At 35.4% G+C, this 144,179-nt stretch overlaps 6 protein-coding genes across 16 annotated transcripts; 4 read left to right on the top strand and 2 right to left on the bottom strand.

The window, feature by feature from the left end:
- The first annotated feature begins 66,825 nt into the window (after positions 1-66,825).
- Positions 66,826-68,262, top strand: LOC111900371 (aquaporin PIP1-3). Its single transcript, XM_023896256.3, has 4 exons — positions 66,826-67,212; positions 67,298-67,596; positions 67,698-67,838; positions 67,966-68,262. The coding sequence occupies exons 1-4, from the start codon at positions 66,885-66,887 to the stop codon at positions 68,059-68,061; spliced, it is 864 nt and encodes a 287-aa protein (XP_023752024.1). The 5' UTR covers positions 66,826-66,884; the 3' UTR covers positions 68,062-68,262.
- Positions 68,263-76,963: 8,701 nt separating this feature from the next.
- LOC111900370 (uncharacterized) lies at positions 76,964-78,161 on the top strand. Of its 11 annotated transcripts, XR_006184078.2 has the most exons (4): positions 77,143-77,322; positions 77,415-77,469; positions 77,569-77,682; positions 77,751-78,161. XR_006184078.2 is itself a non-coding variant. In XM_023896252.3 (3 exons), exons 1-3 carry the CDS (start codon positions 77,274-77,276, stop codon positions 77,851-77,853), a joined length of 327 nt encoding a protein of 108 aa, XP_023752020.1. In that variant the 5' UTR covers positions 77,197-77,273; the 3' UTR covers positions 77,854-78,064. The 11 variants fall into 11 exon arrangements, 4 of the variants coding, with proteins under 4 accessions (XP_023752020.1, XP_023752019.1, XP_023752023.1 ...); XR_002853209.3 differs by having other exon boundaries at positions 76,972-77,293; positions 77,569-78,161; XR_002853207.3 differs by having other exon boundaries at positions 77,027-77,322; positions 77,569-78,161.
- A 2,580-nt stretch (positions 78,162-80,741) lies between these two features.
- Positions 80,742-83,249, bottom strand: LOC111900369 (short-chain dehydrogenase TIC 32, chloroplastic). The gene is made up of 6 exons (XM_023896250.3): positions 82,902-83,249; positions 81,875-82,106; positions 81,708-81,787; positions 81,445-81,598; positions 81,295-81,373; positions 80,742-81,206 (listed from the first exon to the last, which is right to left on the bottom strand). Exons 1-6 carry the CDS (start codon positions 83,011-83,013, stop codon positions 80,904-80,906), a joined length of 960 nt encoding a protein of 319 aa, XP_023752018.1. The 5' UTR covers positions 83,014-83,249; the 3' UTR covers positions 80,742-80,903.
- Positions 83,250-92,119: 8,870 nt separating this feature from the next.
- Positions 92,120-97,570, top strand: LOC111900368 (short-chain dehydrogenase TIC 32, chloroplastic). The gene is made up of 8 exons (XM_023896249.3): positions 92,120-94,690; positions 95,372-95,603; positions 95,675-95,754; positions 95,958-96,108; positions 96,249-96,327; positions 96,407-96,491; positions 97,151-97,197; positions 97,283-97,570. Exons 1-8 carry the CDS (start codon positions 94,585-94,587, stop codon positions 97,445-97,447), a joined length of 945 nt encoding a protein of 314 aa, XP_023752017.1. The 5' UTR covers positions 92,120-94,584; the 3' UTR covers positions 97,448-97,570.
- Positions 97,571-118,220: 20,650 nt separating this feature from the next.
- On the top strand, positions 118,221-119,976 carry LOC111900366 (short-chain dehydrogenase TIC 32, chloroplastic). The gene is made up of 8 exons (XM_023896244.3): positions 118,221-118,408; positions 118,566-118,797; positions 118,874-118,953; positions 119,047-119,197; positions 119,272-119,350; positions 119,464-119,551; positions 119,625-119,671; positions 119,747-119,976. Exons 1-8 carry the CDS (start codon positions 118,303-118,305, stop codon positions 119,909-119,911), a joined length of 948 nt encoding a protein of 315 aa, XP_023752012.1. The 5' UTR covers positions 118,221-118,302; the 3' UTR covers positions 119,912-119,976.
- Positions 119,977-125,375: 5,399 nt separating this feature from the next.
- Positions 125,376-127,030, bottom strand: LOC111900365 (BTB/POZ domain-containing protein At5g41330). Its single transcript, XM_023896243.3, has one exon. It carries the CDS (start codon positions 126,868-126,870, stop codon positions 125,452-125,454), a length of 1,419 nt encoding a protein of 472 aa, XP_023752011.1. The 5' UTR covers positions 126,871-127,030; the 3' UTR covers positions 125,376-125,451.
- Positions 127,031-144,179: the final 17,149 nt, after the last annotated feature.

Genomic DNA, 144,179 nt, shown 5'->3' with positions numbered 1-144,179 from the left:
AGAGTAGAACTTCTACCATTAAGGTTTTTTTGCAGAAAGCTTATTCCAGTTATCTCAAGGAAATTATAAGTATTTTTCAAAAAAAATTCCAATGACCGTAAAGAATCCACCATTAAGGTTTTTTGTAGTTCCTTTTTACATTTTAGCATGTCTTAGACGATGTTCGACCCATATTTATTTATTAATAAAAATATAAAGTAAATAATAGGATAAATAATATTCCATGTCCAATTCTACTCTATCTTTCATCCATTTTTTTATCTCAAAATATATATCTATATAGTATATTTCATTATTGTAATTTAGATAGATTTTCAAAAACATCATTTTCTACTAAATATATATATTTTTATCTATTATTTTATTATATCAATATTATAAATTATATTAACATTATTGTAACTCATAGTATAGCAATGTTTACTTATATTTAATTCTTTAATAACTAGAAGTTAGATATATAAATTAATGGTTGCTTATATTTAATTCTTTAATAACTAGAAGTTATATACATAAATTCTACAACCTTTGGGATTAATTGGATTATCTATTATTTTATTATATTAGAAATTAATTGGATTAATTAAAAGTACAAGGATTGTGTTGTTATTTATTGAAAGTTAAAGAAGGAAGGGTTTAGAACCTAATGGGATGAAGTGGACGAAAATCCTCTAGGGAAAGCCTATAGAAGATTTCGTCCAATGCTCATTGGATAAGGAGATTGGGCTGCTTGGTCACCAAGTAATTCAATTTTGGGTTTATCCCTTAAACCCTAGGTTTGGCCCCAAGATTCCTTAACTATATAAAGGACCCTAGTCCTTAGAATTTTGGCTACTCATCATTCCAAGGGAAGAGCCAAAATTTATACCTCCCCTCTCCTCCTTCAATTCATCTTATTGCTAGCTTGGGTGTGATTCCATTAGATGCACAACATTTGTGGTGTTAGCTTCCAAGAGATCTACAATAAGGTATGTAATCCTAAAACCCTTTTTGTTTTTTTGTTTTTTTTTTTGAAAATTGCCTAGGGTTTCTACAACAAGGTATGTAATCCTAAAACCCTTTTTGTGTTTTTCGAAAATTGTCTAGGGTTTCTTATTTGATGTTCATAGTTATAGGTTCAACAGTGAAAACATAGATCTTTAGGTTGCATGTGAACTTAAGAGTTTTTTGTTTTGCATAAAACATATCAGGGGTATAAGAGCTTTTGATTTGTTTTCAATTGAATTACTATAATTGTTGAATTAGATCAATTAGGATTTATGGACATTAAACCCTAAAAGGCATGAATTTCGACTAGGGTTAGGGTTTTTCGAAACCCTAACACGTTCCCCTTGGATTTTGAAATTTAGGGCTATGGGTTTGAAACCCTAGCCTTCCTCCCCAAGTTTTTGAAAATAGGCAAGGATTTTAGGATTTCCAAATTTTGGTAATTATTATTTGAGTGAGTTACACAAATGGTCCCTATGGTTTGGGGTAATTTGCATGTTTGGTCCCTAACTTATTTTTTAACTCGGAAGGTCCATAATGTTTGTTTTTGTTGCGCGTTGGGTCTTTGTCTTACCTAAAAAGACTATTTTGCTCTTGATTTTTTAATTTATTTAAATAAACACATCCTCAACGCCACTTCTACCTCACATTACCTTACCTTACCTAACCCACCTTATTTAAATAAATTAAAAAATCAATGACAAAATAGTCTTTTTAGGTAAGACAATGGCCAAATGTGCAACAAAAACAAACTGTAGGGACCTTCCAAGTTAAAAAAAATAAGTTAGGGACTAAACGTGCAAATTACCACAAACTATAGGGACCATTCGTGTAATTTACTCTTATTAGTTTACTTGCCTAAAAAGAAATAATTAAAATTGGAATAAATCCTATACCTTAATTTTTGAAAATTAGAGGGTAAGGATTATGATTAAATTATTTGATTAATTTAATTAGTTAATCCTTATCTAATTGAATATTATAGTTAAATTATAAATTAATAGATAAATATTAAATTATTTGGTGTATTTTAAATTTAAATTAATAGTTTATTAACTTTCAAAATTTAAACTATAAACCTAGTAGTTTGAAAAGTTTTAAAAGTTTTAAAATACACCTTATATATAATATTAAACAATTAATTGCTATATGTATAAGAATCAGTCAGTCAAATTGCTAGTATGCCTCATTCATAAAGCTAGTCTATAAGGGGGTATAAAGAAATTGCCTATAAAATGGTAGTTGAATAGGTGTCCACTCTCACCCGCCGATTCCTTGATTAGTAGAGGGTCGTTAGCAGAACGGATTTGATAGGAAAACTAAGTCTCATTAAAAGTATAATGCTATTAAAAGTACTAGAACCATTTTATTAAAATCCCATATCTAGTTACTTTAGGAAAAATGTGAATTAGTATACTAACCCATGAAATTGCACATTACACTTTATAAGTCGTTAGTGGAGCATGTGTGGTTAACCAACACACTAATAAGGACTAATAAAAGGGTTGCAATGGGTATCTTAGTAATTATCATTGTTGATGGAGCGTGTGTGGTTTACCAGAACATCAATTGAGATGATAAATAACAATGAGGTTACCAAGCACATTTTCATGGTTATTCACATCTTGTTTGTGATCCTCGGCATCCCAGTCACGAATAGAAGAGCATAATCATCGGTATCCCAGTTACGAATAGTTTCAATGAATCTCAAAAGACCTAGGAATTTCATTTAATTTCATTTCTTTTATGGTCAAGTTGGGTCATACCCTTAATATTTTATTTTGGGTTACTATATGAAGGATTATGCTTGTCTAACAAAACTAGCTTCTTTTTATAGATATCTACGTCAACTGATGCTTCTGGTTCCTCCTCCTCCAACAACCACCATAACTTCTCGGTGTTGACTATCTCCTCAAAGATGACATTGGATGAGACCAACTACAATGATTGGATGTGCAACATCAAAATGGCCCTTCGTTTCGAGAACAAGGAGTATGTCCTTGAAAAAGAACTAAATGAAATCGACAAAGAGAAGGTCATTCCTGAAGAATTAGCCTCCTACAATAAACACTATGATGATGCAACAAAAGTTGTTTGCATCATGGTCGCTACTATGACCCCTGAGTTGCGGAGATTTTATGAAGATACTGGTCGTATGAGATGAACAAGGACCTTGTGGATATAAAAGGAAATATTGTCACACCCCAAAACCAGGATGGCGGAAACGTTCCGGGGTGGAGGACGTCATGTTTAGCATCACAACCATTGTACAATAGCAATCATAGCAACACAACCATTACAGTGAGTATATATATGAAAAATGTTTACATCAGTCTGAAAATTGTTTTAGTTACACCAAAAGTATGTAGAATATAAAAACATGACTCTTATTGCTCCGGCTCCTCTAAATCCAAGAAGTACCTGTCTACTGATTTCCTAAGAATACAAGCAGTTTGAAAGAATATCAGCATAAAGCTAGTGAGTTCATAAGCATTTAGTTTTGATGGAAAATGTCCTTTGATTCTTTTGAAATGTGTTCCTCAAGAAAATCCCATATTTTCTTATGAAAAGTAGTTTTGAAAGAGTATCTATTAGTAGAAAATAAACCATCAGTTTTAGAAATGTCGGTGTTATCCTGGGAAAATCTCATATTTTCCCTAAAAATAGGTTACCCGTCCTAGAGGTAGAGATGCAAGTTTAGAAGTCCCTGATTACTATCAGTGTATTTATGAAAGTAGTTTTATTAATCAAAATAAAACAATGAAGGGTAGAGTCCGTAAACCAAAGTTAGTTTATACTTATTTGCGAGTCGTATAACCATACTTGACATGACACAGAGACCTTTATAACGTTCTTCAGGCGTTAGGCTAAATGACATTTGTTCACCCCAGGCATGTCCGCCTAACTGTACTAGCAGTTCAGGTGTGGGATTGTCAGTCCCGAATAGATCTATTCACAAATCTCACGCTCTCCCTCCATAAGACTCTGATTATACTAAAAGGATTTATCCTTGTACACCTAAGGGTACAGTATTGAAGTAGAGCCTCACTATTCTGTATAATCTAGTTTACAAGCTAGAGACAGTATAAAACAATAATTATCCATGAATAAATGTACTTTATACTCTTGAGAAAATATATAACATAAACTAAATCTGCCATAGTTTATACATATTCATCCATGAAATCTGATTTGGTAGAAACTGCCTAGAGGGTTATCCCAAACTATACCCATTATAGTTTATTAGAGTTGATATGGAAAATGCTTTGTAAAAACCTTTCTGAAAGCTATGAAGTTAGATTTCCAAAATAATAGTTTTCCTTATGCTCAACATATTACCAAAAAAGGATAAAATATCCGAATATGTTATTAAACGTGGAAATCGTTGGGCTGTATTAATAAGTTTAAAACATAATAAAATACTTTGAGTTTGGCTTGTATCCCCCCCCCCCTGAAAACATTAAATCACGGAAAATGTAGGGGTATGAACTCACCTCGGGTAAGTGGTTTGATTGAGAGATCGATACGGAAAACTGGGTGTTCAGGTGAGGCCTTAAACAAGATTTGATCCTAATTAACATGTAATCACACATAAAAGAGTCAAATGAAGGTATTTAACCACTAGATGTGATGGAAAACCACTCTAGAGACTTGGAACTACTTGCACTAAGTGATAGGACCTTCTAGGGTTGCATGAGGGGAGTGTATGGCCACCTTGAGTGTGTGTGCGGCCCAAGGGGAGTGCGGCCATACACTCATGAAAGATGGTGCCTTTGAAGTGCTCTTAAGGTCCATACTTGTATCCACGAAGTGTTCTAGGTCTATACTCAATTTTAGTGCAAGTTAAGGGTTCTAGAAGTGGGTTTGCGGCCCTAGGATGAGTGTGTGGTCGCACACAGGAGTGTGCTGCCGTACAAGGGTGTGTGCGGCTGTCCACAGGTGTGTGCGGTCGTACACCCCACATGAAGATGTCCAAATGTCAATTCCAAGGTGCAATAAGGCTAAGGTCATGTCTATCTCGAGTATGGAAGTCAAACTCTCACTTTGGAGGGTGTTTTAAGAGTGTGCGGCCACCTTAAAGGGGATGTGCGGATGCACTCACTTCTAAACACGAAGAACATGACGAATATTGCACTCTTATAGCTTAGATAGAGTGGTCTTTCATGGATATCAAGTTAGAGGATGAATTACTCACGTTCTTGAAGCGTTGGAGGATTTGTGGTTGAAGAAGCTTGAAAGAAATGGTGTTGTGTGCTGCCAAAGTGTTAAAGGAATGAAAGGAAAGGGGTCTACCCTTTATATAGGGGTGGGTGTGCTACCTAGAAGTGAGTGTGCGGCCAAGAGGTGAGTGTGCGGCCGCACACTCCCCTTAAGGGTGTGTATGGCCCAGTTTTGTCACCCTATGGCTTGCTGACTCATTCCTAAACCCAACCTTGGTCTTACTCAAGCTTAGAACTCTCAAATGAACCCTTAAACAACACGAGAAATCAACAGAACAAGTTTAACATTGATTGAATTGGCTAAGTGTACAAGATAAAAGTTTCGGTTGTCACAAATATGAATCATGGGATTTATTTCATGGAAGGTTTCATGACGAGGGGAGATTAGGAGAGGTGTTGTATCCCAATCCTTGGATCAATAAGATGATAAAACAAAGTTGGGGCACCATAGAATGGGGCACACGAGTGATGAAGGTATGATAATGAGTAAACATGGTTTGTTTGGTGGAGATGTAACTAGATAGATTAAACCTAATGAAGCTTGTGTTCAAGAGATGCAACGCATGGTGAAGTTTAGTTCAGTTAAACACTAAAGCATGGGTATCCTTGAGTACGTTCACTCAAATTTAAAGGGTCCCTCTCCAGTGAAGTCTTATGGTGGATATCAATACTTTGTGTCTTTTATCGATGACTATTCAAGGAAGGTTTGGGTGAACTTTATGAATAGAAAGGATGAAGATGAAGTGTTTGGGTGATTCAAGGAGTGGAAGAATATGGTTGAAAACATAACGAGAACCAAGTCAGGTCACTCAGAATGGAAAATGGGTTGGTGTTCTATAAGGCTTCATTTGACAACTTCTGCAAAAACAGAAGGTATAATGAGGCATCACACTGTATGAAAGATAACATAGCAAAGTCGAGTGGTAAATAAATGAACCAAACACTAATTGATCGTGCTAAGTACATGAGACTATTTGTTGATTTATAGGAGCATTTATAGGAGAAAGTAATCAACAAAGCTTGTTATCAGGTGAATAGATGTCGATCAACTACAACTGATTGTAAGACTCGTCAAGAGGTGTGTTCTAGGAAACTGTAACAATTGCGACTTTTGGCACCGATCGTTATTTACGAAAATGGACAAACGTCGAGTATAATAGACTTGATACGTTATATATATATATATATATATATATATATATATATATATATATATATATATATATATATATATATATATATATATATATAATAAAAATATAAGTTTTGAATTAAGAGATATAGAACAAATCAATCGAATCGTCTGTAAATTGTAAAAATCAGTGCGTCGAAACACACACACACACACACACACACACACACACACACACACACACATATATATATATATATATATATATATATATATATATATATATATATTGAAAGTATGCGTCTTTCCAATATCGAAAATATAAATTTCGTAGATATCCGAATTATATGAAGGAGATATGAATTTTATAAGATATAAAAATCAACCGCGTAATTAAAAATTATTAATATCAAAAAGTAAGAAAATGGTTGACTTTTAGCTAGTCACCAATATAAAAATTGTATTACTCTTTAAGATAAGAAATTTGATAAAATGAATGTCAAAATCAGAATGATATGATTTTTTCAAAATCATTAAATCGTATAAAATATGGGCTAAAAATAAATTTAGAATTAATCAATACAACCTAAAGGAAATTTGTAGTACTCAGTTACACGTGAATATAAAGAATGACACCTCTTCCCGGGGTCTATTAAGCACGCTTCAAGAATGAGTTTACGGCCTATTTTTCCAACATTTTATAAAATATTGGCGGAAATATATGTTAATTATTTACCGATTGTTATATATCATTGTATATACTACTAATTGCTAAAACCATGGTGAACAGGAACTTTTCCCGCTTTTCATTTTTGCCACATCTTTTCCTTCATTTACTACTTTTGCCATCGCAGGAAGCTTACAGAATTTGTTAAAACACTCAATAAACTTTTCCCGCTTTTCATTTTTGTCACATCTTTTCCTTCATTTACTGTTTTTGCCACCGCAGGAAGCTTACAGAATTTGTTAAAACACTCCATATTCCATATTATTTTTACTTCGCAGTAACTTTTATTTTAAACTCTATTTTTACACACCGCCTTAAAAAGTTGTTGGTCGTTATCTTCTACACCGCCTTAACAAATTTGTGAACATTCTCTTCTATTTTGTGTTTGCGATTGTCGCCTTCCGTGTTCATTTGTTGGTCCCTTTGTCGCGATTATCTGGTCCTCTATTCTGACCCGTCTGTTTTTTATTCTTTAGGTATGTATAATTCCTCTCATACGCTTATTTGATGTCTGTGATTCCCTCACTTCATTCAACAACCTCTGTTTCTATCTCTTTCTCTCTCTCTCTCTCTCTCTCTCTCTCTCTCTCTCTCCCTTTCTATAGTTTAGGGTTTTCGGTTTCTTTCCTCAAGAATTTGAGGTCACATTCGGTGTTGACGCAGAAAACCCATTTTGTTGACTATATCAATTTTGTTCTATCATAGCAATCGAATATCCCATTAACTTAGGGTTTTTTATAAATTTTTCGTACCTTGGAGGAGGTTTCAAGCTATAGAATAGGTTGAGAGTTTTGTGGGTTCATTAGGTATATCAAACCAGCCATCACAGAAAGAGTTTATTTCTTGCTTGAGAAATGGATTGATTCCTTGCAACACCATTAACAAAATTCAACATGGGTCGGTTCCAAAGGTACAAATCATAATGCTTATTGTATAGTTACTTTTTCTGTTGTTTTAGACAATTTCTCGATTATTGATTTGGTAGATTTGATAAATTGTTATAAAGGTGATGGTATTTGAAAATTCAGTTTTCGAAAGGGTAAATACCTTACAACATGATTCAACGCATTTTGCTTCTTCTTCTTCTTCTTCTTCTTCTTCAATTTTAAGTTTTAATGATATTGTAAGAATTTTCCAGGATAACATGATTTGTAGTAGTTTCCTCTGCCGTTTCCACAGAGTCTTAACCAACCACCTTCCCTCACTATCTCAGCTACAATTGATTGAGCTACGGTCTCCAATGGCCTCATGTAAAGAAATTTATAATGAAGACTAAAAACGAAGCAGCAGTGAAAATCAGTGAATTGGTGGATTTTGACATAATATTTACCTCCAACAATCCAACGAGTAAAATTTTAAAAAAGTTAGGACTTCATGGGAAAAAGCCTCATTTTCAAATGCTTATAGCTTCTAATTCACTTCAATTCAAAACATTTAAATTATTATTTCAAATACTTAATATTTAATACATTATTTGATTATACAGAAGTGGATCCCTGCTACAAAGGAACAATGAGTGATGATGATAACTACTGTTGAACCACATGTGCAATTATTGACCAAAAAGACCAAATAGGTTTATAGTCAATCAAAGGAGGTTGTAACTCCTCATGTCATCAAAATAAAGGAAATTGTTCACCCTCATTTTCAGGTATAACTTTTATTTTCAATGAGGGTATTATCGTCTTTTTTGGGACAAGAAATTGCAACTTTTGTCCCATTGGTCTAATGCATATCAAATCAGCAAACAAATTGCCCATTACACGCCAACTACAACACGTGTCGCGTAACATAAAAAACCTTAATTAAAACCCACTATAAATAAGATATTGGAGAGCAAACACAACCACAATCCATAGAAAGCTTGGCAAAAAAACTTACCACTACACCATGAAACACTCCGAAATTGAACAGATGATCATCACAATCATCCATCAGAAAAAACAAATGACGAAAACTATTCGTACACTAAAACGCAACATTAGAGCAGCCAAAGGTATCCAAGAAAGCTTAGCAAAAACATTAACGGAAGCACCACACTTTCTGATCAGCCCAAATATTGGACACCGGAGATGCCTTCAACAGAAAAGCAACCAACATAGTCGTCACATTGGAAGAAAAGATTAATGATACCATCGTAACACTAAAGAAAGTCCCAGACAATCTTCCGGTTAAGTAAATGTTTACATCGGCTTTTTATCTTATGACGCATGTAATGTTTTAACTATGTAACTTTTAATTATTATGCTTCTATGAAAAATAATATTTCATGCGTTTAATAGACGTTTTTAGAACTACAACACATGCACAAAGTAAATCATCAAGATTCTGAGACACCGGCCATACATTACATCATGCATCATTATCTTCTCGAAAACTAACTGTCACATTAGACACCCAACAACCATATTAAATACAAAATTCTATATTTAAAAACCATCCTCTCCCATCAACATTTCCAAACCACCACTATCCACATTCCAGATACAAGTTACAAAACAAAAATGAAGCCACAACAAATGGAAAGCATCCTAACCAACCTCATTGCTCACTATGAAGCTGAAAAACTATCACTAAAAAACATGCAAGATGAATGTCGGGAACACCAAAGGTACAAAACTGAACTCATAGCAGAGATGGACTCTAAACGATCATATGAAAACTACCTGAAGATGCAAAAGCTACTATTGGACAACAACTACGAGACTGCAAAATTGCTGAAGCCCATGCAAGAAATGGAAAAGAAATATGAGGAACTTATTAACAATGTCAAAAAAAAGATATCAAAAACCTCCCTGAAGACAAACATCCCTAGGTGTAATATGTTTGTTTGTCTTATAATCTTTTGATCGACTACTACGTTCAAGTATTTCCTTTCCTAAATTTCTATGTTTAACCTATCTTAAAATACCTTGTATGTGAAATATATGTTTATCAATATAATGCTATGTTACAGAATATATACAAACTAAAAGAACCCAAATTTTTTTTTGAGTTAGCGCCAACGTTCGCACGTGATTCCATCTAGTTATTATCGTTATGTTAAAAGTATATTTTTACAATAACATATTTATGTCGTTACTTTATTTGCATAAATAGATAACTATTTTACTGTATTGTTATTTTGCCCGAATATTGATAATTATTATACGTCGTCGTTACTCTGCCCGTATAAATATTAATAATTATTATACGTCGTTGTTATTCTGTCCGTATAAATATTGATATTTCTTATACGTCGTTGTTACTCTGCACGTATAAATATCAATAATTATTATATGTCGCCGTTTCTCTACCCATAGAAATAGTAACAATTATTATACGCCTCTATTATTATGCATGTATAAATAGTAATAACTATTATATGTCGGCGTCACTCTACTAGTATTAATAGTGATTATTAGTATACGTTGTCGTTACTATAAATATCTATATGTCGTCGTTACTCTGGCCGAACCTCTAGGGAAACATTGTACTTAGTCATAGCGCTGACCAAATTTAGGATAAGGCAGTGTACCTAGTTGTTACTCTGCCCTAGTATCCTGTTAAGCTTTAAAGGAAAATTATATATATATATATATATATATATATATATATATATATATATATATATATATATATATATATATATATATATATATATATATATAAGGATACTTATAAGATAAAAGTATAATAATAGAAGTATCTAAGGGCATACTTCTTGACTAAAAGTATGATCACTCTAAATAGAAATATTGCTCTATACATACATACTTTTGGGATAAAAGTATAATAATACCAGTATCCAAAGGATATACTTCTGGAATAAACGTATAATCACTTTAAATAGAAGTATTGTTTTATACAAGCATACTTCTAGGATAAAAGTATAATAATAGAAGTATCTAATGACATACTTCTGGAATAAAAATATAATCACTCTAAATAAAAGTATTTCTTTATACAAGCATACTTATGGGATAAAAGTATAATAATAGAAGTATCCAAGTAGCATATTTCTGGAATAAAAGTATAATCACTCTAGATAGAAGTATTGCTTTATACGAGCATACTTCTGGGGTAAAAAGTATAATTACTCTACAAATAGAAGTATCGAAGAGCATACTTCTGGAATATAAAGTATAAGCAGTATGTGTCTATAAAATAATAAGATTATAGATAAGATTATATTATACTCCATTTGATACGGGAAAACCTAAACAGAATGGTAGTATGTGATAAAAGTAAAGCATTGAAATTTTAGTATCTAGAAATAGTAAAATGTTATTAGGAGATACCTTAACAATGTAAATCAAAATACTTTTATAACTTAATAAAGTTATGCATAAAAAATATTTTCAAAGATATAACACTCAAACCTGTGAACTCGCCAACATTATGTTGATGTTTTCAAAACCTCATGTGTTCCTAGGAAACTGTGAGTCGGAAGCTTGCACTCTCGGAAGTAGCGATTAATTAAGGAAGCAACAAGAATTCAACTATCATTTATCGTTGTGCCTACCTGTTAAGGCACCTTTTGTATTAGATATTTTAGTAATCTGATGTAATTTTTTATGTATCAGTAAAAGTGACATTTATGTTTCATATTGTTTTGTATTATTCAATGTATGTTCAATGACTGTGATCCAATATCCCTACGTCGCATAGCCTGACATTTTCGCCGACGGTTGGGGGTATGATAGAAACCCTCTGATTATTATGGTTTACTAATGTTTGGTTCCCCTGCTTACATTTGTATGAATGATGGTAAACTAGAGACAAATGAAAATAAAGTGCAGATTTCAAGGATGTGCATTTGGAAGGAAAGGTCATCGTCTGTGGTGTATAGAAGAAGAAAACACCCTAAAAATAGTTATTACTAGAGATGTGACCTTTGAATCTGTTATGTGTAAAAAGAAAGGAGGTGATACAAGTGTTTCAAACAATGATCAAGGTGCTAGCTAGAAGGTTGAGTTTGCAACACAAGCCTCACACAAATTTAAGATAAATATATAATAACAAGGTGGCAAGGAACAACACAGAATTGAGGAATCCCTTGTATAACCCAAGGAAAAAGTGTTTGGTAATGTTGATGCCAGAAAAGACAACTTGAAAAGGCTTATGAAGAATGATTTTGTGAAGAACGATTTAGGAGTCGAAACTAAGATGTCAGGGATGGGAGATTCGAAGGGATAAAAGAGCAGGATAGCTATATATTTCTCAATACATTGAGAAGGTCTTGCGGTCGTACTTCTTTGGCGGTTCGAGGTCATCAGAGGAAGTGGTCAAGTGGATCTTTCGACAATAACGTTTTATGTTTGTCTGATGTATAGTGCTACTACATAACATACATACTTGTTTGGATCGATAGACTCAGACCATGGAGTTGATATGGTGATAAGAAGATCATTAGTGTTTGGTCTCAATCAGAGTCTTGTTTTGAAGGTGGATAAACAGACCTTGCTCTATGACATGTTTTACAATCAAAAGTCTGGTACCAAGGAGAATCCAGAAGACATATTGACAAGGTCGTTGCCCAAAGAAAAGTTCAAGCTTTGCTGGGACTTGGTTGATGTTCGAAGTGTTAAGTCCCTATGGGGCAAGTTGGCAGGAAGGGTGAAACATCCCAAAAATACGACCCGAAAATTTCATTTTTAATATAACAAAAATCATAGAACTGAGTATCACATAATAAAACCATACGTTGCGTATCTCAAAACCATACTAAAATACTGTGAGAAAAACTGTGTCACAACTAAATCAAAACATATCTAAGAAACTGAATCAACTCCTAGGACAAAAACTGAAACTGTGGTGTGTGCGATGCCATCATCCCGAGCTCTTCCCTTTACTTGCGGAAGTACCTGAAACCAAAACTGAAACCGTAAGCACGAAGCTTAGTGAGCTCCCCCAAACTACCACATACCACACAATAACAAATAAAACACATACTAGGCCTTGCCCTCTGCATCGTACCGAAGTCCGGAACTAGCTGCATCGGACCGAAGTCCGGAACTGACTGCATCGGACCGAAGTCCCCTGCATCGGACCGGAGTCCGAAACTAGCTGCATCGGACCGAAATCCGGAACTGTCTGAACATAGCATAACATAAACACGTATCTGCTAACATAACACATATACTGCATCGGACTGATGTCCGGAACACACAACACAAAAACATGCTTGAATCACAAAGACATCAAGCACTCTAACTACTGCATCGGACTGAATTCTGGAACTACTACTAACTAAACGGGCCGGCATTGTGGCCGTATACCCGTTCCTACTGGAAGGAAACTCACCTCGTGAACTAGCTGCTGAGTGTATGGCTCTAGAAGCTATTTGCTGCTGCTCCGGTATCTCCCCGGCTACAATTCCATAAACACACTCAATCAAATACTAATAACCGAATTGGGGTAAAATGACTCTTTTACCCCTGGTCAAAGTCAGCTCTCCCGGTCAAAGTCAACCTACAGTTGACCTGACTCGCCGAGTTGGGCCGCCAACTCGCCGAGTCTCTATTCTCACTTCTCAACCCTACTCGCGGCTACTCGTCGAGTATGGCATCAACTCGACGAGTTCCCTTTCGATTCTAGAACTCAGGCTATCTGCATCTGACTCGCCGAGTCGTATGAACAACTCGACTAGTCGTATGAACAACTCGACGAGTTGTTCTTGAGCTAAGAAGATTGTCTTGGACTCGCCGAGTTGTATGAACAACTCGTCGAGTCCCTCCATTACTGAGTCTGACCTCCAACTCCCTGAGTCCACTCTACTACTCACTGGTCCCCACTCGACATTACTCAAAAGGAGAAAAATTGGGGACTCGCGACTCGACTCGCCGAGTCGCATGCATGCAGCTACTCTAAACTCGATTCTGCTTGAATCCAACGCATAAAACTTGTAGATCTGGGCTCCCTGAGCTCGATTAACACGTAAAGGTTCTATCTTTACGTGCCTATATGCACCCATGAAGATTAAGAGGCTCAAAAATCATAATAAAGGCTAGATCTAGGGTTCTCAAGCAAAGAAACTTCGAAAAGGCACTAGATCAGGGCTCTAACACTCCTAAATGAACAGATCTAAGGATATCTCGACCCAACAAGGCATCCATACAGCTATAAAGCTTGGAAAATACATTAAACTAGCCTTAGAGGTGTTCTAATGGAGGTTTTAAGCACAAAACAGAACAATTCTGAGACATACCTCAATGAACTCTGACTTTGGCCTTGGATCTTTGCTCCACACTTCCTCTTTTTGGTCCTTTCTTCTTTTTCTTCTTCAATCCTTCAAGAATCCACACAAAAACACTTTAATCACAAAAGGAATGGTTTAGGGTTTCTCACAAGCTCTCTGAGGGTGAAGGAGGTGAGTTTGGGGCACATAACATTGCTTAAATAGCGAGCAAACCCGGGGATTTAGGGTTTCTTCCTGGCAGGCGGACTCGCCGGGTCCCGAATATGGACTCGCCGAGTCGCCGACTTACACGTGCTCGAAATCCCGTCCCTACTCGACGAGTCGGGCTATAGACTCGCCGAGTCCCTCTTGAAAACTTCTAAATAAATACCATGGAAGCAACATACCAGAGACGGGTCGTTACAATTCTCCCCCACTTGACTCAGACTTTGTCCTCGAAGTCTGCTACGGCTGAATCTGCAAATAACTCCGGGTAGTGCTCTCTCATCTCCTCATCAGCCTCCCACGTCCACTCAGACCCCTTCCGGTGCTTCCATTGCATCTTCACTAACTGAATTACCTTGTTACTCAAGGTCTTTGTCTTCCAGTCCAGAATCGCGACCGGCCTCTCAATATAATTCAGGTTGCTATCAACCTGAATATCTTCTAAGGGAACAACTGTTGACTCATCCACCAAACACTTCCTCAACTGAGACACATGGAAAGTGTTGTGGATCTGGCTAAGCTCTGCTGAAAGATCCAACCGATAAGCAACCCGACCCACGCAAGCCAAAACCCTAAAAGGACCAATGAACCTGGGGCCCAGCTTGCCCCTCTTTTGAAACCTGATGACACCCTTCCAAGGTGAAGCCTATAGAAGATTTCGTCCAATGCTCATTGGAACCTGATGACATCCTCTAGGGAAAGCCTATAGAAGATTTCGTCCAATGCTCATTGGATAAGGAGATTGGGCTGCTTGGTCACCAAGTAATTCAATTTTGGGTTTATCCCTTAAACCCTAGGTTTGGCCCCAAGATTCCTTAACTATATAAAGGACCCTAGTCCTTAGAATTTTGGCTACTCATCATTCCAAGGGAAGAGCCAAAATTTATACATCCCCTCTCCTCCTTCAATTCATCTTATTGCTAGCTTGGGTGTGATTCCATTAGATGCACAACATTTGTGGTGTTAGCTTCCAAGAGATCTACAATAAGGTATGTAATCCTAAAACCCTTTTTGTTTTTTTGTTTTTTTTTTTGAAAATTGCCTAGGGTTTCTACAACAAGGTATGTAATCCTAAAACCCTTTTTGTGTTTTTCGAAAATTGTCTAGGGTTTCTTATTTGATGTTCATAGTTATAGGTTCAACAGTGAAAACATAGATCTTTAGGTTGCATGTGAACTTAAGAGTTTTTTGTTTTGCATAAAACATATAAGGGGTATAAGAGCTTTTGATTTGTTTTCAATTGAATTACTATAATTGTTGAATTAGATCAATTAGGATTTATGGACATTAAACCCTAAAAGGCATGAATTTCGACTAGGGTTAGGGTTTTTCGAAACCCTAACACGTTCCCCTTGGATTTTGAAATTTAGGGCTATGGGTTTGAAACCCTAGCCTTCCTCCCCAAGTTTTTGAAAATAGGCAAGGATTTTAGGATTTCCAAATTTTGGTAATTATTATTTGAGTGAGTTACACAAATGGTCCCTATGGTTTGGGGTAATTTGCATGTTTGGTCCCTAACTTATTTTTTAACTCGGAAGGTCCATAATGTTTGTTTTTGTTGCGCGTTGGGTCTTTGTCTTACCTAAAAAGACTATTTTGCTCTTGATTTTTTAATTTATTTAAATAAACACATCCTCAACGCCACTTCTACCTCACATTACCTTACCTTACCTAACCCACCTTATTTAAATAAATTAAAAAATCAATGACAAAATAGTCTTTTTAGGTAAGACAATGGCCAAATGTGCAACAAAAACAAACTGTAGGGACCTTCCAAGTTAAAAAAAATAAGTTAGGGACTAAACGTGCAAATTACCACAAACTATAGGGACCATTCGTGTAATTTACTCTTATTAGTTTACTTGCCTAAAAAGAAATAATTAAAATTGGAATAAATCCTATACCTTAATTTTTGAAAATTAGAGGGTAAGGATTATGATTAAATTATTTGATTAATTTAATTAGTTAATCCTTATCTAATTGAATATTATAGTTAAATTATAAATTAATAGATAAATATTAAATTATTTGGTGTATTTTAAATTTAAATTAATAGTTTATTAACTTTCAAAATTTAAACTATAAACCTAGTAGTTTGAAAAGTTTTAAAAGTTTTAAAATACACCTTATATATAATATTAAACAATTAATTGCTATATGTATAAGAATCAGTCAGTCAAATTGCTAGTATGCCTCATTCATAAAGCTAGTCTATAAGGGGGTATAAAGAAATTGCCTATAAAATGGTAGTTGAATAGGTGTCCACTCTCACCCGCCGATTCCTTGATTAGTAGAGGGTCGTTAGCAGAACGGATTTGATAGGAAAACTAAATCTCATTAAAAGTATAATGCTATTAAAAGTACTAGAACCATTTTATTAAAATCCCATATCTAGTTACTTTAGGAAAAATGTGAATTAGTATACTAACCCATGAAATTGCACATTACACTTTATAAGTCGTTAGTGGAGCATGTGTGGTTAACCAACACACTAATAAGGACTAATAAAAGGGTTGCAATGGGTATCTTAGTAATTATCATTGTTGATGGAGCGTGTGTGGTTTACCAGAACATCAATTGAGATGATAAATAACAATGAGGTTACCAAGCACATTTTCATGGTTATTCACATCTTGTTTGTGATCCTCGGCATCCCAGTCACGAATAGAAGAGCATAATCATCGGCATCCCAGTTACGAATAGTTTCAATGAATCTCAAAAGACCTAGGAATTTCATTTAATTTCATTTCTTTTATGGTCAAGTTGGGTCATACCCTTAATATTTTATTTTGGGTTACTATATGAAGGATTATGCTTGTCTAACAAAACTAGCTTCTTTTTATAGATATCTACGTCAACTGATGCTTCTGGTTCCTCCTCCTCCAACAACCACCATAACTTCTCGGTGTTGACTATCTCCTCAAAGATGACATTGGATGAGACCAACTACAATGATTGGATGTGCAACATCAAAATGGCCCTTCGTTTCGAGAACAAGGAGTATGTCCTTGAAAAAGAACTAAATGAAATCGACAAAGAGAAGGTCATTCCTGAAGAATTAGCCTCCTACAATAAACACTATGATGATGCAACAAAAGTTGTTTGCATCATGGTCGCTACTATGACCCCTGAGTTGCGGAGATTTTATGAAGATACTGGTCGTATGAGATGAACAAGGACCTTGTGGATATAAAAGGAAATATTGTCACACCCCAAAACCAGGATGGCGGAAACGTTCCGGGGTGGAGGACGTCATGTTTAGCATCACAACCATTGTACAATAGCAATCATAGCAACACAACCATTACAGTGAGTATATATATGAAAAATGTTTACATCAGTCTGAAAATTGTTTTAGTTACACCAAAAGTATGTAGAATATAAAAACATGACTCTTATTGCTCCGGCTCCTCTAAATCCAAGAAGTACCTGTCTACTGATTTCCTAAGAATACAAGCAGTTTGAAAGAATATCAGCATAAAGCTAGTGAGTTCATAAGCATTTAGTTTTGATGGAAAATGTCCTTTGATTCTTTTGAAATGTGTTCCTCAAGAAAATCCCATATTTTCTTATGAAAAGTAGTTTTGAAAGAGTATCTATTAGTAGAAAATAAACCATCAGTTTTAGAAATGTCGGTGTTATCCTGGGAAAATCTCATATTTTCCCTAAAAATAGGTTACCCGTCCTAGAGGTAGAGATGCAAGTTTAGAAGTCCCTGATTACTATCAGTGTATTTATGAAAGTAGTTTTATTAATCAAAATAAAACAACGAAGGGTAGAGTCCGTAAACCAAAGTTAGTTTATACTTATTTGCGAGTCGTATAACCATACTTGACATGACACAGAGACCTTTATAACGTTCTTCAGGCGTTAGGCTAAATGACATTTGTTCACCCCAGGCATGTCCGCCTAACTGTACTAGAGGGTTATCCCAAACTATACCCATTATAGTTCATCCATGAAATCTGATTTGGTAGAAACTGCCTAGAGGGTTATCCCAAACTATACCCATTATAGTTTATTAGAGTTGATATGGAAAATGCTTTGTAAAAACCTTTCTGAAAGCTATGAAGTTAGATTTCCAAAATAATAGTTTTCCTTATGCTCAACATATTACCAAAAAGGGATAAAATATCCGAATATGTTATTAAACCTGGAAATGGTTGGGCTGTATTAATAAGTTTAAAACATAATAAAATACTTTGAGTTTGGCTTGTATTCCCCCCCTCCCCCTGAAAACATTAAATCACGGAAAATGTAGGGGTATGAACTCACCTCGGGTAAGTGGTTTGATTGAGGGATCGATACGGAAAACTGGGTGTTCAAGTGAGGCCTTCTAGGGTTGCATGAGGGGAATGTATGGCCACCTTGAGTGTGTGTGCGGCCATGGGTGTGCGGCCGTACACTCATGAAAGATGGTGCCTTTGAAGTGTTCTCAAGATCCATACTTTGTATCCACGAAGTGTTCTAGGTCTATACTCAATTGTAGTGCAAGTTAAGGATTCTAGAAGTGGGTTTGCGGCCTTAGGATGAGTGTGTGGTCGCACACGGGTGTGTGCTGCCGCACAAGGGTGTGTGCGGCCGTCCACAGGTGTGTGCGGTCGTACACCCCACATGAAGATGTCTAAATGTCAATTCCAAGGTGCAATAAGGCTAGGGTCATGTCTATCTCGAGTATGGAAGTCAAACTCTCACTTTGGAGGGTGTTTTAAGAGTGTGCGGCCACCTTAAAGGGGGTGTGCGGCCGCACTCACTTCCAAACACGAAGAACATGACGAATATTGTACACTTATAGCTTAGATAGAGTGGTCTTTCATGTATATCAAGCTAGAGGATGAATTACTCACGTTCTTGAAGCTTTGGAGGATTTTTGGTTGAAGAAGCTTGAAAGAAATGGTGTTGTGTGCTGCCAAAGTGTTAAAGGAATGAAAGGAAAGGGGTCTACCCTTTATATAGGGGTGGGTGTGCTGCCTAGAAGTGAGTGTGCGGCCAAGAGGTGAGTGTGCGGCCGTACACTCCCCCTAAGGGTGTGTATGGCCCAGTTTTGTCACCCTATGGCTTGCTGACTCATTCCTAAACCCAACCTTGGTCTTACTCAAGCTTAGAACTCTCAAATGAACCCTTAAACAACATGAGAAGTCAACAGAACAAGTTTAACATTGATTGAATTGGCTAAGTGTACAAGATAAAAGTTTCGGGTTGTCACAAATATGAATCATGGGATTTATTTCCTAGAAGGTTTCATGATGAGAGGAGATTAGGAGAGGTGTTGTATCCCAATCCTTGGATCAATAAGTGTAACACCCGAGATCAGAAAGGTCAAGAAAAGAAAGGAAAAAACCTAAGTTGAAGAGGGTTGACTCGTCGAGTCCAGGGAGGAACTCGGCGAGTCGGAGCGGGATCCGGGTGTAAAGCAATTGACCGACTCGGCGAGTCGGCAAGTGGACTCGGCGAGTCATGTCTGGGTTTGGAAACCCTAATTTCGGGACTTGGTACCCTATTTAAGCATCTTATTCTCTTTCCTAGGGCTCAGTTGCGGCCCTATAGTCCAGAACCAGAAACCCTAAGCCCCCATTGTTGCTCATTCATGTTTTCTTTCCATTTTGGGTGGTTTGAAGGAAGAAGGAAGAAGGGACACATTGGGGATTCAAGAATTGGCAGTAGATCCAGAGTTTGTGAGGTCTTCCAGAGCATTTGAAGGTAATGAGTCGTGACCTTCCCTCTTTTGCATATAGATCAACCTTTATCATGGGATTTGGGGCTTTTAGGTCAAGTTCATGAACCATTTCGAGTTAGAAGCCCAGATCTGAAGTTGCTACTTCAGATCTATGTGTATCCTGGCCTAGAGAATTATAAAGCATCAGTCTATGGGTTGATTGTTGGGCCCTTTTGTCTTAAGCCCTAGTTTATGGTGAATGGTGCCTAGATCTCCTTCTCTACACGTAAAGTTTGCAACTTTACGTGGGGAATAGGCTTGGGAAGGGTAGATCTGCAGTATGGAGTCCATGCGTGACTTAAAAGTCCTCTGCATGTATGGAGATCTGAATAGACTCGGCGAGTCCTTCGAGTGGACTCGGCGAGTAGCTTGAAGATGAGAAGGAACTCGACGAGTGGGATGAACAGCTCGTCGAGTCGGATGAAGTTAAGCATGAACTCGGCGAGTTGGAAGAACAACTCGACGAGTTGGTTGAAGATTGCCTTGGACTCGGTGAGTCTATTAGTGGACTCGGCGAGTCAGGTCGCGAAACCCCAAACCCTTCGAGTTGAGACTCGAATCAGTGAGTCGGGTGGTGACTCAACGAGTTGGTTAGGACAGGACTTGGAACTAGTTGGACTCGGCGAGTCATAGACTGACTCGGCGAGTCGAGTCGCGAATAGAGAGACCCTGAGCATATGAACTCGGCGAGTCATTATGAGGACTCGGCGAGTAGGGTTGACCTGGAAGGTTGACTTTGATCAGGATTTTGACCTTGACCAGAGTTGACCTAGTTGACCTTTGGAGGTCAGTTGGACTAAGTGTTATATGGATATTGACAGCTCGGAGAGCTAGAGGAACATCGGTTCAGGAGATTGTCGAGTAGCAGCCATAGGTTTATCAGCAGAGCTCAGCAGTTCAGGTGAGTTTCCTTCCAGTAGAAACGGGTCTAAGGCCACAATGCCTGCCCGTTTAGCTAGCAGTAGTTTCCAGATTTGATCTGATGCAGTAGTTAGCATGTTTGATGCCTTCGTGGCTCAGACAGGATTTATGCATTATGTGAGCCGAGCTACGTCCCGATGTAGTATATGTGTGTTCATGCTAGTGGATATGTTCATGCTATGTTCAGTCAGCTTCGGACTTCGGTCCGATGTAGGGGACAAGGTCCCAGTCAGCTTCGGATTTCGGTCCGATGTAGGGGACAAGGTCCCAGTCAGCTTCGGACTTCGGCCCGATGTAGGGGACAAGGTCCCAGTCAGCTTCGGACTTCGGCCCGATGTAGGGGACAAGGTCCCAGTCAGCTTCGGACTTCGGCCCGATGTAGGGGACAAGGTCCCAGTCAGCTTCGGACTTCGGTCCGATGTAGGGGACAAGGTCCCAGCCAGCTTCGGACTTCGGTCCGATGTAGGGGACAAGGTCCCAGTCAGCTTCGTACTTCGGTCCGATGTAGGGGACAAGGTCCCAGTCAGCTTCAGACTTCGGTCCGATGTAGGGGGCAGTTAGCCCGGACTTCGGTCCGATGCAGTGGGCAAGGCCCAGTATGTGCTTTATATGTTATTGTGTGGTATGAGCGAGCCTATATAAAAAATGGAATCAAGCATTCCGGCTTCTTATTGAGCGTAGCGAAAGTAGATTGGGGGAGCTCACTAAGCTTCGTGCTTACGGTTTTCAGTTTTGGTTTCAGGTACTCGGTTTTCAAAAGAGGCGCTCAGGAAGATTGCAGTGCACACACCATAGTCATTTAGCCTGGGAACGGTTGACTCTGATAATGATGTTATGTTTTGATTTAATACTCTAGAAATTATGTTATGACTTATGATGCGATTTTTATAAATATTATTTTAGTAATGTTTTAAAAGAAATTTTTAGTCGTGATTTTTGGGTCGTTACAATAAGATGATAAAACAAAGTTAGGGCACCATAGAATGGGGCACACGAGTGATTAAGGTATGATAGTGAGTAAACACAGTTTGTTTGGTGGAGATGTAACTGGATGACTGGATCACTGACAACATTGATGTCTCCCATCGTGTTATCACAAAACAACTATTTCATCTACCCATGTTTTACCAACACATTTTGTAGATATAAAATACATATACAGTTTAAATCATTTAAAACATGTATAAAAATCTTTCACCCAGCATAGACAGCAAGTATTCAGACAATATGCACACACAACACGTAATTTATATTAAAATACTTCATATCTATGTGTAAGATGAAAGGGACTATGCACTCACCTGGGAAGGTGGTGACTCGGTACTCGGACAACGCTTCGTTTACTTTAAAATAATTTCTTTCGACGAAACCTAGTATTATTACCACTAGATTTTAGTCTAATATTTACCGTGACTAATTATTAGTCGTATTATTATTATTATTATATAAGCGTTTAAACAATACTTTCCAACCAATATGTACAGACAGGGGCCAGACATAAAACACCGGAGGGCAGGACCATTTTGGCATATAGCACTTCTGAAATCCAACAACCCTATCCGGCCCTTTAAACCAGATTCCCCGTACCGCGAGTAGTTAAAAAGATATTATAACGACGCTTATATAAGTCATAATAATAGCTCAAATATTTATTATAAATTTATAATAACAATATTAATTTTAAATATAAACTATATTTAAAATAGGGTAAGCATAACTTACTTACAATGAGATTTTAGCTAGGAGTCGGGCTCTATAGGGGCAGAACTTCGTCGCTGAATCTTTCTAAGAAAGATTCGTGCAGCGCTTCAGCGCTCACCTTACTATACTAAAACTACAGAAAGAGAAGTCGAATCACGAGGGACCGAAATGCTCGGGGGATAAGGAGAGAAAGACTCTTGAATGAAGAGAATGGTGCAAGAAATATGAGAGCCCAAGCCTCTTATTTATAGTAATTGAATTTACAAAAACTACCCTCCATAATTACTTAATGACCTTATAGTTATATAAACAACTAAACACCCCTTTATAATACTATTTTAAATAGATTTAACGATATTTGCACTAAACTAATGTCGAAAGAACGCAACATTAGTATTATAATGACCGCATCGTCGATACCTTTCTAATGATATATACATATGTATATATATGTGTACGTATATATTATTTATACTTTATTTTAATACGTAAATATGCTATTATAATTTGTAAATCGTTCATACGAACTCCATTTTTGACGTTCTTTATATCCACACGTAGGTGGAGACGTACTCTACAACTTTCATTTAGACTCTGTCGGCTAATTTTGACTTTATTTTTAAAGTTATATTTTTAACAGGCCGGGACAGGATTGGTCTGTTAAATCCTCATAACTTCTTCATCCGACGTCCATTTTCGCCCATCTTTTTCTCGTTATGCTACTCTTAACGACATCTTCGATTCTTGTTCAGGTCGTGTCGGCTAAAAATAGCTCGATCTAATATTCGAATTTCGGGCTGTACACTGCTAATCCGAAACTTCGAAAAATCATAACTTCTTCATACGAAGTCAGATTTGGTCGTTCTTTTTATCGAAGTTCTTAGTTTAACATATTCTACGACTTTCGTTTAGAGCGCCAAGGCTAAATCTTGTTCTATCATAAATTCACTATTTATGCCTCCCGGTATCGAGCCGGTTCCGTCGCGAAACTTCGACGGGTCATAACTTCTTCGTTATAACTTGGATTTCGGCGTTCTTTATATGTACGGAAACCTAGTGACATATACTACAACTTGGTTTAAATTATTTATAAGCTTCTGTCGAAAAGTCGTTTTCGACACTTATTGCCTCTAATTTGACTAGTCCGGATCTGCGGACGTTACAAGAAAAGATGAAGATGAAGTGCTTGGTGTTGGAATAGTGTCTAAGGCTGCAACTATATTTAGCAAGTACTTGACCCGGTTGTGCATGGTCCTTTTGGGTTGCCTTCACCATAGCAACTTGATAGGATGATTTATTAAGAGAGAGTAAATATTATTAATATATTATGAGAATAATATAATGAATAATATATTTGTTATTTGATTAATATAAGTCATAAAATTAATTAGAGTTAATTTGGTGACTCAAAGGGATTAATTAAATAAAGGGGTATAAACTGTCAATTGTTTGATAGTTAAGCTTTAGACTGTAAATCCATTGGGATATGCTTTGGACGAATTCTAAGAGTGTTAGGATAGCCAAAATCGTCCAAAGGCTTATCTATGGAATGAATTTGGATAGCCTTAAGAGAAGATTATCCAATTAGGGTTTAGGTTGTAACCCTTAAGGAGTCTACAAGTATAAATAGACCCTATGGCTGATGGAATTCGATACCTGACCTAAAGTAAGGAACCTCTGGTCGAAATTCCTCCCCTCTCCTCTCTCCCAAATCATCCTCCTTGCTTTGGTGTTTGTAAGCCATTAGAGGAGTGACATTTGTGACTCTAGAAGCTCCAAGACCTCAAGATCAACAAGGAACTCAAAGGTATGATTCTAGATCTGTTTCAATGTTGTTATTTAACCTAATTAGTAATTAGAAGTCTTGGATTCAAAGCATGATTATTAGAAAGCCTAGATCCGAGCATTAGGGTTTTGCATGCGCACATAGGAAAGTTCTTATGGCTAAAACCCATCAGTGGTATCAAAGCCTAGCTTGGTTTTCCTTAAATTGTTGCTTGATTAACTAAAACAAACCTACAAAATTCGATTTTTTGGTTTCTGAGTCACTGACTCGGCGAGTCCCAAGGTGGACTCGGCGAGTAGGCCTGACTCGGCGAGTCCCCTTGTGCACTCGGCGAGTCCAGGCGTCAGGAATGACCAGATTCGGGATTTCTTTGTGATTATCTTATGGAAACTTACCTTAATCATAATAGATCAACCTAAATCCGATTTTATGATATATATGACTATTATCTTGATCTAGCAAAAGGTATTTATCAACTAATTAAATATTTAATTTCCTTATATGATAATTAATTAATTATTTTAATTATTTTGGTAATTATCTTTCAAAGAAATCTTGAATAAAATCAAATATAGATAATTAGGATATTAATTGTTAATTGGAATTATTTGTTATTTGATCCTCCATGTTTTAAATGTTTAAAACTTGCCCTCAAGTTTTGAAATTTATATTTGTGATTAAAAGCTTTAATTTAGACAACTTAAATTTCAAAACCCTAGATTTTAAAAGTTTTAAAATACAACCCTATACTAATATGATATTACTAGTATAATATATATAAGTATAACTAAATGCTAGTCTTACCGTTAGTAGGCCTCATTCACGAAGCCAATCTATAAGGTGGGTATAAGGTTGCGGCCTATAAAATGGCGCTTAATGGGTGTACACTCACACCCACCGCTTGCTTTATTGGTGGAGGGTCGTTAGCCGAACGGGTAGGATAGGGCAACCTCATCCTCTCATTAAAAGTATAATAAGAAATACAAAGTAACTACACATATTTTAAAATTTCCCAATTCTAGTTACTTTAGGAAAAGTGAATTGATGCAATCCCATGAAATTACACTTTGCACCTTGCTAAGATGTTAATGGAGCGTGTGTGGTTTACCGACACACTAATTGGTTCTAAGCGAAGGTGGCAAAGGGTGATTCATTGTTTATCATAGTTCGATGGAGCGTGTGTGGTTTACCGGCACATCGAATAGGTGATTGTTACAATGAAGGCACCGTGTGAATTTGCATGGTAATTCACACCCGCTTTGTGATCCTCGGCATCCCAGTCACAAACGAGAGGGGCATATCGAGATTTAAACATGTCATTGAATAGTTTCAATGAATCTCATCCGAACCTAGGAATTCTCAAAAACACTTAGGACTAATAGTTTAGGTTTTTGTGATGGAGAATTAGTGAATCATCATTCACTTACCTTCAATTTATTTGCATGTTAGATTACGACATCCCTTTTCTAATATGTAAATGTTATTGTTGGATCCTAGCCCTAATTTTCTTATTAGGTGATAATTAGGGATTCTTATTCTAATCTATCTTTGTCCTTTTTTCTAATCGTAGATGTCAAACGCAAACAACGCTGCTGCTAGTTCTTTCACGTTGATGAGCCTTTGCCAAAAGGTCACCTTCGATGGAACGAACTTTAGCGAATGGATAAGATACATTCGCACCATTGCTCGCTATGAGGACAAGGAGTATGTCCTTGATGAGAAGCTCGAGAAAATCAACACCGAAATCGCTACTCCCGCCGAAATCACCACCTTTGAAACTCATGAGCGAGATGCAACGAAGGTACATTGCATCATGATCGCCACCATGAACTCCGAATTCCAAAAGTCCTACGAGGACATGTATCCGTACGAGATGCACCAGGACTTATTGGAGAGGTACCACCAGAACGCGAGACAAGAGCGTTATGAGATTTTCACTAACATGATTTCCGCTAAGATGGGTCATGGAGAATCTCTTACCGTGCACCTGCAAAAGATGCAAAGGTATGTCGACCGCCTTCGCAAGTTAAATGTTGACTTCGGTGAGGACTTGGCGATCGACATGGTGCTTCACTCTTTGCCTCCGATGTACAACCAATTTAGGATGACCTACCACATGAACAAAGAAGAGGTCACCCTAAGCAAACTCCAAGGTCTCTTGAGGGTTGCTGAGAGCAACTTCAAGGACAAGTCTGTTGCACCTACTCCCAATCCGTCCGCTGCTCCTGTCTTGGCTATTGGTCAAGGAAAGGGAAAGAAGAGGAAAGCTTCATCGAAGAACTATCGCAAGGTGAAAGCCCGAGATGGTGCCTCTTCTAGTGGGACCAAAGTTGATCCCGCTAAGCCCTTCTCTAACCCGAAGGAGGCAGAGTGCCACCACTGCCACAAGATAGGACATTGGAAGAGAAGCTGCCCGGATTACCTGCAAGCAATCAAAGAGGGAAAGATCAAGCCATCTTTCGCAGGGATATGCACAATCAAATCTAACGATTCTAATCATGCTATTTCTTGGGTTCTTGATACCGGTTGTGGTTATCACATTTGTTCTAATGTGCAGGGACTAAGAAGAAGTAGGGATGTGGAGCAAGGAAGGATCAATCTAATCATGGGGAACAGAAGATCGTCGCCTGTGACCAAGATTGGAGTGTATTCCTTAGTGCTTAGGAATAGTTTAGTTTTAGATTTGAACAATTGTTGCTATTCGCCAGAAATGGCTAGAAACATCATTTCATTTCATGGTTTATATAGACAAGGATTTAGATTTTCTTTTAATAATGAGAATGGTTCTATTTTGGCTTATCTAAATGGTGTCTTTTACTTTGAAGCTATACCATGTAATGGAATATATGAAACCGTTATGATTGTTGATAACTTAGGAAATGATGTTTTGAATATTGATTCTTCCACTAGTATGGATAAAGCATCCTTGTGGCATTGTGGTCTTGGACATGTCAACAAGAAACGCATAGCCCAACTCCAAAAGGATGGAGTGTTGGAGTCATTCGACCTTAGTGAAGATGACACATGCGAGTCTTGGAAAGATAACTAAGTCACCCTTCACGAGTACATGTGAAAGGGGCGAGGGTCTATTGGACCTAATACATACCGATGTATGTGGACCGTTTAGATCAACCACGAAGGATGGGAACCGCTTCTAGGTGACTTTTACCGATGACTATAGTAGATATGGGTATATCTACTTAATCAAGCAAAAGTCAGACACCTTTGAAAAGTTCAAAGAGTTCAAGAGTGAAGTGGAGAATCAATTGGGCAGGAAAATCAAGATGCTTCGATCCGATCGAGGAGGAGAGTACCTAAGTCTTGAATTCCACGATTATCTCAAGGAGTGTGGAATAGTTTCACAATTGACGCCTCCTAGGACACCGCAGTTGAATGGTGTGGCAGAAAGGCGTAATCGAACCTTATTGGATATGGTTCGCTCTATGATGAGTCGTGCTTCACTACCAATCTCTTTTTGGGGGTATGCCTTAGAGACTGCCGCCCATATCCTTAACCGAGTCCCTAGTAAGAAGGTTGCCAAAACACCTCACGAGATGTGGACAGGGAAAGCTCCCTCGTTGGCACATATCAAGGTTTGGGGTTGCGAGGCTTTCGTAAGACGAGATACTCACGACAAGCTTGAACCTCGAAGTGAGTGATGTATTTTCATCGGCTACCCGCAGACATCCTTTGGATATCTCTTCTATAGACCGAAGGACAATGTTGTCTTCGTTGCGAGGAGAGGAGTTTTCCGAGAGCGAGAACTCATAAGCCAAGGAGACAGTGGGAGGCAAATCGAACTTGAAGAGATTCAAGAATCGATAGATGAAGGAACCTCTTCCGCTGGCACTCAACCCGAGGAGGAAACTCCGGTTGAACCGATTGACGAATCCTTACCTCTTAGACGTTCCGATAGAGTTAGAGTTCATCCCCAGTTTTATGGCTTTCATATTACTACCGAAGGGGACACGTATATTAGTGATGATACACTAGTAAATCTTAATAAACCTAATAGCTATAAGGAAGCCATGGCAGGCCCGGAGTCTGTAAAGTGGAAAGAGGCAATGGATAGCGAGATCCAATCCATGTATGATAACCAAGTTTGGAATTTGGTTGATTACGTGCCCGGACGTAAGACCGTTGGGTGCAAATGGATCTTCAAGAAGAAGACCGACGTGGATGGGAACGTACACACATATAAAGCGCGATTGGTCGCGAAGGGCTTTACTCAAACTCCCAGAGTTGACTATGATGAGACCTTCTCACCAGTTGCGAAGATTAAATCTATTAGAGTAATGCTAGCAATTGCCGCATTTCATGATTATGAGATTTGGCAAATGGATGTCAAGACCGCTTTCCTTAACGGAAAGTTGGCTGAGGATGTTTACATGGCTCAGCCAGAGGGGATTGTGGATCCGAAGCATCCAAATAGAGTGTGTAAGCTTGAGAAGTCTATTTATGGACTTAAGCAAGCGTCTCGCAGATGGAATCTTTGCTTCGATGAGAAAGTCAAAGAGTTTGGATTTGTACGAAGCGAAGACGAATCTTGTGTATATGTCAAAGCCAGTGGGAGTATAGTAAGCTTCCTCGTTCTATATGTCGATGACATATTACTCATAGGAAACGACATCCCGACTCTGCAGGAGGTAAAGTCCTGGCTCGGGAAGTGCTTCGCTATGAAGGACCTCGGAGAGGCTTCTTACATTTTGGGAATAAGGATAGTAAGAGAAAGAAGTAAGAGACTAATTGGACTTAGTCAGAATACTTACTTAGAGAAGGTACTAAAACGTTTTAGTATGGAAAACTCAAAGAAGGGAGAACTACCGATACAAAGTAATGCCAAATTGAGTAAGACTCAAAGTCCGAGTACCGAAGCTGAGATAGCGGAAATGAGCCGAGTACCATACGCTTCCGCAGTTGGCTCAATCATGTACGCTATGACTTGTACTCGCCCTGATGTTGCCTTCGCTTTGAGCATGGTTAGTAGATATCAAGGGAATTCTGGCAAAGCACATTGGATTGCGGTGAAAAAACATCCTTAAGTACCTTCGGAGGACGAAGGAATGGTTCTTAGTCCTCGGAGGGAGTGATGACTTGAAGGTGCGAGGGTATAGTGACGCCAGCTTTCAGACCGACAGGGACAACTACCGTTCGCAGTCGGGCTGGGTCTTTACCTTAAATGGAGGAGCAGTGACATGGAAGAGTTCCAAACAGGAAACCGTAGCTGATTCAACGTGCGAATCAGAGTACATTGCAGCGAGTGAAGCGTCGAAGGAGGCAATATGGCTAAAGAACTTCATCGGTGATCTTGGAGTTGTACCTGCCATAAAGGAGCCAATGGAGATTTTCTGTGATAACGAAGGTGCGGTTGCCTTGACCAAGGAACCGAGGGATCATGGTAGATCAAGACATATCGACAGAAAGTATCATTTCATTAGACATCGTGTAGAAGAAGGACAACTCATAGTGAAGAGGATATCATCAGAAGATAACCCAGCAGATCCGCTTACGAAGGGACTGAGTAGGGTTAAGCACTTGCAGCATGCTAGGAGCATTGGGCTGAAGGATGATATTAGCATAGATTAGATAGTATTAGAAACGTATAATAGATAAATGTAATTAACATTTGATGATTAAATAAAGGAGTTTTATTTATGAGTAATGTTACTATCTTATGTTAATTGTTTAGCTATTGTTTCACTTTGCATGTTTTGACTTCCAGAATAATTTAGTTTATTAGGAATAATCGAATTGTTCAAATGGTCCACAATCGTTCATATGTTGGGAGTAGATATGAATGAAGATTGTCATGAACTGGTGTGTAGAATGTCTAAATGGTGTTAGACATAGCAAAAGATTGCTGCAACGTTCATGAGTGCTTATGAACTAGTTTTGAGCATTGGAATAAACCCGCGCTTGCTGGAATCACCTTATGGAATAAGATATAAACGGGTGATCGCAAGACGATAATATCATATAGTCTTAAAACCTAGATATATGGTTTGTTATTTGTTAATTGGTTGTACATTGATAATGTGAAAACGCATCAGTAACTCGGTGTCATAAAACGCATTGTTGTGTATAGTTGGTTAATGAATAAGTAAATGCATATAAGTCAAAGTTTATCTGTAACTTTTATCTAAGAAGGTAAAAGCGATATCTTGGCCGCTCGATGATTTGATTTGACTTATGTGCTGGGCCCGGTCAGAACTGAATTGATGTGTTCGATTAAGTTCTATGTCAAATAAATCAGAGATCGAGAAACCTAAATGCTTGACTAACCATTCCATAGGATTGTCAGCATGATATCTAACAGAGGACTGTACATTCCCTTATCTAAAGGACAAGATTGATTAGATCAGAGTTGACAACGTCTTTGAGAGCTACGATTGCAAACCGAATTGTACTTGTATAGTTACTAGACTTATCCAAGTGGGAGACTGTTGGAATAGTGTCTAAGGCTGCAACTATATTGAGCAAGTACTTGACCCGGTTGTGCATGGTCCTTTTGGGTTGCCTTCACCATAGCAACTTGATAGGATGATTTATTAAGAGAGAGTAAATATTATTAATATATTATGAGAATAATATAATGAATAATATATTTGTTATTTGATTAATATAAGTCATAAAATTAATTAGAGTTAATTTGGTGACTTAAAGAGATTAATTAAATAAAGGGGTATAAACTGTCAATTGTTTGATAGTTAAGCTTTAGATTGTAAATCCATTGGGATATGCTTTGGACAAATTCTAAGAGTGTTAGGATAGCCAAAATCGTCCAAAGGCTTATCTATGGAATGGATTTGGATAGCCTTAAGAGAAGATTATCCAATTAGGGTTTAAGTTGTAACCCTTAAGGAGTCTACAAGTATAAATAGACCCTATGGCTGATGGAATTTGATACCTGACCTAAAGTAAGGAACCTCTGGTCAAAATTCCTCCCCTCTCCTCTCTCCCAAATCATCCTCCTTGCTTTGGTGTTTGTAAGCCATTAGAGGAGTGACATTTGTGACTCTAGAAGCTCCAAGACCTCAAGATCAACAAGGAAATCAAAGGTATGATTCTAGATCTGTTTCAATGTTGTTATTTAACCTAATTAGTAATTAGAAGTCTTAGATTCTAAGCATGATTATTAGAAAGCCTAGATCCGAGCATTAGGGTTTTGCATGCGCACATAGGAAAGTTCTTATGGCTAAAACCCATCACTTGGTTGGTTCAAGGAGTGGAAGACTATGGTTGAATACAGAAAGAGAACCAAGTCAGGTCACTCAAAATGGAAAATGGGTTGGTGTAACGCCCGCAAATCCGGGCTAGTCAATTTAGAGGAAATAGGGGTCGAAAACGACTTTTCGACAAAAGATTATTTAGAATAAATAATCTTAACCAAGTTATGGAATATGTCTCAAGGTTTCTGTACATATAAAGAATGCCGAAATCCGAGTTATAACGAAGAAGTTATGGCCCGTCGAAGTTTTACGGCAAAATGGGCACGACACCGGGAAGCGTAAATAGTGAATTTACGATAGAGCGAGATTTAGCCTTATCAATCTAAACAAAAGTTGTAGAATATGTTAAACTAAGAGGGTCGATAAAAAGAACGCCCAAATCTGACTTCGTATGAGGAAGTTATGATTTTTCTAAGATTCGGCTTAGCAGTGCACGACCCGAAACTCGAATTTTAGTTCGAGCGGTTTTTGGCTTATGTGACCTAAATGAGAGTTGAAGATCTCATTAATAGGAACTCAACGGCAAAAAGATGGACGAAAACGGAGTCCGTATGAAAGAGTTACGAATTCTTCGCGGTCATTTAGCAGTCTAATCTCCTCCTACTGTTAAATTTAAGATCGGTCAAGAATTAGCCGACGGAGTCTAAATGAAAGTTGTAGATCTTGTTTTTACCTACGCGTGGAAAAAAAGAACGTCAAAAACGGAGCTCGTATGCGAGAGTTATGATTTTTCTAAGTCGGGAGGCTGCTGTGCGAAATCGGGTGACGTGGCGCAATCCTGGCCGTTGCTTCCTCCCCAAGGCTAGCCACCAGATGGTGACACCTGGCCTGGAACTCGACGAGTTTGAGGCCAACTCGATGAGTTTTTGGCTTTTCCAGCCTATAAAAAGGGTGCTGGGGCATCCTTATTTCTCACACCTTCCAACTTCTCTTTCTCTCTCGAAAAAAGAGCCTTTCGGCTCTGGAACGCTGCTCCAGCGAAGCCCGGTTTTGCGAAAAACCCGCTGTAAGTGAGTTGTACCTACCCTATCTTTAGTATAGCTTATGTTTTAATATAGTAACGTTATTAGGAACTTATAATGAGTATTTTGGCTATTATTATGAGTTATATTGAGTGTTATTTAACGCTTATATAATAATCACTACTAGAAAAACAGCCTTTTACGACGCTCATTGCGCGTCGTAAAAGGCTCAGACGACGCGCAAATGCGCGTCAAGGAAGGCCCTGTCATAAAGAGAGACGACGCGCATTTACGACGCTCATTTACGACGCGCAATTACGACGCGCGTTTACGACACGCAATGCGTATCAAGGAAAGCCCTGTCATAAAGAAAGACGGCATGCATTCGCGTGTCGTGACCTTACGACGCGCGTGTTAATGACACGCAATGCGTATCAAGAAAGGCCATGTCATAAATGAAGATGACACACATTTTTGCGTATCGTAATTTAATTTTTTTTTTAAATTATTTATAGATTTACTAATTTTCAAATTAAATTTGCATTTCATGTCTCATAATAGAAAATAAAATACCATATACAAAAAATACAATCCATTGCACAAAAGTTAATGTCATACAAATAATCATTCCAAAAGTAGACACATATTTGTACATTGTTATTAAGAGGTTTTCCCTAACTATATAACTTAGTACTACAATGCTATTTCCTTAGTTTGTGTACATTGTTGTAAGAAAGTGTGTATTGAAGCACCTTCCATGCAGTAGTACCCCCTTGACCAATGCTAGAATCTGAATCAAAACTTTCTTGTAAATCATAAGAAATAAGATAAAAGAAACACTACCCTTTATGTCTTTGAGAAGTATTATGATTTGTATTTATGAAATACCTGCAAGATTTGGGGATTAGCCTGCATCATGGCTCGAAGTATAAATTATATTTTTATTTTGATGAGATAAATAATAATTAATGTGTATATAGATATGGTTGACTAGTTTATAAATAAATAAATAAATACCTGTGGACTGTTACGAAGAAAATCCAAGTTACCAGCAGCACCATCAGGACCATTTGCGTCCATGTTAGGAAGTCCCTAGACCAAACATGACAAGGTTACAATCTACAGGATCTAAAACATAAATTCTCAATCTGAAAGTGAAGAAAAATATTGATAACCAGGGAAGAGATCCAAAGGGTTTGTATTTGGTCCATTTGGAGGAACAACTGCAGCTGGCGGGGGCTGAGTAATTTGCAGACCTAAACTCCATAAAATTTGATGTAAATATATCACTGAGATTAAAAATTAACATAAGAACATCAGTGTTATCAATAGCGAGCATGGCGCTCGCTATAGCGTTTTGCGAGGCGAGGCGATCCATTGTCGCTATGGGGTCCATAGCGACTGCATAGCGACGTAGCGAGCTGTTTGATTTTTTTTTTTAAATATGGTATAAATAGACCTGTATTAGGGTTTTTAGTTGGCTAAGTCAAAGAAGCATCAAATACTCCAATAGTCTTTAGCATAGTTTAAGAAAACAGGAGAAACTTACACCTTAAGAGAGAAGACTGTTGAATCACGTAGTTGTTGAATGTGTTGTATTCGTGAGAGAGAAGACTTGAAGTCTTGAAGTCTTTAATCTAACGAGAGAGAAGACTTGAAAACTTGAGGCAGGATAGGGATTGGGCGATAGGGTTTTTAATTTAATACTTGAAGACCTGAAGTCTTTAATCCAACGTGAGTTTGGTTTATCTAAGAGGAGACAACAAAAGCAGTAAAAGTATGGCCTAGTGGGCTACTAAACCAAAAGTATGGGCAGTAAAAATATGGTCTAGTGGGCTACTAAACCAGAAGCAATAGAAAGTATGGGCTGCTAAACAAAAACCACACCTTTATAGCTGTTAAAAGATTTTCTATTAAAGAAATAAATATTCCTTAAAGAGTCAAAAGCATGGGTGTGTATATTATGTTTTTTTTTAATATTCCTGAAAAGACTCTTTTGGGGTTTTTAGCTTATTTATTAGTTGTAATTGCTAATGGTTTTTAGCTTATTTATTAGTTATAATTGCTAATTAGGTGAAGGTAAAAGTAGTATTAATTTTTTAATAGGTATTCTCAGAAAATGAAGTATTGGTACAAGGGCATGCTTACTAATTAGAATCCAACATTTCCATTTTGTTCCACTCCTGGTTTTCTTCCATCCCATCTTCAAACTCACATAGATGAAATGAGCAGGAAAAGAAGCTTGTTGCTGAGATAAAGAGAACTGCTAAAACAAGAAATGAGGTCAGTTGCTTTAAACTCACATATCATATACTTTGTTGATTATCAGTTATTATATGAAGACAAAAAATTTTAGCTGCTTCCAGGTGCTATAAAGTGGAAGATAATGATAGTGAAAGACCTTCGACTCCACCGACGCCTTCACCTTCATGTGATGTGCCACCAGGACGTACCCATGTGAATATAGATGGACCAAAATGCCCTTGTCCAGCTCCTGTGACATAGAATTCAAAAGGTAGAAGTACCCATGTGAGATATTGAATATATAATCTCGTGACATAGAATTCAAAAGGTAGAAGTACCTTCTCCTCAAGTGCTTTTGATTTTACTACTTCCATATCACTAATGTTCTTAAACATCGATGTCATCTTCATCTGACTTCAGACCCTATATTCGAAATAGATTAATGATGAAATAGATTAAAGACAAAAAAAGGAGGTAAAACAGAAAGCATCAAATGGGTGTGCCTTGATAGGTTTGTCAAATCTGATAAATTAAAACAAAGATAAAATAAAAAACTATGCGACTTTTTATGAATTGAAAAGAATGAATACTATACTAACATAACCACTTATGTCTGGTGAAAAAGAGAGGCAGGAAGCAAAGCTCTCAGATATCGTTTTCATCGTTCTTGAATTCACTCTCTCACATGTACACACACACACACACTCTCTCTCTTTCCCTCCTTTTCTTTCTCTTTTACAGTACTGAGTATTCTCTGCAATCACCTTCTCGATAGAGAGAGAAAGAGAAGAACTACTCTGCAATCGCCTTTTCTCGCAGAACACTTTTCATGAATCTAACAAACCCTTAACATTACATGCTATTAAAAAAAACACACCAATTCGAATTAAAGAGAAAAACAATCCCATCTGACCAAGTCAATACAGAAGTAGTTCAACTGAATGAAGTAAAAGAAAGAAAGAAAAGAGGGAAAACCAGGAAGAAAATATGTCTTCATTCTAACTGTTCTACTATTAAAAAAACACCCATTTCAATTACAGAGAAAAAAAAATCCCATTTGAATTACCTCTATGAATTTTTGGAAAACTAACTGTTCTGGTATATGGGAAAACTTCATATTTCCGAAAATGCCCCTGAAAATGCCCCTCCTCAGGCATCTCCTCCATCAGATGGAATAAGTCCCACTGCTGAAATTTCTTCTTTGCCCCCGACATCACCCAAAAATTAATAATAAGAAGAAGGGTAAGGACGAAAGTTGTGATCGAATTAAAAGGAGAAGAGGGAGCATACCGGTTAGAAGAACGCTTATCAGATTGTAATCAAACAATATATTCTCTATTTCCATTAGTACCAAACACAACCACATAACCTTAGACCTCAATTGTTGAATCACGGAGCACAACACCGAGTACAACACCAAGCACAACCCTAAATCTTCGAGGAGTCAGAGTCGCCGACGAGGTGAGGTAAGACGATGTCGCTAACCTATTGTAGAGAGCACTCCTTTGCGTTTTGAATGGTTCTTGAAAAAAGCCCTAGAATCATCCCTTTAATTTTGTGTGTGTGTTTGAGAGAGAGAGAGAGAGAGAGAGATAGATAGAGATAGAGATAGAGATAGCGATAAGTTTGTGTGTGTGTGAGAGTCGGCATATGTTGAATAGGGTTTTTGAAAAAAGAAGTAGAATCGTCCCTTCATGGCGGGCCTTTCAAACTTTTCGGAATTTCATTTCCCCCCAAAAGAACCCCGCATTTCATTAAAAAAACATAAAGTGACATACCTAGAGGACGCGCGTTTTATGTTATGTGCCCTCCGTGTTTTTTTTTTCAATGTGACACTTATTTTTGGACGCGCGAAAATGCGTGCTCTAAATCCTTCTAATTTTCGAAGATCTGACATTATTTTTAGGACACACACTATTGCGTATTATAAAACAGCGCGCGTCATGGTTCGCGCGTCGTAAAAGGCTATTTTTCTAGTAGTGAATAATAATAGCTAGACTATTAATTTGTCGCGATTATCGTTAGACTAAACCCTAGTGGTATTGATACTAGGTGTCGTAAAGGGATAATTGTTTTGAGAGTATCGAAGCGCGGTTCGAGTGTTGAGTCACCACCTTTCAAGTGAGCGCATAGTCCCTTTCATCTTACACATAGATATGAAGTATTTTATATAAACTACGTGCTATGTGTGTATATTCTCTGAATACTTGTTGTCTATGCTGGACGAACGTTTTATACATGTTTTCAAGGATTTAAACTGTATACGTATTTTATATATACAAATATGTTGGGTATGAGATGGGTAGATGAATGATGAGAGATAGAAGATGATGTGAGTATACATTGGCAGCTATAGACTTAGTGCCTATGGGACGAACACCGGTAGCTATGGACTTAGTACCTGTTAGACGCTGGTAGCTATGGATTTAGTACCTGTTACGAATTGGTAGCTATGGACTTAGTACCTATTAAACACTGGTAGCTATGGATTTAGTACCCGATGAGTAGGATATAGCAGCTATGGATTTAGTGTTTTATGAACGAACATCGGCAGCTATGGATTTAGTGCCAGTCCTATAACCCTAGAAGTAATGGACTTCGGAATAAACGACTGCAAGATAGGTGACTCTTAGGTTAAATCCTTAAGAGTAAAGAAGATAATGGGGATGAGTAATTGGGTGGATTGTTTGATTGTTTAACATAATATTTATATTATTGTGGGTTGAAAACCCTATGTACTCACCAGGTTTCCCAACCTGACCCACTCAGTTTATTTATATCACATGTGTTGATATGAACTCACTTTACACTGAGAGATTTAAAGAGATGTAGATCACTAGTGTAAACAAATGTAAGTTCTGTTTATGCTTATGTTTATGTATTAACGATGACATCCCAAACGTTTTAAAATGAAATAAATACGTTTCTTCGAAAATGTTTTAATAACGTATTTACCATATTTTTTTGGGAACAAATTCCGCAACATTTTTATAAAATGAAGTACTCTGATTTTTATAAAGCATAAACAAAAATCGGTCTTTTCTGGCCGTGATTTTGGGGATGTCAAAGTTGGTGTTCTATAAGGCTTCATTTGACAACTTCTGCAAAAACAGAAGGTATAATGAGGCATCACACTGTATGAAAGATAACATAGCAAAGTCGAGTGGTAAATAAATGAACCAAACACTAATTGATCGTGCTAAGTACATGAGACTATTTGTTGATTTATAGGAGCATTTATGGGCGAAAGTAATCAACAAAGCTTGTTATCAGGTGAATAGATGTCGATCAACTACAGCTGATTGTAAGACTCGTCAAGAGGTATGTTCTAGGAAACTGTAACAATTGCGACTTTTGGCACCAATCGTTATTTACAAAAATGGACAAACGTCGAGTATAATAGACTTGATACGCTATATATATATATATATATATATATATATATATATATATATATATATATATATATATATATATGTGTGTGTGTGTGTGTATGTAAAATAAAAATATAAGTTTTGAATTAAGAGATATAAGACAAATCAATCGAATCGTCCGTAAATCGTAAAAAATAGTGCGTCGAACATTTGGTTTCAATGGAGCATCTTGGATATGATGGCACTCTTGAATATGATGATACTATCAAATATGATGACACTCTCAAATATGATGACACTGTAGAATATGATGGCACTCTTTAGGATGAAGCATCTGACAGAAGACTTGAGCATCAGAAGAAGTGTCAGGCACAAGAGATGCCACCAAGTGACAAAGTGTGCCAATCAAGGACACCTAATGTGTTGTCATGTCACCTCGAAGAAGTTCCATGCACAAGAGTGCCACCAAGTAACAAGGTGTGTCACTCAATGACACTTGATGCGCCACCATGACACCTCGAAGAAGTGTCATGCATAAGAGGTGCCACCAAGTAACAAGGTGTGTCACTCAATGACACTTGATGCGTCGTCATGGAACCTGAAAGAATTGTCATGCACAGAAGGTGCCACTAAGTGACAAGGTGTGTCACCTAATGACACTTGATGTGTGAGTGGTGTATTTATTGTTGGTGCCAATGCAATGTTTCTCAAGATTGAAGGTTATAGAAGTAGAATCATGGTGGATTATGATTGGTTGACACATTTCATGGACCTATAGATTGACGGGCTTGGTCCATTAGGGTCTTAGGTCTAATCCATAGTCTATAAATAGGGATGCATGCTAGTCTTTTCGGGTGGTCTTGATCTTTGTAACGTGTATCCTTAGTGAGGATGTCGAATATCTGCTGGTTATACTTGTAATATTTGTTTGAAAACTTTGTAAATAAGAATACTCTCCTCCTGCCTGTGGACATAAATCATCTTGACCGAACCAAGTAAATATTGTGTTTTTGTGTGTTTTTGATTCCGTGTGTTATCTGTTTTACTTCCTAACAATGGTCATGAGAGTTTGGCAAATGACATTAGATCTGTTCTAATTTTTGACAAACATTGTCTGATTTCCTAACAAGAACAATGAATTAATTTATATTTTTGGGCTTAAACATCATAAAAGGTTCGGATTATATTTGAAAATTCGTGTAAGCTCAATGTTTTTTTATATATAATTTGTGATTTGTTTTTGGTTAGTTTTTTTTTGTAATTTGTGTTTATATCTGGTTTCTTCAACATGATACATAAAATCTTCGAGCAAATTCAATTTAATAATATGAAGATAAAAATCGATAAAACCGATCAAAACTTGTTAAAACGTGAGAAATTGCAAAGTTTTGGGCTCCCTGATTTGCTTATAACGATGCATGTAAAAATAATATAACCAAGTCAAATCAAATAAGCCCAATTGGATTGTTAGTTGCGACTTTAAACATGTAGGGTTGCTAATTTCTTTTAATGCTTAAAAACATTAATTAAGGATCTTATTATTATAATATTACATTTTAGAGTCATAGTCATAGTATTCAGTTTATGATATATCCATAGATATATTTTTCATCTTATTTGAAATAAACAGTATATTTTGGATATATATAGTTTAACATTTTATGTTGTTCTTTATCAAATTTGATATCAATAGGAACACTAATTACCGATTTAGATGTCTGTATATGAAATAGTATGAGTTATTCTTAATATTTTAAAATCCTGTTTTTTAGTTGAAGATGTAAGATTACTGGTTCCCGGTTCAACCGGTCTAATCGGTTCGACCGCCGGATCAACCGATTTCAATATTTTTCATGTTTTTCTTATTTTTATACACATACATACATATATAAATCATGAATTTGATGTTTACAAGTTCAAACATTAAAAATATACATAAAATAAGTTGTAGATGAATCAAAATACATTAAAATAACACATAACCTTAAGTTTTAATGTTTTACATCAATCCATATACGTCAAATATATATATATATATATATATATATATATATATATATATATATATATATATATATATATATATATATATATATATATATATATATATATATATAATACTGAAACAAAATGTAGTTTTAGATGAATACAAACACATCAAAAAACTTTATAACATTTATCATATGTTTTTATTTAGAGAAAATTAAATAGATTTAAAAAAAAATCATCAAAGCTTATTATGTAAATGGTTCTTTTTAATGTGTTTTTATTTGGCTTAACCGGTTCAACCGATTTATGTTGAACCGGGTTTTTCTAAAAACCAACCGGTTCAATCAGTTCAAAAATCGACATAAAACCGATGATAGTTAAACCGCTCATTCCCCCGGTTCCCGGTCCAATTGGACTGGCCGGTTCAAACAAGTTTTTAAAACATTGCTTATTCTTATTCCAAAAAACTAGTCGTTTTTGCACAAGATTTTTTTTATGGTTAGTTTATTAACTATTTACTTCATTGACTTAATTTTCTAAATGATTATCAAGTTAGTTTTATAGAGCGTGTTCGGCAAAACTAGCTGCTAGCGGGTAGCAGGAAGCGGTTGATTTTGGAGCGTTTTGTTGAAAGCTACTTCATGTAGCTTTTGATTTTAGAGCGTTTTGTTTAGGCTAAATGCTAAACGCTCATGTCGCCGAACGAGACTTTTTTTTACTAGCGTGTTCTTAAAAGCTAGAAGCCAGAAGTTCCCAAATATTGCATGTTGAACACGCCCATAATCGATTTGTGATTAGTCAAATTTCTAAAACACCGCGAATGATAGGGTTTACATTATATTTGCAAATATCAAAAGTGTATTGGGCTTTTACTTGACCTTAGAGTAGAACTTCTACCATTAAGGTTTTTTTGCAGAAAGTTTATTCCAGTTATTTCAAGGAAATTATACGTATCTTTCAAAGAAAATTCCAATAACCGTAAAGAATCCACCATTAAGGTTTTTTGCAGTTCCTTTTTACATTTTAGCATGTCTTAGACGATCTTCGACCCATATTTATTTTTTAATAAAAAAATAAAGTAAATAATAGGATAAATAATATTCCATTTCCAATTCTACTCTATCTTTCATCCATTTTTTATCTCAAAATATATATCTATATAGTATATTTCATTATTGTAATTTAGATAGATTGTCAAAAACATCATTTTCTACTAATTAACTTCTAACAAATATATGTATTTTTATCTATTATTTTATTATATTAATATTATAAATTATATTAACATTATTGTAACTCATAGTATGACAATGTTTACTTATATTTAATTCTTTAATAACTAGAAGTTATATACATAAATTCTACAACCTTTGGGATTAATTGGATTATCTATTATTTTATTATATTAGAAATTAATTGAATTAATTAAAAATACAAGGATTGTGTTGTTATTTATTGAAAGTTAAAGAAGGAAGGGTTTAGAACCTAATGGGATGAAGTGGACGAAAATCCTCTAGGGAAAGTCTATAGGAGATTTCGTCCAAGGCTCATTGGATAAGGAGATTGGGCTGCTTGGTCACCAAGTAATTCAATTTTGGGTTTATCCCTTAAACCCTCGGTTTGGCCCCAAGATACCTCAACTATATAAAGGACCCTAGTCCTTCGAATTTCGGCTACTCATCATTCCAAGGGAAGAGCCAAAATTTATACCTCCCCTCTCCTCCTTCAATTCATCTTATTGCTAGCTTGGGTGTGATTCCATTAAATGCACAACATTTGTGGTGCTAGCTTCCAAGAGATCTACAACAAGGTATGTAATCCTAAAACCTTTTTTGTTTTTTTTTTTTTTGAAAATTGCCTAGGGTTTCTACAACAAGGTATGTAATCCTAAAACCCTTTTTGTGTTTTTCGAAAATTGTCTAGGGTTTCTTATTTGATGTTCATAGTTATAGGTTCAACAGTGAAAACATAGATCTTTAGGTTGCATGTGAACTTAAGAGTTTTTTGTTTTGCATAAAATATATCAGGGGTATAAGAGCTTTTGATTTGTTTTCAATTGAATTACTATAATTGTTGAATTAGATCAATTAGGATTTATGGACATTAAACCCTAAAAGGCATGAATTTTGACTAGGGTTAGGGTTTTTCGAAACCCTAACACGTTCCCCTTGGATTTTGAAATTTAGGGCTATGGGTTTGAAACCCTAGCCTTCCTCCCCAAGTTTTTGAAAATAGGCAAGGATTTTAGGATTTCCAAATTTTGGTAATTATTATTTGAGTGAGTTACACAAATGGTCCCTATGGTTTGGGGTAATTTGCATGTTTGGTCCCTAACTTATTTTTTAACTCGGAAGGTCCATAATGTTTGTTTTTGTTGCGCGTTAGCAGAACGGATTTGATAGGAAAACTAAGTCTCATTAAAAGTATAATGCTATTAAAAATACTAGAACCATTTTATTAAAATCCCATATCTAGTTACTTTAGGAAAAATGTGAATTAGTATACTAACCCATGAAATTGCACATTACACTTTATAAATCGTTAGTGGAGCATGTGTGGTTAACCAACACACTAATAAGGACTAATAAAGATTCACAATGGGTATCTCATTAATTATCATTGTTGATGGAGCGTGTGTGGTTTACCAGCACCTCAATTGAGATGATAAATAACAATGAGGTTACCAAGCACATTTTCATGGTTATTCACATCTTGTTTGTGATCCTCGGCATCCCAGTCACGAATAGAAGAGCATAATCATCGGTATCCCAGTCACGAATAGTTTCAATGAATCTCAAAAGACCTAGGAATTTCATTTAATTTTATTTCTTTTATGGTCAAATTGGTAAATCGTCATTTACCTACCTTTATTAAATTTACAATAAGATTATGGCATCCCTTTTCTAAGTTGTGAATTATATAGTTGGGTCATACCCTTAATATTTTATTTTGGGTTACGATATGAAGGATTATTATTGTCTAACAAAACTAGCTTCTTTTTATAGATATCTACCTCAACTGATGCTTCTGGTTCCTCCTCCTCCAACAACCACCATAACTTCTCGGTGTCAACTATCTGCTCAAAGATGACATTGGATGAGACCAACTACAATGATTGGATGTGAAACATCAAAATGACCCTTCGTTTCGACAACAAGGAGTATGTCCTTGAAAAAGAACTAAATGAAATCGACAAAGAGAAGGTCATTCCTGAAGAATTAGCCTCCTACAATAAACACTATGATGATGCAACAAAAGTTGTTTGCATCATGGTCGCTAATATGACCCGTGAGTTGCAGAGATTTTATGAAGACTACTGGTCGTATGAGATGAATAAGGACCTTATGGAAAAGGTACACAAGCGAGCTCGTCAAGAAAAATACGAGGTGGTCAAAGCCCCCATGGCTTGTAAGCTCAAGGAGGGAGACTCTGACTGTGCCCATGTGTAGAGAAGGCAACGATTCGTGGAGCGCATTGTTAGGCAAAATGTGCACTTTGATGAGGAGTTAGCTATTGACATAGTCCTAAACTCCTTACCAAGTTGTTATGATCAGTTCATCCTGACCTATCATTTGAACAACACTGAGACCACCTTGGCTTAATTGCTCAATCTTTTGCAGACAGATGAAGCAGGAATAAAAGGAAAAGGTTTATCCTCCACTCTTGCTAGCGATCCCGTTCTGGCCATTAGACAAGGAAATGGTAAAAAGAGGAAAGGTCCTCTCAAGAAAAACTGGGAGGGAAAGTCTCATGTAGGGTCATCCGGTAATGGCCCTAAAGGAATGTCCAGTTCTGACCATCCACCCTCTTCTGATCCCAAAGAGGCTATTTGCTTTTACTGCAATGACAAGGGGCATTGGAAATGATGTTGCCCAAAGTATCCATAAGATATCAAGGATGGCAAGGTGAAACCATCTTCTGCAGGTATATATATATATATATATATATATATATATATATATATATATATATATATATATATATATATATATATAGCTAGGTTCAGGTGTTTAAAGTGTTTATTGTGTTATTGTATGCATAAATGTGGGCCAATCAAAATTTAAAATATAAATAAATAATTAAATAAGTAAATAAGGGTAATTAGGTAATTTTATAAAAAACTTCCCCAAATACTTTCCTATAATTATGCTAGTTGATTTTAACCTAATTTATCGCCTTTTATAAACAACTTCCCCAAATACATCGATGAAGGTGAGAAGGAAAGCACGAAGCGGCTGCAAGGTCCACTGGATGTCGATCGATTTCAGGCTAAGGAAGCGTCTCGGGGGGTCGACGAGACTGAAGAAACGAAGTGAAGAAGCAACATAAGTCATCTTCCTCGTTCAATCTAATGAACGGCGTTTCTTTGACTTTCGAAAGTCAAAGTCCTTCAAACCAAATTCCGATAGCAATGGTACGTAATCAGGTACCCATGTAATGCCCGTTACCCCATCGAGATTTGATTTTACGAGCCAATTTCGACTTCAATTTCGTTTGTAAATTTCGGTTACAGACGCCAAAACAAAGAACTCTCGAGTCCCGACGAATTTGATTCCAACAAAAATTCCGATCAAAGCTTCTTCTGTAAATGCGAATGGATGATGGGAATGTTTTTGATTATCAGTGATGGAATTCCGAATCTGATTTGAACATTCGATCAAGATTGTTGTGATCAACTTCCGATTATGAACCTGTGAATGCCGATACTGAGTCGAGCATCCCAAATCAACAGTTAAATCCGAATCCTTTGAAATCAGTTTCAGAATTGTCTGTATAAGAACGCTATGAATCGGTATTTCAATCATTTATGTGAATACTAGACCTGTTCATATCAGAATGCAACAACGAGTTCCGATTTTGGAGTCAAAATCACAAACGTCCGTTTCAGTTGAATTGATTCATGTTTCAATTTATGTTTTTTAACTTGATTTTTGGCTCCATTTTATGAATTGATTCATGTTTCAATTTATATTTTTTTTTTCTGATTTAACACTTCCTTTACGTAGACAGTGCAGGATCTTGACAAGGTTGAATTCTGAAAAGGTACAACTATGTTTATGTAGATGATTCAATGGATGATATTGGTGAGATTCCAATTCTATTGGAATGGAATCACGAATTCTAATTCTGTTGGAATTGAATTACGAATTCCAATTCTGTTGGAATCATAGAAGTTGATGCGTGAAGAATAGACAATAAAAGTGAAAGTGATTATAAGCAACATTATTCTTTTAGAATGTTTTAGTCGTTGTTAGATTTTGATGTTTTCTTTCCCATTTTGAAAGTTTTTTTAGTTTTATTCTTTAACAATAAATGTAATTCTTAACAATTGTTACCCGTATTCTCTAAGAAATAATGTATTTTTTGTTTTTATTCTTCAATTGATTGTTTAAGAATTTGTTATTCTACAAGAAGTTTTTAAATTCATGATCAAGAAATAGGTTCAAGAATATTTTTATTATTTACGGTTCAAGAATATTTTTATTTTTGAATATACTCATAAACATATTCTGTCAGAATGTCCGAATTAAAAGAATTATAATTTGTAAAATCAAATTTTTAAAATTAATAGAATCTATGATCCCTTAAAAATGCAATTTTCCTTTATTAAATCTATATTATTTGACTAAATTACCCTTCTAATTAATTAAGATGATATTTTTCAATTATATTTAATTCAATAATATATATATATATATATATATATATATATATATATATATATATATATTAATCACTTTCTTAAAATAAGTAAAATTGATTGTCCCATATTTATGCATACAATAACACAATAATTAGTTTGAATAGAATAACCTAGGCCTATATATATATATATATATATATATATATATATATATATATATATATATATACACACACACACACACACACAAACACACATACTATTTCATCTAATAAATCTTCATCTTCTCGTTCTTGGGTCCTTGGATGTGGATTTCAAATTTGTTCTAATTTGCAGGGGCTAAGAGAAAGTGAGCATGTGGAGCACGGAAGAATGAACCTGATCCTGAGGAATAGGCAATCTTCTCCTGTTACTAAGATTGGAGTTTATAGTCTAGTACTTAGTAGTGGTGTTTGTTTAGATTTGATAAGTTGTTGTTACTCGCCAGAGATGACACGTAACATTATTTCTTTTCATGCTTTATTAAGACAAGGTTTTAGATGTTCAATTAATGATTTGAATGGTTCTATTTCTGCTTATAAAAATGGTGTTTTTATATTTAAAGATTTGCCTTGTGATGGTGTGTATGAAACTGTGATGTGTGTTGATAATTTAGGCAATAATGTTGTTCATATTGATTCGTCTAATGGTGTAGACAAATCGTGCTTGTGGCATTGCCGTCTTGGACACATTAACAAGAAATGCATTTCCCAACTGCAAAAGGATGGAGTGTTAGAATCATTTGACCTAAGGTCAGCTGATACATGCGAATCTTGTCTTTTGGAAAAGATGAAAAAATCACCTTTCACTGAATCTTGTGAAAGAGATTAAGGTTTGTTGGATATCATACATACAAATGTGTGTGTACCCTTCAGATCATCCACAAGGGATGCTAATCAATTCTATGTGACTTTTGTAGATGATTATAACAGATGTGGTTATATCTACTTAATCAAGCATAAGTCAGAAACCTTTGAAAAGTTCAAAGAGTTTAAACAATAAGTCGAGAATCATTTGGGCAGGAAGATAAAGATTCTTAGATCCGATAGAGGTAGAGAGTATCTTAGTATCGAGTTCAATGACTATTTAAAGAAATGTAGAATAGTTTCACAATTGACTCCTCCTAGGACACCATAATTGAATGGTGTGGCTGAGAGGTGTGATCGGATCTTGTTAGACATGGTTTGTTCCATGATGAGTCGTACTTCTCTTCCAATTCACTTCCGGGGGTATTCCTTAGAGACAACCACCCACATCCTAAATATTGTCCCTATAAAGAAGGTTGCCAAAACGCCTCATAAGATGTAGACATGGAAAGTTCCATCGTTGGCACATGTCAAAGTCTAGGGTTGCGAAGCTTTCGTGAGATGAGAGACTCATGATAAGATAACAGATAGAAGAGAGAAGTGTATTTTCATTGGTTACACAAAGCAGTCATTTGGATATTTGTTATAGACCTGGTGAGAACGTGGTCTTTGTAGCACGAAGATGAGTCTTTTGAGAGAGAGAGAGAGAGAGATAGAGAGAGAAAGGGGGGGACCTCATATTCAAAGAGGACATTGGGAGTACCATTGATCTTGAAGAAATTCAAGGAACATTAAATGATATCAGCACTCAACTAGAGGAAGAGATTCATGTTTATCTGATAGGCAAGTCATTACCTCTTAGGTGTTCCGGTAGAGTTAGCATGCCACCTGAGTTCTATGGCTTCTATATTACTATAGATGGTGACACATTTGTTAGTTCTAGGACACTGATAAATTTGGGTGAGCCGACTAGCTACAAGGAAGAAATGGAAAAACCTAAGTATGTTCAAGGGAAATATGAAATGGACAACGAGATCAAGTCCATGTATGACAATCAAGTTTGGAATTTTGTTGATAATGTACTAGGTCGAAAGACAATTGGGTGCAAATGGATCTTTAAGATGAAGACCGACATTGATGGAATGGTACACAACTTCAAGGCTCGACTGGTTGTGAAGGGATTCACTCAAACCCCAGGGGTTGACTATGATGAGACCTTCTCATCAGTAGCCAAGATAAAATCTATTAGGATAATGCTCGCCATAGCCACCTTTCATGACTATGAAATTTGGCAGATGGATGTCAAAATTGATTTCCTTAATGGGAAGTTTGCTGAAGATGTTTACATGAGTCAACCATAGGGTTTTGTAGATGCAAACTTTCCAAATAGAATGTGCAAGCTTGAGAAATATATCTACGGATTGAAACAAACATCTCACAGTTGGAATCTTTGCTTCCATGAGAAAGTCAAAGAGTTTTGTTTCTCTAGGAGTGAGGATGAGTCTTGTTTGTATATCAAGGCTAATGGGAGTATAGTGACTTTTCTGGAGTTGTATGTCGATGACATACTTCTCATGGAAAACGACATTCCAACTTTGCAAGAAGTTAAGTATTGGCTTGGAAAGTGTTTTGCCATGAAAGACCTTGGAGACGCAGCCTATATTCTTGGGATAAGAATCTTGAGAGATAGAAAGAGGAGACTACTTGGACTTAGCTAAAGTACATACTTGGTTAAAGTAATAAAGAGGTTTAGTATGGAAAATTCCAAGAAAGGAGAGCTACCTATCCAGAGAAATGCTGAATAGAGTAAGACTCAAATCCCTAGTACAAATGAAGAGATAGTTGATATGAGTCGGGTACCTTACGCTTCCACTGTAGGGTTGATCATGTACGCTATGACATATACTCGCCCTGATGTATCTTTTCCTTGAGCATGGTCAGTCGCTATCAGGTAAATCCATGTAAAGCACATTAGGCACGGTTAAAAACATTCTCACGTATTTGCGGAGGACGAAGGATATGATTCTAGTCCTTGGTGGCAGTGATACATTGAGAGTGAGTGGGTACAGTAATGCCAATTTTCAGACAGACAGAAAACTTTCGTTCTTAGTCGGGCTGGGTGTTCACTCTAAATGATGGAGTAGTAACTTGGAAGAGTTCCAAACACGATATAGTGGATGATTTGACTTGCGAATTAGAGTACATAGCTGTAAGTGAAGCATCTAAGGAATCAGCTTAGTTGAAGAACTTCATCAGAGATCTTGGAGTTGTCCCAACCATTCAAGAGCCAATGGAACTTTTCTTTGATAACAAAGGAGCGGTTACCTTGACTAAGGAACCAAGAGATCATGGAAAGTCTAGACATATCGACAGAAAGTACCATTACATCTGACATAGGGTAGAAGAATGTCACCTCATCATAAAGAGAGTATCATCAGAAGAGAATCCAGCAGATCCTTTGACGAAGGCTCTGAGTAGGGTCGAGCACAGTCAGCTTTCCAGGAGCATTGGTCTGGGAGATGATATTAGTTTTAGTAGTTAGATAATTAGTTTGAAACTTGTAATAAAATAAATGTAATTGGTTATTGGTGATTAAATAATGGAGATATTTATGAGTTTGTTTACTGCGTTTTGTCAATTATTTAATTTTGTTTTGTTTTGCATGTTTTACTTCCCAAATAATATGATTATTCAAATTCCATAGTCTATCGTACTTTTGGAAATAAGTAGTGAATTAAGACTGTCATGAATTGGATTGTAGATTGTCTAAGGGAGTTAGACATATCTATAGAATTGTTGCAATGTTCATGAGTACTTAGAAATGGAGATATAAGTATTGGATAATCCTACACTCAGAGAACTAGTTCATGGAATTTATCACAAGTAATTTTGAGACGATAATATCTTATTATCTTGAAACGGAGATATATGAGTTGTACAAGTCGGTTAAACATTGGTAATGCGTAAACGTATAAGTAACTTGATGTTATAAAATGTATTGTCATGCATAACTTAATGAGTAAAAGATTCAAGCATATGAGTCAAAGTTTATTTGTTCCTTTTGTTTACCAGAAAAGCGATATATTTGGGCCCCTCGGTGATTTAGTGTTGACTTATAGTGTTGGGCCGAGCTACGAGTAAAACTGATGTGTTCGATTGGAAGTCCTATATCATCACAAATCAAAAATCGAGAAAAAAAGTCTTGGACAATGAGATTGACTCTATTCCATGTTTTGTGTCTAAATGATATCTTGCACAATGGAGGATTATATGATCACTTATCTTATAACACTTAACTGACCGGGTCAGAGTTCGACAACGACTTTTGGAAGCTATAATTTGCTTATCAATTCAGAAGTTGTACTTGCAATTTTAGTTATTGACTTATCCAAGTGGGAGACTGTTGGATTAAGTGTCTAAGCCCATAACTAAAATTGGTAAATACTTGAATTGATATTGGCACAATCCTTTTGGGTTGTCCTCAAACCTAGAAATTGGACATGATGACTTTTAGAGAGAGAGAGAGAGAGGTTAATTTATTATTTGATTAATAAATTGAAATAAGAAGTTTATTAATATATTATGAAAATAATATCTTAATTAGAAAATGTATTATTTAATTAATAATTAATCATAAATTAATTGGAATTAATTAGATTAATTAAAAGTATATGGATTGTTTGATTATTTATTGAAAGTTGGAGAGGGAAGGGTCTAGAACCTTATGGGATGAGGTGGACAAAAATCCTCTAGGGAAAGCCTAGAAGATTTCTTCCAAGGCTCTGTGGATAAGGAGATTGGGCTGATTGGTCAACAAGTAATTCAATATAGGGCTTATCCCTTAAACCCTAGCTTTGGCCCCAAGATTCCACAACTATATAAAGGACCCCAGTCCTTAGAATTTTGGCCACTCATCATTCCAATGGAAGAGCCGAAATTTATACCTCCGCTCTCCTCCTTTAAGTCATCTTCTTGCTAGCTTGGGTGTGATTCCATTAAAGGCACAACATTTGTGGTGTTAGCTTCCAAGAGATCTACAACAAGGTATGTAATCCTAAAACCCTTTTTGTGTGTTTTCGAAAATTTCCTAGGGTTTCTTATTTGATGTTCATAGTTATAAGCTCAATAGTGAAAACATAGATCTTTAGTTTGCATGTGAACTTAAGAGTTTTTTGTTTTGCATAAAACCAATCACACTTTTCGGTTGAAGCACTTCATATGGCCTCTCATTTACTCAACATACTTCCATACGCAACCATTCAAAACGAAACACCTTACTTTTGTCTCAACAAACATCACCATTTATATTTTAACTTTCGATTGTCTATGTTACCAACACATCAACACCTCCCACAAACTTCAACCTTTACTAGTTTTCACATGTGAACGTTCGTTTATGTTGTTCGTTTACGTTTGTTTATGTTGTTCGTTTAAGTTTTTTTATGTTCATATATGTTCAATTTTTTATTACATTACTATATTATAGTTCATTTATGCTCAAATATGTTCAAATGTGTTTGTTTATCTTTGTTCGTTTATGTTCTTTTAGCATGTTCACGAGCATAAACGAACGAACATGAACAAGACGATTTGTTAAACAAACGAACATGAAAAAGAAAACTCCGTTCGTTTATCCACTCGTGTTCATCCGTTTGTTCGGCTAACTTAAACGAACAAACATGAACAAGCCTTTGTTTGTGTTCGTTCGGTTCGTTTAAAGCCCTACTTATGACAATATATTAAATTTGTTCTATATTTGGTTTTTTTGTATCTATTTATTATACAAGAGGGTTTTTTGGTCATTTGTCATAGGTTGAGGGATGGCAACTGATTTCTCTTGTTATTGTTTAAAAATACACAGATCTTTTATTGGGTCGGGTCTTTAGGTTTGATATGGATAAAATCCATATCCAACTTGAGTCTCGTATCTGAAGTATATAATGTGTGTTACAGGTGTTGTTGGTGATTCAGTCTCAATTGTTCTCATTTTACTTTCATTTTGGTCTTGTTTGTTCTTTGTTTTCCTATATAGTTATTAGGGTTCTTAGATTGTTCAGTTGAGTTCTTGTTCATCGTCTATAATATCTAGTTCTATTAGTCTATTTTTCTTTTATATTAGAGTGGGAGTGTGATTGTAGTGAGGTTTCTATTATAAGTTATCATACCCCCGACGATAATAGAGTATGTAAATTGCTTAAATCCTTATATGGCCTCAAACAAGCACCTAGGAAGTGGAATGAAAGATTGTGTAGTGATTTATATGAATTTAGGTTTGTTCAAAGTATAATGATTATTCACTGTTTGTTCGGAATAAAGGGAATTCTATTGTTTTGTTAATTGCGTATGTTGATGATATTGTGTTAACACGTAGTGATATTTCTGAAGTCAATAAGGTAAAAGATTTTTAAAGTCTAAATTTCTCATAAAAGATTTAGGAAAGCTTAAAGTTTTTTTTTTTTTTTTTTTGGAATTAAAGTTATAGATTTTGATGTTGGTTTGTGTTAGTCTAAGAGAAAACATTGTCGTAAATTGTTACATGATTTTGGAATGCTTGGTTGTAAACCTATTAAAACAACTTTAGATATGAATGTTATTGTTCCAAGTAATGGTGTTGATGATAAGGATATTTTGTTGGAAAATGTCACACCCCAAAACCAAGAACGGCGGAAACGTTCTGGGGCGGAGGACGTCATGTAAGGTAATCACAACACATTAAATGTAAATAAGCAAACAACATCATCCATTGCATTAAATATATATTTTTAATACAAGCGTGTTCTGTACAGTTTTAGACACCAAAAATATAACGTAAATCAAAATAATAATGTGATGAGTCTTGAGTGCGCTCCATCATCTCAAAAGCTGGCATCGGTACCTGTCTACTGATGACCTGAGAATACAAGTTATTTTGAAAGAGTTTATCAGCATTAAGCTGGTGAGTTCATAAGTATTTTAATGTCGGTGTTTGTTATCAAAAACATTTGAACATGTCTCAAATATAAGTTCATGTATGTAAGTGTTTGTAAAAGTTTGAATCTCTCAAAAAAACCTATATTTTCTAAAATAGTAGCCTTCTACCAAGGCTTTAACTGTTTTGTATGTTCGCTTGTTGTAAAAGTGTATAATTTCCCAAGTGCAACTATCTTTTAACAAAATATAGTTTGTACATTAAAATTTAAGTGAGGTTATCACTAAAAATGTGTAATGGGTAAATCATTGTAGTACTGTAGCTTAGTTTTATAGTGACTACTGTTGTACTAATTACCTTAACCGGATTTATATTAAGGTATAATGTGATAATTGCACCATACTATCGACTGATAACAACGACATAAAGAACGGTCGTAATAACGGAATGACGTTTGGCACCCGCAGACCTGCAGGTCCGGCTGTAGCTAGCAGCAAGGTGTAGGATAGTCAATCCAGTATAGATCTATACGCAAACTCAACGCTCTCCCTCCAAGAGAATTATGGCTACAACTCGGGCCATGACATTTAAGGCATGCTCCGATACAGTGGATCACATTTGTTATCGTATTCTTGCATATGTGATGAAATGTTTCTCGTTCTAGTATAGTTGTATATGTTCTCATAGTATAGTTGTATATATTCTCTTCCTAGTATAGATTCATGAATGAACTGACTCATTGATCTAGCAGTTGTAATAGTATGATTCTGTGTTACCCCGATGGTAACTTACTAACGGTGCGTCTAGTACGTATGAATATGGAAGTACTTTTATGTCTATATATGTATATTTGATATATAATTAATATGGAAACGACCTTCGGATGGTCACCCGAAATCCCACCAGACCACATCCAAATCGAGAAAAAGGAAATAGGGTGGATGGCCTTCCTAAGCCCTTTAAACATTATTTATACATCTATACATATATGGGCATGCAATTTATAATATAAAAGCACAAATCAGTGTTTATAAGACATTTGAAACATAAGTATTATTTTTAAAGAAAGATCGACTTGATGTCAATCTATAAAACAATTTGAAGGCGTAGATTTGATTGAAACAGTTTAAGTATAAGGAACATTTGTTTAAATCACAGTTGTAATATAATTTGAAAAGTAAATGGGTTTGTAAAACATTTTGAAGTAAAACAGTTTGATAGACAGTTTGAACAGTGATAAAATCACTGGTTTCCCTAGTTATTAATCACATGTGATTAATGCAATCACATGTGATTGAAGCAATAACTATAAGTATTTAACTTGTATCCCCACCTTGAAAGCATATAAAAGAATTTATAGAACATTTAGAAGGTAAATTAATGGGTATGAACTCACTTGATTGATTGAAGAAAACGAGATGGAAAACCGGGCAGAGTTTCGTCTCGGAAAACGGATTTTTCTCGGGATTCTCGGGAATCTCGGGAGTAAAATCGACCCTCGGGACTTGAGCAAAAAGACCAGAGCTTCGGGTTTTAACGGGCACGGAAATCGAGGCAAGATCGTGAGAGAAAAGAGAGAAGTGAGCAAAATTTTCGGAAAGCCTCGCATTCTATTTATAGGAAGGCTGAACCGCCTCGGTACGCAGGGCGTACGCTCGTACGCAGCGCGTACGCGTACGTCATGCATGACCGAAGCCTCGACTGCCTCGGCTTCGGATGGGACGGGTTGTTGGGGAGGCGGGTCGGACGGGTCGGAAACCTCGGATAGGGCGACGTGGACGATCCGAGGCCCTTGATCTCAGTACGCAGGGCGTACGAAGGTACGCAGGGCGTACTTCGGTCCTATCCGATGACTCCCCTTCGGATAATACCGGGAGTTTATAATTAAATTTATATTTATTTTAAATAAACTTCAAAAATTCATATCTCCCTCATACGAACTCCGTTTTTGACGTTCTTTATATCCACGTGAAGGTGAGACCATGATCTACAACTTTCGTTTAGATTCCGTTGGCAAATTCCAAAATTATTTTTATTATTTATTTATTAAAATGACGTGATTAAGGAATTTCTTCAAAAATTCATAACTTCCTCATCCGAAGTCAGATTTGGACGTTCTTTTTATGTACGCAAACCTTGATATGATTCCTACTACTTTATTTATCCCAAATAAGATTTTAGGAAGGTTATATTTTGACCTAAATTTGATTGGTTTTACATTACATTGACTCGAAATATCGGGTTGTCACATCATCCCCCCGTTAGAAGGAATTTCGTCCCGAAATTAGAATTTAAGCAAGTTAAAATTACAAATAACTAAGCAAAAAGGTGAGGGTATTTCAGTTTCATCTGATCCTCACGTTCCCAAGTGAATTCCGGCCCTCGCTTGGCATTCCAGCGAACCTTCACGATAGGGATACGACTTTGCTTTGTCTGCTTGACCTCACGGTCCATGATCTCTACAGGTTCTTCCACGAAGTTGAGGCTCTCGTTGACTTCGATCTCGTCGAGTGGGATTACAAGAGTCTCGTCGGATAGACACTTTTTCAAGTTAGATACGTGGAATGTAGAATGTACGTTACGAAGTGCGTCTGGTAGTTCGAGTTTGTAAGCTACGGGGCCGACTCTTGCAAGAATCTCGAAAGGCCCTATGTACCTCGGATTAAGCTTTCCACGCTTGCCAAAGCGTATCAAGCCCTTCCAGGGTGAGACTTTGAGGAGGACTCGGTCTCCCACCTGAAATTCCAAAGGTTTCCTTCGTTTATCAGCGTAGCTCTTCTGTCGGTCTCTAGAGGCTTTCAATCGTTCACGGATCTGAACGATTTTCTCTGTCGTTTCCCGAATGATCTCCGGACCGGTGAGAGTACTGTCGGAAGTTTGCCCCCTGGCTAATTGGGTATCACCCACCTCAGCCCAGCACAGAGGGGATCTGCACTTTCGGCCGTAGAGAGCTTCAAATGGAGCAGCCTTGATGCTCGTGTGATAACTGTTATTATAGGAAAACTCGACAAGGGGTAAATGAGTATCCCATGCCTTCCCAAAGTCAATCACGCAGGCTCGCAACATATCCTCCAGAGTTTAGATGGTCCTCTCACTCTGTCCGTCGGTCTGTGGATGGTAGGTTGTGCTCATGTCTAGCCTCGTTCCTAGGGAATGTTGTAGTGATTGCCAAAATCTCGAGGTGAACCTACTATCTCTATCGGAGATAATGGAAATAGGTACACCATGTAGCCGTACAATTTCCCTAATGTATGTTCTCGTAAGTTTCTCCATCTTGTCGGTTTCTTTGATAGGCAGGAAGTGTGCAGACTTGGTCAATCTATCAATGATGACCCATATGGTTTCAAGTCCACCCGTCGTCTTGGGCAACTTGGTTATGAAATCCATAGTGATCCGCTCCCACTTCCATTCCGGGATTTCTGGTTGTTGCAGTAAACCAGAGGGCTTCTGGTACTCGACCTTAACCTTTGCGCAAGTAAGGCATTTACTTACGAAGGTAGCAATCTCTGCTTTCATATTAGGCCACCAGTATAGCTTCTTAAGATCCAAATACATCTTATCTGAACCTGGGTGGACGGAATACCGAGTGTTGTGCGCCTCGGTCATGACCAAGTCTCGGAAACCACCGTGTTTCGGTGTCCAGATCCGGTTCATGAAATATAAGGCTCCGTCACCCTTGGCTTCTAAATTCTTGTCCATTCCTCTAAGGGATTCATTCGTCACATTTTCAGGTTTCATGGCTTCAAGTTGAGCCTCCTGAATTTGCTTAGACAAGTGTGAATGGATGGTTATTGACAACGACTTGACCTTGCGACCAGAATATTCCTTCCGACTTAGTGCGTCTGCTACTACGTTGGCTTTACCCGGATGATAACGAATATCGCATTCGTAATCACTGAGTAGCTCGACCCACCGTCGTTGTCTCATGTTGAGCTCCTTTTGATCGAAAATGTGTTGTAAACTCTTGTGGTCGGTAAAGATAGCGCTCTTCGTTCCATACAAGTAATGTCTCCAGATCTTCAGAGCAAATACCACTGCTCCTAGTTCAAGATCGTGGGTCGTGTAGTTAACCTCGTGTGTCTTCAATTGTCTCGAGGCGTAGGCGATGACCTTACCTCGCTACATCAGAACACATCCAAGCCCTTGATTCGATGCATCGTAATAAACTACGAAGTCTTCTATTCCTTCGGGAAGGGATAGTATTGGTGCGGTGCACAAGGCTCGTTTGAGCGTTTGGAACGCTCTTTCTTGTTTCTCTTCCCAGTCAAAGGTCACGCCTTTCTGGGTTAGGGTTGTAAGAGGTTTCGCTATTCAAGAGAAGTTCCGAATGAATCTGCGGTAGTAGCCAGCGAGACCTAGAAATTGATGAATTTCTGTAGGCGTCTTCGGTGCTGACCAGTTCTCAATGGCTTTAATTTTGGATGGGTCCACGTGGATTCCCTCTTTGCTTACTACGTGTCCTAAGAATTCAACTCTCCGGATCCAAAATTCACATTTCGAGAACTTCGCATAAAGCTTCTCTTTTCGTAAAGTCTCTAGAATTTGTCGCAGATGATCGCCATGCTCTTTCTTACTTCGGGAGTAGATCAGGATGTCGTCAATGAAAACGATGACGAACTGATCCAAGTAGGGTCGGCATACTCTATTCATCAGATCCATGAAGACTGCGGGCGCATTGGTCAATCCGAATGGCATCACCACGAACTCGTAATGTCCGTAACGAGTTCGGAAGGCTGTCTTCGGCACATCCTCCTCTAGCACTCGTAACTGGTGATATCCGGATCTCAGATCAATCTTAGAAAAATAGTTCGCCCCTTGCAGTTGGTCGAACAGGTCATCTATGCGAGGCAGAGGGTAACGATTTTTGACCGTCAGTTTGTTGAGTTCTCTGTAGTCAATACACATACGGAAGGATCCGTCCTTCTTCTTAACGAACAAGACCGGTGCTCCTCAAGGTGAGAAACTCGGTCTTATAAAGCCCTTGCTGAGCAGTTCGTTAAGTTGACCAGAGAGTTCCTGCATCTCAGCTGGTGCTAAGCGGTAGGGCGACTTGGCTACTGGGGTAGCTCCTGGGACTAAGTCGATTCTGAACTCGACTTGTCGTTGCGGGGGTAACCCGGGTAGTTCTTCTGGGAAAATGTCGGGGAAGTCGCTCACTACAGGGATGCTCTTTAATTCTTTCGTTTCGAGGCTCGTGTCGACGACGTGAGCAAGGAATGCATGGTATTCCTTACGCAGGTATTTCTGTGCTTGAATACTTGATATGATGCGAAGACTTGCACCGGGTTTGTCGCCATAGACTATAAGAGTTTCGTTAGACGGAAGGTTTAGACGGACTGCTTTCTCGAAGCACATGATGTCGGCACGATGAAGGCTTAACCAGTCCATGCCAATGATAACGTCGAAACTTTTTATTGAGACTGGCATGAGGTCGATTGGAAATGAATGGTTATCTAGAGTTAGGGTACAACCTAAGTATATGCTACTCGTATTTTCAGTTTTTCCATTAGCCATTTCTACTGTGAATAGTTCTTTGAGTGAGTGCGGTGGTTGATTAAGCATGCGAGCAAATTTATGGTTTACGAAGCTTCGCTCCGCTCCACTATCGAACAGAATGCATGCATAGGAGTTATCGAGGAGGAACGTACCAGTCACCATTGTCGGGTTAGCAACTGCTTCCCCGTGGCCTATAGCTAGTACCCTCCCTGCTCCTCCCGCATTCCTCGCTTTGGGGTAGTCCCTCTTAAAGTGGCCTGCTTCGCCACATACATAGCAGGTTGGGCTCGCGCCAGAGCCAGGGACTTGGTTGATAGGTTGTGCCGGGAACTTACAGAATCGGACGGTGTGTCCTTTCCTGTTGCAGTTAGAGCACTGCATTTCACGGCAGGGGCCGTTGTGGTGGTAGTTGCATTTGTTGCACTTGGGCGAACTTCCAGCATACCGACTCACCGGAGCAGTAGTAGCAGCAGTAGGGGTTATTGCGGCATGAATTGCCACCATTTGTTGCTTTTTGGCAGCCTGCTGCTTCTTCTTTTCATCCCAGAATTTCCGCTTAGTATCAGCGGGTTTGGAGGGTTCCGGGATGGCTAGGGTGGTTGTGGTTGCAGGGGTTTTGACTCCATGGTCAATGAGTCGCTGTGCCAATCGTTTGGCACTGTCGAAGGTAGCAGGGTTTGATGCTAGAACATTCCCCTGGTACGGAGGCACTAGCCCCCATATGTACCTCTCGATCTTCTTCCCCTCGGTGGGAACCATATTGGGGCAGAGGGCCACCAGCTCGCTGAATCGGGCAGTATAAGCGACCACATTGGTGCCTTTCATCGTCAGGTTCCAGAGTTCCTGCTCCAGTTTCTGGATCTCGCCCCTCGGGCAGTATTCCTCAGTCATGAGGTCTTTCATTGTTTCCCAGCCTATGTCGTTGGCTACGACGAGAGTTAGTGCCTTAACATGGCCGTTCCACCATGTTAAGGCCTTTCCTTCAAAGGTGCATGCGGCGTACTTGACTTTATTCGCCGCAGGACATGAACAGATTTTGAAGACTGACTCAGTCTTCTCGAGCCATTGCGAGAGGGCAATGACTCCGCCGGTGCCGTAAAAAGGCTTCGGTTTGCAATTTGTGAAATCCTTGTATGAGCACTCTCTCGAGCGCACAGGGGTTTCAACTGGGGTTGACTCCACAGGGGTTCCACCTCTGCTGGCATCAGAAGAGTGATACTGAGCCATGGCAGTTGCCACTGCTGCAGCTACGGCAGCATTCAGGGCTATAGTATCGATGACCGGAGGCGGAGGAGGTGGTGGTGCAGGATTATTCCTGGGAGATTTGCGAGGAGGCATCTTTCAGCTATAAGTTTATAAAGATAAGAAAACGGTAAGAATCAATTTGTAAGCAACATGAGAGTGACACATGGACTAACTAAACATAGTCCAACAGTTGAAAGAGTGCTTGAAACCACAATAAGAAATATTAGTAGGAAAGCACAAGTGTATAGATTTTTCCCCAGATAGATAGATCAAAGAAAATACTGGTATTACTGATGTAATAAGTTCAGGGAAAATCGACCTAACAGTAGGTCATACATCATACCATATAGAAAAGTTTGACAGTTCTTAGATTTCAAATTTGAGTACGGAAAGTTAGAAATATTTTACACACAAGTGCTACTTGGAGCACAGATGTTAAAGGCTATTCTTTAATTAAAAGACGGAGATGTACTAGACATCAACCAACGGCGATGGGAAAATCCCGGGCGAGTACTGCGGTCGGACACTTGACGAAACACCTCCTGAATGTGTCGATCCCGAGTCCTCTGACGAGCTCGAAGTTCCAATATTTCAGCTCGTGAGGCAGCCAACTGCTACTGCGGGGTTTTATTTGTTCTCCGGGTCAGTTCCATGTCTTCTTCAAGACGGCGGATGCGGACTGTGTTGACACCTGAGATGGCATCAAACTCTATGACCCGGTCGATGGCTGCTCGACCTTGCTCGACTTCACAAGCTATTCTGCGGATAATGACAGGCAGAGTTCGGTCAGCAGAGCCACCATCGCTGACGTTGTGAAAGCTTCGGTCCCCAAAGTATGGTAAGGGTTGACCCTGTTCATCACTCCAGCGATTCAAGTTGTTTGCCCACAAGGGAGTAGGACCTGGAAACGCTGGTCGAGGGTTGTTGTTCGGGGCTTGACCTACTAGCGGTAGGTTGTTGACTTCAGGCTCGGAGTCGGATCCATCAGAAAAGCCTTCTGCGAGGTGATCATCCAAAGGGATTGGATGCTCATCATCGGGCTCTTCATCGATCCACCCGGCATTGCCTTCATTTGGAAAGTACGGGTCGCCGTGATGGAATCTAGCCATTAGATCTACGCGAGAAGAGAGGTATACGAATATAGTATACGTGTAACTAGTAGTACAAAATACACCTATAGTATTTTAAGTTTAAGTTTTACTGATCTTCTTGTGGTATTGTTGGTAAGTTTTTAGACTTGTTAACCTATCACAACCATTCTAGGGCATGTGCTAATCACTCCTAGGACCAGCATAGTTGATCAGGCTATGCCATTCCCAGGACTGACCATACATCCCCGAGCTTACTTGTGATATTTAACAATCGTAATACTTTTGTTCTTGTCATTGTGACACTGGTTTTAGTATGAATGCAGACTAGTATACTTAATTAAATATTTTAATATTTAAAGTATAGACTCTTGGTCAGAGTTTAATCCCTAAAGGGTTTATAGTTTAGTATATCTTTTATGGGTTGATATACTCAATTCACTATAAACAATGCTCTGATACCAATCTGTCACACCCAAAACCAAGAACGGCGGAAACGTTCTGGGGCGGAGGACGTCATGTAAGGTAATCACAACACAGTAAATGTAAATAAGCAAACAACATCATCCATTGCATTAAATATATATTTTTAATACAAGCGTGTTCTGTACAGTTTTAGACACCAAAAATATAACGTAAATCAAAATAATAATGTGATGAGTCTTGAGTGCGCTCCATCATCTCAAAAGCTGGCATCGGTACCTGTCTACTGATGACCTGAGAATACAAGTTATTTTGAAAGAGTTTATCAGCATTAAGCTGGTGAGTTCATAAGTATTTTAATGTCGGTGTTTGTTATCAAAAACATTTGAACATGTCTCAAATATAAGTTCATGTATGTAAGTGTTTGTAAAAGTTTGAATCTCTCAAAAAAACCTATATTTTCTAAAATAGTAGCCTTCTACCAAGGCTTTAACTGTTTTGTATGTTCGCTTGTTGTAAAAGTGTATAATTTCCCAAGTGCAACTATCTTTTAACAAAATATAGTTTGTACATTAAAATTTAAGTGAGGTTATCACTAAAAATGTGTAATGGGTAAATCATTGTAGTACTGTAGCTTAGTTTTATAGTGACTACTGTTGTACTAATTACCTTAACCGGATTTATATTAAGGTATAATGTGATAATTGCACCATACTATCGACTGATAACAACGACATAAAGAACGGTCGTAATAACGGAATGACGTTTGGCACCCGCAGACCTGCAGGTCCGGCTGTAGCTAGCAGCAAGGTGTAGGATAGTCAATCCAGTATAGATCTATACGCAAACTCAACGCTCTCCCTCCAAGAGAATTATGGCTACAACTCGGGCCATGACATTTAAGGCATGCTCCGATACAGTGGATCACATTTGTTATCGTATTCTTGCATATGTGATGAAATGTTTCTCGTTCTAGTATAGTTGTATATGTTCTCATAGTATAGTTGTATATATTCTCTTCCTAGTATAGACTCATGAATGAACTGACTCATTGATCTAGCAGTTGTAATAGTATGATTCTGTGTTACCCCGATGGTAACTTACTAACGGTGCGTCTAGTACGTATGAATATGGAAGTACTTTTATGTCTATATATGTATATTTGATATATAATTAATATGGAAACGACCTTCGGATGGTCACCCGAAATCCCACCAGACCACATCCAAATCGAGAAAAAGGAAATAGGGTGGATGGCCTTCCTAAGCCCTTTAAACATTATTTATACATCTATATATATATATGGGCATGTAATTTATAATATAAAAGCACAAATCGGTGTTTATAAGACATTTGAAACATAAGTATTATTTTTAAAGAAAGATCGACTTGATGTCAATCTATAAAACAATTTGAAGGCGTAGATTTGATTGAAACAGTTTAAGTATAAGGAACATTTGTTTAAATCACAGCTGTAATATAATTTGAAAAGTAAATGGGTTTGTAAAACATTTTGAAGTAAAACAGTTTGATAGACAGTTTGAACAGTGATAAAATCACTGGTTTCCCTAGTTATTAATCACATGTGATTAATGCAATCACATGTGATTGAAGCAATAACTATAAGTATTTAACTTGTATCCCCCCCTTGAAAGCATATAAAAGAATTTATAGAACATTTAGAAGGTAAATTAAGGGGTATGAACTCACTTGATTGATTGAAGAAAACGAGATGGAAAACCGGGCAGAGTTTCGTCTCGGAAAACGGATTTTTCTCGGGATTCTCGGGAATCTCGGGAGTAAAATCGACCTTCGGGACTTGAGCAAAAAGACCAGAGCTTCGGGTTTTAACGGGCACGGAAATCGAGGCAAGATCGTGAGAGAAAAAAGAGAAGTGAGCAAAATTTTCGGAAAGCCTCGCATTCTATTTATAGGAAGGCTGAACCGCCTCGGTACGCGGGGCGTACGCTCGTACGCAGCGCGTACGCGTACGTCATGCATGACCGAAGCCTCGACTGCCTCGGCTTCGGATGGGACGGGTTGCTGGGGAGGCGGGTCGGACGGGTCGGAAACCTCGGATAGGGCGACGTGGGCGATCCGAGGCCCTTGATCTCAGTACGCGGGGCGTATGAAGGTACGCAGGGCGTACTTCGGTCCTATCCGATGACTCCCCTTCGGATAATACCGGGAGTTTATAATTAAATTTATATTTATTTGAAATAAACTTCAAAAATTCATATCTCCCTCATACGAACTCCGTTTTTGACGTTCTTTATATCCACGCGAAGGTGAGACCATGATCTACAACTTTCGTTTAGATTCCGTTGGCAAATTCCGAAATTATTTTTATTATTTATTTATTAAAATGACGTGATTAAGGAATTTCTTCAAAAATTCATAACTTCCTCATCCGAAGTCAGATTTGGACGTTCTTTTTATGTACGCAAACCTTGATATGATTCCTACTACTTTATTTATCCCAAATAAGATTTTAGGAAGGTTATATTTTGACCTAAATTTGATTGGTTTTACATTACATTGACTCGAAATATCGGGTTGTCACAGAAAATATAACTGAGTATCAGAAGTTAATAGGAAAACTTATTTACTTAACTATAACTAGACCTAATATATCTTTTGATGTTCAGACTCTTAGCCAGTTTATGCATTCACCTAGACGTTTTCATTTGTCTGTTGATTTTAGAATTTTCAGATATTTGAAATTAAATCCTGGAAAAGGTATTAAAATTGTGAAAGATATTATTTTTCAGTTAAGTGCTTATGTGGATGCTGACAGGGTTAAGTGCTTATTCGGTAGAAGGAGTGTGACTGGTTTTTGTGTATATATTGGACATAGTTTGGTTTCATGGAAGAGTAAGAAACAAAATATTGTTTCAAGGTCTTCGACTGAGTCGAAGTATAGTGCTTTGGCTTCAGTTTCGTGTGAGATTATGTTGATCTTGAAGTTATGCTTTGATTTGGGTGTTAAAAACTTAATTCCCGTTAATGTCTTTTGTGACAATAAGTCTGCTATTAAACTTGCTCTAAATCCTATATTTCACGAAAAAAACCTAAACACTTTGAAGTGGATGTGCATATTGTTCGTGATAAAGTTTCAAAAAGGGTAAAAAAGATTATTAAAATTGTTTCAGAAAAACAAAGGGCAGACATTTCTACTAAAGCTCCTACTTCTACTCAACATAATTTTTTATGTTCTGAGTTGGGGTTGTTTAATCTTTTTCAAATATAAAGTTTTAAAAAAGCATTCATATAATTTGTCAAGATTATCATAAAATAATTTGTTCTATATTTGTCTTTTGTTTGTATCTATTTATTATGCAGGAGGGTTGTTTGGTCATTTGTCATAGGTTGAGGGCTGACAATTGATTTCTTTTGTTCTTGTTTAAAAACACACAGATCTTTTATTGGGTCTGGTCTTTGGGTTTGATATGGATAATAAAATCCATATCCAATTTGAGTCTTGTACCCAAAGTATATAATGAGTGTGTTACATGTGTTGTTGGTCATTCAGTCTCAATTGTTCACATTTTACTTTCATTTTGCTCTCATTTGTTCTTCGTTTTCCCGTATAGATATTAGGGTTTATTAGGGTTCTTAGATTGTCCAGTTGAGTTCTTGTTCATCATCAAACTGACCTTAAGCACCAAACTGACCAATTGGATCTTATTTCCATTAATAAAAGAGTTGTTGATGTTGTGAATCGTTTTGTGTTTTTATCAGCTATCATACATGAATGGTTGTCCTTAATCTTAACTTTCTTAGCACCTTCACTTTTACCATCACCACCAATCTGACCTTAAGCACCAGATTGCCCCTCACTTCCTGACTTACCTTCATCAACATACTATTTTTATCCACTAAGCTTGTCATACACGATAATGGCCTTGGAATTCTCAACTCTTGTAGTCTTATTCAACGTGTCCTCCTTTGTAATGTCTTGGCAATTTTCAGCTTCTTGATAAACTTGGACTCCTTCATAGACCATAATGGAAAAGAAATTGTCTGCCTCTTGATCAGTCTGTACTCCTTCATCATCCACTGAACTAGAAACAAAGAGACGAAGAGAGAAATAAAGAGACACAACATGAGAAGACAAAACTACCATAATTTATAAGAAACTAGCGGGAATTAGTGTAAGTGACCAATCATGCTAATTTAGTGTGAAATAGGGACAAAACTTGCAACAATCAAGATAGTTAGACCAAAAGTGTTATGAAAATCGAACGTCAAGAAATAAAAATGTAATTTACTCTTGTTTTAATGCTTAAATATTGTTATAAGATTTAGCATGGATGTTATAATTTCCATTACAATATTAAATGATTATAATTATTATTTTAAAATCTAAAACTATTTAAAAGTTTCCATAAAACTTCCAAGCGGGTTTTGTACATCTAAGAATTGCCACATTGTGCATACCTAGACACCATGGTATTACTAAAAATGAGAAAATAAAAAGGAATTTCGATGGAAGAATGTAGAAGAAACTGGCAAGGGCAATAATGTAATTTTAAATTGTATAAAGAGCCGTTGTTACTTGTTAGACAGAATTTTGTGGGCGGTCGCTTTCCACAACGGTCAGAAAGGCCACCGGCTAATTGGCCTCAGCCACTCGTTGCCTTTGCTTTATATTTTTTCTGGTTAGGTTAAATGCTCTCATCAAACATCATTTTAATTTTATTTCTTAATGAATTTTAAAAGCAAACAGAGTGTTTTTGCTATATTAGTTTTCAAATATTATTAGTTTTCACTTTTCACATGAAACGCAACCCCAATTGTGTTTGGATGAATCGTGTATTTTACCATTTTATTTTGGACAAACCTTAAAAAAAATCCAATATATCTTCGTTCAATATGCATTAAAATCTTTATATATATATATATATATATATATATATATATATATATATATATATATATATATATATATATATTTAAAAACTGTCTAATTTAAGACTTTATATTTCCATAAAATATAAGATAAGACTTTTAAGGCACTTAAAAAATAACACTAACTGTTTATTTAATGTTTATTTAATGGTTCAATGAAATATGTTAAGTTTTTCCTGTTTATTTAACGGTTCAATAAAAATATGTTCAGTTTTTCTAAAATCATAAAGTCTTAATTTAGACTTTCAGAAAAAGTATATGGTTTTAATGTATTAACAATAATACATATATTTTTTTTAAAAAATTAGATGAAAATTTATTTATTTTCTCAAAAAATAAATAAATAAAAATATGTTGTTTTACCAAATCAAATGCTTATTATATGAATTGATTTCCAAAGAAAGATAACATTAAATATGCCTCATTATAAAAAATTGGCATAATAATTATGAACAAGGTGATAGAATGACCCACACCAGATCATAATTTATTGAGTTCTAATACTGTTTAAGCCTCCTTTTGTGAGCTAAAATTTCAAAATATTGTCTTTTTGGTGCATAAAATAGTAATACTTAAAATATGCTAAAATGAAAAGGGTGGCATAATTAACAATTAAACTAAAACGACAACCAATAATTTGATGACACTCTGTAATAGATAACAACACAACACACAAACAAACAACTCAGAATCTGTCAACATATTTCATACCTCTGCTGTTTCCGGAATAAACAGACTAAATTAAACCACTACACATCATGAAGCTTACATTATCATTATCAAATTAACCAATCATTAATCACAAAATCAACAAAACTATTAAATTAACAAAAATACCCATTAATCCTCTTGACTTTTCAACTATAAAACCACACAACCCCTATCACTACTCCTCACAAAATCACCACTCACTAGAGAGAGAATTAAAAAGAAAAAGCTCCCAGCAACAACAATGGAGGGCAAGGAAGAAGATGTGAGACTCGGAGCCAACAAGTTTTCCGAGAGGCAACCCATCGGAACATCGGCTCAAACCGATAAAGACTACAAGGAGCCACCACCGGCGCCGTTTTTCGAGCCAGGCGAGTTGTCGTCATGGTCGTTTTACAGAGCCGGTATCGCAGAGTTCATCGCCACCTTCTTGTTCCTCTACATCTCGGTGTTGACTGTAATGGGTGTGGTCAAATCTCCGACGAAATGTGGCACGGTGGGTATCCAAGGAATCGCGTGGGCTTTCGGTGGTATGATCTTCGCTCTTGTCTACTGCACCGCCGGTATCTCAGGTATGTTTCCACTTTCCACCGGAACCCTAATTTTATCTTCTTTCTTCTTCAAATCGTCTAAAAACTACGTTTCATCTTCAAACAGGAGGGCATATTAATCCAGCTGTGACATTCGGTTTGCTATTAGCAAGAAAACTGTCGTTGACCAGGGCAGTGTTCTACATGGTGATGCAGTGTCTTGGAGCGATCTGTGGTGCTGGAGTTGTGAAAGGGTTTCAGGGTGATGCGCAGTACACGACGTTAGGCGGTGGTGCTAATGTCGTCGCCCATGGTTACACCAAGGGTGATGGTCTTGGTGCTGAGATTGTTGGCACTTTCGTGCTTGTTTACACCGTGTTCTCTGCAACTGATGCTAAAAGAAGCGCCAGAGACTCCCATGTCCCTGTATGCAACTCACTCCATTGACTATTGAATTATATACAGATATTCACTTTAGAAAAGGTGAGATTTTTATCTTGAATTAATTTTGAATGTGTTTATTGTAGATTTTGGCTCCTCTTCCAATTGGGTTTGCGGTGTTCTTGGTTCATTTGGCCACCATCCCCATCACCGGAACTGGTATTAACCCTGCAAGAAGTCTTGGAGCTGCCATAATATACAACAAGAGCCATGCTTGGGATGACCATGTATGTATAATTACCTTTAAAGTTCAAATTGTTCATCAAGATTTGATTTTTACTCGATAATATTCATCAAGATTGCATTTTTACAAGACTAGCTAATTTATGGTTGTTTGTTGATATGTCTTTGCAGTGGATCTTTTGGGTTGGACCCTTTATTGGAGCTGCACTTGCTGCTGTGTATCATCAGATAGTTATCAGAGCAATTCCCTTCAAGAGTAGATCTTAAATTCTTTTTTTTTTTTTTTTTAATATTTCTTTGGATTTGGTTATTATGGTTTGTGTTGTTCTTGATTCAATTGTGGGTTTAATAAATGTGTGTAAATTATTCTCTCAAATCAATGGGTTTAATTTCTTTCTTCTGTGTAAGACAATGTAAGGAAGATCAAGATGATGTTTTTAGATGAATTCCTGTTGGGGTTTTACGAGATTCTCGGTTCCACTTTTCACTATTTCACTAACAAACGCATGTGAACTTGTACTAACAGCCAAATAAAGAAATTGATGATAACAGAGAAAGGATTCGACTTTATATTTAATGTAATCAAACCAGAGGATACTAGAGATTTACTGTCGTTGTGATAATACAGAAAAAGGATCGACATTATAAAGCCCTCACACCACCATGTGGCATCTCCAGCATGTTGCCATCGAACTTCAATCTAACATCATTAAATGTGCCCATTTTTTAAAAATTAGGATTTTCTCAATTTTGGAAAAACAAATTCAGAACCTTCAGAACCTGGTTCATTATGAAAAAATAGGTTATATATATTTCCTATACATTCCTTTTGGTGTATTATATACCCAAAATGGAATTAGAATGAATAATTAATCTTTAAAATGAGGAGGTAATTGGAATAAATGGATATAAAAGTAAGTTGAATAATTATATAAGTCAAAAGGCTTTTTAGGAGCAACATCCTAGAAGTTTAGACAACATTTAGTATATTTATTTTGTTAATTTTGTATAAGACAACAAGTCAATTTGTGTTTCATATAATGTGAACTTAATGAAAAATGGAAATGCACGAGCATAACTGAAGAATAATGTGTTATAATAGTTGAATGTGTAGTTGAGATAATGCAAAAAGACATTTGGAGTTAAAATGAAAAGTTATGTCATTATGACATGTTAGTTTTTTTTTTATTGATAATTTGATAATTTTGATACCCACAATCCTATGTTTGAGGATAAATGTGTTATAATAGTTGAATGTGTAGTTTTTTGATAATTTCGATACCCAATAAGCCAATATCCTATATTTGAGTCTATGTAACTCGGGATTAAATGCATCAAATTGATTGATTCTTGATTTTAAAATGTAGCTAGGATGATATAGACCACATAGCAAAAAGAATCAACCTAAGATGAGTTTGTGTGAGAAAGTTATGAATGTTTGAAGTTGAAAAAAAAATTATGCATGAGCTTAGGAAAGTACGTTGCCTAAATAGGAAAGTCTAGAGCAAAACACGGCCTATGTTTTTCTAGGAATAGAAATTACGGCCCGTGTAACTTGACCAATGAAAAATTAATTGTTAGAAAGATTAATTCGGTCCATGGTGTCCTATAACCTTCTCAAACATTCTTAAAACTCTATCTAAGCTCCAGAGAACAAGGGAGAATGTTGCTTACAGTTCTTGAGCTCAAATTGAAGGTTATTCAAGTAATTTGAAAGGAAAAAGGCAAAATTTTTCACCATCTACTTGGATTAAGTGTAGGTCACATTTCTATAACCTGAGTTCACTCTAATGGAAGAATTGAAAGGTAACATGTGAACCATGGGTTATATATATATATATATATATATATATATATATATATATATATATATATATATATATATATATATATATATATATATATATATATATAAAAGTAGAAATCTTGATGATAAAGATGAAATGAGTAGTGAAAACATGTTTTCTAACATTAAATGTTCAAGATAAAGCATATATGTGACATCCCCAAAATCACGGCCAGAAAAAACCGATTTCATTTATGTTTTTTAAAATAATTTCAGAGTAAATCCTTTTGATTTAAAAGAGTTGCGGAATTTGTTTCCAAAACAAAATATGATAAAATAATATTTATCAAAGCATTTCATCAAGAGATGCATTTTCATTATATAATCAAAACTCGGGATGTCATGTTCCGATACAGACCATAAAACATAAACGATAACATTACGAGTCATTCAACGAATATATACATATACAGACTTGTAAACAAAACAACTCGATGATTCATCCATCTTATGCCCTTGCGCCACTTCCTGTAATACAAATAAACTGAGTGGGTCAGGCTTGGGAGCCTGGTGAGCATATAGGGTTTTCAACCCACAATAAATAATTATATTTAATTTCACCAACCAACAATAACCCGATTACCCATTCCCGTTATCCTCACTTTATGTCCCTAAAACAACATCTATCTCAAGGGACCTAATCTAGGATTTTCATCGAGACGGACATTATTGCTAAGGGGTTTCCTCAACAATAGATATCCTAAAGGCAACCATGAGGGGGATAGAGTACACCGGTGAACACATCGTTCACAACACCTACAGGTTATGAACATGCTAGCGTTCCACAGGACTGTCTAGAAAGAGTATGTGGTCGTTATCCATACTCCGCTGAATAACTAGATCAACAACATCATCGAGGCCTCTCATCTGTTTATCACGCATCGACTATCTACCCATGTTCTACCCAACATATTAGTAGATAAAAATATATAGTTTCATACATAGTTTAAAACCTGTATAGCATTCTCATTCTATACATATTCCACATAACAGATGAGGCACACACACACATAACATGTATTTCATAAAGAATAAATCATATCTATGAGATAGAAGAAAGTGAACATACATTCACACATATAACAACAAAATATACACATAACACGTATTTCGTATAAAATACTTCATAGTTATGTGTTAGAAGAAAGTAACTACACACTCACTTGATCAGAAGATGATCGGACAACACTACGGCTCTAAGAATAGTATTCTTCGGTGAAACCGGGATCAATTCACACACCGGGCTTCTCGTGGGCAGAGCTTCGGCTCGGAAACTCTTTTCTTCTCAGGATCTTCGAGCTTCGGGACTTGCTTCGGGTCTCGGGATGATCACCGGGGCTTCGGGGTATTCCTTGTACGTAAATCGAGGTAAAACGGGAGAGAAAGAAGAGAAAATAGCAACCCTAAACGGTTGGCCTCGCTTTCTATTTATAGGAGGCTGATTTTCATTCCTCACGTTGTGAGTTTCTAAAGCTCACGTCGTGAGCCCGATAGGTCACCGCGTTCGTCATTCGTCCACTTGTGTCTGCAGGTTTGAAAGGTCAAATCGGCCTACTCACGTCGTGAGTCCTGACACAGGCTCGGTTTTCGTGCCCCGAACTTCAGAAATTTATATCTTTCGCATACGAGCTCCGTTTTCGACATTCTTTATATCTACGCGTAGGTGAGATTATGCTCTACAACTCTCGTTTAGACTAAACTCCATTCGAAATTCATAACTCCTTCATCTGAACTCCGTTTTCGTCTGTCTTTTTATCGTTTCACTACTATCGATGAGATCTTCGATTCTCATTTAGATTATGTCGGCTAAAAATCACTTGATCTCAAATCGAGGATTCGAGCTGCATACTGCTAAGTTGAAACTTTGGAAAATCATAACTTCCTTATACGAAGTCAGATTTGGGCGTTCTTTTTATGCACGCTCTCGGTTTAACGAACCCTACGACTTTCGTTTAGATCACTAAGGATAGATACCGCTCTATCTTAAATTCATATTTTACGTCATTCAGCGTCATGCCGGTTCCGTCGCGAAACTTCGACAAGTCATAACTTCTTCGTTATAACTCGGATTTCGGCGTTCTTTATATCTCCGAAATCCTTGTTTCGACCACTACAACTTTATGTAAAAATATCGGGCTTATCTCACACTTTAATTTTGACGCTTATTTTTATCCTTTATTAATTATATCTTTATAATTAAGTAATAAGCACACAAATACACATAATTCACATAATACTCAAATATTTCATCATTAATACTTAAAAAAAGTTACAAGGGTTAACCTAAACTATTACATCAACGAAAATGCATTGCCTGGAAACACGGGCATTACAATATAGTTCATGGTATGCTAAATTAGGAAAGTATGATCTAAATTTGAGTTTTGGTAATTTGCTAGATACTTGAAATTGAAATGTTAATAAATTAGTATACATATAGATAAGTTATCATAGTTATGGATTTAATAAAGGTGTGTAAATTAATTCTCTCAAAGGGTTTAATTTATTTCTTCTGTGTAGTTTGTTAATCCTTATAAGATAATGGAAGGAAGAAGATGATGTTTTTAGATGAATTCTTGTTGGGGTTTTACAAGATTCTTGGTTTCACTTTTCACTATAGGAAATTCACTTTTCCACCAACATACACATGTGAGCTTGTACTAACAGCCAAATAAAGAAATTGATTGATCAATCAAACAATAAATTATAGTAATAAAGTAATCAATCAAACAATAAATTATAATCAATCAAACTAGACAATAATAGTAATTAATCAAACCAGAGGATCAACATTATATTTAGTGACACACCGCCATGTGGCATCTCCAGCTAGTTGCCATCGAACTAGCAAGTTGCCATCGAACTTCAATTTAACATCACTAAATGTGCCCATTTTTTAAAAATTGGGATACATATTTCCTCAGTGATACATATTACAATGAATAATTAATCTTTAAAATAGGAAGTTGGAATAATTAGATATAAAAGCAGAATGAGTTTTTAAGGCTTCCCACATAGGTGCCACGAGGAAAAATAAACGAGTATATTAGTCAAAAGGCTTTTTAGGAGCAACATCCTAGAAGTTTGGATAACATTTAGCATATGTATTTTGTTAATCTTGTATAAGACAACAAGTGAATTTGTGTTTCATATAATGTGAAGTTAATGAAAAATGGAAATGTACGAGCTAAAGTGAAGAATAATGTGTGTGTAGTATTGCAAAAAGACATTGAAGTTAAAATGAAAAGTTATGTTATTATGACATGTTAGTTTTTTATTGATAATTTTGATACCCGACATCCTATGTTTGAGGATAAATGTGTTATAATAGTTGAATGTGTAGTTTAGACAATAAATGAGATAATGAAAAAATGACATTTGTTTGCCATTTTGAAAATGGCATGTTTTTAGGTTTTGATAATTTTGATACCCAACAAGCCAAGATCGTATATTTGAGTCTATGTAAGTCGGGATTAAACACATCAAATTGATTGATTCTTGATTTCAAAAGGTAGTTAGGATGATATAAAACACATAGCAAAAAGAATATGAGTATAAATCTTGACGATAAAGATGAAAATGAGTAGTGGAAACATGTTTTCTAACATTAAATGTTCAAGATAAAGCATATAGTTCATGGTATGCTAAATTAGGAAAGTCTGATCTAAACTTGAGTATTGGTAATTTGCTAGATACTTGAAATTCAGCTTAAATGTTAATAAATTAATATACATATAGATACTTTTGGTTTGTTGAAAGATTTAAAGTTTGCGGGAATTTTCGATAGTTTAATTACTTATATAGTTGTTAAAAGTAATATCTAAAGTGTTTCACATCACTATTTCAAACTAATCTTATGAGAGAGATATCTCTCCCCTTCAGCGTCACATGATCCCCTTCTAACATTATCAAAACCAAATTCATCTTTCATTCAATATAAACTTCACAACAATTACAATAAACATCAACAATCATTGCTGTAACATCCGGATTTCCCGATATTATATTTTATCATTTTATTTCTGAGAAAAAGAGAGGGACTCGAAGATTTGAGTCGTACACTCGTCGAGTAGGACCGCGATTGCTGACTGGATTAATGAACGGACTCGACGAGTTGGAAAGGGTGGACTCGATGAGTCCGCGCTGTGGATTGAAACCCTAATTCTCGGGGTCTGTGCCCTATTTAAAGGCCTTTATGGCCTCCATTTGCGGCTACCAGTCCTGAGAGAGAAACCCTAGAGAGCTTGAGCGAGTTGTGAGAGAGATTGAGCTATTTTGATCATTTTTGGTGTGATTTTGCAAGGAGAAAGTGTTTCCAGCAAAGGGAGGTCAAGAGGATTGCATTTCAGTGGGTTTTCAACTTGGATCTTCAAGTTTGAGGTAGCTATTCGATCCTATCCTTCTGTTTTGCTTAAGGGCATTGAATTTACGGTTTTCTATACCTTTTTATGGCTTGTTTAGTTGAGTATAGTGTCCCATTGAGTGCTAAACTCTAGATCTGGACCTTTTGAGGTCCAAAGAGCTTGAACCACCTTGCTTTTTGTGGTTCTATGGAGGAAACGGACATAGGTTGCCATGTTACAATAAACACCTTTTTTTACTGCTTAATAATTTTTCCGATCATTTTCTCCTAATGTTTTTTGGATACTCCCCAAAATTGAAGCCGGTAATCAAAAAAACTCTTTCGGCCCATAAACCATTTTCGTATTGCCTACTCGAAAATATAATCGTTTTATTCTATCTGGAGATAAAACAGGGTCCGACCGGATCTGATGATGGAACATTTTATGAAACAATAATGCGTCCCCTTGTAAACGAGGGACATCAATAAAATAACCAAAGACAGTATCTCTGAAAATGGCACGTCTGTCATCATCTAAAACTTCAAATACTTCGCATATGTTACCGCCCGAACCTTTTAAGTTCACAAAGGCTTTCGTATTGATAAAACTTAAATCATGCTGCAAAAAAAAAAAACACAAAAACAAATTAGAGAACTAAAAAATATTTTCTTTTTAAAATATATGATTACGAACTGCAATAAGTACATAAACAATTAGTAATGCAAATACAATTTCTTAATTACTAATATATATATTTCTGATAAAAAACAATAACATACACATATATAAACAATTTTCCAAGTTATACAACAAATATATTTACAATAAAAAACAATATCATACATAATTATAAAAACATTTTATTAAACAAATTTTCAACTTAAACGACAAATATATAAATAACTTTTATCTTTCTAATTAAAACTAACATTTTATAACCATATAAACAAACAATTTTTCAAATAAAGCGACAACCAAATTAACAATTTCGCAACTTATACGACAACAACTTTATACAAATTTTCAACTTATATGACAAACACAAACAATTTCTAACAATATATATATATGACAAATTTTCAACTTATACAAATGTTATACTTATACGACAAATATATATACAAACGACTATTTTGCACATACTATAATTTAACTATTTTTCGTTTTATATAAACAATTATACGATAAGAATATACAAGTTTTCAGGTTATACAACAACTAAACAAACAACTAAAATAACAAATTGTAAACATTATCTACGCAGTCTCTACTTGTACATTCAAACAAACACTAACAAAATAGCATTTAAACTTCAAGTATACTAAAGAAATATTAAAACTATCAAACACAACAAAATTACCCTTTTTTTTTAACACTAAATAATACACCAACTGATAAAATAAAAAATAACTTTAAACATTAAAAGAGTTAAAATCTAACCATATTTGCGGGATTGTTTACCCAATTTCCTTATTTTCTTATTCCCGCCAGGCGCTGTTAAGCCCTTCACCTCCTTCTGATGATCATTCCACTTCTTCGCCGCGGGAACATCTCTCTACTTAAAAGAGGGAACGAAGGCCCCGACCAATCATCGTGAAGAGAACCAATAAGAGCCAAAGGAGGTGATGAAAAGACCTTCTCTCTGGCCCCCTTTTCTTGCAGCTTTCGGACTTGGCCGATCATGAAGAAGATCATCCTCGCTCGGTCCACCAAATCAAGGCCAACATGGCTATATGCCAAGGCAAAGGCCTAGTCAACCGCCTACTCAGCTTAACCAACCCATGAGTTTGATTTGACCGCTCCGTGTTCTTTTCTTTTTTAAGCCTCTCGAAGACTAATCGGGGGGACTTCTATGTGATTGACCCTTGTCTTGGATTTGACTACTATGTCATCCACATAGTCTATGCATCATCTCATGGAAGATGGCCGTCATAGCCCTCTGGTAGGTTGCTCCGGCATTCTTTAGGCCGAGCCGAATGATCCTCCATTTTCTTCAAAAACTAAGTCAAAATTCCGAGAGAAGCCCAAAGATAGAGAGAGTTTTTGTGTAGAGAAGGGTGAAAAATGGAGAAAAAAAACGTTTATATAGTAAAAAACGAGGGTATTTCGCAGATGAGGCTCCATTTCGCAGATGGAGCTTCTCATCTGCGAAAGTACAAGCACCTAAAGCACAGCTGTGCTTTAGGTGCTTGTACTTTTGCAGATGAGAAGCTCATTTCGCAGATGGGGCATCTCCATCTGCGAAATCGTTGGCTATTTTTGTAATTTCGATTTTTTTTGGCTATTTTTGTAATGTCATTAGTGTAAATGACTATTTTTTTTTAAATTTCTCTAAATAAAAAACTATAAAATAAAATAGCTAAACATTTATATTACGTGTTATCTGGATAAAAAAAAACCAATCACTCATATACATTCAATGTGATTAAGTCAAAAAAGGTAAACAAAAAAAGAAAATTAAAAAAATACATTCTTAATATATCACAAAGTGAAGAAGAACCAAAAACTTAACTTACCTAGAAGTTTTGATTATAAATTAAAAAAAAATCCTTCGAATAGAACCATAAAGTCTAAACAATCGTGAATAATGTTTACAAATTATAGAATTAGCCGATTAAGAATTACAACATTAATCAATAATCTAACTCAATGTATGATTGGAAAATTGTGTGTGTCTGCATGATCTGCATGATCATCCTTTGATGGTTTGATTGCATGTTCGTCTCCTGATATGTGAGGATTAATGAAATATATTTTGAAATTTTAATGGGTCTTAAATAAGTTTGACAATATTATTTTATATATAATCCATAATTTTGATGTATTAAAATATAAAATTAGCGGTTCAGTTAATAATGGTTCGGTTAACCTATAAAACCATAACCGAATCATTTGTTATCGGTTAACAAAAATTAGAAATCGAACCAACGGTTTTTAAAACAGTTTGGTTATTATGGTTCGGTTATATCGGTTAATTTGATTATGGTTCGGTTTTTCGGTTAGTATGCTCACCCCTACCTTTTTTGGTTATTGTTCAAATTTTCTCCACCAACTAACATGTAAAAAAAAAGATCAAAAAGCGACACTTAAGAAATTTTCGGATATACCCAATAATTATTCGACCCGACCTCAAACCCGAATACCTGAAAACCGAATTACAATATAGGTCCGATTTCGGGTATTTTTTTTTTACATAAACCCAAAATTTTACACGTAGTTATATATACCGTGAGTGTTGGTGAAAGCTAGGGTTTGGGTTGGTTTGGAGCGATTTGGAAGAAGGCGAACTGATGGCGTCTACTACGGCTAGGTTTGTTGAAGTTGTTTTATGTTACCGGTGTAAGTTATTCCATTGTTAATTGAATAGTGAAATAATTAATCAACCTTTGTTACATCTCTTTTTGTTTGATGGCGTTCTCCTCCTGTACCAGAGAGGAAACAGCAGAAAGCGGTGTTGGGCAACAAGCTGCATATTTGCGTGGCCAGGTCTCGTCACACACTCCTAGAGTTTGTTTAATTGCATCGATCGGTGAAATTTGAGTCGTAGAGTTTGGGGAAAGTTGATGTTTTTCTATGAATTATCAGATCAGATGATGTATGTTTTGATAGCCTACGCAGATTTCGGAACATGTGAAAAGTGCCAAGGAAGCTGAAGCTGAGTTGGCTGAGGTTCTGAAAACCCTAAGATCTTTGAGGAGGGTAATGGAGCCCGGATTTTGGGTTTTGTTCTTTTTAGCAAAATACTATGAGTTATCTCTAATATGCAGGTTGGTGAACCTGAAGACCCAGAGGAAGCGAAACTTGAAGCTGAGCTGGTTGGTATCCTGGAGACCAATAGATATCGGATGGAGAGAATCGTGCAGTTTCTAAGCAGCAGCAGCAACAACAACTTGGAACCACCATCGAAGGTCTCCTAATATTATGTTAGTCTAGCAATTAGCGGATTTGAGAAAAGGACCATCAAGAACCTTTAAAGAGAAGAATTTTTAGCATATACACATACCAAAAAGTTAAAACAGTGGTTAACAAGATTATAAAGGATGTAACTTTATGAGGTTATTTGATCTGTCCATTTTTGTTATACTCTAACTCTTTGATGGGTAATTAATGACTCCAAAGCAGAAGGCAGTCATGGTACACTTACCCAGCGTATGGAAAACAAAAACTTGTTCTATTTCTATCAGTGTCAGACATTAAGATTACAAATTCATTTAAACTTGAAAACATAATTAATTTAAACCTGACAGGGAACGGAACTTTTCCTTTAATTTATTCAATTTAATTAAGCCAAGTTTATTTATAATCCAACATTCCAACAACCAATCTGTAGATGATTTATTAAAATATAAGTGTAATTTCATCTCACAAGTTACAAGCAATTTCCTCCATAAAATTAAGAGAGAAACCACCTATTGAAAACTACTTAAAATACTTGCAAATATTTGTTTGCTTCCTTTTAGGGTTCTTCATCTAAAATTAGGGGGGGGGGGGGGGGGGGGGGGGGGTAATAGACGGGTTTGGGTTGACTTTTTTGACTCGTCAACCCGTCAATTCATAGGTTGGGTTGAGTTATCTGTTTGGGTTAATAACCCGTATATATATATATATATATATATATATATATATATATATATATATATATATATATATATATATATATATATATATATATATATATATATATATATATATATACCCACACACACACACAAACATATTATATTTAAAAAAATAGATATATCTAATTATTAATGAAATCATTGTATTCATTTTGTATTTGTATGTGGCTAGTTTGTGTTTGTGGTGCCCTAATCAAAAAAGAAAAAACAAATGTTGTCATTTTTAGATATTCACAAGTCACGAACGAATAGCACATCCACTTTGTATGAATGTTTTCATTTTTCAATTTTATTTGGATATTAATGATTTTATGAATTTATGTTGAAAACCTTTTTATTTTTTTTAATTTTTTTTATGTTAATTAATTTATTCACTTTATGACTTTACTTTGAAAAAACCTCATTTTTGAAAATATGTTGTTTATTTATTAAACAAGTTATATGGTTTGAGTTCGAACCACTAACTTTTGAACCCGCGAACACATATATACTTAAACGGGTTATATGGGTTGGGTTGAGGTTTCCAACCCACCAACCCGTGACCCGCCAAGTCGTATATTATATGAGTTAGATTGAGTTTATGTTTCCTGACCTGCTAACTCGAACCCAACCCGATTGTCAGACCTACCTAAATTCACACCCACCCACCACAACCGTATAGAAATTCAAAAATAGCGTAATCAAGAGCATGAAAACTACAACGCCCGAAAAGAAAGGGTGCGTGAGCGTATGATTCGTGGTTGAAAATACATTACAAACGGACAGACAAACGAACGGAATTCGAGCTGGTAACAATTAGCATCCAAAGAGCTATAAACTTGATGTAGAGGAAAGATAAATAGGCTTATTTTGTGGCCGCCAAATAACATATATAATAGGATTTACTTGATGTATTGGTTGAAATATATGAATCAAAATTAAAATCCAACTGATGGAAATATAAGAGGTTATATAGTTAAAAAGACACTATGTATGTGACATGATACATGGCATCAAGGCATCAACTTTTATTAAATAACCATAATAAAGTATAAGAGAATATTCCAAGAAGATTAACTAATTAAAATTACAAAAAAAAAAAAAAAAAAATAGAAGGAATATTACAAATACTACATTAGATTTCATTTACCCAACTAATTACAAGGTTGCCAATATTCACGCACATTAGAGGCACAAACCCCGAAAATTAGGGTTTCCCATTAAATAGAGGTCATGTCGTGGCCAATATACTGTCACGCCGTGGCTCCAATTTAACCTTCATGCAAACTCAGACCATGGTCACGTCGTGGGGACTCATTCACCACACCGTGGCCACCGAGAATCCAACAACTTTAAACAAGAATTTTAAGAAGAACATACCAAAAAACTTGGCATTACACGTGATATCCTAAGAATGGGATAAAGGAATACTCTATTTGGAACGTACTTCCCTTCAAGAAGTAGATGTTTAGCGATAACTTAATAATTTGATCCGTTCTTCCTATTTTGCTAAGGTTGATAGGGTGTTATTTTATGATTAACCAAGATTCAGATCAATAAATAATTGAATGATTGTATGATTGTATGGCATATATACCGTCATGATACAGAAAGGCCCATAAGGTTTTAATTTGGTTTGTGATCATGCATCACATACATATTACATTGCATGAGGTATGTCGAAATAAAAGATTGTTTTATCAAATGTTTTGATATTATGCCCAAACCCATGTAGTTGACAATACAACTTTATCTTATGTATTTGTTTATGCCACGTATCTTAGGTTCAAGGATAAAAGATCAGAAGATGCTAGCCTTAGAAGTGGACTTTTGAAGTTAGAAGACTAACATAGTTTTTTTTTTATGTAACTTATTTTTTTACCATGGTTTTGGTGTGATAGTAAGTTGTAACACCCAATGTAGGTTGTGTTTTGAAACAAAATGATGTTGTTTTTGTGCGGGAACATTAGGAATGAGACCATATGTAGTGTAGTGGGGAACTTTTAACACATACTTTTGGTTTGTTGAAAGATTTAAAGTTTGTGGGACTTTTGCGTAGTTTAATTAATTGAATGGTTGTTAAAAGTAATTAATTTCTAAAGTGTTTCAATTCAGTATTTCAAACTAACCATACGAGAGGACATCTATCACCTTCTAGCATTATCAAAACAAAATTCATCTTTCATTCAATATAAACTCGACAACAATTACAATAAACATCAACAATCATTGTTCCAATGTAGTAAAAGTCTAAAATACAAACACACCAACAAACAAACAAGCATTATCAAAACAAAATCAAGGCACCAAGAAATAAAAACCTTATAGTCTCCTTGATTCAGTCAACTCCAAACTGAAATCCCACAACTTCTTAACCATTTCTGAATCATCTACATATTTGCTTGCTTTTGATATGTTACAATCAGCAAAATACTCTCCACTAACACCCTTCACTTGTGGATGCAAAGCTACATAGCATGTAGTTGCAGCTCCTTGTGGGATATTTTTCAACAGACTAAAAGCTATCTTGCTTAATATTGATGCCACAAATCCTTGGTTACGTAAAAGATTGGTTTTAATAACTCCAGGGTGTAATGAATTCACACTCACGTTCACACCTTCTTCCTGATTCCACCAAAGTAAAAGTATATTAAATTCATGGGTCAAAAAAAAGTTTGTATTTTTATCTAAGAAAAAAGTCAAAAGCAATCACCTTCAGGCACCTTGATAGCTCCTTAGCATGTAATGCATTAGCAAGCTTTGATTGCCCATAAGCATGAAAAGCACTATAGCTGAAATCAAGAAAATCAAGTGAATTATTTGTTTTATGAATTATGTTATAATAATAATAATAATAAAATACCTCTTTTCATCGTTGATCTTGTCAAACCTAATTCCCTCAGGGTATGCCATCTTCTGAAGCTCAGATGAAACAACAACTATCCTTCCTTCTTTTTGGGTTTTACTTGAAGTTTTTTTCATTGTATCCAACAACAAATTTGTCAAAAGAAAATGACCTAAAACAAAACAAAAACATAAGAACATGTTTTACTAAAGAACATTTTCATTTTACATTATCTTTCTTTTTTGTGTTTAATAAACATTAAGTCATTAACATTGACATACCAATATGGTTGGTTGCAAACTGCAATTCTATGTTGTCTTTTGAAAGAGTGAATGGAGGAGACATGATTCCTGCATTGAGACTTTATAAAAGAGACATAAATAAAGTCAAAAATGCAACTTTCAAGAATTGGAATCTTGAAATCTTGATGAAGGAATTGGTTTTATACATTAGGATGTTTAAAGGAAGATCCTTTGAAATGTATTGAGATGCGAAATCCCTTACAGATGCCTGTGAGCTTAAATCTAACTCCATTACATCGATTTTGGCATTTGGGATTTTCTCACAAATGCTTGCTTTGACTTTTTGACCAAGTTCCACGTTTCTGACTGGCATCACCACGTGGACCCCACGTAAGGCAAGAACACGGGCTGTTTCTAAGCCAATACCACTTGACGCTCCTAAATATTCACAAATTTGTTGCAAGATTAGTGATATAACAGAAGGAATTGGTGGATTTATATATATTATAAGAGTCTTGTTATGTTAATGATTTGTAAAGTTTATTGTTAAAAGATAGTTGAAAAATTGTCATCATGAATTTAATAGGTTTAAGAAACTGTCATGGTTAAAAGTTGCAAGAAAAGTAGTTGCATTTTTTATTTGTTCTCATCATATACGATTTTCACTTAAAGAATAGAATCAAACATAAAAAAATGGCCTCGTGATATTAGTTATTATTTATATAATTTTTATATCTTTTGGTCAAAAAACTAGTTCTATTTTATGCAGTCGCGTTTTAAAAATAAAATGATGAACTACTCATAAAGTAAAAATAACCAAAAAATTTGCAATCACAATCACCATCCACAAAGCTTCAATTACAGTAAGAAGTTTGACTTGTAAGATGAAATATGCAATAGAATCATGATCAGATCACAAATTGATTCTATAGAAACCATTTCAAAGAACCCCCTTTTTTATGATATTCAATTAGCCAATTAAACGATCATATAGATTGAAAGATTGACATGGTCCAGAACTGATAACAAGAAATTTCACAAGAACGCGTTTGAGATATAAATTAACAATGGGAAAGCAAAAAGGAAATTTCTAGAATCACTGTGTAAAGCCAATCTTTGAACTTTTCGAGCATTAACCTTTTGACACATTTAAGAGAAACAGAGCTAGAGAGAAGAAAATTACCAGTAACAATGGCGATTTAAGAGAAGCAAAGCTAGAGAGAAGAAGATTACCAGTAACAATGGCGGTAAGGCCAGCTCCATCGATTCCATTGGTAACATCTTCAGCTTTAGAGTTTGCTGAAAACCCTGATGGCCCATTGAATAATGAGAAAATCCAAGTCATTTTCCGCAAAACTTTTGATTGATTGGTCTCAGAAACTTGTTTTTTTTATCCAAGATTCAGAAGACCTCAGTCGAAATTGAGTAGTAAAGAAGAAGATGGCGACGAATATTTGAGTAGAAATAAAAGATTGAAAATTGACTATTGAGAGAGGGGGTTTCAGATTTCGATAGAAGAATAAGAACAATAAGAACACAAAGGCGGCTTGGCCTTTCACGCGATTTCTGCTTAAAAGAAGGAAGTTCCATTTGAAATTTAATTTGATGATGTGAAACCGTTTAATTGAATAACAAATTTTGTCCTTGTACTTTACATAGTTTTCAATTTGACACCCTATCTTTACGTTAACTCCCTTTCGTTTCTAATAATATTTTATTTACTATTCTTCATAATCAGTATATATTATTTATATTCAACAACATAACTTCATTTGCAATTTGAATTTTGACACACGATCGCAGAATGGTGATTTTAGGGGCATTGGTGTTATGTTAATTTCCACAATATGAAGGACGTTATTTGTCAGCTTCTGGATGTTGGAGGTTCACGTGTCTTACATGGTCGTTGGTCAAATACGGGTGGCTTTATTTATCATTATTATTATTATTATTACTATTATTATGATTATTTTCAAAATCCTCTTTCTCCAACGTTCAAGCAAATATCTCCAAATCTCCAATAAAACATGGCTTAACTTAGGGTCCAACTGTCTAAAGTTTGACGTTTTGGGTTCATTTGCGAGAAAAACAAAATGACAAATAAAAACAAACAATGGGACACTAATCATCAATAATTTTTATGGTTCGATAAAATTCCAAAAATTGTATATGTGAGTTGCATTTTTTCGTTTAATGTCAAAAAAATTTAACTTGTAAAAATAATCTTTAATTGAGGGTTTTATTGTGGGAGTTAGATTCCTACATAATAGTTTTTCTTCCTAAATAATAATTTGTATTTTAACAACTATTGTTTAAGTTTGTTAACTCAGATAAAATGACAATTTTTCTTTTTATATAATTATTTTTTATTTTTTCCATTTAATTAATTCTTTTTGTTATCTACTCTAACAAATGAAAATGACTTTGCCACATGTCCTTCTCTCATATCACCTGTCATTTTGTCATAATTTGAAATATATTTATTTTCCACTTGTTATTACTTTAATTTTCATTTTCAATATATCATTGATTTACTTTCCATAAATTAAACTTACCATAATGACTATCAAATTTTAAATTTCAAATTCAATTCCAAATAAATTTACAGTTTAAACCTTTATGTTTAATATTTTGTTATAATTAACCCGTTTAGTACATACTAAACTCATAATTTTAATTAATTTACTTTTTGCATATTTTTTTCTCATAATTTTCACTTATTTCAATTTCAAATTCAAATAAAATTTCTATTTAATCGTTCGTACTTAACATTTTGTTTTAATCAACCCGTATATTATACGGGTCTCACAACTAGTCATTAATAACAGAAAAATGGGTCCAAACCCCTACACCGTCCCGCTTCCTTAATCCTTCCAAAACCTTTTTCAATTACCCATTTTCTTTTCTTTCCAAAACGAGTAACTCCCTCCGGCATCAACCTAACCTAGCTAGAGAAGCACCGCTTTCGCCATCATCACTACACCAACCACTACTATCGCTATCGCCATTGCCACTGCCACTGCCCCAAGCACCGACCATCGATATCGCCACTACACAAAGAATCACCGACAGTCGTGTGTGACTAGTGATTTGAGATATAAGGGATTAGAGATGGTGTTATCGGAATCAAATCGAAGCTGGAGTTCCTCAGTGGTGAATCTAGAAGCAAAAATCAGGTTAATTCCTTATGTAAAAGAAACTTAAAAAAAGTATGAAGGAGTAAAAAATACTAATGGTAGCGTGTCGAGTTGTATGCCTAAAATATTTAAACATCACTTCAAAAGTTAAATTCATTACGTCATTGGATTGGGCTGTTTTTTATATATACATGTTAATTAAAAAAAAAGGTCTTAGGACCTACCTTATGCCTTACTACCTCCGCCAACTAGAGTTCCTTATCTTTGCCAATAGTTTGGGTTTGTGGAAGTGTATCCTGCGGTGAAACATTTTGATGGAAACAAAGAGAGACGTCCATAGAAGAGTTGGGTAAGAGAGGGGGAGGTCCGAACGATGAGAAAGTTGGTATGTGGTGATACTAGCAATAGTTGTTGCCATGTCTTCATTTCTTCGCATCCCATGTTTTCATCTCTTCTCCTCCAACATCCTTAATCAGCCATCAAGACTACCTATTATTTCAAATCTTGCTACAAATCAGGTCCCCATATGCGAGTGGATGGAATCCAATGTGGCTTGTGTAAATTCAGTCATCTAGTTTATTATTATTATTATTATTATTATTATTATTATTATTTTGCTTGACTTCTTCTTATTCGACCTTTAATTTGTAACTTTTGTAGGTTTTGAGGAACCATCAACCATCTGTGGGTTTCTTTTAATTTGCCAGTTGAAGTTCACTGTGTAGGTATATTTGTTGTTGTTGACTTGTTGTTCTAGTCATTGCAAATGATGTTCAATGGTCTTTTGGTCGGAATCTTAGAAGAGAAAATGAGGTTGTCGAAGGGAGGTACTAGTCGGAGGAAAGGATAGAATATGTCGGGCGGGTGGCTAGAAGAATTGATAAAGAAGTGGGGGTGAGTTGGTAGGGTCTACATGTAATATAATTATAATAATAAATAGATATAAATAGAAAATAAAAAATAAAGGTAAACTAATAAATTTCTTTGGACCTAACAAATTTAGTTAGTGGTGTTAAAGTTTAAGGACCAATACATTGTCTTTTAACAACTTTAATCCTTTTTGTTTTTACATGTTTTTTTTTTAAATCCGTTTTTATAATTTTATTTTTATATGTTTTTACAACTTTGTTTTGATGGTGATGGAAGGTCTAGAAGTTAAACTGAAAAAATTAAATAAATAACGAAGTTGTAACAACGATTTATTATATATATATATATATATATATATATATATATATATATATATATATATATATATATATATATATATATATATATATATATATATATATCATTCATACTTATAAAACTAGCATTTTTTCTTGTATCTCATGCATTTGAAACCCCCATTCTTTTTTCCTTTCACCACATTCATTTGAAACTCCCATGACTTTTCAATTTCTTTATAATAATAATTATAATTTGGTAATTAGGTTAAATAAATATCAAAATCTAAAGTGTATTAATATATAAACTAAATTTCAATATTAAACTAATATCTTTAATTCTACTTATAAAATTATGTTTTTTAACTTTTAACATATTATATTTAATTTATTAGTTTTAATATATTGTTGGATGTAACCCATTATCATTTTAAAGGTATAATTTTTGAACAATTTGTATAAAATACTTAAATTATTAATTAAAATATAACATTAAAGGCTCAACTTAAATATAAATTTTATTTAACTTAAACAACCCAAAGATTATTTTACAAATAGTTAAAAGTGATAAATTGTAGTGTCTTTCTAATAATGATTGTAAGTTGGTTAATAAGGTTAAATAAATATCAAACCTAAAGAATAATCATAAATAGACTAAATTTCAATTTTAAAATAATATATTTACTTCTATTTATAAAGTTATGTTTTTAAATTTTAACATATTATAATTAATTTATTAGATTTAAAATGTTGTTGCATTTAAACCATTATCAGTTTAAAGCTACAATTTTTGAACAGTTTGGACAAAATATTTAATTTGTTAATTTAAATATAACATTACTGTGTCAACTTAAATATAAATTTAAGTTCCACTAAAAAAACCAAATAATATTTTGTAAATACTTAAACGTGATAAATTATAGTGATAAATGCAAAAACTAAATTGTAATATCAGTTTAACTAAAATATTTCCTAAATATATTTATATAATCGTTAAAAATTTTCAAATAAGTAGCTTAAAATAACTTATAATAAAAATAGTTAAAAATAACTCTATATAAATGATTATATTGAAACCTTTAAAATCAAAAAATAATGTTTGATGTTTTAAATAATTATAATGATAGAAATTAAAACATTAAGCAAATAAATTTTATAAAATTAGTTCAAAATAACAATTATAAATAATATTAAACCATATATAATATTTAATTTTATTGATGTGTAACTCGCGAGTAGAAATCATTCAAACGATTGAGATCATGACGTTATAATAAGTTTATATATTATCATATAATTCAAAATAATCAATATATTATATCAAATTAATATACGAATTATTATATCAAATTTAACAACAACGTTAGTGTTATATTTTAAAAAATACATATTCGTAAAGACTTCAACTATATAGGTGTTTCTGCACATTACAATGTCAACTCAGATATAAATTTCAGTTTCATTTAAAAAAACTAAAGAATATTTTGTAAATAATTAAAAGTGATAAATTGTAGTGATAAAAGCAAAAACTAAATTGTAATTTCAATTTAAATAAAATATTTCTGAAATTATTTTTATAATCATTAAAAGTTTCCAAATAAATAGCTTAAAATAACTTACAATAACAATAGTTAAAAACAACTCTATATAAATGATTATATTGTTAGCTTTAAAATAAAAAAACAATGTTTGATGTTTTAAATAATTATAATGATAGAAATTAGAACATTAAGGAAATAAATTTTTAAAAATTAATTAACAATAAAAACAACTATAAATAACATCAAATCATATATTATATTTAATTTTATTCATGTGTAACTCGCGGGTAGAAGTCATTGAAACGATTGAGATTATGAAGTTATAATAAATGTATATATTATCATATAATTCAAAATAATCAATATATTATATCAATTTAGTATATACAAATTATTAGATCAAATTTAACAACAACATTATTGTTATATTTAAAAAATCATATATTTGTAAAGACTTCAACTATATAGGTGTTTCTGCGCAACGCGCGGGCATTCGCCTAGTATACTTATAAAGCTAGCATTTTTTCTTGAATCTCATGCATTTGAAACTCCCATTCATTTTTCCTTTAACCACATTAATTTGAAACTCTCATGACTTTTCAATTTCTTTCTAATAATGATTTTATAATTGGTTAATAAGCTTAAATAAATATGAAACCTAAAGTATAATCATATATAAACTAAATTTCAATATTAAAAGAATATATATTTTCTTCTACTTATAAAGTTATGTTTTTAACATTTAACATATTATACTTAATTAATTAGGTTTAATATGTTGTTGTATGTAAACAATTATCATTTTAAAGCTACAACTTTTGAACAATTTGTGTAAAACACTTAAATTGTTATTTTAAATATAACCTTACAAGATCAACTTAAATATAAATGTTAGTTAAACTTAAGTAACCTAAAGAATATTTTGTAAATAGTTAAAAGTGATAAATTGTAGTATCTTTCTAATAGTGATTATAAGTTGGTTAATAAGGTTAAATAAGTATCAAACCTAAAGTGTAATCATAAATAAACTAAATTTCAATATTAAAATAATATTTTTACTTCTACTTAGAAAGTTTTGTCTTTAACTTTTAACATATTATACTTAATTTATTAGATTTAATATGTTGTTATATGTAAACCATTCTCAATTTAAAGCTACAACTTTTAAATAATTTGGACAAAATACTTAAATTGTTAATTTAAATATAACATTACAAAGTCAACTTCAATATAAATTTCAGTTCTACTTATAACTCAAAGAATATTTTGTGAATAATTAAAAATAAAAAATTATAGTGCTAAATACAAAAACTAAATTGTAGTATCAATTTAACTAAAATATTTCCTAAAGATATTCCTATAATCGTTAAAAGTTTTCAAATAAGTAGCTTAAAATAACTTACAATAACAATAGTTAAAAATAACATTATATAAATGATTATATTGTTACCTTTAAAATAAAAAAAAATTGTTTGATGTTTTAAATAATTACAATGATAGAAATTAAAACGTTAAGCAAATAAATTAAAAAAAATAATTTACAATAACAAAAACTATAAATAACATTAAACCATATATTATATTTAATTTTATTCATGAATAACCCACGGGTAGAGGCCATTCCAAAGATTGAGATTATGCGGTTTTAATAGATGTATATATTATCATATAATTCAAATTAATCAATATATTATATCAACTTAGTATACGAATTATTATATCAAATTTAATAACCACATTATTGTTATATTTAAAAAAACATATATTGGTAAATATTTCAGCTATATAGATGTTTCTGCGCAACGCGCGAGTATTCGCCTAGTATATATTGTTGGATTAATGTCTAAGTCCATAACTATAATTGGTAAGACTTGACCCGACCCGGCATGGTCCATTTGGGTTGCATACCATCATGCACTTGGATAGACTATAATGAGAGAAATAAGACACTTATGGTTATTAATATATTATAAGTTCTAGTATAGTAATAATAAGAATAATAAGATTATTTAATTAGTATTGATCAAGAATTAATCTAGGATTAATTAAGTGATCAAAAGAAGACTAATTAAATATATGGGTTGATTGTGTAAATCATCCATACTTGTATAGTGGGCTAATGCTTCATGGATTATCTAGTTGGGCCAAAACCCATATGATGCTCCATGGATGCTCCATGGTGTATTTGAACCCATGGATCCAAGGAAATGGAAAGTCATGACAATTAAGGGTTTGCCCTAATTGTTACACTATATATAGATATTATTCTTGGCAAAATCGGTGTTAGTATTATTCTAGAGAGGGCTAGCCGATTTCATGAGTTATAGAATTCTCTCAAGTTATTCTAAGTGTTTTGGTGATTGTGATTCCATTTGAGGTGTCACACTTGGGGCACTAGGCACTCAAGCTTCATGAAGACTTTCTACACCAAAGAGGTATGTATTCTATCTTGTTATATTGATAGTTTTGTATGCTAGATTAGGATAATACCTTGGATGTTCTTATTTGTATGTATAATAGAGAAAACATAGATCCAAGGTATTTAGGGTTGCATGTACACTTAGGAGTGTTAGAATGCTCAAAACCCAACAGTGGTATCAGAACCTAGGCTTGTTTTCTTGTTATACCTGCAATAGAAGCTGAAAAAACGAATTTGTTGCTGTCTGATCATCAGACTCGGCGAGTCCATCAGGAGACTCGACGAGTCCATGCCTAAAAAGTGATCAAATCGATCTAACTCGCCGAGTTGGTTCATGCACTCGACGAGTTGGACCCCCAGACAGCATATTTTCGAGTTTTTTGGCTAGAAATGGACTAGGAACATTACCCTAAGTTGTTTTTGAACTTATAAACTTGTTTTTGATGTGGTAATGTTCATGCTAATCCATTTTCAAAGATAATTGTCAATAGATTCATGTTTTGTATTAGTTTAAGGTTTAGACTAATTACATGAAAAAGTTTGATTTGAATTATCTTGTTCTTATGAGTTGCTTAGATTAATAGAAAAGTTAATTGAAATAGTTGTTTTCAATCCATTTTAATCTAAGAGTTGAGTATAAAATGTGTTTGTGTAACTTGTCCTCAAGTTACATGAAAAGTCACATTAAAGACTCATAAAACTCATAAAAGTTGGCAATGGTTACAAAAGATGAAGAGTCTTGTCCTTAAGTTATGGAGGTTCAAGAGTCACTTCATTAAGTAATAAAATATGTAGCCATAATTAAATCCATAAGTTATAAAATAAAGAAAAGTTAATTCTTTTATTAGTTTAAAGTCTTCCATAACTTGTCCTCAAGTTATGGAACTTGAAGAGTTTTTGGATTAAAACTACTTTAAACACATAAGTTATGGAATTAATTAGTTTTGAATAGTTTCAAAACTTGCCCTCAAGTTTTGGAATTTGAAAAAGTTTTCAAGTATGAATACTTTAATTCCAAGTTAGCCCTTAGAATTTTAAAAAGTTAAAATTCAACCCTTATACTTTATAATATTATAAGTTAATAATATATATATGTATAAGAGTAAAGTCAGTCTTACCGCTAGTACGCCTCATTCACGAAGCCGGTCTATAAGGTGGGTATAAGGTTGTTGCCTATAAAATGGCAACTTAATGGATGTCCACTCTCACCCACCGCTTGCTTGACCGGTGGAGGGTCGTTAGCCGAACGGGTTTGACAGGACTATAATTCTCCCTTCATTAAAAGTATTAATGATAAATACTAAGTAACTAAACTCTTAATAATACCCAATCTTAGTTACTTAGGAAAATGTGAATAAGGTGCTAATCCATGAAATTACACTTTACACTTTGTCAAAGTCGTTAGTGGAGCGTGTGTGGTTAACCGGCACACTAACTTGGACGAATTCTAACCTCCCTCCTCTCTCCTTATACCTTTTCCACTTGCTTATGGTGTTTGTAAGCCATTAGAGGAGTGACACTTGTGACTCTCAGCTTTCCAAGGTCAATTCAAGGAGGAATTGGATTGTTATTGCTATATAACAATCAAGGTATGTTCTTAAACCTAATTACATGTGTATTCTGATTTCCATATGCTAGAATTAGGGTTTATAGTCTTGGATTCAAAGTATGTACAATAGAGAAACCTAGATCCAAGCTTTAGGGTTTGTATGAGCACATAGGATGTCTTATGACCAAAACCCATCAAAGATATGATAACATTTCTAGATTATATGTATATGAGTGAAAGAATACTACAATATGCAAGGGTAAAGAGACCCTTATTCTTAACATAAAAGTCTTCTTTATATATAAAACACCAAATACTTATCTTGGAAACACTCTTTCTTTGTTTCTGAATTTGACATAAATATTGCACCATAGCCTCCTGGAACAATGTTACCTCTATACCCCATATCCTCAGTGAACTTCCCAAACACCAAAAAATAGAAACAAAAGGAATGAAATCTAAAAGTTGTGATGATATTGTTCGTATGGAACGAAATATGAATATATATATATATATATATATATATATATATATATATATATATATATATATATATATATATATATATATATATATATATTGTGTATAAGCTATGTTGGCAATGTTGTGATTTTTTTTGTTTATAAGCTATGAAATATGAATTTTTTTTAATTCATTTATTTATTTATTTATTTATTTTTGTATAAACTATGTCGGCAAGGTTGACCTTAATTGTTCTATTATTATTTAGGATGATGTTAATTTCAATGATAGATAAATTGCTTTAAATATAACAGAAGGGTAAAATAGTTATTTTTTATCACTAAGCACATTCAGTCAGATATACAATCAAACAACAACATTTCTTATTCAGTCAGGATTTTTTACCCAGACAGACCTTTCCCAGTCAGCACTTTCTCAATCAGCAACTACCAAACGGGGCCTAAGACTTCCGAAACTTGTCAGTTTTGGTCTGTTAGGTTTGACATGTTGCGGTTTTAACCATAAACACAATTTCCTTTATTAAAACTAATTTTATGAAAATTACAATACAGTCCCTGGACTATATATTTCATAATTTATTATTATTATTATTATTATTATTATTATTATTATTATTATTATTATTATTATTATTATTATTTCACTACACGCCTCTATGTCCCACACATTCGTCTTTATAGTGTTTTAAAAATTGGTGTTTTATGAGTTTTTTGTCTTTATAAATTTGCCACATAAGTTTTTACAGTTTTACATGGGAAAGAAGATTAAGACTTTCGAAAGTTGTCAGTTTTGGTCCGTTAGGTTTGACATGTTGCCGATTTTAACCATAAACACAATTTCCTTTATTAAGATTAATTTTATGAAAATTACAATACAGTCCCTGGACTATATATTTCATAATTTATTATTATTATTATTGACTATTGTCACTACACGCCTCTATGTCCCACACATTCATCTTTATAATGTTTTAAAAATTGTCATTTTATGTTTCTTGAAAGTCATTATAGATATTTAAAACTTTAGTTTAATTATTATTACTATACCTTTTTATCAAATCTTTTAATTTTCTCCAAAATAATGACATACAAATTATTGACTTATTGTCATGTTTTTATTATATCATATGATATTCATTATAAAAAATTGCTTGGCATTAACAATTTCAAGTTTATCAAAAAAATTATTTAGTTTAAAACTAATCAATCAAGGTTTAAGTAGAATCTTCACCTTTATGTTCAAGTGAGTTTCAATTTTATTTAGAATCTCATAATTTTGTGAATTATAAGAATCAAAACTATTTAATAATTCTTATTTTATTACAGGTTTGCATAACAAAAAGTTTTAACGTTGTGTTCTTGTATCCAAGACCACAAACAAAAGCTTCTTGAGGTTCAAACAATAATTGCTTAAGTTGTGAAAGAAATTTATTCGAACTCGCGCCAATGGCGCTGTGACTTTTTACTATTACAAATAAAAAACACGCCAAAGGCACGACTGGGGCATTTCCTAGTTAAGTATGATTGTATAAATAAAGTTGTAAAATTGCAATTGTGAACAAACATGTAAAAACTAGGTAAAATAATATGTGAAAATCTGAAAAAGTTAAAAGGACTAAATAAACTTACCATAATTCAATATTGTCAAGATCAAGATTTTACTCAAGATTGTTTTATGTTTTGCAACATCATAATCGTAAAATCGGATCGGGACGGAAGATCCTACCAAAATGAATATCTATTCAAATTTGCTTGTAAGATCCTATATGTGCAATATATATACATTATAACTTGATGGCGATTAAGACGTTGATATGAAATCGATTTTATCTTTTTAAAGATGAATCATAATTTTTGTTGTTGCAGACCATAAAATTAGGAAGAAACCATCTTAATTACAAAAAAAAAATTATTATGATATACAACTAAAAGCTTAAGGTCACAAACAGGATATCAAGAGTGTATCCTAATTCGAGATGAAGTAATGATGATCTATTAGAATATTGCAACTTAGAATGCTCGATTTCAAGTTGAATGAAAAAAAAAAAAAATTTGAGGTTCAGTTATATAATAAAACTAAAGAAGTGGGACCAAACGTGTTAAGATCTTAAGATCCTAATCTGGATCCTAAGATCCTACTATAAATCTTGATTTAGATAGATCTTAGTGAGATCGATATTATTTTTGGCTTATAGAATTTAAAATCTTAAGATCAAGGTTAAGATCATAATTAAGATTTTAACAAACATGTCATAAATTAAGATATCTTAAAATGCCAAAAAAGAAAAAAAAAAAAAAAAAAAAGAATTGTGTATTCTAAAAAAAAACTGTTATGTCAAGTCACAAAAATAAAATGCACACAAACTAAACAAGTTAATGAACTTTAAAACGCAAAAAATAATAAAGTGGCTAATACAGTATTTTGACCCAATTTCATATTTAACCCTAATTTATATGGGAACTTAAATAAAATATATATAATAATCAAAGAAATATATTATGGTGTCCTACTCAGCATTTCTTGTAGGTGCTCTTTGTTAATTACGATTGATAAAGTAAGAACAAAATCTTCCCCAATCATAATTAACATCTGATTAGCTTAGATTAATATAATTTGAAAGAATGTGGATTTTCGGAAGGAAAGGAGAATCAGGATTTTCATCTTCTTCAACAGCAGAGGAAGTTACCCACGGAGTTGATGGATCTCGTCTCACCGCCATTGTTACTGGTACAACCATTTTATTTTGGATAAATCGCATAAATCAATTTGTATGAATTTTCATTTTAGCAAATTTACGATATAAACCAGTTAATAGTAACATATAATGTTTCATATTTTCTTTCTTTTTCAAATTTACTTATTGATAAATTGTTGAGCTTGCATATCTTTATATGATTGCAAATATATATACTTGTTATATTCAAGAAAGATGGCTTTGAGAATCTTCATAGCTATATATATATATATATATATATATATATATATATATATATATATATATATATATATATATATATATATATATATATATATATATATATATATATATATATATATATATATATATATATATATATATATATATATATATATATATATATATATATATATATATATATATATACGACCACAGTTAATTACCTGTAACTAAGGTGCTGTAATTTTAACTTCATTTATGTTGTTTGATTTATTAAAAGTCAAATTTGTTATTTTGTTGGTGTTACATGTGCAAAATTTATGTACTTATGTTTTTATTATTTTTTATATATATCTACTTTTTATGTGTATCCAAGTTGTATAATTTTGTTGTTATACTTATACTTTAAAAAAAATATATAATAATAATAATAATAATAGTAATAAATCATAGATACAAGTATAGAAATAGTGATATGTATCTAATTTTAGGAGCTACGAGTGGTATCGGGGCTGAGACTGCACGTGTCCTTGCTTTGCGTGGTGTACATGTAGTGATGGCAGTAAGAAACATAGAATCCGGTAAACAAGTTAGAGAAACTATACTTACAGAAACACCTACTGCTAAAGTCGATGTAATGGAGCTCGATCTCAGCTCTCAGGCATCTGTAAGGGATTTTGCAACCAAATATTGTTCTTCAGGCCTTCCACTACACATTCTAATGTAAGAAAACATACTGATGATTAAATTTATGTCAAAAGCTATATATAATATTTGGTGTATTTTGTTGTAAGCAACAATGCAGGAGTTTTGGCTCCACACTTCACACTTTCTGAAGAGAAAATCGAACTACATTTTGCAACAAATCATTTAGGTATGTTTGGTTGCATTCACTTTTGACTTTTGAGTTAAGTTACTGATTTTTTAATCCATGCAAAGAAATCATTTTGTATGCAGAAGTAAAATTAAGAAAAGAACATTCTTACAAGTTACAACTATATTGTTATTTTTTTTTCCTTTTTTGGTTTTCATGAAAACATTAGATCAAAACGCTCAGTTATTGGGCTTTTTTATCAGGTCATTTTCTTTTGACGAACCTATTGCTGGAGACAATGAAGATTACTTCGTTTGAACAGAAAGTTGAAGGAAGAATCGTCAACGTATCATCCACTGGTCATCGTTTTGTGAACAAAGGAACTTTTTCTGATCAAATTAACGATGAATCGAGGTAAACAATGAAATTACGAAGCCTTCATCAGTGTCACAGACAAAAAAATCTTTTTGCAGATTTAGTTGACTTCAATCCTAAGTAGCGCACATAGACCGATGTTTAATGCAGTTTTATATATGTGGCTTTGTATTCTGCAGTTATAGCCATATACATGCCTATGGACTATCGAAGTTGGCTAATATACTTCACGCAAATGAGTTAGCAAGGCTTTTGAAGGTGATTTCAGTTTCTTTTTGGGATCTGATCGATTTTCTTGATTAAAACTTATGCTGACCACATCATCAATTTTGATCAGGAGGAAGGGATCAATATTACTGTGAATTCATTACATCCCGGATTCATTGTCACTGAAATTTTCCGTAATTTTGGTATTTTCAAGGGTACGTATGCAATCCAAGGTTGACTAAAAAGAGATTTTGTTAGTGATTTGTATCACTAATATTATTTAAGTGTATGAGATTAATTTGTTGACCAATGCAATCTTGATAAATATTAAACAATTGAGGCTAGTACGGAGTGCACACTTGTTTGAATTTATTCAAGATTCAAAGTACGCTATCATTTAGGGGTGAAACCCATGAACCAATGAGGTTCAGGGGCAATGCCCCTTTGTAGCGGGGTCCAAGGGGTGGCATCCCTTGACGGGGTCCAAGGGGCAGACCCCCTGAGTGGGGTTGGGGTTGAGCTAACAATTTTGTCCCTGATGTTGACCCTAACGGTTGACCCCTGACGTATAACCATTTTTAGTGGTAGTTTTTGTGAGAATTCTGAGACTATCTTTTGGCAACTTTGCTGTCAGTTTTCAGAAAAGGGTATTATACCCATTTTTGGTCATTAATATGGTTCAAAATAGTAGATTATAACTACACACATTCTTTGTTCCAGAACATCACTAAATTTTTTCTAATTGAGATTTCGAGAACCATCGAAATACTTCAATTTGATAGTGCAATCACGACTTTCAGTGAATCCAAGCAATTTCGAAACCCCGATTTTCTAACAGATTTAAATGTTATTTAATGACATTTTGTTACCTTAGTTCTATGCAATGCGATTCTCAGACACTTGGTCAAGGATGTTTCACAGGTTTGTAGTTTAATTTTGATTTTGTTGAAATAATATTTGCATTTACTAAACAAAATGAATTTGTATCGATCAATTTGGTTTTCAGGGAGCGGCAACCACATGCTACCTGGCGTTGAATCCAAAGGTGAAAGGTGTAACTGGTGAGTACTTTTCTGACAATAATTTGGTGAAACCATCATCGAAAGCTATGGATCCAATGTTAGGCAAGGAATTATGGGAGTTTAGTTTGAGCTTAACTACCACCAAGTGATTACGCTTGAGCTTTAGGTGCAAGTATATGGAGATATATATAACAAATTTGTATGACATAAATGAATCACTTATAATAAAATTATATAATAATTAATTCTATAATTAAAAGTTTATAATGATACTATGCATGAAATTCAAAATCCTCTTCTTTTTGTTTCCACTAAAACCTAAATTTATCAACTTATTTCCACACATCGATCCTTTGTTTTTTCTCAGAAGGTTTTTTCTAGAGACTATTTCATTTTTACTCGTCATACAACCACACATGAAAACTTTTGATCTTACCTACATATATCACCTTCTTTTTTCATGGCTTGTGTATCCTAAAAAACGACGATCCTCTTTTTTAGATGAAAAAAAGAAAAGCGGAATGATTTTTCAGTATGGTTAAGCCATGACTACCATATACTATAATCATGTATGAGATAGTTTGCATGAGTAAGAGTATGCAAATAACCATAATATACTATAGTGATACCACTATTCTATTGTCAGTTTGATCCCATTAGGGTCGTGCAACATGTGTTAGTGTTCGGTATGAATATTTTCCTGTAAAGAACAACATCTTATAATGGTTATGAGGAATGAGCACCATGAACTACAAAACATGACACAATGGGAATGGCTTGAGGCGGACCAAGTCTCTGTAATTAAGCTCATACATAGGCAAGAGATGTGGTATTTGCATGTCAAATGCATAATCCTAGTTTTTCCCTATTTAAAGGATGTGATATGTGTTTGACCTAAGGGCCATCTTGGATGATTTCTAGTTATCAAATAGGGTTCTTGTATTCCTAAGGATTTTAAGAAAAGTGTAGCTTTTATCGCTCCTTACTCGCGGAGCAACATACCAGAAAAATAAGAACTTTTATCTATCTTATCATACGCAATATCTCAATTAAAAGGGAATTTCATTCTCTCATTCATCATGGTGCAGCTTACACATTGATGAGTACAATGTAATTCAAGTAACAACCAGTTTCTTGAACTATATTATGAAGCCTTGATCATCAATTCTAGCAGACTATCATGACATTGTGATTGTATATGTATGTGTGTGTGAATCTAATGACGAGAGTAAGTATGGTCCTACTTTTTTATGGAATTCAAACCTGCATCATTAAGAGTGTACTCCACATAAGTGATGCATTGTACTTCCAGTGGTTTGTCTTATACGCTTATATAGTTTAATGGTTGGTAATAATTTCATTTTGTATTATATTTATGATGCATGTTATTAGCATGATAACTTAATTGAAACCCAAAAGTGGTATCATAGATCCTCCTTTTGGGACCATATTTTTGTATGAGTTGACATAAGTGGGAGAGAACATGTAAGCTAATGGTTTCCAAAGTATGTGAGGTCATTAGAATATAATGTCTTGCATAAGTGGAAGATTGTAAGAGTTTGAATATAAACATAACACATCAATGTTCCATACTAGATTTTTAATTTAATCCAATAAGAGTCACACATAAAAAAATATGGTGTATACTATGATCATCATCTTGTGACGAGGGAGTCTAATAGGTAAAAATCGTATATCAACATATTATTGGGTCAAAGTCGACAATATGAATGGAATTGTATAACTAGCATGTGCATTATGCAGTTATTATTAATAATTTGTAATGCTTTTAAGAAAATTATATATATATATATATATATATATATATATATATATATATATATATATATATATATATATATATATATATATATATATATATATATATATATCTTCCTATTCTAAAAAAATAATATGTTTATTCTCCTGTTGACAAATGACATACTATTAGAACTCCTCATTAATATTATATCCACCTATCATGTCAATTGTCAACCTATTAATTGTTCATTTCAAATTGTAACATTCCATTTAAAATAAGATAAGTAAATAAATAATAAGCCCTAAAACCTTGAGATGTATAATATAGGGAAAATGACACTGTAGCACATGAAAGTTTTGGCATTTGGATAATTTGGTCATTAAAGTTTTTTTTTTAGGTACATTAGACCACTAAACTCCATTTTTACCTTTTAATTACACCATTAGTCAAAAAATTAGATAGTTTTCCAGTTCCAGTACGTATGTGGCAGGGTGACGTGTACAATAAGCTTACTTGGGAAACTGATGTGTCGAAGAAGCTGACTTGTCCAACAAACCTTATTAATTGAAACCCTAAATCGGACCACTATTAAAAATGTTTCTTACCCTTTTTTGAAAAGCCAAATCCTTTCCACCGACTCTTTCCATCCTGAAAAACAATGTCTTCGAGCTCATCCACTTCAAGGAATCAGCTACAAGTGACTCATGTTCAAGTGCAAGAAGGGGTAAAGCTTTGTGATCGCGACGTTCCAGCTTCTTCGACACATCAGTATCCCAGGTAAGCTTATTGGACACATCACCCTGCCACATACGTACTTGAACCGGCAAACCCTCTAATTATTTGGATAATGGTGTAATTAAAAGGTAAAAATGAATTTTAGTGGTCTAATGTACCAACAAAACTTTAGTGACCAAATTAGCCAAATGCCAAAACTTTCATGTGCTACCGTGTCATTTTCCCTATACTATATTATTTTAATTTATCCTTAAATCCGTAATAATTTAACAGTGTTAGCTATAAGGAGTTAAATGAGATAATTTCCAGAATATGGGGTCTATATTGTAACATTAGGATTTGAAATGTAAAGGATTTTATGAAGCGAGGGTTGTTCAGTGATTATTGGATTTAAATTGAAAAGGAATTGTTGAGATAGGGACAAATGTCGGCAAAATGCATCCAAGTTTGGTAAAACACAGGACTTGAACCCGTGTTCCTTACCCCTCTCGTTTTTAAGAGTGCGGAACCCCCAAACCCTAACCCTACATCATCCCAGCTGCCACCTTATCACACCCCCCCTCATATCTAGTCGCGGCCGTCAACTACGTCGCCACTGTGAGCCACTCGAGACCGTTGTTGCACCGCTGACGTTGAAGATAGGAACCGCCAAGTCGAGGGTCATCGTTGTTGTTTCCGTTGTGGTTAAGGACGAGGACTGACGACAGACGTCGTGGTTGCTGCAGCGATCGGTGTCGGACGCAACCGCCTCTCTGCCGTAAATGCTGTTCTCCCCTCTCCGCTTTTGTTCAGGCCGCTGCTAGCCGTCGCTACCACCACTCAAACGACCCTTTGGTTGCTATGGTCATCATCCATCACCGCCTTCCACCAAGAAGGAAGCTAAGTTGTGTACGTGTTTCAGTGAGTGCTCGTGCTTCACGTACGTGTATGTGTGTATCACTGCTGTAATCGTGACTTGTGTGTGTATTTTGGCTGGCCGGAAGTTGAAGAGAGCCACCATGGCAGCCGACTATGGTGGTTGCCGCTCTTTCTGCTTTTTTTGTCACCACCAGCCACCATGTGTGGGTGGCTGTGTGTGTTTGTGTGTGTGTTCTAATGGTGGATGTTGTATAAGCATTTCTTAGTAAGAAGTGATGAAAGCACACCACCACCACCATGAGGTGGTGGTTGCAACCTTCTGCCGCCATCTTGGAGGCCATATTGGACATTTTGATATTCTTTTGGTGTTAATGTGTGTGAATGATGTAAGAACTTGTATGTGTGTTTGGATTGTGGGAGTTATCACTCGAACCACCGTCGTATGCGGGTGGCTGTCGTCGCAGACCGCCGCCAACCACCACTTCCCGAGGAGGCAAAGGGTGGTGCCCGATATATTTAATATATATTTATCTGATTAATTAATCATCTAACTTAAGGATTTGGAAACCCTAGTTAGGGTTTAGAAAGCCCGAATGTCAAGAAACCCTAGTTTTTGGAGTTGGTCATGACCCGCGTTAAAGTTGTTAATTAAAATTTAATAATACTTAATAATGCCCATACAATTAAATTAATGCAATATTGGACTTAATGGATTAAGTCCTTAAGGGGTTAAGTGTGGAACACTAACCCTAGTTATCATTCTATGTGAAAAACCCTAGAATCGGGGAGCTCTATTTTGGACAACGATTGGACGTGTAATTGGGTTGTCAATTGGATTACTATTTCACCCGAGAATGACTAAGTCAAACCTTAATTAGTCCTACCCATAGGTTATTAGGTTCTTAATGGGTTGAGTGTTCTTACTTAACTCTAATCGTCATTTCATGTGAAGCTGTCACTATTGCAAGTGACTATGACATGTGATCAGGTATTGACTAGAGTATATTCTTATAGGTGATTAGAAGTGAGTTGAAGCTGTGGAGTTCTTCATTATTGTTGTGGTTACCTACACGTATATCGAGGTGAGTTTCCTTACTGGGTTAGCGGGTCTAAGTCACCAATGTCGGCCCTTGTTATTATATTAGGATGTTAGGAGTCTATGTGACCCTTGTATGCATTATGTGTTACTATGTATATCGGGCGTGGCTTGATGTCGGGCAAGGTCTGATGACTGAATCGTACGCTGTTATTTTATGATTGTGGTGCGTGTTAGAAAGATTATGTGATATATATATATATATATATATATATATATATATATATATATATATATATATATATATATATATATATATATATATATATATATATATCGCATGGTTGCAGAAATCGGGATTAATCGGCGATTAATCGTGGATTAATCGCTTGACGTTCTCCAACCGTCAAGGATTAGGGCATTAATCGGAAATTTAGGATTAATCGGGTTTGGCGGGATTAATCGGCCTTGGCGGGATTAATCGGTCAACAAAAGTCATCAAAAGTCAAAAAAAGATCAAAAAATTTTAAAAAAATTCAAAAAACCAACTTTCTTTTTTTACTCCAAAAATTTCAAATTTTCAAATACTATACCAAAATGTTCATATTTTCGTATTTCCAAATTACAATTTTTCTTATTTTCTAATTTTGAAGTACTTGTTTTTCTTAAGATATATTAATATTTAATTAATTTTAATATTTTATTAATAATCTATGGTCCCTGATTAATCATCGATTAATCCCCGCCAAGACCGACTAATCCCTTAACACCAGTCGACCGTCGAGCTACTGTCAAACGATTTTTACAACCTTGATATATCGTATGTGTATAGTGGGCGGGGCCCGATGTCAGACAGGGCCTGATGAGTATATTGTATGCTAGTCATTAGTATTTGTTTTTATGCTTACCGGGAAAGACCCGATGTCGGACGGGGCTCGATGACTGTATGGTATTCTATAGTCTTTGTGATTATTACATGTGCTAGTAAGGTTATATGTTTATATGTTTATATGGTTATGTGTGTATCGGGCAAGGCCCAATGTCAGGCGGGGCCTGGTGATTAATAGATCTGTAATCCGAGCAGGGCTCGATGTCGGGCAGGGCCCGAAGCCTAGCGGGGCTTGATGTCGGGCGGGGCGCGAGGCCGAGTGGGACTCGATACCTGGCGAGGCACAATGGAGGGCGGGGGCCCAATATGTGATTTTTGTATGTATGGTATGTGGTATCTTGGGAAACTCACTAAGCTTTGTGCTTACGGTTTTTACTTTATGTTGCAGGTGTTCCTGGTTTCAAAAGTAAGAGCTCGGGATGATTGCAAAGCACACACCACCTCGTTCCATGTTTTGTGATTCACTCTGATTTTATAGGTCAATTTATACACTTTTTTTTATCAAGTTTGTATTGATGATGTTTTTGGAATACTGATTTATTAAATTAAAATGAAATTTTTGGGTCTTTTGTTTGGGACGTTACAAGTTAGTATCAAAGCCTTGGTTTGAGGGATTCAGACGTACTCTCGGGTGTGTCTGAGCTCAAACTGAGAATTTGGTAAGTGTTCAAGAATGAACAGAAGTGATTTAAAAAGGGAAAAACAAGTTTTCTAATACAAGAAAGGGTGTGGTGCATGCAATCGACCGATCTCAAGTAAGTGTAACATCCCGAAATTCAAGCCCAAAAATTTCATTTTTGATTAATTAATTCATAAAACATTCATTAAAAAATATTGTATAAACACGTCATCTCAAAATCAAGTATCATATTTGAAACCCACAACCATGATCAAATGTCATATCAGAGTACAATCCCAGAAAACACCGTGCAGAAAATCATTTGTGTGTGTGGTGCCATACTACGCCGCCGGCTCCTTCCCCTTAGATGAAGAGGTACCTGAAACCAAAAACTGAAACCGTAAGCACAAAGCTTAGTGAGTTCCCCCATCATACCACATACCATACAGTGTCATCGATATCTTTCAACATAAGTCAATATTCACACAATAATGTAACCGGGGAAACCTACAAATTTTGAGTAGAATGGTATTTTAGACAGGTAATTTTTGAGTTTAATGGTCTAACAGGTCCAAAAAAATATTGAATGGTCATTTAAAACCAAAGGTAAAACTTTAATGTGCCTTTATGTCAATAACCCACTTTTAAAATGTTTATAATTATTATTTTGTGATTAGAAGTTTATATGCATCTTTTTAGTCATAAAAGTTGTCTTAGAAAAACAAAGAGTTGTTTTATATAATTTTGAGTATATAATAATGTATGATATATATAAACTAGTCAATGACCTTTGTGTTGTTATTTGTATTGATTTGTTGAAAAAGTGGTTATAGTAATTTATTTATTCATATGGTATGTAATAATTAAATAGATTATTTTTCCTCATTTACTTTTGTAAGTAATAGATTAATTTTTATAAATAATTTATTTGTACAAACATGTAACAAGAAATGAAGATGGAGCTATATATTTTTTGAAGCCCAAAAGTGAATTTTCACAACTTATAAGTTGTAGGGAAAATTGTGACACTTCCTAAAACAGTCGCCAAAGAAGTCACTGTTAGCTATTTCCTTAAGGGTTGTTGGACCTTTTGCGACACTTCCTAAAAGTGTTGCATGTTGCTTAATTATTACTTTCAATAAACTTTTCAACTTTTTGCAAGTAATGAGTGTTTTTTTAAGTGGAAGCTTCTACAATAACATTACTAGAAGATGTTGGTCCCTTTAGGAATGGACTTGCCATTTTGATGACATTTTGTGATCCCTTTAGGAATGGACTCACAAAATGTCAATAGTTGGTTGGTTTATGCATATATGTTTTTAACATGTTTGTGTTTTTTAATTTTTATATTGTTATTATTATGTTATGGTTGATAAATTATTTTTTCAAATGAAAAATAATATTTGAACATAAAGAAACATCACAAAGGAGTTTGGTTCTAATGAAATTTACATTTTTAACATAAGATGGTAAAATAGTATTAAAATTAAAACAAGCTTTATCGTTAAAACTAGTAATAGATAAAATTTCGATATTAAAATTATCTTAGTCTAAAATAGAGATTTGTAAACTTATCAAACTTCAAACCTTATTTTATAAAAGAGAGTTTTATTAAAAGGTTTATAATAATTCTAAAGCGCTCAAACGTTTGACTTAATACTAGTTATTAATATTTGACCACGTCGATTTTATAAAGTCAGATTTTATCAAAAGAACATTGTTAAAATATGATTTTTACATAAAATAAGTTTTTTTTTTAAGTATACCCATGGTTTATTGGATGTATGAAATAACCATGATATAATATATTTTTTAAACTAGAATTATAAAAACATCAAAGACCATTTACCAACCTCAAATCTATGCAATAATTTTTAAAGAACACTCGTACATTTCTGTATGCACTAGTAGGATAAAGGTCACTCAACCACGTAGTGTTGTCTTTTGATGGCCATGGTGTTTTTTCAATTTCTATAACCAAGTTATAGGTCGATTACATAAAATTTTCAAATTGGATGATTTGATTGGAAATCTATTGTGATAAATGTCACCTAAAAAAGAGAGTTATGAGACATGGATGAGATCAAACATGTCTAAATAAATTTGTTATTAGCGATCTCATAAATCTTGGAATTATATAATAGAATATAATTGATAATCGATATTTACGGGATTGGAATCAAATGAATGGGTTCATGTCTTAACAGACAATCTCATGAGAGATGTAAAATTGTATACATTTAAATGTCCTAATCCTAAACAACTTGTTTTGAGCAATAGAGTTGAACATGATACCTAGTAAAGGCATCATTGTGATGCTCCACATGCTGCTAGCATCACACTAGGAATAGTTATTCCTGACTTCCAAGAAGTCTTGGATAATATATATATATATATATATATATATATATATATATATATATATATATATATATATATATATATATATATATATATATATATATATATGTATATATATATTTGTTTTAAACTTGTTCAAACAATGGAATAATGCAAGGATGAGAAGAGTAACTGTGTGTGATCTAAGAAACCCATGTTTTATGGACCGAACACATTTAAGCCCCAGAAATCCAAGAAGGCCTAGATAGATGGATCTTGTTTCTTTTGTGGAGAATCTGGACACTAGAAGAGGAACTGCTCATCTTATCTGAAAGGAAAGTCTGGAAGAGACTAGTATCAAGTATTTACTAGATATAACCCATACTTTTCATTTAACACTCAAGTATGTGATACTTAAATGTTAATTTAATATTTGTAACTTTCTTGTAGATAATTACAGAAGAGTAACCAACTGAGCACAAGCAAGTTGGAACTTCACTCTCGAAGTTTAGTTTATTATTTATGTTTAGGACATAAATTACTTGTAAAAGAAAACAATGTTTGTTTTGGAACACTGTATGTTTTAAATTTAGCATGCGTAGATAAATATATATATATATATATATATATATATATATATATATATATATATATATATATGTCTCAGTTATTTTATTTAAATGTTTGATTATTTACTTGATCGTTTTTTATAACAATAATAGTCATATTTTGAAATGATTAACTTCTATTTATGAGGCTAGATCTCTTAATAAAACTATAATGTAAATATCAATATTTTATAAATAAAATTAAGTTCTATATGTAAGCACTTTTGACTTAAACTTGTTTTAAATCAAACTTATCTATGACATTGTTATCTTTATTATATAAATGAAATACAAATATTCCAACTTCAAGAATGGGGAGTAAGTTTTGTAGAAATGAGATCTAAGTAAAACATAATTGCATAATATACTAAATAAAAATACACTGCTACTTCATAAGTTGAAATCAAATATGATTAGATGAATGGGTTCATTGAAAAAAAACTATGTTTATTTCTACCATTCAAGGATCACATAGAAATATTTGTGACTTCATGAGTATACTTAATCAAGCTAAGAGACCCCATGTCACGTAAAAACACCAATTGTATTCTCCAAGATATTTAACTGTACCTAGAGTAAAGTCAAATAACGAGATGATGGTATTCGTAGAATTTGCAAAAATTAAATTTAGTCAGGCCCATTAATAATGTAGCACCTGGTTCCCGGTACGTATTCTTTGTAATTAAAATTCTTATTTCTTGCATTTTTGCCTTGGACTCGGCGAGTTGAAGGACCAACTCGCCGAGTAGAAGCGGGATGAGGCGCGGGTTCCAAGTTTTGGACTCGGCGAGTCGGTCCCCGGACTCGGCGAGTAGACCCTGTTTGGGCAAAAACCCTAATCCGGGTGTTTGCACCCTATTTAAACGCTCTAAATTGGCCTCTTTTGTACCTAACTCTTCCAGAGAGCTGTAAAGCGAAACCCTAGCCCCCATTTTGTTCTTGAGAGTGTTCTTGGCTTTGTGAAGAAGGTTTAGAGCTTAGGAGAAGAAGGAATAGGTTGAAGTGTGCAAGGAGGGGAGGTAGATCCGGAATCTTCACTGAGAGAAGCTTCCATTCAGGTAGAAAAGTTCTTACCTTGATCACTAGTTCATTAGATCCCCTTTTGTCCCAAATTAGTGGTTTTCAAGCCCTAAAACCTCAAACTCCATGTATTTGTGCTCTATGTTCCGAAAGGACTTCAAATCTAGACCTTATGGACGTATTAGAAGTATAAAGTTTCTGTGGTTGAAGTGATTGAGGTCCCCATTGAGTGTATGACCTCATTAAGAGCTTGGTTTTGCCTTTTGGAGCTTATAGGGCCATGAATGCACATAAAGTTTGCAACTTTACGTGATAAGCATGCCCTAGGATCATAGATCTATGGTTTGGAAGCGTTGCATGTCTTAGATTTGGTCTGTATGGGAAATGGGTCGAAGGGACTCGGCGAGTCCCAAAGTGGAACTCGGCGAGTTCTATGAAGATGGTCTTAGACTCGACGAGTTGGGTGAACAACTCGGTGAGTCCTTTGAAGATTGCCTGGTACTCGACGAGTTGTTCTTCAAACTCGGCGAGTGATATGAACTGTTACTGAGTTAAGACGGGTTTAAGTGTAGAAGGTCCAACCCTTCGCATCTACACGCAGAATTAGCAATTTAACGTGTAGCAATAGTCCCAGAAACCCAAATCCTCATAAAGGATGTTGTGAGGAGGATATGGAATCGAGTAGGAGATCTGCTCGTGGGACTCGGCGAGTTGTTCTTGGACTCGGCGAGTCGGATCGCGAGTCGGTTCTATAATCCCAAGTAGTGAGTTGAGGGTGACTCAGTGAGCGGGAAGAGGGACTTGGCGTGTAGGACCAGGTTAGTAAGAGAAGGACTCAGCGAGTCTGTGCCATAACTCGGCGAGTCCAGTCAACTGGAAGTTGATTTTGACCAAGGAGTTGACCTTGGACCATAGGTGGGTCAGTCATTTAATCTGATGGTATTTATGAGTGGCTAATCTATGTTTATGGATTTGTAGCCGGAGGATTATCGGTGCAGCAGTCAGACGTTCAACAGTTAGACTTTTGGTAGCTATTTTTCGAGGTGAGTTTCCTTCCAGTAGGAACGGGTCTAAGGCACCAAGGTCGGCCCGTATAGACGATATGATAGTATCGGAGTGTAGGCAGAGCCCGTATCTCTTAGTTGAGTCTGATGATGATATATGTTAGTGTGGTAGAATTGTTTATACACATTGTCTGTGTGATACTTGTATGTTATGGTTTAGTAGTGGAGTATGGGCAAGGCCCGTATCTCCTAGATAGCGGAGTGTGGGCGAGGCCCGTATCTCCCAGTTAGCGGGGTGTAGGCGAGGCCCGTATCTCCATGAGTGTGGACGAGGCCCGTATCTCCTAGCTGTTCCTTATATGATTGTATGATATGTGGTATTATGGGGGAACTCACTAAGCTTCGTGCTTACAGTTTAGAGTTTTGGTTTCAGGTACCTCTTCAGCGAAGGGGAAGGAGCTAGCACGGTAGCGGCACATCATACACACCCCCTTGTTTTTCCGCACTATGAGATTGTCCTGAGATTTGTACTCTGACACTATGGTTGATTCCATGTTTTGGTTTTCAGACACGTAATATGTTTAAGAAACGATATGATCGAATGTTGTTTATTTGCAAATGTTTTGCAAAATGTTTAATTAAAAATGAAATTTTTGGCTGTGAAAATTGGGTCGTTACAAATAAAGTCCTTCTTTTGAACTACGTATTAATGGATACACTTCAGTTGTAAGGCTTTATGATTTTAGAAATAGAATTTTGATTTAGATTTAGTATTTCGATATTGGAACATTTAGACAATAACTATTATATATTGTCTTGATATATTGGGATATGATCATCACATCAATACTTGTTACATTGTATATTAACATGTTTAATCCATGAATAATCTTATTATTCTAAAATATTATAGTCGGTTATAATTGTGGGAGCAATTATGAAATAAGAATAATATGAATTAGATTGGTTGACTCTCATCAGATGAAAGTAGGCAAGTGGTTGTAACCAAGTTTCATAGGTGTTTTTCAAAGAACTAGTACTGAATAGACCCGCATCAAGATCACCTTACAGATCCCTATTATGAGTGATACTTTATTAAAAGGTACTATATTTGTATCCTTAACACTTGAGATACATAATGAGACTTAAGTGTAGTGAGTGTGGTTCTTTGATATGGTTAAATATTGATCCTTAACTGGGCAATTAGATAAGCCATTTTTAGGTATGATGTGAACTATGCAAGAGGATTATGTAGTCAAGGTGTGATTTGTTCCTCTTATGTGTTGATAGTTAGACATATAACATGTGTTACCCAAAGCTGAACTCCAAATGAGACTGATGTAATCCAAGTCTCATGTTCAACAAGATGTATGCAACAAATGGATAACTTATTAACTTACCTTATACATCAACTGAAACTTTGAGTTTTTAGGAATTGGATGTTGATAGAATGGCACTAATTCATATATTACTGGGGGTATTGAAATGTTGCTAGACGTTCACCATTGTCTATATCAATCTATGATGAGTCTTGTGCAAGTAGGAGATTGAAAGATATATATACCCAAGAGTTATTATAGGATGATATTGCAAGATAATATATGATCATAAAGGGTCACACTAACAACAAACTGATACAAATATATTATTTCTAAGAATTTGATCCTATATAAATAAATATAATTCTTGTCATCGATTGGAAATTATTTATTTCATGGAAATATTAATTTTTAATGTTAAGTATCAAAACACATCATAATATATCATAAGGTATGATTCATTATGCCATGTACATATTTTTGGATAAAAAATGATTTTGTCTTGTGTATGTGTGTGTGTGTGTGTATATATATATATATATATATATATATATATATATATATATATATATATGAGTTATCAAAGATAGAAAGTTTTTTTTAAAACTCTTCACTTTTTTTATACAATCCTAACAGTAAGGGGAGATCACAACTAGTCTTCTTTTGATTAGTTTATTCCATGTACCATGCTTTAGAAGCATGACTTTGATTTAATAAAGCATGGATCTTAAAGTGCTAAGACCTATGGATAAAGGCTTAAAATAAGGACTTAAAATAACTAGTTTTCTCCTTTCTTTCATAAGCTAAAGCCCACGAAAATTTTGGCTTCCCATATCCATATTCTCTGTAGGTTTTGTCTCTTAAAGTGTTAAAAACATAAAGATGAAGATGATACTTGAGTATTCTCTTTTAAGGCAAACTAGTTTCTTTGTTTTAAGAGCTTAAGTGATTCTTCTATTACAAGAAGAAAACTAGCATCTTATCAAGTTGATTTATTGTTGATGGATATCTCTAGATAACTTCTACCTTGAAGTTTCATTCAACAGTTGGTCAACTTCCAATCTCCCATGAGAATCAAGGTCTTCAAAGGTTGTAACACTTTTCTTTCTATGGTTGTTTTTATCTTTCTAAGTCTTGCAAAATGATCTTTTGGTGGGAATAAAACTAGGGTTTTTTTTTCAAAATCAAGGTCTTCCGTTGCCATATTTGTGTTTATGAAACAATTTATGAATAAAAACACAAAAATGTTATCTTAATCCACATGAATATTTGATCGGAGGTTTACTGAGATCGATGCTTTTGAGAAACGAAAATTTTCAAAGAAATGAAGTTGAGACTTTTGAATTTCATTTTAAGCTTTTAATTATTGTTTTATGATTTAAATTATTGTCTTTGAATTTTTAATTATTTGTCATTTTATTTAGAGTAAATTACATGAATGGTCCTTATGGTTTAGGGAAATTTGCGCGTTTGGTCCCTAACTTATTTTTTTAACTCGGAAGGTCCCTACTGTTTGTTTTTGTCACGTGCTTGGTCCCTATCTTACTTAAAAATACCATTTTGCCCTTGATTTTTTTTAATTTATGTCAATAAACACTCCCCTAACCCCACTCTCTCACCTTACCTTACCTACCCCACCATTTTTTTATTTAAATAATACTCCCTCCGTACCAATATTATTGTCCACGGACAAAAACACACAAATTAAGAAAAACATTAACTACCACTAACTTTATATAATAAATTGATACTTTTATCCTTACTTTGCATTTAATGTTCCATTAAATGCTTAGTTGGTTAAGTAATAATGAGGGGGTATTTTGGTAAAAATGTTATTTATTTTAAGAAGTGGACGATTATTTTGGGACAAACCAAAAAGGAAAGATGTACTATAATTTTGGGACGGAGAGAGTAGTGTTTTTAGGTAAGAAATGGATCAAACGCGTAACAAAAATAAATAATAGGCACTAAACGCATAACAATAACAAACAGTAGGGACCTTCCGAATAAAAAAAATAAGTTAGGGACCAAACGCATAAATTACCCCAAACCATAGGGACCATTCATGTAATTTACTCTTTTATTTACCGTTTGTAGCAGTTTATGTTTTATTTTAATGAAATGTTATTTTTGTATTTAATTTTAAATGTAAAATTTAAAATTAGTAATGTTAAATTTCAAAAATATACAAATTAAAAATACATTGAGAGAGGTGAAATTTCATCTGTTATGTGCAATATTCTAAATAATATTAAGCATGGACTTGACGACAATGTGAAGTCTCAAGCTTTTAACGAAGTTAATGTCATATTATTTTCGTTTAATTCTGTTTAATATTACATTAATTCTGTTTAATTCATTTTATACAAATATATAAAATATTTTTATTTTTTGTTAAATAAAATGAACTTAACAAAATTAATGTCATATTATTCATATAGTTAATTATCTTAACATGTGTAGCAACATAATTAAGTATTAGCTAGCACGCACTTTTTTAATTTTTCTTTGAGAAGTTTATGTCTTATTCAGAAATATATTCAAAATTTGATAAAACCAAATAATTTTTTAAAATTTTTATATCGAAGCATTATAAAATTTATTGTGTTTATATTATGAAATCAAAACTGAAACTTACTTTTATCTTTAACTCAAAACTATATATTTATATTTTTAAAATAAAACAGCAACGTACTATTATTTCTATAATAATGTATTTTTTTATAATAACACATCATTTTTTTCATATATATATATATATATATATATATATATATATATATATATATATATATATATATATATATATATAAATGAAGATAAAACTAAAAATTAAAAGTAATGAAATTATGTTTTTATGCTTCAAATGTTTTTAGGTAAAAAATAGAAAACGAAATATTTAATTATGTATTATAGTTTGAATATTTTAGATAAAGTCTAGATAACAAAATTATTTAAATATTTAAAAAATATATAATAACAAAGTTGTGAAAAAAGATGATCGGAAATGTAAAAAGAAAAAAGTGAAAGACTAACATTGTAATATTTCAAATGATTATTGTATAAAATTTCACAAATGGTTTTTAAACAAGTTTAACAAAATGACATAAATTATCGGGGCATTCTATCCTCACCATAATAAAAACCATTTGTAAAGGTCAAAACCACGTTAATCAAATCAATCAAAGTAAATGTTAAAAAATATATTGTCTATCTAATGATACTTAATGTAATTTCTGTCGTATCTAATATAACTAATTTTGTTTATTTTTAATTTCTGGTTCAAACTAATTAACTTTTTGCCTATATTTATAATTATAAAATAAAATTACACGATTGATCCAAAGGATATTACAGTCATTTTACTTTTCAGATGGACCAAAAAACACAATGAAACTAGCTCAAAAGTACCATCAATCTAAAAAAGTCGTGGTTTGAACTAAAACCCCCTAAAAATACATACCACAGGGACCACTTTTGCAATTTTATCTTTTTTTTTATATTGTTATTTTAATTAAAATTTCTTTTTATGTATATTTTTATATTTTATTAAGAAACTCTCTCTCTCTCTCTCTCTCTCTCTCTCTCTCTCTCTCTCTCTCTCTCTCTCTCTCTCTCTCTCTCTCTCTCTCTCTCTCTCTCTCTCTCTCTCTCTCTCTCTCTCTCTCTCTCTCTCTCTCTCTCATAGGTGGTGTAGTTAGTTGATTATTAATCTTTAGATATGAGATTAATAAAAATATGATATTTAGTCATTTAGATGGGATCTAGTTTCTTTTGCATTATTAATATAGTCACACAAATACATATTAAAAAAAAAACATATATATACAACTATTTTGTTTATCAAGCATGTTTACAATAAATAAATATTACAGTTTTCACTTACTACCATCTTGTTAAAAATACTCATTGTAACATTTTTATGAGATATGAGCTACTCCAGAATTATAGTAATATCAAATTTTAGTTGAGAGGCTAATTATGGTATAACAGTTTTATAACAAAATGCCATAACCAGAGACAAATCTATAATTTAAAAATGATGTGACAAAATAAACTTTTTTTTGTTATGATTTTAGGTTATTGATAATATCATCTAATCTAAATATAATGTTAACTTTTAGGCGAGGGTGTAATTATGGTACTAAATTAATCAAATTATAAACAAACATTAAAGTTTTTGAGTTTCTATTGTCGATTTTATGTTTAATAGTATTGACATGAGACTTTTCGAAGCTGTGGAGTTACCTCTTATTTGTGAGTATACTTTGTAATTTATGAAAATAAGAGTTGAATAGTTTTTTTTAACTTTTTATATTACCTAGTTAAATATCATATTTTAGTGTTTGAAAAACACATATTATATGAAGTTCTAATATATTAAAACATTAATTAAAAATTAAAATATAATTTTATAGATTTATATAACTTGAAGGGTATAAAGTAAAATATGATTAACTTTAGAGTATATATATGGACATCGTTTTATATGAAAAATAATTTGATATATTAATATTAATAAAAACTTTATTAATAACTGTAATTGATTTCAGGTTTTGACAAACAAGTTTCACACAAACATATGTGATTTTTGACTTTATTACAATGGTTTTGTGTCTGAATAACAACACTCAAATTGTCGTTATCCAAAATTTTGCAACTTAACGGATTCATCTAATGGACATCCACGATAAGGACAATTTGTGTTTAAGGTTTGCTCCATAGGAACTATCCCAGGGAAAAAAGTTTCATAAGGACCATCTCAAGAAATTTTTTTAAAGTTAAAGTACCATTCGTCAAATTTTTTCAAAAATATATTAATATCCATTTGGACTATTTTGTAATTTATGTTAGAATTTTGAACCCAAAAATCAATAAACAATACTCTACGGACTATTTTATACTTTACTCTAGTAAAATAAAATAAAAAGCAAAAAGGAAGTTGAGATGGCAGAAATGGAGGAAATAAAAAAGGGATAATGACTTAAAAGGGTAATATATTTTTCGATTTGTACACATTTAGTCACTGAGTTTTTTTCCGTCCACATTTTGTAACGCCCCGCTTCTCGAATACTAATTTATGGTTATGAATTCTCATGAATTCAAGATCTACTTGACGAGTTGGTTGCCTGACTCGTCGAGTAGCAGCGGGTTTAGGCCACGTGTTTAAGTGACCAACTCGCTGAGTCGGAAGAGTGACTCAACGAGTTGGAGCTAGAGGGTGAAACCCTAATTTTCGGGGTTTGGCCCCCTATTTAAGGGATCCTTAGCCTCCCTTAGTTCCTTTGCAGCCTCTTGAAGGTCCAGAAACCCTAATTCGTGTGTGTGTGCTCCATATTAGTGTAAATTTCAAGCTTGGAAAGAAGACCTTGATGCAAGAAGCTTGAAGATCAACAAGTTGGAAGCAAGAATGTTTATGGGTATGATGTCTATCTCAGCTAGCTTCATTTGATGTATCAATTCATGATTCTTGGCCTCATTACTTCCTAGACCTCTTTGGATGAAGTTAGGACTTCTTGGCTTGGTTATGAAGCTATTCTTGGGTATGAGCTTAGATATGAAGTTGTAACTTCAGATCTGAACTCTCTTTGATTTATAGGTCCATAAAGCTATCAGCTTTGGCAAGCATGAACCCCTCCTTAAGTGTAAAATCCCAAATTTAGATTGGTTTTGGCATTTTGAGTCATTAGAGCCTTGCATGCACGTAAAGTTTGCATGCCTTGCAACTTTACGTGATAAGCATGCCTTGGGAGCTTGGATCTGTTGTATGGAGCCTTGGCATGGCTTAAAAAGCATCTGTATGGATGAAGGACTGAAGGGACTCGACGATTCGCATGGTAGACTCGGCGAGTCATATGAAGATGGTCATGAACTCGACAAGTTGGATGAACAACTCGACGAGTCTGATGAAGATTGTCTTGGACTCGACGAGTGGCATGGTGACTCGGCGAGTTGGCAAGTTATGTAAGGAACTCAATGAGTAGCTGAGGGTACTCGAAGAGTTGAGGTCAACATGGACTGTTGACCTTGATAGTTGACTTTGACCTCGAACCAAGGGTTGACCAGTTTGACTTTTGAGAGTAATTAGTAAGCGGACATTTATGAATTGGATCATTGATGGTTATAGGTGTTGAGTTTGGGGCGGTGTTTCGGGAGCATGATTTCATGGTTCCGTCCGGAATTTCAAGGTGAGTTATCCTCACTCTATTAACAGGGTCTAAGGCACCAAGGCCAGCCCTTTTTCGGATTTTGTACTTGTACTTGTTTGATGTGGTTATGATATGTTAGATCGGTATCAGGATAGACAATATGTTGTTATGCTCTTATGATTTGTTAGGGTTGCCATGTCAGTGACCTGGTTTAGGTCGGTATCCTGGTATATAGGATGATGCTATGTCAGTGACCTGGGTTAGGTCGGTATCCTGGTATATAGGACGATGCTATGTTAGTGACTTGGGTTAGGTCGGTATCCTGGTATATAGGATGATGTTATGTTAGTGACCGGTTAGGTCGGTATTCTGGTTAGGATGTTGTTATACTATATGATCTGCTAGATCGGTTTGTTTTTATATGGACTGTTATGTGATTATCTGTTATATGTGCATATGGTTATTTGCTTGATGATGGGTTGCAGCGGTCCTGCTTTGTGCTGAAGGCCAACATACCCTACGAGCGGTTCGGATAGACTGTAGGCTCGTATGGCGGTCCAGTCATACCAAAGGCTTGGTATAGATCTAGATAGACTGAAGGCCCGATGCGGGCGGTCCAGTCATACTGTAGACTCAGAGAGTGGATAAGGTGGACTGAAGGCCCGGTGCGGGCGGACCAGTCACACTGTAGACCCGAGATGCATGGTTGTTCTGTATTTGTTGAAATGATATGATTATGGTTATATGATGTTGGTATTTTGGGGGTAACTCACTAAGCTTTCGGGCTTACAGGTTTAGTTTATTTTTTCAGGTTCAGCGGATGACAGTGGGTAGGCGAAGGTGTGACCGTACACTTCCTCGATTGACGATTATGATTTCTGGGAAGTCGGATGTATAAACTATTTTGAAACAGATTGTAATAATTGAGTGGTTTCAATGAATTAAAAAGTTTTACATTGGCTCGAATTTTATGGGTGTTACACATTTACCCCTTCAACTTGTTAAACTATACATATTTAGTCCTTATGACCAACTACTCTAGGTTAGCCGGTAAAAATGACTTAATAAGGTAATATATTTATCACTTTGTACACATTTAGACCTTAATATTTTTTATTGCAAAATAAGTCATTTTTGTTTTTTTATTCATTTAGTACTTATGAATGATTCTTTAGGTTTTCCTCACAACATCTTATGTGGGATAGTCATATGGTTGTGGGATAGTTTCAGGTGGTCCTGCTATATGTTGTAGGCCAAGATACCTGGTGCGGGCCGGCTATAAGCTGTAGGCACGACTCGAGAAGAGCGGTTAGATTAAGGCGTCATGCTAACAAACCCTGGGTATTGCAGTCCGATGACTGATTGAACCTGTTGCATGTTGGCATTCCAGTCCGATGACTGATTGGGCCAATGTATACCAATCTAATGAGTGTGGGTCCGTTATGCATGATAATACGTTTGTTGTGTTGGGTATTTTGGGGAAAACTCACTAGATTTTGTGCTTACACAGTTGTTTATTTTTTCAGGTTCTATCGTTGGTCGTGAGATGACGAATGCATGAATGTACACACACATCAATATTATTGAGGATTACGCATTTCTTATATTACTCTAACTAGATGTGAGACCCATGTATTACATAGGTTTATTTAAAAAAATAAATACAAAATTTTAAATATTTGAAAAGTTTGAATTTATAAGAAAAGTCAGAAAATATTGAAGTATAAAAATTAAAGTTTTTGTTTTTTCTCTTTTAAATTTAATCAAAAAATTTAGACAAATAAATAAAGAAAATTAATGAATCTTTAATTTAGTAATTTTGAAATTAGAAGGAAAGTTTATTAATGAAATTGATATGCATTTATTATTGTATTTAAATACTATTTGGAATTTAATAAAATGAAAAAACCATAAAATGACATGTGGAATAAAAATTAATTTAAAATAACCACAAAATTACATGTGGCAAAATAAATGAAAATGTGACATGTGACAAAAATATCTTTATTTATTAGGGGAGATTTTTGATAGATGTATTTTGGAATAAACGTTTTTTCTTAATAATGAATTTATAATTAGGAGTTTTGCCTTATTGAAAAATTAAATTTTTTGGTTGTGAAAATGAGACATAATACATAAACATCAACAGTCTTACATACTTCATCAATGATTGCCCTACGTAAGATGTCGTGAGAAAAACCTAAAGAAAACATTCATAAGTACTGAATGTGTACAAAAACAAAATTGACTTATTTTGAAACAAAAAAATATTAAGGCTAAATGTATACAAAAATATTAAGGACTAAATGTATAGAAAATGAAAAATATATTACCCTATTAAATCATTTTTCACGGCAAATCTGGAGTAACCGGTCATAAGGACTGAATGTGTACAGTTCAACAAGTTGAAAAGGTAAATATGAACGAAAAAAAAAACTCAATATGACCAAATGTGTACAAATCCAACAACATATTACCCTTTTAAGTCGTTATTCCAATAAAAAAACAATGTTGGTTTTTGTATGGGTTATGTAATAAAGATAAACTAAAAAAATTTGAATTGTTTTCTAGCAGGAGTTCCTCGTTGACCACTATTGATAAAGTAAGAACACTATCTTCATTCTTCCCCATCGATAACATCTAATTAGACTTTGTAAGAGTAAGAATGTGGATTTTCGGAAAGAAAGGGGAATCGGGATTTTCATCTTCTTCAACAGCGGAGGAAGTTACCCATGGAATCGATGGATCTCGTCTCACCGCCATTGTTACCGGTACGACCTTCCTATCGCTTTCTATTTCAAGCTTCACTTCACTTCAATTAATGAGGTCAATAATATCGTTAGGGTTTTTTTTTTATCTCAAAATTCTTACACCATTGATGTCAAAAACTGAACTATGTTGATCAACTAATTTGTAAACCATACTTAGGAGCTACCGGTGGTATCGGAGCTGAGACAGCACGAGTCCTTGCTCTACGCGGTGTACATGTAGTTATGGCAGTAAGAAACACCGAAATCTGTAGAAAAGTTAAAGAAAATATACTTACTGAATCACCTGATGCTAAAGTCGACATAATGGAGCTTGATCTCAGCTCTCAGGCATCCGTACGGGATTTTGCAACCAGATATCGTTCTTCAGGCCTTCCCCTACACATTCTAATGTAAGAAACCATCCGCTACATTGAATTTCTCTCGAAATCTATGAAAATTTTAGGGTTTTTTGTTTGTTGTTGTAAGTAACAACGCAGGGGTTTTGGCGCCAAAATTCACGCTCTCGAAGGACAAAACCGAACTACATTTTGCAACAAATCATTTAGGTCTGTTTGGAGACAATTGGATGTTTACACCATTTCTACAATACCATTGATTCTTGTAAATGTTTCAATCCCTGTTTTTCTTGTTTCATTCAGGTCATTTTCTTTTGACGAATCTGTTGCTGGAGACGATGAAGATTACTTGTCACGAACAAAAAACTGAAGGAAAAATCATCAACATATCATCCGAAGCTCATCGTCTTGTGCGCAATCCAACTTTCTCTGATCAAATTAACGACGAATCAAGGTAAACAAAGAACAAAATTCCAATTTTTTTTTCATCATAGTACACTAGGACGATGGTTTACTGCAATTTTGCAGTTATAACCATATATATGCTTATGGATTATCAAAACTGGCTAATATACTTCATGCGAGAGAAGTATCGAGGCTTTTGAAGGTAATTGTATTTGTGGTTCTATAATTAACTAGTTTTCTATATAAATTAATCATTTTTTTTTTTTTTTGAATTTGGGATTATGCTAAGTGCTAACTTTACCCAATTCCAATCAGGAGGAAGGAGTCGATTATATCACCACAAACTCATTACATCCAGGATTCATTATCACCGATCTTTTTCGTAACTATAGTATTTTGTCGGGTGTGTATATATAAAATCCTTCAATATATTTTAACTAAAAAAAATGTTTTATATATCAGTTTTATTCACGCAGTAATCTTCAACTCTGTTCTCAAATACATGGCAAAGGATGTTTCACAGGTTTGTAATTAAAAATTGATTTATTGAATTTGGATTTTTTTTTTTTACTTGTTACTCGATTTTGTTTTTTTACAGGGAGCTGCAACTACATGCTATCTGGCATTGAATCCAAAGGTGAAAGGGGTGAGTGGTGAGTATTTTTGTGACAGTAATTTGGTAAAACCATCGTCGAAAGCTGCGGATCCTGAGTTAGCAAAGGAGTTGTGGGAGTTTAGTTTGACTTTGACCGCCTCCAAATGATGTACAAAGATACTTAACCAAAAATTTTCTTTAATACCATATTATTAAAAACTTCGAAGTCGAAATACATTAATTATAAGTATAGTTGCATACTAAGTGAATTCATGTTTTATTAATAACAAAATATAAGTTTGTTAAATATATTTATTAATATCAAGGGCTAATTACTAATCTAGCCAAATTAAGAAAATAATTAACCATTTTTGCCAAAAATTAGGAATTGTCTCAAAATAGCCTATGAAACTGTAGGTTTTTAGAATCGTCTAATGTTTCGCTAATTCGTCTGCAGTTTCGTGTTTACTATAAGAAATTATTTTGAAGATATAAAACATTAGGTTTTTTTAAAACCTACGGTTTTCTCTCTATAAAATACGGTTTTCCAAACCGTAGCTTACGGTTTTTGGTTAAATCTATAGTTTTTTTTTTTTTAAAATGAAAACTACGGTTTTGGGTTGAAATCTACGGTTTTGGATTAAAAAGTTACAGTTTTGTCCATTATGGACTTGTACACCATAGGTTTCGTAAGAAACCTATGGTTTTAATTTTTGTTTTTTGTTTTTTTTTTTAAACAAAGTTATCTCTATATACAAAAACTACTCCTAATAAAAAATACGGTAAAATTTTGATTAAAATTGGATGTATCTCGTTGTTCTTCGGGTGCTCTATTGAGAGAAAATAGTAGACAATGGAAGAAAAAATGAGGAAAAAGTAACCTAATCTGAAAAATAAAACATTATATACTATGGGCAAATAGACCACAAAACAGTAGACGGGCCACGAAAGAGTAGTTTTCGAAGGTTGACCGTAGCCAACCCTTAACCTATCTACTATTTCGTGGGTTAGTTTTTGCTAATATGTATTTTTTTTGCTAATTTTAGATAGATAATTAGTATATTTGGCTAGATTAGTATTTTCCCCTAATATCAATTAGAATATAGATATCAATATAAAGAGATTTGCATATCCACTTCACTAAGGAAAACATGGTTTTGAAAAAAATTTGAATTGTGCTAAGGCTATAGCTTATAATTTAGGAATTGATGCAGTATTTGTTTAGAAAAACAATAAAAGAAGAATTTTTAAGAAAAAAAACATTTTGACAAGAGTGATATTGATCCATGGAATACATAAACTTTCAACTCAAAAAATCTGGATTCAATATTTGAGTACATCGTTCATCAAATTATTGGTCCATGGAACAGAGGTTTGAGCAAATACAATATGTATATAAATAGGTGTATACCCACACAAAGCAGTCGTGATAATTATTACTGTGTCAGTTAATGCTCTTTTTATTCAAAAAATGAAACTATTTGACTGTTTTAATGGCTATAAATTTTCTGGCTGATATGTTAGAAAATTTTTATACGAAAGATGAGTTGTTTGTGCATAATTAGTTTTTTATTCGTAAAAAGATGAGTGGTTTGTGCATAACAGATTTGTACATTAAGTTATCAAGCATGTAAATTTCAAGAAAAATTAAATATATTTTATAATAGTTAAGATTAATTAAACTATTTGTCTACTGTATATTGATGAACTAAAGGCAAACTACAAAAATCTTTAAAAGATGATACAAAATTGACATATCTTAGAGATCGATGGTGATAATTTATTCAACGAACTGAAACTGTTATAATTTTTTTTTTTGGGTAAATGACACAAAAAACACTCTTTTTACATAGAAATTCAATTTTGACACTATGTTTTTTTTGTGTCAATTTTGACATTGTGTTTTCCATTTTGTTACAATTCTGACCACTTGACCGGTTAACCAGGTTGCATGCTGACGTGGCATGATGGACGTGTCAGTTTTGATGACGTGACATGCTGACATGATATGCTGACGTGTCAAAATTGAATTTTTTTCTCACAAAAAACACTAAGTTTTCATTTTTTTTCGATTTTCACACTAAGTTTAATTTTTTATTTCAAGTTTGACACTATGTTTTTTTGTTCCAAATCGAATATCATTTTTTTCCAATTTTGTTCAATGTTGACAATTTTCTATTTGAAACTGTATAAATATGTTTTTTTTCATTTAAAAACCATAGTTTTGTATAAATACATTTTTTTTACACTCAAACCATATTTTTATATATAAATATGTATTAGTTATATAATAATTGTATTTTATATTAAATATGCAACTTTAAAATGTGTTTGGAGGTTTGGAGACGTATAGTCGATCAAAACTCGGATATCATGTTTGCAACCCATCAAATTTTATTTTTACATCTTATTAGAAGCTTATGGTTAGTTTGATTCTCATGATATAACTAATGCTTTAAACGTAAGAAAAAACACCTTGAATTTAAATAAAAATGTGGTTTTTAAACGAAAAAAATATGTTTATACGGTTTAAAATGTAATAAAAAAAATATATTTATACGGTTTTAAATGGAAAATAGACAAAATTGGACAAAATTTGATAAATGATGTTCGATTGGAACAAAAAAAAACATAGTGTCGAAAATGAAATAAAAAATTAAACTTAGTGTCAAAATCGAAAAAAAGTGAAAACTTAGTGTTTTTTGTGGAAAAAAAATCAATTTTGACACGTCAGCATATCATGTCAGCATGCCACGTCATCAAAACTGACACGTCATCATGCCACGTTACTATGTAACCTGGTTAACCAGTCAAGTGGTCAGAATTGTAACAAATTGGAAAACACAATGTCAAAATTGACACGAAAAAAACATGGTGTCAAAATCGAATTTCTTAGTAAAAAGAGTGTTTTTTATGTCATTTACCCTATTTTTTTTTAAATTTTTTTTACCATTTGAACATAATACAATTAATACACTAAATTTTTTAAAACTAATAATAAATTATTTAGTTTATTGTCTACCATACAAATATTGTTGATTGTTTTGTGACCATTGCCTTAATGGAAAAAAAGGGTTTCAAAATTAAAACCTTTAAAATCTTATTTGCAATTTATCATGTCTTAAGAATGATTAAATGCTTTTATTTTAATTTCAAATGAGAAATAATTTCTTGAAAATATTGATTATGAAAGTATAAGCAATTGCTTTGCTGCAGTTTCAATTTAGTATTTAATGAGTGAATATTTGCCCAGGTAGGAAATTTACGAGATGTTTGTTATTAATATATATATATATATATATATATATATATATATATATATATATATATATATATATATATATATATATATATATATATTAAGATTGTGAAAAATTTCAACAGTAAACTGTTGAAATTTGTCCAACTTTGGTCCCTGCATTGTGTATTTGATTTGCAGGGGGTATTTTGTAAATTTTTGCCACCAGTGGCAACGTGTCTGAAAGTTGTTTATTTACAACTTTGTTGATATTACCGAATGAACGTGTCAATTTATGGATATTTCTCTTTCTTTGCTCATCTATTTCTTCTCCGTTTGTGTTTCTTTCTGGTGAATGATTTTCTTTCATCGACATCCCTCTTTCTCTCTGTAAGGTAAAATTTGCCGTCCCTTCTTCTTATTTTTCTTGTTTTCTGGTTTGATTTCTTTATTTATTTCCGTTGTCTTGTCGTTTATCTATATCATGTCTGCTTCCCCCAAGCGGTCAAAGGTATCCATCCACTGCCCTAGACGACGTCATACCGCCCACCACCTGTAATACCGAAGTTTCTTTTTCCTTTCCATTAACTTTAATTTTTAAATTTAACGGTACGAGTGTACTTCATAAAATTTTACACACACACACAAATATATATATATATATATATATATATATATATATATATATATATATATATATATATATATATATAGAGAGAGAGAGAGAGAGAGAGAGAGTCAAATATTTCTCTCATCTATTATGTACTAGAATGTATCAATAAGAATTGAGTAAACATTAAATGAAATCCATATTTATAATTCCTTTTTATGGAAACTAATTTAATTCGTCATTAATGTCAATAATAATATTCTTTCAAAATGAATTCATATATAAAATAATATGAGTGTATTCTAGGAAAACGAGAGTATATTCTACTAGAATACACCCTCATTCTTCATATTTCATACAATTTTATTGTATTTTAAGTGAGTGAGCGCTGAAATAATGTTATTGCTGACCTAAAAACCTAGATACGAATTCATTCTGAAAGAATGTTATTGCTGACATTAATGACGAATTTAATTAATTTCCATAAAGAAAAAATTATAATTATGGATATCATTTAATATACATACAATTATGGAAACCATTTAATATCTATCATTATTTAATTAAATAATAATATAATTTTACTAAATTCCTATTGGTGCATTCTAGCACACAATAAATGTAAAAAACACTTTAACCTAGCCCTATATATATATATATATATATATATATATATATATATATATATATATATATATATATATATATATATATATATATATGTGTGTGTGGCTGGCTGGGGCCTCAATTTGATTTCTGCATATGGCCTCCGAAATGCCAGTATCAGGTATGGGGATGACAATGGGATAGGTAATAATGATCCTAGACAAATACCTGATTATAAGGTTGTATCCCAAATCTGGTCTTGTCACATAGGGTGCTCGGTTAGTAAATAATCACTAAGTTCAAGGTTATACCCTCGGCTATCTCATTTATGTCGTTAGTTGTTCGTCATTCTAGCTAGTGTAGAACTTTAGATTGTGCAAGATTACATGTTATAATCTTGCAATCTGACTTGGTTTGTTATTTCTCCATTTGTTGGTTTGTTATGTCCACTACTAATAACAAAACAACTATGATGGTACCGATTTTCGAGTAGACTGTTTTGTTTTATGTTTTTAGACTTCAATATGTATTGCATTTTTTTGCAAATTTAAAAAAAAAAAAAAAAAAAAAAAAAAAAAAAAGCAAAATATATACAAAAATGGTGGTTTTTCCAACCTTGTTTCATCAAATACGATTTTAATCCATCCTATCTTGTTCCTATACATTCGGATTATTTTTCTACAAGTTCGGTTTGGCCTTAATTCGGTTTGACTTTCTTTGACAATTATGTGATCCGGTTTTGAAACCGATCCGGATTCCAAAAAAGTCCGGTTTGTGAACGTCTACATTGAAGACTGCTTCACTCACACAAAGACTAGAAGACTCAAGCGGGATACCATGATTTCTTTACCAACACCTAAGCAACCCTCATGTGAAGGGGTGAATATCACTTCAAACTCTTTACGATCCAATTTCATTCTCCGGTTTTTTTGATACTTTATTATTTTCTCGGATATGCATGCAATCCTACGATATATGTTGACTATAAACATGCTTCAAAAATCGTTTAATGACCATTTTTCTGGTTGTTGTTTTTTTTTTTTGTTACTTTTCTCAGTTTTTATGTTACTTTTTACTTGATTTGGTTTTCAGGGAGCAGCTGCCACATGCTATTTAGCATTGTATCCAATGTGAAAGGTGTTAACAATTGTAGTTTAGTTTCATTTGGCCAACTTAAGTGATTTTTTAACAATTTTGTATGAAATAATGAATCAATTATATAAAAATATACAATTACATTTTATACACAAAGAATCAAAATCCTTTTCTTGAGCTTTCCCAGACTTCCACGGATTGTTGATCTTTTCTAGTCACAAACATTTTGTTTCCGCTAAAACCCAAATTCGTAACCCTATTTCCTCCCAAGTCCTTTGTTCTTCCTAAAACATTCTTTCTAAAAACTCTTTCGTTTTTACCATTTTTAGAACCACCCATGAAAACTTCCGACCATACCTCCAATTCACCTTCTTTACTACAAAACACCTGATTTCCATGGCTTTCAATCTTGCAACCAAACCCTTCTTTCTTCCCTTTAATTGTCTTCTTCGTGTCACCAAGGCAATTCCATGAGTTATCAGAATCAATGTGCCTGAAATCAATGTATGACACATCACCTGAGTTTACCCCAATCTTGAAAACAGCCGAAAGGGTGTCTGAAACTGTGATATCTGAAAAACAATCGGATTTTTCTTTGATTTCCCACACGATGTCGCCGGATCTAATGTCCAAAAACTTTATGTTTCCAGAAACCCCAGATGCCCCACTATGAGATCCTGACGCCATTAACAGATTAAGGCTAGAAACCCAGCTTAACTTTGTCGATGGAATCGCGGAATCAAGATCAGCACCAAAGATTTCATTACGTGCAATCTCGGAAACGACTCTGAAACCATCGTTTATGTCATAGACCATGATGGAATTTGAATTCCTACGACCTGATTCGAAACTTGTAAATAAGAACTCAGGGGAGCTCCCGATTGCTTGAACAGTTGAGCTTGATCGAGTCATGTTTTCCCAATTCAAACTTTGCACAACAGAACCCATATCAAGGTTAATAACTTGCAGCCCGGAGAAATCAGTCGCGCCTGCTGCAACTACGTTCGATGATAACGATAACAAAGAATCGATAGCTGTGAATGGGGTCAAAATTGTTGACTTTCTTTGCAACGACCAATCAAAAGACGTGATTTTGCTTCCATGCGCGACATGAGCTGAGCCATAAGGTGTTGTCGCGATAACCGAAGGTGAATCTCTGCCACTGAGAGGCAAAATTGTTGATTTTTGGAGATTGAATGCGTCGAATTGAGATGGGTTTGAGTGAGATTGAACAAGAAGATGATCAATCCCGTAAAACTCTGCTTCAGAGATGATATCTTGGATGTCGAAAGATTTAGCTTTCGATGGGAAATTACCAGTTCGTAAAACGGAAAGAAGGATTGAGAAAAGATCAGGGTCTCTGTCGATAAACGGGATTTGATCGTAAGAACTGAAGAGATTGGAGAAGAGGGTGTTGGAGCCAGCTAGGGTTAGGGTTTGTTTGGTGGTTTGAAAGAGCTGACCTCCGACGTCAATTGTGACGACATTGGTGGATGAATGGTGGTTGGGTTTGTCAAAATTGTGATTATTGTGGGAAAACGCAATCGAGAGAGGGCCTGATTGTGAAAAAGGAGGCATATTTCAGAAGAATTGAGTAAAAAGATGTGATTCTACTTGAAGAATTGAAATGGGATTTGGTGATGATGCTGATGAAATGGGATTGTTGGGGAGGGGTTTGGTTTTGTAGAGGTGTTTTGGGGGATGAAGGTGCTCTAGAAGGGGGAAATCTAATGGTCAACAATGGTGGCCTCTGGTTTGTTTTTAATGAGACCCAAAGTAAAGACCAGACTTTTTAGGAGGTTATGTTGACTAAAATTATGCTTTGGATTCGAAACTTCTTGATATTAACAGTCGATCCAAAAGATATTTTTATATCCTCTCTAATAAAATGAAGGTTTTTTTTGCCACTTGTCAAATTCTTAAGAGTTTTATCACTTTAATTTTATGAGAGTTTTAGGATTATTATTTTCCACTTGTCATTTTTAGGAATTTCTATTTTTTTAAAATAAAATTTCATATAAGGGAAGAGAATCATAGTATTAATTTGATAATAAAATCTAATAAATGCTCTAAAGAATATTTGATTTCTTTTATAAATGTTCCAAAATATTATATTATATTATGTAAAAGTATTATTTTATAAAATATTTAATGTTTAAATATTGATATTAAATTTTTATTTTTAATAAACTCATGTAATACACGGGTCTCACACCTAGTTTTTCTAATATTTGCTCAAACATATGATAACGGTAAACAATAGTAAAGAATATCTCCAGCTAGATATCGGTAATCTTATTGAGATAAAATAAAAAAAAGATAGTTGACATCTATGTTTAACAAAAAAATCAAGAAAATCAAACCAATATATCATATAGTCTAGCATGAGCTTAAAAACATAAACATGTATACTAATCTTTTCATTCACATAAATTACCAAATCATATGGATACATATATTAGTATACGAAACAATTTAAGAGTAAGTATACAATTACCTGTAAAATAAGCATGATAAACAAATGGTATGAAAACTATAAAATGACAAAATTATTACATTTAGTGATTGATTTAACATTAAATATATAAAAAAAAAGAAAAACAGTTTTTTGTTGGGACTACAAAATTAATATGTACGTTTGCATGACTTTACCAAACGATTACAATATTTTTTAACCACTGATTTTGTTTCAAGAGATAAAATTGTAAATAACAATACATATTTTGATTTGTCTCGCTTATGTCATTTTCATTAATATAAAAGTCTCAGTTAGCCGTTATGTACTGATAAAATATTTTATATTCAGATTATAAAATGATAAATTTCAGTTATGAAATTAATAATAAAAGTATAAAACTTTGGTCAAATAAAGAAACTTTGAAAGGTTTCTTGAGCAATGGATAAAGAGGAAGCATCATAGAAACTGACCTTCTAGAATCAGTGCTTACGTTTACTTCCAATTTCTCACGTGAATCACATTTTCCTCTTGAAATTGGAAAAGCTTCCATTTCACGTCATTAAACTTTTTAAAGGACAAAACTTCAAAAATGGTCCCTGTGTTTTTCAAAAATATCAAGTTTAGTCCCTAAGTTCAAAAAACCTCACGGATCGTCTCTGTGGTTTCAAAACTTTTAACATTTGGTCCTTCCGACTAACTCCGTTACCATTTAGCCGTTAAGTCAGGGGCATTTTTGTCATTTCACTACACAGGGACCATTTATGAGGTTTTCAATTACTTTTTTTTAAATAAATAAATAAATAATATTTAATATGCAATGGGTCCCACCCACCCACCCACCTCTCTCTCTCTCTCTCTCTCTCTCTCTCTCTCTCTCGGTTTCATCCCACCCATTTTCTTCATTTCCAGAAACAGGACCTCATACAAAACAATCAACTCTACCGATTACCTTCTTCCATTAGCACAATAAATATGAAATAAAAGGATGATGCCCATAACTGATAATCTGATAAATCGTTGAGTATTAAAAAGTAATCAAACCGATTAGTCCTCATAATTAATCGCTTTGTTGGAGGTATTAGTGCTCAAACTCGATTTCTGAGGTTTGATTCTAGATTTCAGAGATATGCTGATAAAGGTGATAGTGATCAAATGAATTAGTAGATGGGTGGTCAACAAAGGGAAAGGTTTCATATATGGGCAGGTGGAACACTGATTAGGAGATTTAGGTGAAGCCTCATTCACATGAAGTCGATTCAGGTGAAGTGGTGTTTCAAATTATGGATGCAAGATGCCATGAACAACTACCAGAGCAACAAGGTAGATGGATGGGAAGTGGCGACAGTAACAGTGTCTGAGAAAGGAATCTCACCGACGATTTCAGTCATCTTTCTTTTAGGCATCCCCTCAGCCTATCATCGTTCCCTGTTCCTCCACTCATTCAAAATCAATTTTATACGATTTCAGTCGTCTTTCACAGAGTGATAAGGTTATGTATGATTTCAGTCAATCTTTCAAAATCGATTTTGTGGTAGGGTTATGTCGATTTCAGTCATCTTTCAAAATCGATTTTGCAGTAAAACTAAAATCCCTTTCACAGAGTGGCGCAAACTTATCAAACGTGACTTTCAGTCTTTGTCTTCTCAGGAAAGGTGGATTGTGTTGGCGGAAATACCCTTTCACAGTGCACTGGAAGTTATCGATGAAATGCTTGAGATAACCTGCAACTCAATTGATGGTTTTTAGTCCAAACAAATCACGAGGGTCAGGGTTGTGTTGCCAGAAATACCCTTTCCCCATTACTTCACAATGCATTGGAAGTGCTCGCCTGTAGAGTATGGCCTGTGGTTGAATAAAAAGAAGAAGAATAAGGAGGGACAGGGGATGTTGACTTCATCTTTCGGGCTAAATACTTGTAATCGACTTCATATGAACCGTCGATTCGTTTGTTACATTTGAAATCTTCAAAATTATGGTTTATTGTGGTTTCATTTGGTGTATTTTGTGTGTAAGAGAACTTGGATTTGAAGTTGCAAATACAATGGTGGGTTTCATTGGAGAGAGAGAGAGAGAGAGAGAGAGAGAGGGTGGGTGGGTGGGTGGGACCCATTGCATATTAAATATTATTTATTTATTTATTTAAAAAAAAGTAATTGAAAACCTCATAAATGGTCCCTGTGTGGTGAAATGACAAAAATGCCCCTGACTTAACGGCTAAATGGTAACGGAGTTAGCCGGAAGTACCAAATGTTAAAAGTTTTGAAACCACAGGGACGATCCGTGAGGTTTTTTTAACTTAGGGACTAAACTTGATATTTTTGAAAACCACAGGGACCATTTTTGAAGTTTTGTCCTTTTTAAAGACTCTTTAAACTAATATATTTACGGTACATGACATGTTATGCATTCACATCCATTTTTTGGCTTCCACCTAAGCTTCATATAGAATGGATATAAACTTTATCATGACATCAACAGGGGTGACAAATAGATGAAAAAGTAAAAATGGAAAAAATTGGATTCTCTCTCTCTCTCTCAAGAATGTCGTTTTATCACCTCCTCCTCGGCATGTCACCGTCCGAGACGGTGTATGCCACCATTGTCGAGCAAATGACGGCTCTACTCCTCTTAGTGTAAGGTTAGAGGGAGTTGTGTCATGTTTCTCAAACTTAAAGTGGTGTTATATAGGTGTATCATATATTTGTCACACATCTTGGAGTGGGTTGTTTGTTCGTTATCAGACAATCACTTATTCACAAACTTCTTGTGGGGCTAATAGTTTGCCTTTCCCATCTCATGGAAAACCCTTCACTTTTTGTCAATTTGAATTTAACATTTTTTTAATTGCAACAAATAATAATAATAATAATAATAATAATAATAATAATAATAATAATAATAATAATAAACAACTTAAAGTCTTAACCTTACACACTTCAAAATGAAAATAAACGTATAAACATACCTAGTTAAACACTTAAAAAAACGTAAACCACCATAGTTACTACAAACTAAAGGACATCTTCAACAAAAAAATGGTCTTCTAAATCATCGATCGGTTCTGCGTTAAGACCAACATGGTCAACAGTGCAAATATGTTTCATCAAGTCCTTGCAAAAATCACGATGGATCTCAACATCATGAATTATTTCTCTTCTTGCCAAGTACTCTTCGCTTCCAACCTCAAACGCGTCCGTCGGTGGAACGATCTCATTTACATTATACTCATATATTGCATTTCCCTCATCTTTGAGAATCATATTATGCAATATGATACTACTATACATCACCTCAAACATTTTCTTTATTTTCAACAAAAGTTGCAAGGTATTTTAGTATATGCCAACATTTTTAAGAGCACTAAACTCTCATACAACATCTTTATCGCCTTCTCTTGAGCTCACTTAAACTTCAACCTCTTTTGATCATTAGGACAAGACAATGTCTTCACAAAGCAACAATGCTTCAGATAGATCTCGTCCATGTAACACTCCAATTTAGGTATTGCCATTATAGACCTGCAAGTTTTTAATATTTTTCTATGTCCCTTAAGTACGTTGGGCGTACTTTATGAGTACGCTTGGTGTACCACAAAACAATGAGTGTGGAGGGTCAGCACGTACGCTGGGCGTACCAAGAAGACGCGGGGTGTATGCGACGGGTGTACAAACCCTAATATTCTGGACTTGAGACCCATATAAGCATCCTTATCTCATTGAGCTCCACCCTAACCAGCCTCCCTCACCTTCAAACGTCCCTAAAACCCTAGAATCATTTGAGAGTGTGTTTTGAGCTTAAGGAGTGCATTTGTGGCCATTTTTGTGTCCATTCAAGAAGGAGGAGTTGGTAAAGCAATATTGGAGTGACTTTGGGCTTCAAGAATCTGCATCTAGTTCACCTTTTGTAACGATCGACTTTCGAGGTATTAATTATTTAATTTTTTTAATTTATAGTTGGGCCAAGTGTGGATAAAAGGAGTATTGGATTAGACTTATGCACTCGGACCAAGGACTTGGTACGTCCAGAAGACGTACGTCGGGCGTAGCTTGGGTGTACGCGGGGCGTAATGGACCGCGTTTGGAATCGGGCGCGCGCACACGTATGTGCAGCGTACGTGAACAGATAAGGAAACCCTAATTTAAGGGTTTAAGACGTATATAAACCCCATTATAGCCTCCCACTTGGCCACCTCACATATCCTTCACTCTCAGAAAACCCTAGTTCGTTCCTTACTCCTTTATTTGTGCGTGGTTGATCTTTTGGGCTCATTTTGTGAAGAAAAGCTTAGAAGAAGATAAGAGGAGAGTAAGAAGGAGAACATGATTATCTTGAGCTCAAGGATCTGGGATCATTTTGTCATTTGGCATCCAAAAGAGGTATAAAGTTCCCAACTTTCCTCTTATAAGCTTAGATCTAGGAGTTTTTAGAAGTTTGGACCTTTTAGGTCCAAAGGAAGGACCTTTACCATACAACTTTGTTTTTGAGCTTGGGATTGCTATCCTTGAAGCTCAAAGTGTCCCTATAGCAATAAAGTTTCAAGCTTTGGGGCCTTTATGTAGTCATGCATGAGATCTAGCCATTTCCATGGAAGTTTGTTGCAATTTCTAGAGTTGGGTGCATTTTGGTGGGTTGCAAGCTACCAAGTCATAGACTTTATGTATGAAGACGTTGAAAGGAACATGGATATGTAGTTGTAGCTTCTGGGTTTGAGTATTAAGTGCTTAATGTGGTAAGAGACTTAGCAGAGTAGTACGTTGGGCGTACCAGCCAGTACGTGCAACGTACAAGCCTTGAAGCATGTACGCGTTGCGTACAGATAAGAACGCGCCGCGTAATCCACAAATTTGGACTTGTACATGTTCGGGCCTCGGTTTGGGCCAATTGTTAGATTGTCAGTTATTGGGCCTCAGCAAGGCCATCAGAACTTAGATTTTGGACCAAGGACATGTTGGGCTTATGTGGGTCCATATGAGGATTTAGGCCCAATTTGGAAAATTGGGCCATTAGTGGGCCATTGGTAGATTTGGAAAGATTTAAGGGGAGTTTGGACCTTAGTCATGACCCACGCCATAACAGGGGTAAAATAGTCATTTTACCCATAGAAGGGTCTTCATTTTTGATTAAGTGTTTTATTGGTCATGATAGCCGGAGAGCAGCCGGGACAGCGGTCAGGGATCCTTCACTCAGATTTTCAACAGTCAGTTCTTGGAGGTGAGTTTCCTTCCTGTAGGAACAGCTCTACGGCCATAATGCCGGCCCATATAGATATCAGTAGTTATGGACTGCGGTCTGATGTCGGGGTGGTCCCGAGAAGTAGTTCTGTATGCTTGATGTCTTTTTGATTCAGGCAAGTCTATGTGATATGTGTTCCGGACTACGGTCCGATGCAGTATGCAGTATATGTGTTATTGTTATGTGTTATTATTATGTTATGCTATGTTCAGTCAGTTCCATACTTCGGTCCGATGCAGTGGGCAAGGCCCTAGTCAGTTCCGAGCTTCGGTCCGATGCATAGGGCAAGGCCCTAGTCGGTTCTGGACTTCGGTCTGATGCAAAGGGCAAGGCCCTAGTTAGTTCCAGACTTCGGTCCGATGCAGTGGGCAAGGCCCTAGTCTGTTCCGGACTTCAGTCTGATGCAGTGGGCAACGCCCAGTATGTGCTTCCTATGTTATAGTATGGTATGTGGTAGTTTGGGGGAGCTCACTATGCTTCGTGCTTACAGTTTTAGTTTTTGTTTCAGGTACTTCAGCTAGCAAGGGGAAGGGCTCGGGATGATGGCATGGCACCTACCACAGTTTTAGCCTGGGAGTTAGACTCTTATATTTTAGACATGATTTGACATCAGTTATGATATGAGACATATTTTATGACATTTGCGACACGCGACTTATGGTTTTCTTATATAATGTTTGGATATTATGGTTTTAGTAATGTTTTCAAACGAAATTTTTGGCCTCTATTTTTGGGATGTTACACCTTTAGGAGCTTCTGGAGGTATAAAGCTTTGATCTTGCCATCTTATTCATTAGATCTAGCTAGGGTTTTCTATTTTGTCCCTTTAGTTGGTTTTGGACCTCCTCTTGAGAGTTGAGTGACTCCAAAGACTAAAAGGTTAGATCTGAGGTCCTTTGGTCCATTCATAACATAAAAATGAAGTCTTGATGGGTGTTTTGACCTATTCATAAAACAAAACCCTTGGAAAGGTTGTAATGGGCTGTTGGGAAGATATGAGACATGCAAAGGCATAAAGTTGCCAACTTTATGCCTTAGGTCATCTTAATGAGCTTAGATCTGACTATTGGACATGAGAAAATCAAGTATTAAGCATTTAATGGAATAAAGTGCCTAATCTGTTAGTACATTGAGCGTAACTTAGCGTACACAGCGCGTACGACCCAGGGACTCAGTACGTTGCGTGTACCAGGGTGGTACGCTAAGTGTACATGGACTTAGTATGTTGGGCCATGGTTTCTATGGTTGGGCCTTATCGGGCCATGAGGCCCATTAATGATAATTAGACATGGACTTTGGGCCCAAAAGCAAAGGAAGGCTTTTGGGCCATTAAGAGAGGACTTGGGGTTTGGACTCTTCAATTGGATTGTGTTCAGTGCTAACCTTGAGAAATGTTATTATTGTTCAGCACGGGTGGTTACGGACTGTTAGGAGAGCAACTTTCGGATTAAGCAGACAAGGTGAGTCTTCTCACCATACCCATGGGTCTAAGGTACCAAGGTCGTCCCATTTTATGTGATGCGGATTGTTGATTGATTATGCGATATGAGAGTATGACATTTGCATGGAAGACCACGTGGGGGTTCCCGTGGCATTTGGTATAAGACCTTGGAGGGTTTCCATGGCATCCTAGTATATATGTTTGTATAGTTTGCATTATGTCTTGTTTGGTAGTGAAGACCTTGTGGGGGTTCCCAAGGCAGGAAGACCTTGTGGGGGTTCCCAAGGCAGGAAGACCTTATGGGGGTTCCCAAGGCACGAAAACCATGTGGGGGTTCCCATGGCAGATAAGACCATGTGGGGGTTCCCATGGCATTAGGTGTAAGACCCTAGAGGGTTTCCATGGCTTCCTTATATATTGTGTGCATGACTTATGTGATATGTGTAGATTTATAGCTAATATGATATGCGTTATGTGGATTGTGTGTATGGTATGCTCTGGGGTACTCACTAAGCATTAGCTTACAGTTTGTGGATTTGTTTCAGGTACATCTGAGCCCAAGGGAAAGGGCAAGGCTTGATGGTGCGGCGTGCACTTTCACTCAGGCATTTTTTGGGACACTCTCATATTTTGAAATAAAGTTGCATTTGATATGGTTTTGAAAATAATTGTAACTGGTTTTTGTGGATGATGGAATTGTGTTTTGGATAATTAAAAACGAAAAATTTCTTTTGAAAAATTGGGTCGTTACAAGTCGGTATCAGAGCCATGGTGTTAGGGATTCGGGTACACTCTCAGGTGTGTCAGGACTCAAAATAAGGAAATGTTAAAAATTGTTTTCAAAAAAATAAAAGTTAAAAATTTTGAGTCTAGAAAAGAGGAGAGTGCAAGGCGCGTGATCGGCTGAGCCAAGTAAGTAGTTCCCCAATGTGTTAGCCATGTTATACTGATATTTGAGCTTTCATAATCGTATGGATTTTGCTATGTGCATGCTTTTAAAATGGTGTGCGATTAGGAGCTTATAGCCTTAGAATGATTGATTTGGCCTTATTTCCTGTTCCTTGTGTAGTTGTGGTCCTAGGGTAGAATCTCTTATTCGAAAGTCTATTTGATCCTTTTTTGTGTATAATTTGCATGCATAAAGGCAACCTGTTATGAATGGTCTGTTTGATGTGGGTAGGGCAAATCTTAGGACAGCCTGGGATTTGGGTTATGTGGTGGTTTGTGGTATATGATTTACTTTTGGGACGAATTGGAGTTATCATGTAGAGCTTTGGGGAAAGGTACAGGTAGGTGTGGAAGGTAGTATTGGGCCCGTACTACTGGAAGCACATGACATGTACCTGAACTAATGTTAGATCTGACATCTCTAAGGAAGACTGGTGTGGGAAGATCCCCTATATAGATGTCCTAATTATTATGGTTTATGATATTTCGATTCAATATGGTGATGACACAATTTGGGACAGGGGAATTAGGATCGGGATCAAGGTCTGGATCTAGATCGGGCAGCGGTATCGAGCCCATTGATGAGAGGCTACGCGAGATCATTGCATCCGAGGTTACAAAGGGCATCCTTGACGCTACCCCCGTGATCTTTGGGACGGTCAAAGAGGGTTTGATGGAGATCATGGAGGAGTGGCTCAGGACATTTAGAGCCGAGATTGATGCGGGTCAGGTTGGGGCCCGAACTCCCTTGTTTCGGGAGTTCAAGGCGTGTGGAGCGCCGGAGTTTTTCGGGGTCAAGGACCCCATTGTTATCCAATGTTGAGTGGCGGATTCGAGAATGCCCAGTGCACGAGTTATTGCCCTGATGCGGCGAAGGTGGGTTTTGCTTCCTGTATGTTGAGGGATAGAGCCCGGGATTGGTGGGGAGAGGTGACCAGCCAGGTGGGAGCAGCCGGTGTGGCTGAGATAACATGGGCCGAGTTTGTTCGATGATTTAACTTGGAGTTTGCACCAGCTATTGAGGTGAAACAGATGGTGAGGGAGTTCCAGGAGCTCCAGCAGACTATCGAGACTGTGGCGGAGATCACCGCCAAGTTTCGAGAACGAGCATTGTTGATTCCACAGTATGCTACCGATGAGAACATGAGGAGGAAGAGATATCATTCTATGCTGAGGGATGATATCCGGGAGTTTTTGAGCTTTACAGGGTTCAAAACCCTGAATGAGATGGTGAAGAAGGCCGTGAGTGGGAGATGGAGTTAGATTTCCGCACTAAGCGGAAGCTTGAGTAGGAACAAGCAGCAGTAGGTCAGGCTAAAAAGCCTAAGACCTCGGATTCATCCAGTAGGGGCCAGCAGGGCTGTGGTTGGTGTGCCAAGTGTAGGAGATCTCGTGGGGGAGCTTACCGGGTGACGAACCCGGCGTGTTAGGGACTGCCCCAAGAAGGGCTTGATATGTTTCCACTGCAACCAAACTGGCCAAAAAAAAGGCCGATTGTCCGAGGTTGCAGGGAGGGGGAGGAGCAGTGGCGGCGCCTACGACCGCCATGATGAGGATTACTGATGGCCGCCGTGCTAAGGCGGATGATCTAGCGGTGAAGAGCTGCGCATTTCAGCTGACTACCAAGGAGGCTCGGGCAAAGCCAAATGTTATGCCTGGTACATGTTTATCCTTCTCTGCTCTCTATTTATTTGTATTGCCTATTTGTGCATTGTGTTTATGTATAGGGACCTTTTTGGTCAACAGTATGTCGGCTCATGTTTTGTTTGATTCGGGCACTACCCGATCATTCGTGTCTCTTGCAGTTAGCAAGAAGTTTCGGGATACGAAGGGAACCTTGAATTCCCCGCTTGAGCTAGAGATTGCTGACGACCGCACTGTGAGTGTTTGCGAGGGTGTATGAGGACTGTGTCCTGAATGTGCTTGGAGAGAGGTTTCGCGTTGACTTGGTTCCGATACCGTTGCGAAGGCTGAAAGTAATTGTCAGGATGGACTGCTTGGGGACCAATGGGGCCATGATCGACTGCGAGCGCCAGTTAGTGAGGGTTCGAACCCCTAGTGGGGGAGAATTGGTTATACATGGTGAGAGGGCCTCGTAGGGGCCGACCCTCTGTTCGGCCTGTGGGGGCAAGGAGATTTCTGCAGCAGGGATGTACGGGATTTCTGGCTTATATCTCGAATATGAGGGTTGAGATTACGACAGATGTGGACAGCATGCTAGTTGTACAGGAATTTCGGGATGTTTTTCCCGAAGAGTTACTAGGAGTGCCTCCGGAGAGGTAGGTTGAGTTTTTCATTGATTTGGTGTCGGGTGCCGCTCCGATAGAGAAGGCACCGTAGCGACTAGCACTGCCCGAGATGCAGGAGCTATCTGCGCAGCTTTAGGAGCTGCTAGACCGGGTGTTTATCCGTCCGAGTAGTTCCCCTTGGGGAGCTCCGATCCTGTTCGTGAAAAAGAAGGATAGATCACACAGGATGTGCATTGATTATCGATAGCTGAACAAACTAAACGGTGAAGAACCGATATCCGCTTCCGAGGATCGATGATTTGTTCGATCAGCTACAAGGTGTGTCTTGGTTTACCAAGATTGACCTTTGGTCGGGATACCATCAGATGAGGATTCGGGATGAGGATATACCAAAGACAGCTTTCAGGAATCAGTATGGGCATTATGAGTTTGTGGTGATGCCATTTAGGCTCACCAATGCCCCAGCAGCATTCATGGATCTCATGAACAGGGTGTGTAGACCGATGCTGGATCGGTCGGTGATCATTTTTAATCATGATATCCTGGTCTACTCTAAGACCAAGGAGCAGCACGAGCAGCATCTGAGGGAGTTATTGGAGAGCCTGAGGGCGGAGAGGCTGTATGCCAAGTTCTCCAAGTGTGATTTTTGGCTGCGGGAGGTACAGTTTTTCGGGCACATCATCAACCATGAGGGTATTTTGGTTGATTCAGCTAAGTTTGAGGCAATAATGCAGTGGGAAGTACCGAAGAATGCTTCCGAGATCCGTAGCTTTTTGGTTCTAGCGGGATATTATCGAAGATTCATCCTGGATTTCTCCAAGATTGTTGTGCCCTTGACCCGCTTGACCAAGAAGAATGTAACATTTCGATGGGGTACAGATCAACAGTTGACTTTTGAGACCCTGAGATGGAGGTAATGCGAAGCTCTATTTCTAGTACTACCCGAGGGGTTAGATGATTTGGTGGTGTACTGTGATGCATCGATTTCATGGTTAGGTGCGGTACTGATGCATAGGGGGCATGTGATAGCTTATGCCTTGAGGCAGTTGAAGCCTCATGAGGTGAATTACCCCACTCACGACCTGGAATAAGGGGCAGTGGTGTTTGCCCTCAAGATTTGGAGGCATTACTTTTATGGAGTGAGGTGCACCATCTATACTGATCACAAGAGTTTGAAGTATTTGATGGATCAACAAAACCTCAACATGCGACAGAGGAGGTGGTTGGACGTGCTAAAGGACTATGATTGTGAGATCCTATATCATCCCGGGAAGGCCAACGTGGTGGCCAATGCTTTGATTCGCAAGGCGGCAGGTTCCCCGATTAGGAATGTTTGTTTAAGGATGACCGTGATCGCTCCATTGTTGGATATGATCAAGGAGGCTCAGGTCAAGGGGGTGAAGAAGGAAAATTGGAAGGTAGAGCGGATTCGGGGACAATATCCTTTGTTTGTTAAGGATAGTCGTGGCCTTCTGACACAGTGTGGACGGGTATGGGTACCGGTGACTGGAGGGGTGAGGCGAAAGATATTGGAGGAGGCGCACAAGTCCAAGTTCTCTATACATCATGGGGATATACAAAAATGTATAGAGATTTGAGACAGAGTTACTGGTGGCTCTGCATGAAGTGGGAGATCGCCTGGTTTGTGGAGCGATGCTTGACCTGCAGGAAGGTCAAGGTCAAGCATCAACGGGCTCATGGATAGGTTCAGCTACTACCCATTCCCATGTGGAAGTGGGAAGAGATCACTATAGATTTCATTACAAAGTTACCAAGGACGGCAAGGGGTGTGGATGTCATATGGGTGATCGTAAACACAGTGACGAAGAGTGCCCATTTTATTCCGATCTTCGAGAGTATATCCGCCGAGAAGTTGGCGGATATTTATGTGCGAGAGGTGGTGGCTAGACACGGGTTTCTGGTATCAGTAATCTTTGACATGGATGTTTGGTTTACATCCAGGTTCTGGAAGAAGTTCCGTGAGGAACTGGGCACTCAGATGCATTTTAGTATAGTGTACCACCCTTAGACAGATGGCCAGGGCGAGAGGACGATCTAGACAATGGAGGATATGCTGCGAGCATGTGTGATGGATTTTGGAGGGAGTTAAGATACATACCTTCCACTGGAAAAGTTTTCATACAATAACAGTTACCATGGCAGTATCGATCGACCTCCATTTGATATGTTGTATGGAAGGAGATGTAGGACTCCGGTTTGTTGGGATGAGGTTGGACACCAAGTCATAGGGAGCACTGAGGTGGTGCTCAAGACTACCAGGATGATTCAACAGGTGGGCGATCGGATGCGAGTCAAGAAGAGACATCAGAAAAGTTATGCCGACCGGTGGCGATCGGATCTTGAGTTCCAGGTGGGGGATTTCGTGCTATTGAAAGTGTCACCCTGGAAGAGGGTCATCAGGTTTCGAAATAGAGGCATGTTAAGGACACGATATATAGGCCCTTTCAGGATTACGACCTGGGTGGGCAAGGTAGCATATCGCTTGGAGCTATCGGATGAGCTTAGCCAGATTCACAACACTTTCCATGTGTCACAGCTTCGGAAGTGTGTCACGGACGAGGCTACGGTCGTCTCTCTGGATGACATTCAGGTGGACAAGAGCCTGAACTACATTGAGTGGCCCATTGCGATTTTGGATAAGAAGATCAAGGGTCTTCAGAACAAGGAAGTGAAGCTTGTAGAAATGCAATGGAAACACCGAAGGGGCTCTTAATGGACATGGGAGCTAGAAGATGAGATGCGGGAGCATTACTGTGACATCCCCATTTTCTCGGCCAGAGAAGACCGATTTTGTTTATGCTTTATAAAAATCAGAGTACCTCTTTTAATAAAAATGTTGCGGAATTTATTCCCAGAAAAACACGATAAATATGTTATCAAAACATTTCCGAAGAAAAGTATTTTTATTCATTTTAAAACATTTGGGATGTCATCGTCAATACAGAAACATAAGCATAAACAGAACTTACATTCAGTATCACTAGTGATTTATATGTCCTTAATCTCTCAGTGTAATGTGACTTCATATCAACACCTGTGATATAAATAAACTGAGTGGGTCAGGTTGGGAAACCTGGTGAGTACATAGGGTTTTCAACCCATAATAATATAATTATTATGTTTACACAATCAAACAATCAACCCAATTACCCAACCCCATTATCTTCTTTATTCTTAAGGATCTACCCTAAGAATCAGCTATTTCGCGTTCACTCATTCCTAAGGATCGTCCTAAGGAATCGACATAAAGTCCATCATTTCCACGGTTTACACAAGGGGCACTAAGTCTACATAGTCTCCAGGGTTTAGGCATCAAGTCTGCATGATCACCAAGGTTTAGGTATCAAGTCTGCATGATCACCAAGGTTTTGGCATCAAGTCTGCATGATCACTAGGGTTTAGGCATCAAGTCTGCATGATCACCTAGGTTTAGAGTACACCGGGTGAACACATCGTTCACAACACCTACAGGTTGCGAGCCTGCTAGTGTTCCACTGGATTGTCTAGAATAGTCTGTGGTTGTCATCCATAGTTTGCTGAATGACGGGGCCATCGTTTGGGAAAAGGCTTCTCACATCGTCCACCTCTCACCCTCACCTTGTGGTCTATAACACCTCTCAACTCATCATCCAACTCATATTCCATCTATTTCATCTACCCATGTTTTACCCCAACATTATCGTAGATATAAAATACAAATACAGTTTAAATCATTTAAAACATGTATAAAATCATTCATCCAGCATAGACAGCAAGTATTCAGATAATATGAACACATAGCATGTAATTTATATAAAATACTTCATATTTATGTGTAAGATGAAAGTAACTATGCACTCACCTGAAAGGTGGTGACTCAGCACTCGGACAACGCTTCGATATTCTCAAAACAATTTCTTTCGATAAAACCTAGTGTCAATACCACTAGGGTTTAGTCTAACGATAACCGCGACAAATTAATAGTCTGACTATTATTACTATTATATAAGCGTTAAACGATATTTATATAACTCATAATAATAGCCCAAATAATTATTTTAAGACCCTAATAATGTTACAATAATTAATTAGAAGCTATATTAAAAATAGTGTAAGCGTAGCTCACTTACAACGAGTTTTATTGAAAACCGGGCGTTGCTTGGAGCAGCGTTTCCGAAACCGAAAGACCCTTTTTCTCGGGACTTTGGGAGCCTCAGGGCTTCCTTAGGGTGTTAGGGGATCACCTAGGCTTAGGGGAGGGTTAAAACCCTTAGAGAGAGAAGGAAAATGGTGTGAAAAAGTCGGAGACCCTTGCCTCCTTTTTATACCCTGCGAGGCCTCGGACTACGCTGGGCGTAGCCGATGTATGCTGGGCGTAAGGCTCGTATCGTACAACACGCGTCCGAACAGGTGTGGTGCGACGTGGCTGCTTGTGGACCGAGGAAGGTTAGAACGCGAAGCGTAGGGACTTCGCACGGGAGGCATACTCGGACGCTGGCGCGGGGCGTATGCGAGGACAGGTGTAACCATCCGAAGCGAGGCGTGATCAGCAAGCGACGGTCCAGATCATGCCACGTCCTCATTATTGCATCAGGCTTCGCAAATTCATGCTTCAACTTTAAAAATTCGTAACTTTCGCATACGAGCTCCATTTTTGACGTTCCTTATATCCACACGAAGGTGTGAACGTACTCTACAACTTTCGTTTAGACTCCGTCGGCTAATTTTGATTTTATTTTAAAATTTATATTATTAACAGGCCGGGACGGGATTGGTCCGTTAAAATTTCATAACTTCTTCATCTGACGTCCGTTTTCGCCCATCTTTTTCTTGTTACGCTATTCTTAACGAGATATTCGATTCTCGTTTAGGTCGTGTCGGCTAAAAACCGCTCGATCTATTATTCGAATTTCGGGCTGTACACTGCTAATCCGAAACTTCGAAAAATCATAACTTCCTCATACGAAGTCAAATTTGGGCGTTCTTTTTATGGACGCTCTTGGTTTACCATATTCTATGGCTTTCGTTTAGATTGCTAAGTCTAAATCTCGCTCTATCTTAAATTCACTATTTACGCTTCCCGGTATCATGTCGGTTCCGTCGCGAAACTTCGACGGGTCATAACTTCTTCGTTATAACTCGGATTTTGGCAGTCTTTAGATGTACGGAAACCTTGTAACATATACTAAAACTTGGTTAAGATTATTTATTCTAAATAATCTTTTGTCGAAAATTCGTTTTCGACACTTATTACCTCTAATTTGACTAGCCCGGATCTAATTTGACTATTTACTGATGGGTCATGGAACCCCGTCCACGCTCCTACTGATAGTGAGATACGGGCCCAACCCACACTCACTCCTTCCCTAACTTGGGCCTTGCCCCTATTCTGCTGCTAGTGAGATGTGGAACACCGTCCACACTCTGCTATTGGTGAGATACGGGACCTCACCCACACTCACCTCCGTACCAGGTACATACAAGTATCACACAAACAACAAGTATACTCTATCATGCAAACCATTCCTTGGGCACCCGCCCGCTATCAATGGACCTTGATCCTAAATATAATTCTGGCATACAGTGCCTAGGCTAACCCCTGGGTCTTCCTACTCATATCTACATGGGCGACCATTGTGGCCTTAGACCCATTCACACAAAGGGAAACTCACCTGCACTGCTGAAATTGTTGATAGCTCTCTTGCTGCTGACCGACAATTCTCCGAACCGCTGCTCCACTAGCTCCTCGAGCTACCAATATCAATATACATATCACTTAGTTCCAAACTGAACTCTAGAAACCAAACTGAGTCAACTCTGGTCAAAGTCAATATTTCTGGCTGACTCTACTCACCGAGTCAGTCCTTTGACTCGTCGAGTACATATACTCAGAACTCTCATAATGCGACCCAACTCGCCGAGTCACCCCAAGACTCGTCAAGTTCAACGATCTCTGAATCCCATCCTGTCCCACTCACTGGGTCACCATTCAACTCAATGATCTGAGCCTTAACCAGAAAAGGTTGAGGTTCTGCGATTCGACTCGTCGATTCCAAGAACAGACTCGCCGAGTCCATGGCAATATTCATCAGACTCGCCGAGTTGTTCTTCCAACTCGTCGAGTTCCTACCTATCTTCATCCAACTCGCCGAGTCCACCCATGTGACTTGCTGAGTAGCTTCAGTTCTTAATCCATACAGTGGCTTTTCGAGCCATGCAGGGGCTCCAAGTCATAGATCTACCCTTTCCAAGTCTATTCCTCACATAAAGTTGCAAACTTTACATGAAACCAAAGAGATATGGGCTTAAAACACTCTAGGGCTAGGTTTTGTGACCAAGGGGCTTCACTAACAGCTTATTGGCATAAACTTTATGGATTTCTGGATCCTTAATAGCCTAGATCTGAGGTAGCAACCTCAGATCTACTCCAAACTCGAAATAAACCTCCTCCATACCCAAAAACGCCCAAATATCAACCATAATATAGATCTAAATGCAATAAGGTCAGCTTATTACCTCAAGGGATCTGCAAAGTCACACCAACTCTGGATCTAAAGCC

The sequence above is a fragment of the Lactuca sativa genome, chromosome 6 (assembly GCF_002870075.4).
Source record: "Lactuca sativa cultivar Salinas chromosome 6, Lsat_Salinas_v11, whole genome shotgun sequence".
Taxonomy (NCBI): Eukaryota; Viridiplantae; Streptophyta; class Magnoliopsida; order Asterales; family Asteraceae; genus Lactuca; species Lactuca sativa.
This window is presented reverse-complemented; position numbering and strand designations above follow the sequence as displayed.

Bases quoted from the DNA above. Each gene is read 5' to 3' on its own strand.
- LOC111900370 (XM_023896251.3), top strand. From the start codon at position 77,274: ATGGCGTCTACTACGGCTAG. The intron at 77,294-77,414 runs GTTTGTTGAAGT...CTCCTGTACCAG, and splicing joins ATGGCGTCTACTACGGCTAG to AGAGGAAACAGCAGAAAGCG. The intron at 77,470-77,592 runs GTCTCGTCACAC...ATGTTTTGATAG, and splicing joins CTGCATATTTGCGTGGCCAG to CCTACGCAGATTTCGGAACA.
- LOC111900371 (XM_023896256.3), top strand. From the start codon at position 66,885: ATGGAGGGCAAGGAAGAAGATGTGAGACTCGGAGCCAACAAGTTTTCC. The intron at 67,213-67,297 runs GTATGTTTCCAC...ATCTTCAAACAG, and splicing joins CTGCACCGCCGGTATCTCAG to GAGGGCATATTAATCCAGCT. The intron at 67,597-67,697 runs GTATGCAACTCA...TGTTTATTGTAG, and splicing joins CCAGAGACTCCCATGTCCCT to ATTTTGGCTCCTCTTCCAAT.
- LOC111900368 (XM_023896249.3), top strand. From the start codon at position 94,585: ATGTGGATTTTCGGAAGGAAAGGAGAATCAGGATTTTCATCTTCTTCA. The intron at 94,691-95,371 runs GTACAACCATTT...ATCTAATTTTAG, and splicing joins TCTCACCGCCATTGTTACTG to GAGCTACGAGTGGTATCGGG. The intron at 95,755-95,957 runs GTATGTTTGGTT...CTTTTTTATCAG, and splicing joins TTTTGCAACAAATCATTTAG to GTCATTTTCTTTTGACGAAC.
- LOC111900365 (XM_023896243.3), bottom strand. From the start codon at position 126,870: ATGCCTCCTTTTTCACAATCAGGCCCTCTCTCGATTGCGTTTTCCCAC.
- LOC111900369 (XM_023896250.3), bottom strand. From the start codon at position 83,013: ATGACTTGGATTTTCTCATTATTCAATGGGCCATCAGGGTTTTCAGCA. The intron at 82,107-82,901 runs GTAATCTTCTTC...GTGAATATTTAG, and splicing joins CCTTACCGCCATTGTTACTG to GAGCGTCAAGTGGTATTGGC. The intron at 81,599-81,707 runs GTATGTCAATGT...GTTTTGTTTTAG, and splicing joins GTTTGCAACCAACCATATTG to GTCATTTTCTTTTGACAAAT.
- LOC111900366 (XM_023896244.3), top strand. From the start codon at position 118,303: ATGTGGATTTTCGGAAAGAAAGGGGAATCGGGATTTTCATCTTCTTCA. The intron at 118,798-118,873 runs GTAAGAAACCAT...TGTTGTTGTAAG, and splicing joins CTTCCCCTACACATTCTAAT to TAACAACGCAGGGGTTTTGG. The intron at 118,954-119,046 runs GTCTGTTTGGAG...TGTTTCATTCAG, and splicing joins TTTTGCAACAAATCATTTAG to GTCATTTTCTTTTGACGAAT.